This window comes from Mytilus edulis, chromosome 3, assembly GCF_963676685.1.
Source record: "Mytilus edulis chromosome 3, xbMytEdul2.2, whole genome shotgun sequence".
Classification (NCBI taxonomy): Eukaryota; Metazoa; Mollusca; class Bivalvia; order Mytilida; family Mytilidae; genus Mytilus; species Mytilus edulis.
In genome coordinates this window covers 93,103,744-93,228,780 of record NC_092346.1, presented here as the reverse complement: position 1 = coordinate 93,228,780, position 125,037 = coordinate 93,103,744, and the positions used below count along the sequence as shown (strand labels likewise).

The window sequence follows — 125,037 nt, the reverse complement described above, 5'->3', positions numbered from 1 at the left end:
TACACATGTATCTGTCTACATCTACATAATACTTCTTAACTTCTATATGTTGACGATAACATACTTGGAGAAAAAATCTGAACATCTTTACCGTGAATTATTTCAAAAACGTTTTATTTTTATTATTTCAGTGGTTATATACCGAGTGATATAGATAAAACATGCTTATGATCTACTAGCACTATACATGTTGTTTTGCACCTGAAAAAAAAATCATGATTTTGTAAAGCATGGTGACTGATGCGAGATTTCGGCTTCTTTGTTGTAAGGTATGCCTGCCGCTAGATGTCAGTGGAGCATGGCTTATGGTCCGTGTAACACTTATGATCACTTATCAATTCAAAGTTTAAAAAGTTTTGAAATTTTGGATTTTTGGAATTTTGATCAAAGTTTTAAAATATCAAAATTTCAAATTGTGTAAAAGTTTTGAAATTTTGAAATTTTAACCAAATTATTAAAATACTAAAATTCTAAATATTGTTTTTAAATTTGATAGTTTATTATTTTGATCAAACTTCTAAAATATTTAACCTTACGTGTAATTTTGATTATTTCACTTTTTGAAAGTTTGATTTTTTAAACTTTTGATTAAAATATCAAAAATAGAAAAGGGGCGAAAAGAGGGGTACCTGTAAACACTGATGTAAACACGGCTCTGATAACAATCATTCTTAGTTATAAATAAATAGCACAAAATATATCAAATCATGTTTAATTACAAAATAGATAATGGAAAGAAAAACCTTTTTTTTTTTTTATATAAAACATATGAGACATCACATGGGATAACAGTATTCTGAAATTTTAAGGTTGTGCATCTATCAAAAAAATTGTGTTAAACCTATTTAAACCGGAATTAAATAAGTTGATTTAAATCTCTTATATAAGGTTAGCGTTTGAGATAAATAATTCAGAGCTATTTGGTGTTCCCAGTGCCCAACATTTAGAAGTAACAATGAAAACTGACCAGCTCGCAGTATTTAAAAACAGTGGTTGATCTAGGACCCATAATGGAGCTACATGTACGTATATGATAACCAGTCCAAACGTTGTCTATAAGGGGGCAACCATTTAACTTTAAAAGTGGGGTGTTGTTGTTTTGTCGAAGCGCTAACAATTTTATTAAGTATATCGCTGATATAAACTTTAATTTGAAAAGAATTTTCAATTTTCAAAATGCCAACACCTACAAATAGATAGATGGGCGCTTAATGTAGTACAGCGGCAACTATTACATACATATGAATGCTGAAAATAATGTTTATGGTATACGTTTATATATGATATGAATGGTTTCAACTTTTACAAAACCAGAGCTATAAGTTTGATATAAACGTTTAATTTATTTGGCCTTTTTAATTTTATTTGACTTTATTTGCATCGAGCGTCACTGATAAGTCTTTTGTAGACGAAACGCGGCGTGTCTGGCGCAAAAACCGGCAAAATTTATACCCCGGTATCCATCTATGATGAGTTTATGTAGATACCTTGTAACAGTATCTTGGCTCCAATCTACTAATATTTGGTCTAATTTCAGCGTAAATAAGATATATATATATATATATAAGTACGTCTGAGTCAGTGACAACTCTACAACAGAAGTATCCATCGGATCGCCATCAATGATGGTGATACATGGCTGTGTACATAATTTATATACAACTCGTCTAAACATCAACCCAACAATGTTAGATCTGTAAATTTGCTGTCGCAAATTTTTGGTTCTTCCCTCGCCGGGATGCGAACCCATGCTACTGTGATATCGTGACACCAAATCGCCTGCACTGCAGCCGTCCCGCTAGACCACACGACCACCTGGGCTCTCAAAAAAAGAGCTCTCGCTGGCCGTGTGTTACCTTTCCACGTCAGTTTTAATCTAGCGGCGTACTGCAGTACATGATATATAAGGCATGAAGATGTTATTGTTACAGATCAGATAAATTATCTATAGTAAAGGATCCTACAAATTAATGTAATATACAGTCACAGAATAATGGGTTGATGTTTAGACGAGTTGTTGCGAAATGGTCAAGATATTATTGTTCCATTTTGTAGACTTTCCCTTACTACTGAATCGTTTATTCCCTCTACTATACGTGAATGGAATAAACTTGATCCAAAAACTTAAAAGTTTATGTATGAAATAAAACCACAGACAAACAGTTGTAAGCGGTGAAAAATTGGATGACAAAATAAATATTTCTCAAAAGAAGAGAATATATTTAAAAACCAGACTCAAAGCTCTGATATTGACCATTTTACTTGCTTGTTTTTCTAGCACCCATATTTTAGGAGAAACAGGAGTAACAGTAAAAACTGAACAACTCGCAGTAGGTCAAATAGTATGGTTAGGTTGAGCATGTATATATATTTTCTACTGAACTCTAAGCAATAAATAGACTCAATACTCGGTGTATTATCTCTTATGATTTAAATACAAATTTTACTGTTTTGCTCTAAGACTTCTTATTTCTGCAATCATGTTGGCTAAAGAATATATCATTTCATGTACATTATGAACGATCATCTTTAACGTTTTAATCTGTTCTTTGTAAGTTGTTGGCCCTAAATATTCAGCTTTGAGCGTTCCCTTAGAAGGTTGAACAAGAAAAGCGCTTCGGTCATAACTTTTAAAGTTATGTTTTCATTTTTATCTGTTGTGACGATCATAATTATATTGACTTCTATCAACGATTTTAGTTAATATTTTTTTTTTCTCGAATCAAATTAAGTTAAAAAGGCAAATACTGTCAAATAAAATTAAAAAGGCCAAATAAAGTAAACGTTTAAATCCAACTTATAGCTCTGGTTTTGTAAAAGTTGAAACCTTTCATATCATATATAAATGTATACCATAAGCATTATTTTCACGAGCATTCATATTCATGTAATTAAGATGAAAAATTTTGTCCTGCATTTTTTAGTTGTAATCTCTGTCCTGCTTTTTTATTTTTCACTCTATCCGGTCCTGCTTTTTTTTTAGTTTATCCTGACTTTTTTTACATAAATTGTTATCCTGCCTTTTTTTTTGCAAGTGTCTCATCCTGCCTTTTTTTTAACTCAAAAATCCTGTCCTGCCTATTTTTTTCAAATTTCATCCTAGCCCCCCCCCCCCCCCCCCATAATAATCAAATGGTAGCTCCCTAAGAACCGAAACAATTGAAGAGGTGTTTGCCAAAGTGAAGTTACGCACATACCAAATATAGTAATCCTATTAATTATAATAAGAGAGAATTCAACATTACAAAAAATGTGAACTTTTTTTTCAAGTGGTCACTGTACCATGAAAATGAGGTCAAGGACATTGGACATGTGACTGACGGAAACTTCGTAACATGAGCCATCTATATACAAAGTATTAAGCATCCAGGTATTCCAGCTTCTAAAATATAAAGCTTTAGGAAGTAAGCTAACGCCGCCGCCGCCGGATCACGATCCCTATGTCGAGCTTTCTGCAACAAAAGTTGCATGCTCGACAAAAATGATTTGATATATTTCGTGCTATTTATTTATAACTAAGAATGATTGTTATCAGAGCTGTGTTTACAGGTACCCTTCTCTTCGCCCCTTTTCTATTTTTGATATTTTAATCAAAAATTTAAAAAATCAAACTTTCAAAAAGTGAAATAATCAAAATTGCACGTAAGGTTTAGTATTTTCAAAGTTTGATCAAATTCCTAAACTATCAAATTTATAAACGATATCTAGAATTTTGATATTTTAATAATTTGGTTAAAATTTCAAATTTTCAAAACTTAAACACAATTTGAAATTTTGATATTTTAAAACTTTGATCAAAATTCCAAAAATCTAAAATTTCAAAACTTTTTAAAACTTTGAATTGATAAGTGTTACACGGACCTTTTTGCCCTTTTTCTATTTTTGATATATTAATCAAAAATTTAAAAAATCAAACTTTCAAAAAGTTAAATAATCAACATTGCACGTAAGGTTAAATATTTTAGAAGTTTGATCAAAATCCTAAACTATCAAATTTAAAAACAATATTTAGAATTTTAGTATTTTAATAATTTGGTTAAAATTTTAAAATTTCAAAACTTTTACACAATTTGAAATTTTGATATTTTAAAACTTTGATCAAAATTCCAAAAATCCAAAATTTCAAAACTTTTTATAACTTTGAATTGATAAGTGTTACACGGACCGCTTATTTGGTAGCTGTATTGATTTGGTGTATACCTGACAGCTCTTCTCTGGATCATTTAAATTTTTTGAATTTGTTGTTTCTGCTGGGGGTCCCAGTCAATACTACAATATTCAATTTTTGGTCTGATATCATATATATATATATATATGTTTTGTAAGCAAGTTCTTTGTTTTTTTGCTGTTGGTTTTTACATTTCTTTCCGAAAAAAGTGTAAATCCGTGAGTGATGCATTTGGTTTATTTGTGATGTTATTTATATGTGAATTCCATGTCAGATCGTTTGTGATGGTAACGCCGAGATATTTTGCTTTGTCTGTTGATTTTAATATGTGATCATGTAGACTAGTGTGTATTTAAAGATAATGGGTTTACGCTTTCTTGTTATGTGGATGATTTCACATTTGTCTGGGTTAAAAGACATTAGCCAGGCCCATTCTTTCTCCCATTGTTCAAATTTATGTAAGTTTGATTGAAGGGTGTGACAGTCAGTAAGTGATGATGTTGTTAAAAACTCAATGGTGTCATCTGCAAAGAGACAAACATTACTTTTGAGGTTGTCTACCATGTCATTTATATAAATCAGAAAAGGACATGGACCAAGAATAGAGCTTTGAGGAACGCCTGACAGTACAGGACAGCTCAGTGTTTAATGTGTAACTATCAACTACCACTTTTGGGGATCAGTGAGATAACTATGCCTCGATCCAGTCTGATGTTTTATTGTATATTCCATGCGTTTCAGTTTTAAGATAAGTATTTGGTGGTCCACTTTATCGAATGCTTTCGAAAAATCCATCAACTACGTCAGTTTGTTTACCGTTTACCATATAATCGAGTATTTGTTGTGTAAATAATAGCAGTTGTGTTTCACAGCTAAATTTTGATCTGAACCCATGCTGCAGTGGGTATAGTAAGTCATGATTATCAAGATGTTTCATTACAGATAACACAATTATATGTTCTAATGATTTACTAAGAATACAGGTGAGGAAGATTTTTTCAGGTTTATTAGATTTTTCTCCTTTTTTGAAGACTGGTGTAACCATGGCCTCTCTCCAGTCGTTTGGTACTGTGCCTGTATTTACTGATGAGTTGAACAAGTCAGATATTATAGGTGAGATTTCATAATAAACTTCTTTTAGAAAATGAGGTGATATTTTGTCTGGACCAATTGCTTTTGATGGGTTTAAATTTTTAGTAATTTAGATGTTCCTTCTGGGTGATATCTATTTGCTTCATTTCAGACTTGCAACATTTTAGATGGAATATATTTTGTCTGTCATTTGTTTTATATCTGAGAGTACTCACAGTAACTGACAGCTAGTACAAAGCCAATAACAACTCAGTAATAAAAAAATGCTTCGAACATTAAATTATGCGTTGTCAGTTTATTTTCTATCTTTGATTTTGACTGTCCTTCTGGTATCTTTTGCCCCTATTTCACCAATCATTCAGGTCCAGAATGAGCAGCTGGGGGTATCACACATTTTCTTGAAAATCAAAGTTGTTATATGCAAGCAACATAGACTTGGTCGCCAAATTTTGGAATTTTGATATAAAATTGAGAAAGGAAATGGGGAATGTGCCAAAGAGACAACAATCCGACCATAGAGCAGACAACAGCAGAAGGTCACCAACAGGTCTTCAATGCAACGAAAAATTCCCGCACCCGGAGGCGTCCTTCAGCTGGCCCCTAAACAGATATATACTAGTTCAGTGATAATGAACGTCATACTAAACTCCAAATTGTACACAAGAAACTAAAAGTTAAAATAAAGTAATACAAGACTAACAAAGGCCAAAGGCTCCCAACTTGGGACAGGCGCGAAAATGCGGCGTGGTTAAACATGTTTGTGAGATCTCAACCCTCCCCCTATACCTCTAGCCAATGCAGAAAAGTAAACACATAACAATACGCACATTAAAATTCAGTTCAAGAGAAGTCCGAGTCTGATGTCAGAAGATGTAACCAAAGAAAATAAGCAAAATGACAATAATACATAAATAACATCAGACTACTAGCAGTTAAATGACATGCCAGCTCCAAACTTCAATTAAACTGATATAAAAATTATGTCTTCATCAAATGAATATCAGGCACAATCCTCCCCGTGAGGGGTTTAGTATCATACCATCATAGTATATATGAGAAGAACATAACCCGTGTCATGCCAACAACTTGTTTTTAAATAAATGTATTTAGTTCCGATGCAAAGACCCTATAAGTGAATCAATATTAGCGGCAAAATATGCAATCTTTAATGACCTGACAACAGTATCGAAACTATATCCCTTCTTAATAAGTCTATTAAAAGATTTTGTTAGCTTCTGAGGTCAATACTGACATTTTTGTGCTTTATAAAGAATATTTCCATAATATATTGTATGTGAAATACCTGAACGTATAAGATGTCTGCATGTTGAGCTATATTAACGAATGATGTCCTTATACCGATGATAATTTTATAAATTTAGTAAATGTTTTGACTAGTTTGTGATATCGAAAACCCTGGTGTAATAATTTTTCAGTAATACATAAATTTCTCTCGTTAAAATCTAAAACATTGTTACATACACGAGCGAATCGTACAAGTTGAGATATATAACCACCGTAAGATAATTCATGAATATCGCACAATCTTAATATACTATCTTCTTTTATTTTTCTCGAGAAGTCAGCCTTTTGAAGTGTAAAGGTTGGTGAGAAAAGGGAGAGAACAATCGGTTCTTAAAGGAATGCCAACTGTCTATTGAAGAACACATCGACCAAATGTAAAAAAAATCATTCTGTCTATAAAAATCGAACATCTTCATAAGATCATATGATGTCAGTTTCAGAAAATTTATAATTTGAAAAAGAGTGATACCGGTATTTATACAATGTAAGTATGCCTTCTCCCGTCCTAAAGCAAATTATTTGTATCTACAGTCACTGTGGCCTTTTATTTTATGAAACCATTTTGGACTATTAATTGGAACTATCTTGAACCTTATATTTGGAACTATCTGGATGCCTGTACACATCGTACACTATCTGTATGCCTGTACACATCGTATACTATCTGGATGCCTGTACACATCGTACACTATCTGGATGCCTGTACACATCGTACACTATTTGGATGCCTGTACATATCGTGCACGTTCTACATTTTATCTTTCTTCTCTCTCTCGGTTTTAGTTGATCAAACAGGGAGACAGGTGCCTTACTGCCTCAATATGGAAGCTATCCAACAAATATTAAGGATGTTCGGGTATTTTCCGCCTCTTGGGTTGGGAAATAGCAAAACACAATCGGTCTAGATTATTAACAAAATATCAAATTTTTTATGAAGAATGGAATTGATTTGTTTTAGACTTTTTATCAAAATTAAAAATGTTTTATCTTATTATTACGAGTGGTTTTTTTTTATTTTTATTTAGCACTTTTTTGCATGTGTGAAGGGAATTTAATTTTGTTTAGTAGCAATAAAACGAGTCCTGTGACCCAATGTAAATTATGAAATTTATCTTCTCAGATCTAATTTATCTGATAATTCTATCGTTTTCTTTTTATCACGAGAAATTGTTTTAATTATGTATTATCTGACAATTTTGCACAACCTGTAACTCGAAAAAGCTCTGTGACTATTTACTAATACTATATTTTGAGGGAAAAACCGTGATATAACCTACAATTTGGAAAATAAAAAAAATAAAACTATGGATTTAGATCTATACCCCTGCTCTATCTTCATTACAAGTAGTAAACAATCGTACAATACTCGACTTTCATCATCGGATAATTTTATTGTCCCTAAATCAAATACAGAATTATACAAATCAAGTTTTTCTTTTAGTGGTCCAAAAGTGTGGAATTCACTGTCCAGTGAAATTAAAAAATCAAAAAGTATATCTGCATTCAAAAACTCTTACAAGTCATTTTATTTTTAAAAGTGTTGAATTTATAAGTTAAGCCACAATGTATACCATAGTTGTTTTTGTTGTTGTTGTATATTACTTTATATACGTCTATTGTTTACATGTGTGTAATAGTAGATTAATTATTTTTTATTCATATTCACTGGGGTAAAGCTGATGACCGTAACTGCATTCACGGTCATCCCAAGATGTCGGATAAAAAATTAGGTCAGTTTCTGTATTGTCTGTTTAAGTGTTTCTAGATCATTTTCTTTACAAATCATACATTGAAACGATGAAAATTAATAAAAGAATCACTCGGAAATCACTAATTACTTCCGAGAAATGTGCATGAAACGGGAATTTCGATTTGAAAAAATCGTGAAGATGACCGTAAATCACAATCGAGATGACCGTAACAGAAACAGAGATTCATAACAAGGCTGACCGTAATTGGTTTTAAGATGACCGTAATTTGTAAATGATGACCGTAACTTTTAAAGGATGACCCTCAATTCTAAGAAATATCCGTATTTATATAACTACCTTTTTGTATCAAATGATAAATCGTGTTGGTATAAACATATTAATATGAGAGTATTATCCTATAGGTAGAAGAAAATAAGACGTGCTTCAAATTGCAAAGTTTACCATATGTATCTTTTTTACGGTAGAGGGTTTAATTTTTAAAATGAATTTGCAAAAAGACATGCAAATAAACAGGTAGGAAAAATCATGCTACAAAAGCGCGATAAAATGACACCTTACATGTATAATGAAAAAAATGCGGTGCACAGCCTCCAACTGCACGACAAAAGATTTTTTTTTATTTCTGCGATTCCTTTTAATGCATTATAATAAATACACATTTTTAAAAATGCCAATGCATGTACACCCATTGATATTATATCGTCTTCCATTTTGTCGTGCAAATAAAATCACAGAAAATATTTTGAAAATATCATACGACTAGTGAAGGTGAGCTCCAGCAAAGTAAATCCTTAAAATAGTTTTGTACGAATAGCGTATCACAAGGCGGAACGTTGTCAATTTGTATATATACAGAAATGTTATTCATACAGTCAGGATTATACTTCGTCAAAATTATCTCCCCATCACGCCAGTTCATGCTCACAACAATCGTAGAAATTGAAGCCATTGTAGGGATGACGCTCTGCCAATTTTGCTCTTGAAAACTGACAAATTTATCCACATAGCACCATTATGATCCGTTATATGTCAGTTGTATTCTAAAAGATAAATGTATCTACTAGCAATTGAGCATTAGTTAATGATCTTGTCTACTTAAAAATATTGTCTGATCGGATGTCAGGTGGAATTTTCGATAATTCTTAAGCATTTAAAAAAAAATTCTAATTAAATATTTCGTGGAAGGGCAGACTTAATATTTTCAGTGGTTGAAGATTATAAACCCTAGTTATCACACACAGGAAAATCATATTTTTTTGAAGATATTCATTTTCATCATCCAAATTAAAAGACTGTCGTCAAGAACTTTTAGAAAAAAACAATAGCTATTCGAACACACCTACTGTTTTTGTGATTCATTAGATAGGTATTTCACTTGACCCATATATTCAATTTTCATCTTTTGTCATTTTTTTACGTTATAAAGTCAACCTGTAGCTTTGATATATAAAAATGATAGAATCTGAAGCGAGATGCTATATCAAATACTCTTGCTTTTTACGTTTTAAAGACAAAATATACACTTCAAACATGCCCCAACATAAAAAGGTGCACTCGATTTTCGATACAATCGTTACCTATTTTTGGGAATATTTTCTTGATGCACATAATGAAAGGGCAGACACGAAAATTTCTGAACTAAAAGATTTATATGTTCTCCGTCCCTCGTTAAAAAAAAATCATCGGAGGTTAAGCATTTTCTACATCCAACTTATAGATACCCATGTCGTCGACTTGATATCTTATTGTTTTGCATTACTATGTAATAGATAAATTGAAAACTTATGCAAATGGTGTTTTTAAAATAAAACACTTCGTAATTGAGAAGAAAATTGTCGTTGTATTTGTTTCTATTAATTTTTAAAAATTTTGTCACTACAGTTAACATTACAGTAAACATTTATCGCCTTCTCTAACAAAGAGCTTCGATTCTTTTGTTCTATTGCAAGAGTGTTTCCGCCTGCATATATCAAGACAAATTAAGATTTTAATCTGCTTGCTCTGGAACCATACACATGGGCTCGATTACCGAATATCCATATGTATTATTAATGCTTTTTATGCTCCATTAATTGGCATTATGTTTTTCTGGTCTGTGCGTACGTTCGTCCGTTCGTCTATTTGTTTGTCCGTTTGTCCAGCTTCAAGTTAAATCAACTTGAAACTTAGTACACATTTTCCCTATGGTATGATCTTTTTAATTATAATGCCAAATAACAGTTTTATCCCATTTTCATAGTCCACTATACATAGAAAAGGATAGTGTAGGTGAGGCATCCGTGTACTAGGGACACATTCATGTTTCTTCAAATTTTCGTCGTATCGCTGTCAATTTGTGTTAAAATTTTAACGTCGTTATCAATAAATATTTCATTGTTTACGAGAAATATGCAATTTACTATCATTGTCATAAATCCCAAATACGGCCAATTATATTATAGTTTAATAAAAGAAATTTATTAAACATATTTATATCCGCCATCCGAGCCCCTATTGAGATCGACAAACTCAACAAAAAGCTTTCAATACAAATATGGATATTTCATAGAATTGACGGTCATCCTATAAAAGTTACGGTCGTCCTATATAAATAACAGTCAGTCTTTACAAATTACGGTCATCTTTTACAAGTTACGGTCATCTTTTTACCAATCACGGTCATCCTTGTTATATGTTACGGTCATCTTGAAAATATTTTGATTATGATTTACGGTCATCTTCACGATTTTTTCAAATCGAATTTCCCGTTTCATGCACATTTTTAGGAAGTAATTAGTGATTTCCGAGTGATTCTTTTATTATTTTTCATCGTTTCAATGTATGATTTGTAAAGAAAATGATCTAGAAACACTTAAACAGACAATACAAAAACTGACCTAATTTTTCATCCGACATCTTGGGATGACCGTGAATGCAGTTACGGTCATCAGCTTTACCCCAGTGATATTGTTAACATTGTATGCAGATTCAGATTCAGATTCAATAGTTTATTAAAGTCTCACCACATACAACATGATTAAAACAAGATACAATTATAAAATTAATTATACAGTAAACATAGTTAAAACAATTAAATACATGTATGTGCCATGTTTAAAAGAATTATGAGAGACTATTAAAATACAAATAATACTTATTCGTTTTATAAAATACTACAAATACAGTAGTTAATGATATAAAATACTGTTTCTCCTTGTTAAAATGTTATTGCAGGTTTTGGCAACAATATTACAAATATTGGTATTTTTAAACATATATATAAATTTTTCTTCATCAGACAAGTTTAAAAACATATCATTATGACACAATATATCAATAAAAAGTGCATGTCTCAGATCTTCATGCATGTAGAGAGCCTTATTGAAAATTGGTTTAATCCAAATGAGTTACTCTCTTTAAATAAAGATATTATTATTATTATTATTATTATTATTATTATTATTATTATTATTATTTTATTATTATTATTATTATTATTATTATTATTATTATTATTATTATTATTATTATTATTATTATTATTATTATTATTATTATTATTATTATTATTATTATTATTATTATTATTATTATTATTATTATTATTATTATTATTATTATTATTATTAACATGCTTTCGTCCTTATGCGCTGGTAACGTTTACCTCTGCCACCGCCTCTCCCACCACAGTCACTGATCATCTAATCTAGACTTTTAAAGAGCTGGTTCACCCTAGGATTTTTGTCTGGGATCACTGGACAGTGGTAGTTTTTGAGTGAAGGCTTATCATCTCGGGAGAAGATAGTTGTTGTTTTGTGTGGTCTTGTGTACTCTTATGTTATTTTTCTTATAATACGGGTCTGGATTGGATTTGACGGATATTTTTTACACATGCTGGCAATATAAGAAACATAGCAATCAATCTAATCAGATTGCATAGCAATGCAATACTTTCACATTTTTTATAGTCCAGCCGTTTAAAAAGATGTACACTTTTCCCCAAGTTTTATTTTAAAACTAAATGATAATGTTAAAGTAATCTGGTTGCTCAAAGCTTCTTCATAATTCTGGTGAGAGATCAAGATTGCTTTCGCCAACGTTTACCATTAGTGAAAGTAAATTAACTAGAATACTAGTATTCTTATCTGGAAAAGAGACAAACAGACAAATGATAGTACACAAAACATAGAAAAAAGTAAAGACTTTAGCAACAGGAACCCCACCAAAAACTGGGGGTGATCTCATGTACTCCGAAAAGGTAGGCAGATCCTTCTCCACATGTGCCACTCGTTGTGTTGCTCATGTTAGTACAAACCCGATAATAAGTCTAATTCGGTAGGCAGTCACATTCGTGAAAAGAGAACGGGATTAGAACTATATGCTAATATTAAAATTAAAAACCAAATGACATTTTTTTATTATATTTACTTATTAATTACAGCTTGATTATCACACTTTCTAGTCAAAAAAGAACTTGCATTTAACTTCCGTACGTATCGTTTACTGTCACGAAGAACAGCGGCCATTTATCATCCCTTTGTACGGACTACGGTAAATTTGAAGCGCACTTCTTCCGAGTTAAGGAAAATCAAATATGCGCGGTTTTATAAACTTGGCAATCGGCTGAGTCGTTAACCTCAAGAGGATATCTATATATAAATACGACATGTTATGTGTACTTTATCGTTGTTATCAAATGTTTATTTTCTACCTTGTTCATAGTGTATAGTCCTTCAACTTATTTATAAAATTAGGACTAACCGATCACACATGTAAGTAAAGTTATTAACTTGCATTGTATATTGCTTTTTCTGCTTTTTAAGAGACACCCTTGAAACTTATACAGTAGATTTGAATCACATTCTTTTTTAATTACATATTTTGCATCTTACTTCGGCATGCTAGACTTAAACAACAACAACAAAAACAAGAAAGAACATACAAAATATCAATAGTAATTAAAAGGCCGATGCATCATGAAAAGGGGACAGTGTAGATATCTCTGAATAATAGTTTGGGCCCGCAACATATGTTCATCTGCATGCCCCATGTATGGAACCTCGTCAATGATTGTTTAATATTGAATCTTTTGAAACATGTTTTGCCATTTCGGGAAATTTATGTTAACTTTAGTAAAGTCGCTGTTGTACACATTGTTTTTACTGTGTGCGATTTGGACTATGCAATGTTGACGCATGCTTTTTTGGGGGACCGCGTCTGCCACTCTGTGTCTTTTGGTTAAGCCTTTCGTGCGGGTTGCTATCTCATAACGTACCGGTATTCACAAACTCTCATTCGATTCACATTCACATAACATGCGTGATAAATGACCGAGGACAAGCAGATATATTCAGATTATCAAATATTTTTGACTAAAAATAGTATGAAGTGCAGTACATTGAATGTTTGTGAAGTCAGGGTCAAAATATCAGGTCTTCAATCAATTTTACAGGTAGCCGATATAGTACATCCGACATAATTTTGCTAAAATTTTATCACAAAATCTCTGAATTATTAATCGATAAAAACAAAGTCCACGGCTATCTTTTTTATAGATTTCTTTGGTCAAATATTTTTACCTCTTTCTTACATAGTACAATAGAAGATTGTCGTTATTATAATCAAAGTACTGAAGTACTGAACATCAGAGGACCTCAAGTTGTGTTGAATTATTGATAAATGACAGGTGTTTATATTATACCTACCAGACAGATATGTTCACCATACAATATAGTACAAATATTAAATATAATTTGCTATCATATCTGAGATACTGACTTGAACTAGGAAACTTAACTTTGTGAATTATCAAATTCAATGATTACTTGGTCAAATGAGAACTGTTAGATTGGCATTATGACCATATAGTTGCACACATACAAAAATCGCTAACATATAACTTATAATAGAGAATCAACATAGCAAACAATTCTTCGAGTAGCTATATAGTCACTCACTGAACTATGAAAAAGAGGTTCAAGACAATCATATCAAAACAGATAAATTGTAATTGTGGCTAATTGAAAAATAAAGTGGGGGAAAATATATTGTTTTGGCGAAAGAGGTGGCGAAAAAAATAATTGACCCAGGGGAAACCCTGGGGCTAAAGATACCAGATGAACAGCAAACTCATAAATGGAAAATAAACTTACAATTCCATGACTAAAACTGAAAAAGACATGCATACAAATAAAAGTACACTAGAAACAACATAGAAAACTAAAGACTGAGCAACACGAACCCCACCAAAACAGGTGATCTCAGGTGCTCCGGATGGGTAAGCAGATCCTGCTCTACAAATGGCATTTATTAACAATGTTTGTACAAGTAGTATCCAGGTCTTTTTTCTGAAACATTTAGCTTTTGGATCAATTGCTAATTAAATGGATGTTAACACAGCAAGATTACTATCCCTTATTCTAGATTTTTGTTGCAGTCAACACAAACTCTTTAAATGTTCATAAAAAGCTTCACTGAGTTACATTTGTATCTTGGTTTTATTGTAACACAGTCAATCATTTATCCATTATATTTTTTTTTTTTAATCAGCAGCATGTACATTGTAGGTTCTGTTTTCTAATTATTAAATGGTTCATTGTAAATATTACAATGTATTATATGTAGATAGCCATTTGCTAATGATGGTATTTTTGTTAATTGAATATCACATTTGGATAGTTTTTCAACTGTTAGTTTTTTTTACTTTGTTCTGGATTTAATACTTTGGATACCACTGGTATAGCAATGAGAACATTTTGCACTATACATATAGAACACAACTACCATTATGAATGTGTCGGTCCTTTGTAAGAAACCTGTAAAACAGGCCTTGTAATTTTTTGGTGTATATCTTGAGATCCTGATTGTACATTGATGTGGCCATTAGTTTTCTTGTATATATTGTTTAACATTTGACATTTCATGGCTATTTCTAACTGATTTATGTATAGTTTTTTTCTGATTGTAAAAATGTTGTATGGTTATAAGCTTTATTTCTTTTTCATCATTTTGTGTAGAGCTCAGACAGGTGTCTGATTTATACCAATCATACCTCCCTTTTCTTTTTTTATGAATAATGACAACAGTTTGGTTTTAATTTTCATTTATGTATGTACATGTAACAATATAAAACAGTATATATACATGTATAATCTCATTCCATCATTAATATTGGTCATTGTTGGTATATATTTATCTTTAAGTTTAACAATGTACTGTGAAAGAGCTATCTTCTAACAGATACTTAGTATAATATAATGGTTATTGTGAAACCACTGATTTAAAGGACAAGTTTCACTTATTGCCCAAAATAGCCTAAACTATAAAACTCCAAAAAGTTCTCAATTTGCTTCGTAATTTGGGTCTATTTCAAAAGTCTTAACACTCAATAAATGAGTTCTTTTCATAAAAGTACATTTTACGGTCAAAATGTGATGATTTTGGGCAATTTTCAGACCTGAAAGCTTTAAGCCTCAGGAATAAAGATTTGGCCCCTACCTACATGTACCATCCAAAATGTTTTGTAACCAAAAGAATCCAAATCTGATATATATAATTCATCAATATAAAAACTTTTCAGATCTTGGATGGCAGCCAAGTTTAATTATGCCAAAAACAATTTAAGTTTTACCATAGTTATCTGTGGTATAATTTTCACAATTATTCAATGGTTTTGTTGTGTCTGATTTTCGAATAGAAAAATAAAGATGGCAAGACCTGAACGATGCCGCCTAATTTTTTTAAGTAACATATGAACAACAGAGTCAGTGTGGGGCCACTAAGCTAAACTGCCCGCTTTGCACCAGCCAATATAAATGAATGCCTAGGGTGGGAATCGAACCCACATACACCAACTCTGTTGTCCCTATATTTTTTTTTTTAAATAAACAAAAACAAATTGTCAACAACAAATAAAAAAATATAGCACTCATAGGTTTGTCTCAATAAAGATTTGCTTAGTTTGCTCATGCAGTATCCCAATATTGCTCTCAATAGTATAAATAGGCTCATGTGTGCTCAAATAATCATTTAGATTAGTCTCAATATTGATATATATCTAACTCAATTGAGTAGATCTAGCTCAAATTTTACTCAACATATAACTGATCATATTTGCTCAATTTAAGATCTCATGGGTGCTCATAGATAAAGTTAACTGATTGTATTTCTCATAGATATAACTAATCATATTTGCTCAATTCAAGTTCTCATATGCATGTATGTGTGAACAAATGTCTAATATAAGTTACTAAAATTTGACATGAATATGGTTACACATTTAAATTAAATAGTGCTGTAGAGTATGATAAGCACAAGTATGTCATCAAATTATCATATAATTTTGGCGATACATGTCATGTATGGTCAAAATAATACAATACTACAAGCTAAGGAAGACTTAAAAAACAGGACAGTTAATCTATATTTATATCTCCAAAACTGTAAGGTTTCTCCCAATATATCTATAGTAATTCAGTAAATGTGATTAACCCAAATTCTGACATTTCAGTGTAAAGTAAGACTCTTGATTTTACGAGCAAGAGTCTTTATACACTCAAAAGAATCCAACTCTATTGGAAGAAGAAAAAGTCGAAGATTCTCTGAATATTATTATATATAAACAATAAATTCAACCAATAATTATATATTAGAATTACTTACATAGACATAGTCAAAGTCATTACAAATTCCGCGAATTTTCCAGTCAAGGGGACATATTCACATATACTAATGCAACAAACTAAGTCGGAGAAGGAGCGAAAATCCGAAACAGTATCTTAAAAACAGAAAATAGTTCCGTGTGTGTGTCCAAGTGATCAATCTACTTGTTATTTACGAAGAAAAGAAATTTAACTCCAAAAATTGTTGAGATCTTTATAAAAACAAATTGTTGTTATAAAAAATACACAAATAGTAACCTTATCTTTAAAGGCCTTGCAGGTTCTTGTTACTCCTACCCAATCTGCTGGTATTTTCAAAATGGCTGCGGGCCGGGACGTGACCTGATAATTTATTTTAATATTATGACAGATTAAATTTTCCTGGTTTTGCTACGTTAATATTATAGACAAATATGCTACAAACGGTTTAAAAAGGTGACTCCAAATCAAATAATTGAAATATAATTACCTTTCTGTGTATAAATGTATGAATTGATTTCCTCTCGATTTTCTACACGCTCGCTCTTGCCCTCTTGCGCACTCGTGGTATTCATCCGCAACAACAATTTTTCGACGCGTCATTGATATTGAAGATCGTTTGATTAATATACAAATATTTCTAACGACAAAACATTTTCATATTATAAATTTTGCATTAAGAAAAATTGAATCAAAATTAAAAAAACTGAGTATCCATTGAAAACATGAATTTAAAAGAAGCGATACGGAATTTTATTCTGCACTATATAGGTCCGCGGGTCTATAATGTCGGTTATTATTCCAACACTAATTATATATGCATCTCTTTGATCTTTGAAAAGTAGGCGATGGCAATACACCCGAGGCCCCCTCAGGGGCCTCTGATGTAATAAAACGACTGCATGTCATGGAATCTTGAAGGTGATGTGACAACAGTCAACATTTGATTCATCCTTCATATCACATCACACTACGTTACCCTATATAATTCAACACCAAACCGCGATATAGCCTTTTTGCGCTCAAGCGGCGTAAAGCCAATACCAATCAATCAATACCCAAACATCTATACAAAGCCATAGCACTGTTTATGAATATCAACTCATTCAGGGGCGGGTCCAGGTAAGGGCGTAATGGGCGAAAAAAAAAAAAAAAAAAAAAAAACTATCTTTATAATCTGCTAGTATTGTATTGAATAATGGCAATTTATCATATTCATTAATTAAACACATACTCTGATTTCTTTTTATACTGATTCCCCAATCTGATGGGTCATCATCAACCGTAAAATTTCGTTTCTCGGAGTCCGACGTGTTCAACTAAGCGATTAGTATCCATTGTTGTTGATGTGATAAAGAATTCGCCAAAGATGTCGATGTCCAAAAAAAACAACGTCAAAAGACCTTAAAAACGAATGATTTGAGAAGCACCATGAAGGAGGATCGCCTAAATGCTCTGCTTGTTTTATATGTTCACAAAGACATTAAACTTGATTTTGATAAAATTATTGACGATTACGTCATGAGAAATCCACGTAAAATGGTTCTAATGAATCCACTCTAGTAATTGAGAGTCCGTCAGTATTTTTCTGTGTTCATTTAAGGTTTTGCGTCAAGGTACATGTATACAAGAAATATGTATATTTCCACATTAAAGCAATACTCAGAACGAAAGATCTTTATTCTTCAGTGTTTATTTGTCTTGTATCATGTGTGTCGTTCAACGAAACCCGAACTTAATAAAAAATAGAGGGATTACTTCATAATTTGATGCTAAATTGTTGAAATTCAGGAGCTTCTGAGCTATCATCCCCTCAACCGTAATCACGCCTCTCGTTCATAAAATCCTGGCCTAGGAATTGAAATGTTAAGTAACTCCTTAGACCCTTGAGTTTGGAATTTCTCGTTATTGGTCTACTGCTGTTAAGATCCATCCAATCATTTTAATATACCATAGACAATTAATGGAGGGAACTCGGCATAAAAAATGTCACACCCTGGCACTTTAACTATACATGCTCCAAGTCAGGAACCGTTACATTAGTGCAATTCTCTATTATTTTATGTTTTTAAGCCAAAAAAAGGTCCAAAAAAAACTATTTTATCCTACGCCTCCCCTTTCAAATATCCTGGACACGCCCCTGTCATTCCCTTATATCTTAAAACTGCATGTGAATTAAGTTTCAGCATAACATGGCGAGTAATCTAATATTGGTGCTTTAAATCGCGTGTTTTCGTTTTTTTTTAATATCTCAATCTAATTTAAATATAGACCTTAAATTTCTCCATCATCAGCTTATCCTTAGCCAAGATCCTGTATTAATATAGTGGTTGTCGATAAAAATCTCTGAGTTATTACATATATGAGAAAATTAAGTTTTGTCAAAAAAACAGATAAAGTCTTTGTACTATCAACAACAATTACAGACTTAAAAGGGTCAATCAGATCAGATGCTTTTCATATTGAAAATCTACTTTTTCTTTTCAGAATAATGAAGATACTAGGGATAGAGTTCGCACCATTAGATGTGCCCTTTGAAAGACGCCTTCAAACTTTTGCGGTTTTTCAGTGGACGTTTTCGTTCTTATTTCTAGGATTCGGATGTTTATTTTTGTTTCTGTACGTATTGATAGCGACCAATTACTACTACATACCATTACTTTATGCCCTGTACTACTATTTTGACTCACAGAGAAGCGAGCGAGGTGGTAGGCGAATTAACTGGATAAGGAGGTGGAAAATTTGGACGCATTTTGCAAACTATTTTCCTTTAGAAATCGTCAAAACAACTGAGTTAGACCCTAATAAAAACTACATTATGGGTTTCCATCCTCATGGTGTACTTAGTGTGAGTGCTTTTGGAAATTTTACAACAGAAGGAACCGGATGGAGTAAGAAGTTTCCTGGATTGACACCGTATTTAATGGTTTTAGCGGGACACTTTCAGTTTCCATTGTATCGAGATTATTTCATGGCAGGAGGTAAGAGCAGGTCAATAAAATAAAAAGATACCAGGTTCTTAATAAACAGTGCGTCAATGGATTTAGTTCGTTACATGTTTATCAAAATTATAGTTTAAACATCATGAAAATATGTTGCAACTTCTGCAGTAAATGATTATTATACCAATTTATAAAATAAGAGAGCATTTTGTTTTTTATATTTGATTCCTGACAGTGGGAAAACCGTTTGTATTCAATTGAAGACACTTTTTAGATAAATAAAACATTACATATATATAACAAAACATTCAATTTACTGTTTAAAGTGTTACAAAGTTATATTTTCCGATGAGTGTGAAAAAAATCCCACACCATTTTGGTGATAAACAGTTTTAAAAACAATTGCGTTTTTTATTGAAAACATATACTTATATGTTCAACGATATGAAACCGATATGTACCACCTTCTGGTGACCTCTATACTATGCTTAAATTCTTTTTTTATCAAGGTCAAATTGAATGAACCAAACGTTCACAAGAGATACTTGGATATAAGCTCTAAAAATATTGAAAATCAGACACCTAAAATCATGCCGGTGCTGTCGATGTCTATGAATATTTATGCGAACATGGACGATGCCCATACGAAATTGTCCAAGAGATACTAAGAGCCTTTTGTTTTATTTTCAGGCGGAGTAGCTGTTACTGCAAGCAGTATGACCCACATATTAACAAAGAATAAATCTGGCCAAGCCTTGGGACTTGTTGTAGGTGGCGCTTTAGAAGCTTTAGAAGCCAATCCAGGACAGTATAACCTCAAACTAAAAAATAAGAAAGGCTTTATCAAAATAGCATTAAAAACAGGGTATGTGACTAGTAAGGTTAGTTTAACCAATCTTTTCCCTTTTGGCTTTGATTTTTAAAAGCTATGTTCGCTTCATAAACGTTAATGCCTACAGTCTAAACTTCTTAGACTGATACCGCATGTACATTGATCGTATTTCTGAACATATAAACTAGTTATGAGTACTAATTAGAGGTTTAACAATTGACGGTTACTTTTTTGTGCATTATTTTACTGTCAAAAAAGGTAGAACATATTTCAAACCAAAAGTATATTTTCTCAGAGGCATTCATGAATCGTCCTTGGTAATAAGCTATAAAAGATATCAGCAAGAAAAAAAGGTTGAAACAAGCTAAATATTAAGCCAACTGCGGCTTAATAACATGAAAATAATAAACGAATAAAACTCCAAATATAACAGACAACGACACCCACTAAGTTATAGGCTCTTGTATTGACTTACATGGAAAAAAATTATTCTGGTTTCCAAATGTACTCAGTTGATAAAAAGACTGTATTGTTTATTATTTTTCAGGACATCTTTAGTTCCTGTATATTCATTTGGAGAAACAGATTTATACCTTCAAGCAGATAACAAAGAGGGTTCATTTTTGAGAGGCATACAAAATTTCATGACAAAAAAATTTGGATTTTCTCCTCCATTATTTCATGGCAGAGGGATATTTAACTATACATTTGGCCTTCTACCGTTCAGGAAACCAGTGCATACAGTTTGTAAGTATATGAAAATGAAGGGATGAACTAAAATTGTCGATGAAACATATACCAAAGGATGAGGATGCAGAAGACAAGACTTCGTACGACCTTCAACAATGATAAAACAAATATATTAACTCTATTTATAGATGTTGTGGAACAATTATAACACCGTTCTTCCTAAATCGATATATTGAATCCTAACACCATCCTTTTATTTGGTTGTTTCCCATTTACGATGGTAGAAATGTATTTTGCTGTCAGGCGTCACACGGTCATTTACGACTACCGTTAGCGTCAAATTGGTTAAAATGATACCGTCATTCGTCAATATATCCTTATCGTGATTTGTCAAAGACCGTCAAAGCTCTAAATTAATTATTGTTACCGTTATTTTTGAAAAAAATTAAACGTTATTTGCCAAAACCTGTCGATTTCGTTAACGTCTTAAAGAAAGTGTAAATTTTATCGTCATGCACTAAAAATTACCGTCATTTGGCAAGATTTTTTTACCGTTATTCGTTATTCATCATGAAGGTATTCCCATTACGACATTACAAACCTCATTAACGTGAGCATAACTTAATATGAATAACTTATTAAAAGACAAAACCTCACCTTACATATGTGTGAATTGATTAAATGGCGTTTCTATTTTATTTTGCAGTTGGTAAACCAATAGATGTTCCAAAGACAGAGTGTCCGTCTCAAGAACAATTGGACAAGTTACATAAACAATATATGTATGCATTAACACTGTTATTTGAAGAACATAAAGAGAAATATGGCGTTCCAGCTGATCACCACTTAAACTTCATAGAATGATTACCATACCATTATCAATTCATTCCATGTCAAGGATGCTTAGAATTATTGCTATGCTTAGTACACATTGTATTTATGATACGTACATTTAGCTGCTTTTAAAAAGCTTGCGACTTTTTGCAAATTTCATATTGAAATATACACAATGGCTAGTTAAGGAGAATGCTTGAATATTAATAAATATTTGAATTAATGTAGATATTCATATTCGATAAAACGAGTAAGAAGATACAAAGCAATGACAAAAACTTAGGCAAAAAGTAGTTTATCGATTTTCAAATCTGATTTTAAACAATTAAGAAGATACTTATCTATGTAACACACTTTGGAAAAAAAGTTTTCTGATGTACAAATATCATCAAACAATTCAGAATATACAAATCAAGGTAAATTAGGCAAAGAAGTTTAATGATGGTCAAACCTGATTAAACGAGTAAGAAGATACAAAAAAGTAAAATAACAAAAAATACTGAACTCCGAGTAAAATTCTAGACGGAAAGACTCTTAACAAATGGCAAAATCAAACGCCCAAAGAATCAAACGAATTGATAACAACTGTTATATCCCTGATTAGGTACTAGCATTTTCATGTAGAAAAGGACAATTTAAACTGTTTTATAACCAGCTTAACTTGTATGACAGTCGCATCAAATTTCATTATATTGACAAAGATGTGTGAACACAACAAACAGACATAAAAAAGAAAGTCAAAAATAGGGTTTTACAGCAGTCAACATTTTGTTGTAATCACAATTCACTAAAACACCAAGTATATCAACAAAGAAAAACAAAAAGGCGTATAGACAAAGCACATCAGCAAATATGAAATACAAAAATACAAATATTTACCACAACACAATAACATAATGACAATAATGGGAAAAAAATTTAGTCAAAGTAGTTAACCGATGTCCAAATCTTACCAAACAAGTAAGACGATACAAATCGAGGCAGCAAAAGTAGTTAAACGATGTTCAAATATAATTAAACGATTAAGAAGATACACATTTAGGTAATACACTTTGGAAAACGAAGTTTACTATGCACAATCTATTCAAACAATTTGGAAGATGAAATCGAATTAACACACTTATACAAAAGTAGTATAACGATGTTCAAATCTGATCAAATGATTAAATAGATACAAATCAAGGTATACCACTTCAGGATGTACTAAAGTCAGGTTAAGGACTTTTTGTCAGATGTTCAGACGGCTTGGTTGTTTTCATACGATACAGGGTAAATTATTTTAACCTATAACAGCCATTTTTCTATTCACATTTCACATAATACTTCAATAGATCATATATCTAAATTTAATCGGACTCTAGATTTCTTTTCTTTCGATTTGAGACATAAATGATACCATAGCAAATATAAGGTAATAGTCTGAGTAAGCTTTTTCACCATCATCTTTTTAATATACAGAAAGGGATCTCCATAACCTATCAATATTTTTTAGCTTATTGCGCTCTTTAACTAATGCTCTTCTGACTTACAGTTTCAATTATAAATTTAAAATTATGTTACTTCCACCAGAGTACATCCTTAAACAAAAGAAGGTTACCGATGTTCAAATCTGGCCAAACGAGTAAGAAGATACACATCCAGTGTTAATAAACTGCTATCTCCATTCAATAGTTATCAAAGGTACCAGGATTATAATTTAGTACGCCAGACGCGCGTTTCGTCACATGAGACTCATCAGTGACGCTCATATCAAAATATTTATAAAGCCAAACAAGTACAAAGTTGAAGAGCATTGAGGATTCAAAATTCCAAAAAGTTGTGCCAAATACATCTAAGGTAATCTATGCCTGGGATAAGAAAATCCTTAGTTTTTCGAAAAATTCAAAGTTTTGTTAACAGGAAATTTATAAAAATGACCACATTATTGATATACTGGGCTGGTGATACCCCAAAAAACCCATGACTATTCATTCTTATTATTCAGTTTTATTTTCCCCCTTACTGAGATTTTAATTATCATCAAAGTATTTACTGTAACAATAGTGTGTACTTACCATGAGTAACACGACAGGCTTTTATTGGACTAGTATCTACTCATCCTTCGGAGTTCCATAAACCCTTAGAAACATATCTTGTTTTTATATCTTTTTAATACTTTTTACCAGTTAAGGTAGCACAATACAAAGATTTTTCATCCCCAATCAGACATCTTTAAACTGATGTAATTCCACTCATCCTTCTTTAAATTTTATAAATGAGGTACCAAAAGAAAGAAGAATGATTACATTTGGATGGAGAGTTGTCTCATTGGCACTCGCACCACATATTAAAGCACACGAACCTGATGGACAAAACAAACCTTTATAAATTGGGGTTACGCCGCTTTGTCCGACAGACAATTTATAAATTTCAATCTCAATCGGCCTCAACACATGTTTTATTGTTTGAAAAATAAACGCATGTTCAAAAGAAACTAAAAAAAACCACAAAATACTGAACTCTGAAGAAAATTCAAAATGGAAAGTTCCTAATGAAATGACAAAATCAAATGATAAAACACATCAAACGAATGGACAACAACATTACAGTGTCATCTCTGGGTATGCATGTTCAAACCAGTGGTATCGGTATCTATTATGTCTATTATGAAAAATACCCTTTTAACTCTTGTGGAAACGCTAATTATAGTGTTATTCAGAATGTCTTTTAAATCATGCATGTTAAATATAGCGTATATAAACATAACATTTGTAATGCCATGCACGGCCTTCAATAACAACAGAACCCAACATTGTCTTTAGAATACTGTGTTATCTCATGATATGCATGTTAAATACAATGTAAACTTCAGAACATTTTACGTTTTATCCATGGATATGTATGTCTGATATATATAAACTCATCATAGATACCAGGATTGATTTTTTACGCCAGACGCGCGTTTCGTCTACGTCAGAATCATCAGTGACGCTCGAATCAAAACACCAAATATTATAAAAGTACTAAGTTGAAGAGCATTGAGGACCAAAAATTCCTACAGGTTTTGCCAAATACAACTAAGGTAATCTATACCTGAAACACCATGTTTTCTCTGGTAATGTAGATTCAATATAGTGTAATATCGGAAAATGTATGTCCAATACAGTGTCGACCCTAGATTTACTTGTCAGATACCCTGTTACCTCTGGTTTTGGATATTTAATATTATAGTGTTTTATCTGGGTATATATATATTCAATACAGTTTTATCTGGGTATGTATTTGTCCTATAATGTCATCTCTGGGTATACATGTCAGATCTTTAATATAGTGTTATATCTTGGTATGTATGTCCAATACATTGTCACAAAAGTCATCTGGGTATGCATGTTCAATGCAATGTTATCATTGGGTATGTTTATTCAGTACAGTGTTATATGGGAAAAAGTGAAATCACAAAAATAGCAGACTCCGGGGAAAATTTAAAACGGAGTCCCTAATCAAACGAATGGATAACAATTGTCATATTTTCGACTTGGTATGTATGCTAATGTTATCTTTTTGTGTTATGTAAGATACAATGTTATCGTTCCATGGATATGCATGTTCAATACAGTGTTCTCTCTGAATATATAAGTTCAATACAGTGTTCTCTCTGGATATTTTAGTTCATACAGTGACCTCTCTTTGCACGCATGTTCAATATAGTGTCTTCTGGGTTTGCATTTTCAATACATGTCATGTTGGTTTGTATGATATATACAAAGTTATATCAGGTATGTATGTTCACTACTGGGTGTTGCTGGGTATGTGCGTTCATTACGGTGTAAATTGTAGGTTTATTGATTCAATATAATGTTATCTCTTGGTATGTTTGTCCAATACAGTGTCATCTCTGGTTATACATGTTGTATTCAGTGCTATCTGTTGGTAAGCATGTTCTAAACAGTGTCATCTCTGTGTACGTATGTTCAGTACAATGTCAGGTCTAGATATACAAGTTAAATGCAATGTTATCTGTTGACATGCTTGTTCTAAACACTGGTATATATGTGAACACATGTTCAATACAGTGCCATCTCTTGGTTATAGAGTTCAATAGTGTAATCTCTGGGTATGTATGTGAAATACAGTGTTATTTATTACGAATGCTTAATATATTATCATAGTGTATTCATATAAAATACAGTGTTATATCTGGGTATGCACGCGAATACAGTTTTTTGTTTAAGTATTCATTTTCAATGCAGTTTTATATCTTGGTATGCATATTTAAACGTTTCAGTCATGCATGTACATCTGATAAAGTCTTGTTTCTTAATATGAACTCAAAATACAAGGCACATTTGAATTTACAGTGTAATATAAGGGTGTTTGTGTTGGTCATTTTGCTGTCGGTCTTTCATCAGAGGATTTTATACCGCAGGATTTCATTTTTTCCATCCTCCTGTATGACACACAAAGTTGAAGAACATTAATACAATTTGAATTAAATTTCGAAGAGTACGGAAAATAAGTCAATCCATACCTGAAGTAGAAAAATCTAGTATTTTGAATATTTCAGAAATTTCTAAACACAAAATTACAGAAAATAAAAATATCAATGATATTTCATGACAACACAAAAAAGTGCCGACTACCGGACTGTTGATACGCTCGAGAGTAAAAATAATCTTGAAAAATGAGATAGACTTTTTCTAATAATAATCACCCCAAATATTCTTGAAATTAAAATATCTTTGAGTTGGGTTCCTTTAAACTTCATCATTCACGTTTAAGATGCAAAAAGCTTAGTGTACAAATGTAAAACATCAAATAACATGAGATAGCAAGGCATGTGTAATCTATATGTACTTTGTCGTTGATATAAAATGCAGATTTTCTAACTTAACTTTGCTGAGTACTTAAAGTATAGCACAAGAATGTAAGGACTTTAAGGTAATACTACTCAGTGTATAGAAATTACGGTATGCCAATCAAGCAGCATCATATTTTTGTCTGCATTTTGTTTTACTTTTGTGTGTTACTTTGATGCTTGGGTTTTTGATTTTGTACGTTTTTGGGTCGAGTCAGGGTAGTCTTTCATTTTCCTGAAAATAGATTTCATCGTGTATGGCATGAGCTCCTTTACATGAGTAGTTTATATGGACAAGATAGCATTGAACAAATTGGTATCTGAAATGGAATGACTGTTTCAATTTTCATGCTATATTCTAGTTGGTTTTGCTTATTTACATTGTAGACGAAATGAGCTTCTATGGTGTGTCGAATGTAAACCTGGGTTCTTTGATGAGTTATTACAACCACTGGGTCAATTCCAAAGCATGCGTTTCCGTTTCGTCGGGTATACCTAGCCCGGTAGTCAGCACGTTTATGTTGGCATGACATATTGATATGTTCGTTTTCTGTGAACTTACTGCTTAAAATGTTAAACTACTTTTTAGTATTCAAAACACGAAGGGTACACTCCCCCCATGCATTAATTGAGGTTTTGGATTTTTATGGCCCCGTAACGAAGTTGTCGGTGCCATATAGTTTTACCCTTGTCCGTAATTCCGAAATTCCGTCAATCCGTCATTCCGCAACAAACCACTATACGGAGTTTTTTTTCTAAACGCCTTCAGATATTGGTCTGATTTTTGGTATGTGAGTTACTCATGATAAGTTACAGATCAAGTTTAAGTGTTGTTCCGCTCCGTTAATTTTTGCCAAAATTAAGGGTTTACAGCTTTGAAAATCACAGTTATACAGACTTTTTTTCTATATGCCTCACCATTTTGAGCTGATTTTTTATATGTCATGACTACCATCATGTTTGTGTCCACATGTGTTATTGTAATTGCAGATTTTTCAACTTTTTGAGACGGGGACATTCGTGTCGCTTTGACACATCTATTTTTTTTCTGAACTTTTGGTTATCAATGCTCTTCAACTTCGTTTTCCCCCAATTTAGCCCACTGTTATTAGCCCAGCACTAAATGCGTGTCTGATGTAGACGAAATGTATGTCTGGTGTACCAAATTATAAGCCTGGCAATGCAAGTATATTTTTCTCTAGTTTAACCTCAGACACACACACATGTATATGTATCTGGTTTACCTCGACCGAGCAAGCAAACGATCATGGTTGTGAATGCAATATAATTAGGATCGACAACTGTGAAGTCAAAGTTAAAACCTCAAATATATATACTAAAGTTGTATTCAATTACCGATTTGTACATTGTAGACCCTCAAATACATTTACAAAAGAATTCTAGAAGAAAACAGCATTGAACATGTACTACAACTAGGTTGGTGCTTTTCTTAATAAATAAACTCATCATAGTTACCAGGATTAAATTTTGTATTACACGCCAGACTAGCGTTTCGTCTACAAAAGACTCATCAGTGACGCTCAAATCCAAAAAAGTTAAAAAGGTCAAATGAAGTACGAAGTTTGAAGAGCATTGAGTACCAAAATTCCTAAAAGTTTTGTCAAATACAGCTAAGGTAATCTATTCCTGAGGTAAAAAGCCTTATCCATTATTACTGTACTAGTATACATATTGTTTAAGGGGCCAGCTGAAGGACACCTACGGGTGCGGGAGTTTCTCGTTACATTGAAGACCCATTGGTGGCCTTCGGCTGTTGTCTGCTCTATGGTCGGGTTGTTGTCGCTTTGACACATTCCCCATTTCCTTTCTCAATTTTATTAGTATTTAAAAAATTCAAATGTTTGGTAAACAGTTAAACCACTGTGGTATCAGCTGCCCAGTAGCCCACGTAATTTAAATGATATATTGTGTAAGTGATTTTCACAAGGCTGTATGTGGTGGTACAGGCCGGAGAACAAATCTTAATGGGTTGTTGGACGAAATACTTCAATCGTTTTGCAAATTGGCTGACAGATAAAACAGAATATGTCTAAACTCGCTAGCAAGATGTTTTCAAACTCTCGATGACTATTCCACTAAAAAGATACTTATAGAATAGCCATCTAATCTGTTAATTGACCTTTTTAGATTGAGCCATATTCTCAATTGTGACATCTTGATCTGTATGGAATAGCATGGTGGGCGGTGCACAGTCAGGAGACACTTACACTATCGACTCAAATCATCTTGCTCAATTAAAGATCGGAAAATTCCCCAAAATTTCTATTTTATTTGATTTGTATCTTTTTTATCAATGGGTGAAATTCGAACATCATCAAATATAAATATTGGACATTCATAGTCTTTATTGTTTTTATGTAAAGGCATTGTAAGTTTGTTTTCAACATATGTGTTTAATAACTTTCACTGCCTGTATGCTACTGTCATACAAGTGAGAGGTTTTGCTAATAATAAAACCAGGTTTAATCAATCATTTTCTACTAAAGAAAATGCCCGTACCAAATAAAGGCAACAGTAGTATATCAAGTCAAGAATATGACAGTTGTTTTCCATTCATTTGATGTGTTTGCACTTTTGATCTAGCATTTGAGAAGGGATTTTCACTAGTGAATTTTCCTCAGATTTCTGTTTTTTTTTTTGTTATTTTACTTTTTACCTCTCTTTGAAGTTACCGAAATACAACATATCAATCTAGATACAAGGACAGAGGACAGAGTACAGAGCAGAAAACACAATGCCCCATACTATCATAGGCATTTCATATATAACTAAATTAAAAACAACACAAATAATTTCAAATGTATAATCTCTTTTATCACATAGTAAAACAATCCAAAATCAATGCTGATGTAGACATAGAATATATCACAAAAAACTCTCACTTTCACTGATGTATACATAGAATATATCACAAAACATAACTTATAAAACATAACTTACTTTGACATAACACATTCAAAATATCACTTTAAAGATAAACAATAACTCTTTACAAATCATTGTTCTGAATATATATTACTTTGATTTGAAATCTATATTTCCTAACTATATAACTTGCTAATAACTACTAGGTTATCCAAGAACCATCTTTGTTGGTGGCTTAGATGGCATTTGTCTTATAAGTTTTGTTGACTGTATAGTTCACAGGATATATTCCACATACCAGGACTGGGACAAGTGAATGTATAAAGATTCAACTGAATGTTAAAAATCGGGCAACTTTGATTAACAATCTGATTATGCAGTGTTTTTTTTTTTTTTTTTTTTTATAAAAGACAAAATATACTGGAAAGTTTTTTTATGGTTGCATAATGCAGAGGTTATCAGTTCTTTAAACACAGACTTTCTGATGAGACCATTACTACTCTCCACAATAAACAATTACAATTGATGCAACAAAATTGGCAAGTATTTTATGGAATGAGTCATAACTTATTGTCAAAACATATACCATTAACAGTTTAAAAACAGACATAAAATACATATCAAAACAAGATAAAATGTTGTAAGCAATGAACAAACTTTCAAATGTTCACATGCCAAATAATTAGCACCAACTGTTTTCTTTTAAACATTTAATGCAACCATTTTTCTCCTAAAAACACAAAATTAAATTGTAATTTAAAGTTCAATAATTCAGGTTATTTCATCATTTCGTATTCAGAATCACATAGTTCTTTTATTGCTATTTCCTATTAAAACATGTTTTTTTCAATATCCATAGATCTACAACAAATAAATAAGGGAATACTTTCATTTCACAGGAAACCTGCATGTTCTACCATGGGACATGATTGGTTTTTTTTTCTTTAGTGAAATAACCAACTTCCATTTACACCAAAGACAAAACACTAAATGATAATAAAAGTGAAAAATATAACAAACTGAAATATGTTTGTTAAAGAAAAAAACCAGTTATTAACAATCAAAACCATTGCAAACATGTGCATTAAATAGTGTTACCTCTGAGTATGCACAATAAATACAGTATACTATCTAGAAGAAAGCATACTAAATAAAGAGTAAACTCAGCAATAATGCATATAAAGCACAGTGTACAATCAACAACCTAGTAACATGGAACTTAGTAAGATATATGTGGCTCAATTACTGGATATATTTCTGTAAAAAGTGTTTCCTCTGCTACTATGAATGTTAAAATGTCAGTGTAATTTCTGGAACTGTGTATGATAAAAAAAAAAGCTCTGGGAATATGTATTGTTAAATATTAAGTGTAATTTCTGAGACTAAAAATGGTAATAAGGTAAACTCTAGGACTATGTACTCATATGTTAAATATTAAGTGTTATTTCTGGGACAAAGTGTATTAAAAATTACAATGTAATTTCAAAGACTAAAACTGTTAATATCTAAACTCTGGAACAAAGTATGTTAAATATAACAGTGTAATATCTAAGATTAAGAATGTTTAAAAAAGAGCCTATGGTAAACTCTGGGACTAAGTATGTAAAGTGCATGTATTAGTGTAACTTCTGTGACAATGTATGTGAAAATTGTAAACTCTGGGATAAGGAAAGTCAACTATTACAGTGTAATATATTTAAAGCTAAGAAAGTTAAAAAGTGTAAACTCTGGGACTATGTACTTTAAATATAACAATGTAATTTCTAGGACTATGTACCGGTATGTTAAAAATGTAAACTCTGGGACTATATATCTTAAATATTATAATGTATTAATCTCTAGTACTATGTTTGTAAAATGTGTAAATTCTGGGACTATATAAATATAAGTGTAGCTTTAAGGTCTTTGCATGTTATATATTACAGTGTAATTCCAAGGACTATCCATAAGAAAAGGGTAATTTTAAACTCTGGGACCATGTATGTTAATAATAAGTGTATCTTCTGGAATTATGTATATGTGTCAAAACATTAAGAGTTATTAAAATTATTAAAATACCTAAAAACTGAAAAGCTGATGACTTCAACTTTACCTTTATGAACCATTAGCCTAGTAGGTCCGAGAACACAATTATTTTGTAGTGCATTTCTTTTAGAACATAAATGAAAAAAAAAAAAATCCCACCTGCGCTTTCTCAAAGAAATTTTAACAGTGTGTTGTACTACTTTTGGGACAAATTATATCAAAATTATAGAAAACTTCATCGGCTCTAACTCAAAATATGGACAATTCTATGTTTAGGGCGTCTTGAAATCTTTTGACAGCTTCCGAAGTGCTAATTTTTAACCTTTTTCAGCTGGACCAAATCACTACTTTCCTTTAAAATTTTGGACCCAAATTTCTTTACAGTGTAATTTCACCCCCCTACTTGCAATTTGAGGCATTAAACATGGAGAAATAAATTTGGAAGGGGTATAAAAATTAATGGCAAGTAACCAACTGTCAACACCAGGGACTATATTCGTGAACAACGAAAACCAAGGGACGACAATTGTGGTCTCGGACCTAAAGTTTCCTTCTAAGCAGCAACCCCATAACAAAGAAATCATGATTAGAAATGCAGGCCGAAGAAATTGGTACAACTTTTCAAATGTCGATAAGAGGTATGTACAGGATTATCATATCTTAAAATATTATATTTCCTGAGAGGACTTTTTGTGTCTATATAATAACATTTATCACATATTTGTTACGAATACGTTGGGTTTTGCATATGCAATAACCTCAAAATTGCCGGGGGCAAAAAAGAAGATATTGATATTGTGCCCTGATTCCAAAAGACGTCACGTCATTGTGTCCTTAACGACACTTTTGTGATACAAAATTTAACATTATACCTGTTATGTTTCATTAAATTGTAATAATTTAACTTTGTGTCTCTATTCTGCAGAACTTAAATATGTGATAAATAGATTATAACATGTCTTTTCCATATTGGCCCTGGTATCATCCCTCGACCCATATCGGCCCTCGGCTAAAGCCTCGAGGCCGATATGGGAGTCTCGGGATGATACCAGGGCCAATATGGAAAAGGCCATGTTATAATCTATACATAATATTTAAAGAAATGGTAGCTCTTACTACTATAACAATGAATAAAAGTAACAGGTTTATTTTGTTAATATTTATCAAATTATTCCAAGCTTTAAATATATGTCTGTGCAGTATAATTCAATACACAGATATGGTCATTTTTCTGCCTCAATTCTAATCTAATGTTTTTACTGCTTGAATCTCAAAAGTGAGCAGTGGATAATTTTGATTTTCTCATATATGTGTTATATATTTTTGGTTTAATGACATCGTATAAAAAATGATGTTATTTAAATTTAATGCCTGAAAACTATAAAAAAAGAAGATGTTGTATGATTGCCAATGAGACAACTGTCCACAAGAGACTAACATGACACACTAGTTCAGTTCTGCATCTGAGGAAAATCGTGTCAAACATAACCTGCATTTATTTTCAACTGAATTATTTAAGATTTTCATTTAAATTTGAAAAATATTCCTTTTTTAAAGCAGCCATTTTGTTTTGGTCAACTATAATATTCACGTGTGCAACATGTGAGCAACTGCTCATATGAGCAATCTAATAAAATGCACATGTGAAACAAAAGCTCATATGAGCAGTTGCACGTGAGGTTTTTAACATGCAAATTAGGTTAGTTTCTGACTTTCATATGTGCAATTTTTTTGCTCACAAAATGCTCACCCAATTTGCATGTTAAAAGACTCGTGTGCAATCATTTTAGTTTCTAACGTGAGCATCTTATGTGCAACTTATGTGCAACATGTTAGCACTTTTTGGTAAGGGTATATTTGTACGAGGTTTAAAAACGGAGAAAAAAGCAAGGCTCACTGAAATTTCTCCTTTTTTCGTATTGAGTACAAATGAAATTCCATATTTTCCTACAATTTCTATTTTAAACTAGAGGCTCTTAAGAGCCTGTGTCCCTCACCTTGGTTTATGTGCATATTAAACAATGGACACAGATGGATTCATGACAAAATTGTGTTTTGGTGATGGTGATGTGGATCTTACTTTACTGTACATTCTTGCTACTTACAATTTTCTCTATCTATAATAAACTTGGCCCTTTAGTTACAGAGGAAAATATTTTTTTAAAATTTACCAAATTTTTGAAAATTGTTAAAAATTGATTATAAAGGGCAATAACTCCTTAAGGGGTCAACTGAACATTTTGATCATGTTGACTTATTTGTAGATCTTACTTTGCTGAACATTATTGCTGTTTACAGTTTATCTCTATCTATAATAGTACTCAAGATAATAACCAAAAACAGCAAAATTTCTTAAAAAAATATCAATTGGGGGTCAGCAACCCAACCACCAGTTGTCCAATTTATCTAAATATTTCAGAGCATATAGATATTGACTTGATAAACAATCTAATCTCTTGTCAGATTTGCTCTAAATGCTTTGGTTTCAGAGTTATAAGCCAAAATCTACATTTTACCCCTATGTTCTGTTTTTAGCAATGGTGGCCATCTTTGTTGATTAACCGCGTCACTACACACATTTTTTAAACAACATAACCTAATATTGATTTTGGCCAAGTTTGGTTAAATTTGGCCCAGTAGTTTCAGAGGAGAAGATTTTTGTAAAAGATAACAAAAATCTACAAAAAGTTTGTAAAAAATTACTATAAAGGGCAAAAACTCCGGGTCCAACTGACCATTTTGGTCATGTTGACTTATTTGTAGATCTTACTTTGCTGAACATTATTGCTGTTTATAGTTTATCTTTATCTATAATAATATTCAAGATAATAACCAAAAAAACACAAAATTTTCTTAAAATTACCAATTCAGGGGCAGCAACCCAACAACCCTGAAAATTTCAGGGCAAAGATCCTGACTTGATAAACATTTTTTTTATCCTAGCAGATTTGCTCTAAATGCTTTGGTTTCAGAGTTATAAGCCAAAATCTACATTTTACCCCTATGTTCTATTTTTCGCCATGGCGGCCATCTTGGTAGGTTGGCCAGGTCACCGGATACATTTTTTAAACTAGATACCCCAATGATGATTGTGGCAAAGTTTGGTTAAATTTGGCCCTGTACTTTTAGAGGAGAAGATTTTTGTAAAAGTTAACGACGACGACAGACTCCAAGTGATGAGAAAAGCTCACTTGGCCATGTGGGCCAGGTGAGCTAAAAAGTGTTATTTTTTAATCAATTAACATGGCTACCTTTCCAATATGCATTTTGAATACTCACTTTCAATAACTCATACAGAACACATGGTTCCAAATTAATAAAAAAAAACTGAATATAGTTCAACATTCACTTAACTATAAGTTAAAATGAACGAAATAGAAATGATGGTGAAATTAAGTACCTGTGCAATTTGAAAAATTAAGTAAACTAAAAGAAACTGTAAATGTAACTAGAGGCTCTAAAGAGCCTGTGTCGCTCACCTTGGTACATTTGTATATGTGAATATTCAACAAAGGACACAGATGGATTCGTGACAAAATTGTGTTTTGGTGATGGTGATATGTTTGTAGATCTAACTTTACTGAACATTCTTGCTGCGTACATATATCCCCATCTATAATGATTGGCCCAGTAGTTTCAGTTAAAAGTGTTAGTAAAAATTTACAAATTTTATGAAAATTGACTATCGATTCGTCTGAAATTTTCAGGGCAGATAGATCTTGACCTGATAAACAATTTAACCCATGCCAGTTTTCCTCTTAATGCTTTTGTTTTTGAGTTATAAGCCAAAAACTGCATTTTATCCCATGTTCTATTTTTAGCCATGGCAGCCATCTTGGTAGGTTGACCAGGTCAACAGACACAATTTTTAAACTAGATACCCCAATGATGATTGTGGCCAAGTTTGGTTTAATATGGCGCAGTAGTTTCAGAGGAGAAGATTTTTGTAAAAGATAACTAAGATTTACGAAAAATGGTTAAAAATTGACTATAAAGGGCAATAACTCCTAAAGGGGTCATTTGACCATTTCGGTAATGTTGACTTATTTGTAAATCTTATTTTGCTGAACATTATTGCTGTTTACAGTTTATCTCTATCTATAATATTTTTCAAGATAATAACCAAAAACAGCAAAATTTCCTTAAAATTACCAATTTAGGGGTAGCAACCCAACAACAGGTTGTTCGATTCATCTGAAATTTTCAGGGCAGATAGATCTTGACCTGATAAACAATTTTACCCCTGTCAGAATTGCTCTAAATGCTTTGGTTTTTGAGTTATAAGCCAAAAACTGCATTTTACCCCTATGTTCTATTTTTAGCCATGGCGGCCATCTTGGTTGGTTGACCGGGTCACCGGACACAATTTTTAAACTAGATACCCCAATGATGATTGTGGCCAAGTTTGGTTTAATTTGGCCTGGTAGTTTCAGAGGAGAAGATTTTTGTAAAAGTTAACGCAGGACGACGACGGACGACGACGACGACGGACAACGACAGACGCCGGACGCAAAGTGATGAGAAAAGCTCACTTGGCCCTTCGGGCCAGGTGAGCTAATAAAAATAGCTATAAAATGCCTTAAGACAAGACCACATTTAATAAATCATTTCTCATAAACAAATGTAAAGGGTTAACTGATATATGCTAATCATAAAAACCCATATTCACTGTCAAAAAACTTTTTCTCATCATTTACAGAAATTCGCTTTCTTCATGAACTCGCACAATCTTTTTAAGTACAAATTATTGCACTTCATACACATAGAAATTTCATAAAATTGTCTATGTCGTAGTAAAAATCTAATATAAAGAAAGTATAAACTGATGACAATATTTGATCTCATGGGGTTATCATGCTAGATTGCTAGAAATGATTTTGAGATTCTTTCAAATATATATTATGCTTACATTCTATGCTTATCAAAAATGTAAATTAATAAAATTTTAAATAAATACTACTTGGAATCATTTAAAATATCACAGGTATGAGATAAAATATTCCAATCTTATTTCCTCAGATATGAAATTTAAAACACAAGACAATAATAAAATAGATTAAAAATAACACAGAATTAGAAAGGAGATTATTTTCCCACAAATGAGATTCCTAAATTTTTTAAAACAACATCAAAGGCTTTTTTGCTTTTTAAGTTTTTTATCATCTTTCAAATCTTTTAATTCAACTGCTTCATCATCTGGAATTTTATTTGACATAGCTTGTGTATATGAGGCTTTTCTGCCAGCATGTTCCTCGTCTGCTGTCAGACCATTTCGATCTGCAATCGTTTCCTCGGGTTCAGACTTTACAGATCTTAATTCAGCAGGTCGTGAATCAGAATCAGACTTTATTGAACTATGAGAATCAGCTCCTGAAATATCGGAGAATTCTCCTGAGCTACGGGGCTGATCAACAGATTTAGATTTGTGCATAGGTTTTTTCTTTCGTTTTTTAGATATAACTTCTGATTTAACATCAAATTTGACTTTTGTTGGACTTTTTGTTTCTGAAGATGGATCTGTTTGAGATCGTTTTACATGGGAGGAATCCTCTCTATCTTCTTCACTCAATGTTTTTGACTTTCTCAATCTAAATCGTCTTTTCTTTGCCGCTGAATCAGAGGAGGCTGAACTTTTGGATGTATCTAATTCTTCACTATCCTCTCCCTCATGTTCCTGTAAAGCGTCGAGACTTCTCCCTGATGCTCCTGATCTTCTGGACGGAGATTTGCTAGCATTCTGGTTGAGCAGAGGTGTTACTTCTGGTTCAAAATTAAGTGTATTAGCTTTTTTAAAATCCTTTCTTCTCCTTCTTGGAGATGCTGTATCTTGGTTTTTAGATGCATCACCATAGCCTCTAAATAAATTATGATCTGGCTTCACACCAGTGAAATCTGAAGGACTACGATCTCTATGAAATGCTGGACGTTCAGGAACAGCCAAACTAAGTCTACGTTTGTAATTTTGAGCTGCTGCATTTGCAGCTATAATACTAACCCTTCTTGGTTGGAAAGAAATATTTGTTTGTGATCCCAGAGGTGTTGAAGTTCCTCCACCTAACACTGCACGAGACATTCTCCGTGTCCGAAGTTGTTTTTCCTGCAGATATTTCAGCAAGTCTGCACTGCTATCATTCTTCAAATTCCTATCTAACTTTTGATGCACCATCTAAAAGAGGAATAAGAATCTATAGTAAATCCTTTTTTTATTAATTGGAAATAGTTTTTATCTGTTGTATTATTCAAATGAAATTTACAAATTCTATAATTTTTGGTATATTTGTTTTTCACAAAATTATGTTAAATAAATTTTAGTATTTGATTTATAAACTTTTTACAATGATATAATAAAAGGTTGTTTGCAACAACACAAGCTAAAAGGCATATTTTGTAAACGGAATTGTACGTACATCTCTCCTGGAAGGAGCCATTAATTTACGGACATCTTTGGCTGTAGGTTCCAAATCTTTTTGATGTTCTTTCTTTCGGAACTGTGGAAATAATGATTTTCTTCGACCTGTCTTCTCTACATTTTTTCTATCTTCTGTAAATCAGAGACATAAATATATGAATTACCAGTATCATAAATATTATAAAATTTTATAACAAGAATGTGTCCATAGTACACTGATGCCCCACTCGCACTATAATTTTCTATGTTTAGTTGACCGTGAAATTGGGGTAAAAACTCTAATTTGGCATTTAGATTAAAAAGATACTATCATAGGGAACATGTATACTAAGTTTCAAGTTGATTGGACTTCAACTTCATCAAAAACTACCTTGACCAAAAACTTTAACCTGAAACTTGCACTATCATTTTCCATGTTCAGTGGACTGTGAAATTGGGGTCAAAACTCTAATTTGGCATTAAAATTAGAAAGATCATATCATAGGGCACATGTGCACTAAGTTTTAAGTTTTAAGTTGATTGGACACCAAAAACTTAACCGGAAGCGGGACGAATGGACGCACAGAAGAACGAACAGACGAACAGAGGCACAGACCAGAAAACATAATGCCCCTCTACTATCGTAGGTGGAGCATAAAAATATTATTAAGGCGATGTTAAAGCAAAGAAACCACTTCTTAAGCCTTATGTAAGTACTTAGAGTAAACCATCTGTTCAATTCTTATGATGCAAGTATAATAGTCACTGCAAAATAACAAACTTAAAAAAATCTTTAGATTTAGTAAATAAGTAAAGGACAAGGTACCATAAGGCCTCTTTTTGACCCCCCTATTTTCTCATTAAATTCTGTTTTGGAAAGCTACTTATTATGCTATAATATTCCCTGAGGTTTGAAGTTTGTTTGGATGAACTTCAAAACCACTAATTTTAGCAACTGGGGTGAGGTGAGGGGGTTAACTTTCTGTTTTTATTCAAATATTGTAATTATTATTATTCATTTTGCAGGTGATTTTACAACAAATTTTTAATTTTTTAGTGCCTGCGCCAGCTTGACCCAGGAATGTTTCATTCCAATGTCATGGGAACTCTTTTTGCTGTCTAAATCGCCATATTTTTTTCCAGGTTACAAAGGCGCACGTTATTAAATTTTAAGAAACAATGGCCAAAGATTGAAGTTCATCCAAACAAACTTCAAACCTTATGGAATATTTTAACGTGATCAGTAGCTTTCTAAAACAAAATTTAAGAAATGAGAAAATAGGGGGGCCAAAAACGGGCCTTATCATACCTTGTCCTGCAGACAAGACTGGACATTTATCTTACAGAAAAACGCCATTTGATATATATTAAATAAAACTTTTGTCAGGAAACATTTTATACTTCATAAAAATATCAGCTTTATTTAAAACCTTACCATCTCGTTGTTCTGCTAACTTCCTGTCAATCCAGTCATCAAACATTTCTGGTTGCATCATGGGTAATACACCAGGCGATGGCATGGGTGACGGTGGTGAAAAATCTGGTGGTGGCATCGGTAAAGGAGGCACAATAGATGGTGATCTAACTGTGATAGGTGGCAGCACTAGGTCTCCGTCACTTCCTTCGTCTTCTTCTCCCGTCTCATTCTCATCCTCTTCTTCATGAATTCTGAAATAATCAATCGTTTGATTATTTTTCAAAACAAACTTGACTTTCTGTTTTTATAATGATATGGATTTTTGTAAAGTGATGTATTTCTGTTTCAAGTAGTTTTGTCTATAAGCATCATCTCTAATGAAAAATTGCCAAAATCTATGAATTTATCATAAAAAGAGTAGAAGGGGCTACTCTGAGAAGTAACCTAATTTATTGTGACCTCATGGATTTGAAACTATACCTTCCTCATTTTAAAAACTTTTAGGCAAAGTAAGGTCATTATCTCCCCCTGTTTGTTATCTATGTTTACTTACATTTGATTTGCAATCTCCTCTGGAATGAGAGGTAAATTGTCCTCACTTACATACTTTTCTTGTACCATTCTACTTCCTGCTAAACTCTCAAAATGTTGTCTGAAAACAAATGTTGGATTCAGTATTACAGATTTAAACAGAAGACATTAACTTTAAATGAATTATCAAATATGAAATACATATACATAAATGTTATTAGTGAAAACTATGTAAGATTTCTATAACAAAAATAGAATAATTCTATAACATAAATTGAATATAAAATTTACCATATTCTTTAAATAAAGTTGTTTAAAACTTTTTATAGCGGTACCATATACTGTAAAACATAGGTTATTATTGTGTTTTAAATGCACGTGGGAATGAAAATCACACTTCGCATCAATATTATTGCCTTGTACAAACTACATGTATTCTGGTGGGGATTATTTTCACATTTAACATGACTGTGAAATAACAGAAAAGTATCCTTTACTCAACACGATATAATATCTACTCACTGTAGAGCTATTTTTTCATATAATGACATAATATGCTCATCTGTTGATGTTGGGTTTCTCTGTAACCAATTCTTCACGTATTTACTATTGTAATATTCCAAAATTTCCTACAATAAAATCAATAATGGAAGATATTGACTGAGTTGTTCTCAAATAATAAAACAGATATAGGAAGATGTGGTATGAGTGCCAATGAGACAACTCTCCATCCCAGTAACATATTCAAAATCATTTAAGAATACCATTATAATTGTATTACACTCTTACATTAAGATGGCATGACAAAAGTATGTCCCTATTTTGTGAGCTTCACGGTTTAATGTATCAGTTTAAACAGCGAGTCTCTTTTAATATAGTAAGTAAGTAAGTAAGTAATTAGTTTATTACAGTGTCACAATCTAACATTATACATAATATATTATACATCAGATAAAAACAGCATAAAAATATATTAGATTCCTGCCTTAAATAACAAACATATAAGTAATACTGCTCACTATGGCGTTAGACTATTGCATCATTGCTTAAATAACAAACATATAAGTAATACTGCTCACTATGGCGTTAGACTATGGCATCATTGCTTAAATAACAAACATGTAAGTAATACTGCTCACTATGGAGTTAGACTATGGCATCATTGCTTAAATAACAAACATAAGTAATACTGCTCACTATGGCGTTAGACTATAGCATCATTGCTTAAATAACAAACATATAAGTAATACTGCTCACTATGGCGTTAGACTATAGCATCATTGCTTAAATAACAAACATATAAGTAATACTGCTCACTATGGCGTTAGACTATAGCATCATTGCTTAAATAACAAACATATAAGTAATACTGCTCACTATGGCGTTAGACTATAGCATCATTGCTTAAATAACAAACATATAAGTAATACTGCTCACTATGGCGTTACACTATTGCATCATTGCTTACTACCAATACATTTTTAACTCTGGTGTATAGTTGTCTCATTGGCAAGCATATCAAATCTCCTAATTATGTCAGCAAAGCACTGTTTTGTACATCTTTATATGCAAGGCCCATTCATAAACAAATAATCAATACGGAAACAAACACAGAAATACATGACATCCATTATCACTGATCTGTTTAGGGCCCAGCTGAAGTCTGCCTCTAGGTGTAAGATTTTCTCGCAATGTTGAAGACCCATTGGTGGCCTTTGGCTGTTTATTTTACTCTTTAGTCGGGTTATATAAATTAAATTTATAATATGTTCTTATCTGATGAAGGGTTACCATCTTAGAACTCAAAATTTAGTTTTATGACAATGGTTGATGAATGTGACCATGTATCATTTATTTTTGGTAATTGTACAAACAGATACTACCTACCCTGAAATGATGTTCTCCTCTCCGCCCTAAAACTTCTTCTATACCAGCCATCACATGATCTGTTACCTATAGTTCATAAAATAGAAAACATATATCATGTTAAATAAATATACAAATCTTATCATTGACATTACAACACATAACATACTATGACCTGACTTGCTACCTCAAGATTATGTCTCTTATTATCTTACTTAGAATACTCTTCAGTAATTATCTACTGAGAAAACAAGTGAAACTGTCAGCTACTGCTCACTGATGACATCCGGGCCGCAACTGGATACTTTTAATAGTGTAAAAATATGTAAGTGTTTGGTAAACAGGAAGTTGTTGAGTGATGTACCTGAAATGCATCACATGGTAAAGCTGACTTATATAAACTCTGAAATCAAATTTCAGAAATTAAATTTCAGAAATCCTTGTATCCTGGTTCCTGAGAAAGATGCGACAGAAAATATTTATAGGATGGACTGACGGACTAACGTATGGCGGGATGGATGAACAAACAAACAGACAGAGGTAAAACAGTATACCCCCACTTTTATAAAGCGGGATATAACTTTACTAGCATTGATTTATTTTTATTCCTAGGAAACCAATTTTCATGGATTTCATGGGTAAAGGTTAACCATGAAATTAAATCTTCAACAAAGCACTAATTTTCTGTAGGCTTGCATGCAGACTTTGACAAAACCATTAAAAAGCCACTAAAATGCAAGATTTCCTTAATCAATGAAAATTAGAACAAAAATAAGTGTATTCACAGTAGTTCAAAATTACTACCTAACAATTGGATTTTTTGTATTGTTGGTTCACTGCCTCATTGACAAATATCCATTTCCTTTTACTACATTGAAATCCTACTTACATGTGAATTAATTTCTTCACCAATGGTAACTTTATCTGTACTCTGAAGTTTGACTCTCAGTAGCTTTACTAAAGGCTTTATAGTTATACCCTAAATAGAAAGATATAAAGTCACAAGTCATTATTTCATTACTAATCTAATATTTCAAAGCTGATGCTTTAAATTGAGTTTGATATTTTCAATTAGAAAAACAATGATTTTTGAAAACAAGTTTTTAAGACATATGGGGTTGATTTTGTTATAGTTGATTATTTAGATCATAATATTGATGATAATGATGTATTCACTAGCAATACTTCGTTTTACAAAAATAACAAAGTTTGTTCTTGTTGAAGAAAATAAAATTTAAATTATCAATATTATTATTTCATAGCATGCAATTAAAGACAAATCTAATTTTGATAACTTGTATGATTGAATTCAGTACATGTATTTCTTTTCATTTTTTAATTTTCTCTTTAAAACTGACTTATAATCATTAAAGTTGGGTTAAACCAAAAAACTTTTCAGTTTCTCAAAATAGTAGATTAATGGCAAACTGGGGTCCAAACAAATTATCAGTACAAACTGTGAAATTTTTATTGAACTTATTTAGAAATTAGATACAGAAGAACTTGTACGTGGTTATAATAAAAATCAAGACAATATATTTCATCTATATGAGTTAACCTTATAAGGATTCAGTTATGCTTTGTCCCAGGTACATTTATAACATACCTGTACAAACACTGTGAAGAAAATAAGAACCATTAACGTTGTAGTAAACATTTCTTTGGGTAAATTCTCTGCTTTCAATAGATCCATTAAAGAAAAAGCAACAGCACCTCTTAGTCCACCATAAGCCTGAAATAATACACCCCAATTATTATGACATGGTATATAGTATACTTGTGATCACAGCTGAATGTCTTATTATATTTTGTCCTGGGTTTCTGTTTCATTGATACAAAAACTACATCATATTACATTACCATGTTCTTGTCCTCAATATGCATGTTATTTGCCAAAGGAACACTAAACAGTCATTCAGCTTTTTATTTATAATTTTTCAGTCATTTTAAAAATATTTTTTTTATTAAATGCTTGATATAGTGAATGGTACAATTTTCAAACTTGCATTAGCAAACGGAGAAGGTAAATTAACTCATATAAAATTGAGAAGATGTCAATTTTATTTTTTGATATTTTTTTTATTTTTTATTAATGAGGCCCTTAGTTTTGATATTTGAATTGTTTCACATTTTCATGTCAAGCCTTTTACAGTCCACTTTTGTATGTTTTTTTCTCATTGTTCAAGGCCCTACCGTGACCTACAATTGCTTACTTCCACTTAATTTTAACTGTAGTGGATAGTTGTCTCATAGGCAATCTCACTACATCTCCTTATTTCATTTTACATTACTTGATTTGTAGAGAGTCCAAGTAAATGTGTCTAATATGGGAACCAGGACAATGTTTTAATGGATATGGAAAAAGAATATCAGTTCAATTTTGATTTGACGGTCGCAAATCTCTGTTTTACTGTCTCCGCTACGCTTCGCCAGTAAAATTACATTTGCGACCGTCAAATCTACAATTGACGGTGGCAACTCTTCAACTACAGTAATGTTATTCCTTAAATAGCCTACCATGATAAATTGTTCAACATAACTGATTCTTCGGACTCTGTTGGACTTGTTTACAAAGAAGGTCAATAATAATACAACTGAAATAACAAAAGAAAAACATTAAAAACATAATTCATATAACTTCCTACATGGGCCCCTTCTGTACACAAAATATAGTTTGTAACAATGAAAATTTAAATCACAAAATTCAATTCAACGAAAAATAATTTCAATGCTAGATGACTGTCAGCAAACAAGGTGTAAATCCTGCATAAATTAATTACACCAAATACAGTTGACTTATTACTTATGAACTGAAACAAGATGTTTATGTGAGCTAAAATGCCTCCTTCTATAGCCATATTGCAAATTAATTAGTGGTAAATTAGTCAGTTTGTCAACCAGAGAAATCAAAAGCACTGTAAACGCTATAGGCAGTTAATCAAAAATATGTTGAAAACTGTGGCAGTGTTGCTTAAATATTTAGTAGTCATGACACGGGTTATGTTTTTCTCATATATTTTATGATAGTATGATACTAAACCCCTAACGGGAGGGATTGTGCCTGATATTCATATGATGAAGACATAATCTTTCAATCAGTTTAATTGAGGTCTGGAGCTGGCATGTCAGTTAACTGCTAGTAGTCTGTTGTTATTTATGTATTATTGTCCTTTTATTTATTTTCTTTTGTTACATCTTCTGACATCGGACTCGGACTTCTCTTGAACTGATTTTTAATGTGCGTATTGTTATGCGTTTACTTTTCTACATTGGCTAGAGGTATAGGGGGAGGGTTGAGATCTCATAAACATGTTTAATCCTGCCGCAATTTTGCACCTGTCCCAAGTCAGGAGCCTATGGCCTTTGTAAGTCTTGTATGATTTTTAATTTTAGTTTCTTGTGTATAATTTGGAGTTTAGTATGACGTCCATTATCACTGTACTAGTATACATATTTTTTAAGGGGCCAGCTGAAGGACGCCTCCGGGTGTGGGAGTTACTCGCTACATTGAAGACCCATTGGTGGCCTTCGGCTGTTGTCTGCTCTATGGTCAGGTTGTTGTCGCTTTGACACATTCCCCATTTCCTTTCTCAATTTTATATCTCATTTTTCAGATTTGTTTTTGTCATGTGCTGTTCTCCTTTCCACTATCCTACACATTGTTCTCTAACGATATATCATTTGTTTTCAAATGTTTATTATTCATTTTTAAATTACTTTAAAAAATGTATCCTTCATGATTAAAAGTGTGAGATGTATGTACGCTGTCCCAGGTATGGGGAAGTTTTGTTGAAGGGTCTTGCCAGAAGTAAATAGATATAAATTAGACTGGACAAATGCCTAACAAGAGGCTCTCAAGAGCCTGAATCGCTCACCTTAATTCTTTTGGTTAAATCTCTCATCAATGATTATTTTGGCTTATCAATTTATTTAAATGTTTTTTGGATCGTCCTATTTTCTTCAAAAGCCAAAAAAAATAATAATTTTCTCCTATGTTCTATTTTTGCCATAGTAGCTATGTTTCTTGACATACAAGGAAATAAAATATAAAATTTATACTAGATACTCTGAAACTCATTTAGCCTAAGTTTGGCTGAAATTGATACAGCAGTTTCAAAGGAGAAGATTTTTTAAAGTAAGTCAACATGATGAACAAATTGTGAAAAAAAGTCTTTAAAGGGCTATAACTCCTTAAGGGGTCAATTGACAATTTTGGTCAAATTGACTTAATTGAAGATCTTACTTTGCTGAACATTATTGCTGTTTACAGTTTATTTCTATCTATAATTATATTCAAGATAATAAACAAAAACAGCAAAATTTCCTTAAAATTATCAATTCAGGGGCAGCAACCCAACAACAGGTTGTCTGATTCATCTGAAAATTTCAGGGCAGATAGATCTTGACCTAATAAACAATATAACCCATGTCAGATTTGCTCTAAATGCTTTGGTTTTTGAGTTATAAGCCAAAAACTGCATTTGACCCCTATGTTTTATTTTTAGCAATGGCGACCATGTTTGTTGATAGATCATAACTTCGGATACAATTTACAAACTAGATACCCTAAGGAACATTCAGTTAAAGTTTGGAAGTATTTGGCCCAGTAGTTTCATAGGAGAAGAATTTTGTAAAAGATTTCTAAGATTTACGAAAAATGGTTAAAAATTGACTATAAAGGGCAATAACTCCTAAAGGGGTCAACTGACCATTTCCGTCATGTTGACTTATTTGTAAATCTTACTTTGCTGAACATTATTGCTGTTTACAGTTTATCTCTATCTATAATAATATTCAAGATAATAACCAAAAACAGCAAAATTTCCTTAAAATTATCAATTCAGGGGCAGCAACCCAACAACAGGTTGTCTGATTCATCTGAAAATGGCAGATAGATCTTGACCTGATAAACAATATAACCCCGGTCAGATTTGCTCTAAATGCTTTGGTTTTTGAGTTATAAGCCAAAAACTGCATTTGACCCCTATGTTCTATTTTTAGCAATGGCGACCATGTTTGTTGATAGATCATAACTTCGGATACAATTTACAAACTAGATACCCTAAGGAACATTCAGTTAAAGTTTGGAAGTATTTTGCCCAGTAGTTTCAGAGGAGAAGATTTTTGTAAAAGATTACTAAGATTTACGAAAAATGGTTAAAAATTGACTATAAAGGGCAATAACTCCTAAAGGGGTCAACTGACCATTTCCGTCATGTTGACTTATTTGTAAATCTTACTTTGCTGAACATTATTCCTGTTTACAGTTTATCTCTATCTATAATAATATTCAAGATAATAACCAAAAACAGCAAAATTTCCTTAAAATTACCAATTCAGGGGCAGCAACCCAACAACGGGTTGTCTGATTCATCTGAAAATTTCAGGGCAGATAGATCTTGACCTGATAAACAATATTACCCCATGTCAGATTTGCTCTAAATGCTTTGGTTTTTGAGTTATAAGCCAAAAACTGCATTTAACCCCTATGTTCTATTTTTAGCAATGGCGACCATGTTTGTTGATAGATCAAAACTTCGGATACAATTTATAAATTAGATACCCTAAGGAACATTCAGTTAAAGTTTGAAAGTATTTGGCCCAGTAGTTTCAGAGGAGAAGATTCTTGAAATAGTTTACGACGACAGACGACGGACGACGACGGACGGCAAGTGATGGCATAAGCTCACTTGTCCCTTCGGGACAGGTGAGCTAAAAACTGGAAAAATACCATGCATTTGAAGTTATCAAACCTGGACAGATAATAAGTCTACTTAAACTAAATATGCATTGATTCGATTGCATATTCTTGTTTTAGATATGACATAATAAAGTCTGATTTTGAAGTTCAAGTTTAAGACTTCAAAGCCTTACTTTTACCATATTGTCATTCAAAATATTTTTGGATTCATTGCAAATGCTTGAGATCCAATGCTATAATTGCTCCAAATCAAATGACTGACTTTGATTACTGTGTCTTATATGTTTTAATAAACTTATTGGTTTTATCAAAACATGAAATGGCTGTTTCATAGCAATTTAACTTCATGAAAAGTTAATGGTCCATCTTTAGTCTAAAAGCTAAAAGTCCTTATCAAAGAAAATCAAATACCAGTACGAATTTAATGTCAAATTAATGTCTGAAGAAATTATTGACATTTAAGAAACTAATCTAACTAATTTTGAGTGAATGAGTTAACCAAGTTTAAAATGTTGATGGTTAAATCTATGTCTGAAATCTTCTAAATCAATGAGAATATTTCCGTCTGATCAAATAATTCTCTGGTGAACCATTTCTATTAATTACTTATGTCACTGTCACTGTATATTAAATTACTTCTTATTTAGACATGACTGGTGAATAAAGTGACTAAATGAATTGGTATGGTAAAAAGTGACCCATTTTTTATCTTCACATATAAATTGATGAATAAGATTTTCTAGGATGACAGCTATCATACAAATAATACAATGTCTCAGATTGATAAATTGTCTGGGATGACACAAATCAAACAAAAATACATTGCTTTACAATGAAAATTCTCCCTACTAATCCTATAAAAAATACTCTGAAGTCAATGGAAGTAATATTCAATATGCATAACACAAAAAAGTTCAGTTTCTAGCTTAGTTACAGCAATTGATTCAAAAAACATTTTACAAATATATACTTCATACTTGTAAGGCATGCATATTTCAGTTTCCTATATATTATGGTTTGTGAAAAGAGCTGTGTCTATTATTTTGACTTCTGCTTTCATATTAAATTATCATCCCCCCCCAAAACAAACTTGCACAAATAAATTGTGACGAACTCCATTTAAAATTCTTAGTTAACAGCTAAAGGATTATGTACATACCTAAAAATCTATACAGCAAACAGAGGACAAGGGTCCATATAATAAACCATGGATTCCAGTTGTCAGGTTCAAACATTCCGTTCTTAAACAGAGCTATACCCAGGAATACAAATATTATACAATCACTGATGGAACTGCAAAACAAAATAATAAATAATAAATTAAGATGTATCCATCAAATTCATTACATTCATAATGCATATGTTCTATTTTTAGCAATAAGGGCCATGTTGGTTGGCAGACAGAAACTGCAATAGTTCTTAAACTGGATTAGTCCGGCGGCTTTGTAAAAAATTGTGCACATCCTGTTACAAGCATGAAATTTGGCATAGACCTTCCTCAACTATTACTCTTTTATTTCAGATAGGGAGGCATTTGAAAAAAATGTCTCACTTCCGGTAAAATCCAAAATGGCAGACGTTATACTTAAATCAGCCCAATATCGAAGGCTAGCGTGTAAAAATGTCCTATTATCATGCTACTATCATAATATTTGGTACAGACCTTTGTGTTTTACTACTTTGGGATAAATTAAATAGATTAGATGTCTTCAGAAACACCACTTTCGGTTAAAATCCAATATGGCGGACATTGTACTTAAATAAGCTTATTTTTTAGGGAGGGTAATTGAAATGTGTTTTAACGTATTGCTACTATAATTACATTGTGTATGAACCTTTCTTTGGTGCTTCTGATGAAGACAATGTATAAGACATATGTCTTAAAAACCCTTACTTCAGGAAGTATCCAAAATGGCGGACAGAGAAATATCAATTTTTTATTCAAATTTTCAACTTTCTTCAAAATGTAAAGAAAATGATTTTATTTTGTGCTGGTCATTAAACTTTTGGCTTTAAGTTATCCCCAAAACCACTTATTCTAGCATGTTGTAAATGCTAAGATATAAAGTTGACACTTCCGGTAAAAATATGACGTAAATTTTAAAGATGAGTCCTCAATTTATTTCTTCGATGTAGAGTTTTGGATAGATTGATTAAACCAAAATAAAATCACTATAGTACTAAAAAATATTTAAAACTACTTCTACTTGGCCAAGAATACATGCTTATTCACAATCACCACCACATGCACACAAGGTAGTGCACGGGAGACCCGATTTTACACATTAAAAATAACCGCGGCATCCTTTCTTACATCCATAATGTACAAGCTTCTGAAAAAATGATGAGGTCTCAGAAAGAGTTTTTTTTTTTAAGGGACCCTCTTTGTCCCTTCGCAATCCATTAGTGACAAGACTAGGTAGCATAAAAGTCAATCCAAAGCTCGTCTCACTAAACACCTGCATTAGTATATTACACGTTTTACATGCTTGAAAGACTAGAACAAGTCGTGGGAAAAGCCTCACTTAAAATGAGATTTTTTTTGTGCAAAAATTGACTTTCTTGGTTCGTTAATCATGTTAGATCTGATAAGTTTGTACAGTACAACCCCGGTGATTTAGGCTGATCAATCATCATTCTTTATGTTAAAGTCACATCTTCAATACCATTAATGTCTCCCACACAGTCTTTTTTTTCCTTTTCAAGCAAAGAGAGAACAGTATCACAACCCGTCATAAGGTATTGGTCAGAAATAAAAGTGTGTGATCACTCATTGCCTAGTGCATTTGAAAGGCCATTGATAGATATTAATCCAAAGATTTTTGCCTCCCCAAATACAATCAATAGTTCGTCTGCCCCTTTGTTACGGAATAGCGAAATACTGGTAGTTTTAAAGCTGCTAAAAGAAGCAAGGGCAACATTTAGGGGAAAGGGAATACACAGAGGAACCCAGGATTAAAAACATCCTCAAAGATGGGAAAGTTTTCTGAGAGATGACGACAGTAAGAAAGAACTTTTAAGTTTTCATTCACAGGAGCTTGCTCAATACAATTTTGAGTACAAGGTAGTTGAAGCAACAAATGCTCAGGATGTTTAGTGTTATCCACCACTTGATGATGTTTCAAGTTTAGCACCATGTTTACATGAAGAGACTGACACTAGAATTAAGATAGATGTGTCTGATGCAGTGAAACATAGACTTAACTGAGTCATGACTCAAACAGTCGATACTGATGTCATTGCTGTTTCGCTATTCCGTGACATAGGGCAGACAAACTTTGGTTTGCATTTAGAAGGGGAAAAGTATAAGATATATATCAATCAATGACCTTTCAAATGCACTAGGCATTAGAAGATAACACGTTCGCTGGAAAAGGAACTGCGTTGGTGACATTAATGGAGTTTGAAGATGTGACTATAGCATTTAGAATGATGATTGACCAGCCAACATCACCATATGGATTTGATGTTTATTGTCATTGAAAACGATACGTGGTTTTGTTGGAAGATAAAAAAAAAAAAAGAAACAGATTAGGTTAACAAGGCAAGAAAATATGTGTTTTTGCAGAATTTATTAAGATGTGAGAAACAATACCACAGTCTTTGTAAATGTTGGAAATCAGCTCTCCGATTGTGAATTGCGGCCTACTGAGTATGCTGATTGGGTATTATGTCCTTACCTAAATAAAATACCTTGAAACTGAAATACGAGTGGATGAAGTCTTGGATGCGTATGGTAGTTATAGCAACAAATGGTCAGGATATTCTATCTTATCCACCACGTAATGTATTTCAAGTTCAGCACCCAGTTCACATTTAGAGGCAGACACTAAAATCATGGTGCATGTGTCTGATGCAGTGAAACACGCACTTAAACGAGTCATGATTCGAACAGTCGTTAATGATGATGTTGTCAATACTGTTTCACTATTCCGTGACATAGGGGTAGACGTTGTGTTTGGGAGGGCAAAAGACTTTGGATTAATATCTATCAATGGCCTTTCAAATGCACTAGGCAATGAGTGACCTGGGTCATCTGAAACACTTATTGTTATCCATGTCTTTACCTGTTGTGATATGGTTCTCTCTTTGCTTGAAAGGGGGGAAAAGACTATGTGGGAGACATTGATTGCATTTGAAGATGTGACTTTAACAAAAAGAATGATGATTAATCAGACTAAATCACCAGGGTTTTACTGTAAGATCGACAGAACTTAGCAGATGGGTATAACATGGTTAACGAAGCAAGAAAATAACTATTTGCGCAACAGGGACGGCTTTTCGAGGCTATTCCCTCAACTTGGTCTAGTCTTTTCCAGCATGTAAATAATGCAATATACTTAGGCAGGTGTTTAGGGAGACGAGCTTGGGATTGGCTCTTATGCTACCCACTCCAGGCGGGGACAAAGAGGATAACTTTTGAAAAACTCTTTTTGAGGCCTCATCATTTTGTCAAAAGCTTATACATTGTGGATGTAAGAAAGGATTCCGCGGTCATTTTTAATGTGGAAAATCAAGTATCCCGTGCACTGCGATGTGTGCATGTCATGGTGACTGTGAATAAACATGTATTCTTGGCCAAATAGTAATAATTTAAAATAATTTTTAGTACTATAGTGATTTTATTTTGTTTTAATCAATCTATCCAAAACTCTAAATCGAAGAAATAGATTGAGGACTCATCTTTGAAATTTACGTCATATTTTTAACCGGAAGTGTCAACTTTATATCTAAATATTTACAACATGCTAGAATAAGTGGTTTTGAGGATAACTTTAAGCCAAAAGTTTAATGACCAGCACAAAATAAAATCATTTCTTTACATATTGAAAAAAATGAAAATTTGAATAAAAAATTGATATTTCTCTGTCCGCCATTTTGGATATACCCGGAAGAAAGGGTTTTTAAGACATATGTCTTATGCATTGTATCCATCAGAAACACCAAAGAAAGGTTCATACACAATGTAATGATAGTAGCAATAAGTTAAAACACATTTCAGTTACCCTCCCTAAAAAAATAAGCTTATTTAAGTACAATGTCAGCCATATTGGATTTTAACCGAAAGTGGGGTTTCTGAAGACATCTAATCTATTTAATTTATCCAAAAGTAGTAAAAAACAAAGGTCTGTACCAAATATTATGATAGTAGCATGATAATAACACATTTTTACACGCTGGCCTTCGATATTGGGCTGATTTAAGTATGACGTCCGCCATTTTGGATTTTACCGGAAGTGAGACATTTTTTTCAAATGCCTCCCTATCTGAAATAAAAGAGTAATAGTTGAGGAAGGTCTATGCCAAATATCATGCTGTAACAGGATGTGCACAATTCGTCTGAAATATGCTTGTAGCCGCCGGACTAATATCTAAAGGATGATTGTGACCAAGTTTGGTTCCAATAGACAACCTAATTTAATTGAAAACAAGAATGTGTCCTCAGTACACGAATGCCCCACTCGCACTATCAGTTTCCATGTTCAGTGGGGTAAAAACTCTAATTTGGCATTAAAATTAGAAAGATCATATCATAGGGAACATGTGTACTAAGTTTGAAGTTGATTGGACTTCAACTTCATCAAAAACTACCTTGACCAAAAACTTTAACCTGGAGCGGGACAGACGGACGAACAGACAGACAGACGGACGGACGAACGGACGCACAGACCAGAAAACATAATGCCCCTCTACTATCGTAGGTGGGGCATAAAAATTGTAAAAGTTAATAGATGATGTATGAAGGACGACTAGTGATGAAAAAAGCTCACTTGACCCTTTGGAGTCTGGTGAGCTGAGCATTTTTCATCTTAAAAGAAAAATCCTTCTTTATTGACAAAATATGACCATATTACCTTATCTTTTAAATAAACCAGTAAACTCTAACTTACCTTTGCATTTTACTGAAGTATTTAACAGTTGTATGAGATTTTGTTGATATGTTGTGGAATGCATACTGTGCCTGTGTTAGTCCACATGCTATAAGGCTGTAAAATAGAACAAATTGAATCATATAGACATACTTTTGAGCTACAGCTTTTAATACAAAGAGATTTGATGTATATGTTTATGAGACAGAAACCCAACAAAAAGTATTATCAAGAAGACTGGGTTCACATGTCTAACTATGGATTGTACCTAAGGCCAATACAACATTCCTCTACAATATTTTGGTTCTTTAGAAAATTTGTTGTTGTTGGTAGTTCTTTCATATGCTTAAGGACTCTTGATGTTTAAAGGCCTCACCCATTATATAGATATCTCTGCTTACAGCTGAAGATGTTTTTTGGTTATTTGAGTTGTTGGGTTGCTGCCCATTAACACATTTCCTCTTATTTATGTCAAAATAACCTGACATTCTAAATTACCATTTATATATATACCATAGTAAATTATAAATATCTGACAAACATGCTGCAGAAACAATGATTAATGCTTAAGCTGAATACTAGCAGAATGGGAATTGATATGAATACTAAATTAAAGCTGTCTTTAACTGACATCTGTACCACATTCTATAGTCTTTATTTAGGATGTGAAGTATTTTCGTGAATACAACATAATTGAGGTATCAGAATCATACAGACTGAAGTCGTGGTTAGAAATGCTGCATGTTAATGCTTTATAATAAATCGTGTTCTCAAACTGATCCTTTACTGTAACTAGCTTATTAGACTGTTGAATATTAGTGCACCATAATAAATCGTGTTCTAAAATTGACCCTATACTGTAACTAGCTAATTAGTCACTGTTTCTAAAGTTTGTTCGCTGTAGTCACAACATTTGTACTTCTATTCTGATAGTTTTATTGATCACATGATTTATCATAGTGTAGATGCCTTAATTGCAAATTCTGTATTTCTGTGACGTGAATTCTTAAATATCAACTATATTACCATTTCGTCAAACACTGTAGCAGTTTATTGAGTAAAGTGATTGCATGTTAGATTAAGAATAATAAATTGTGAATGGAAATAAATTCAATAAAATTATGTAATTTGTCTTAAATTTCATTTATTTGCCATGGTCTCTAAACTTATTATTTTTTTTTTTATAAATTCAATATCAAGATTTGTTCTGAACACTTTTCTGTAAAATTTAAGAGTTATTTAATCCTGACAAAATGACTGCCAATTTATAAAAGTTATACGGGTAAGTAGACAATACTAAACATTCAATTGTATTACTATTAGAATATTAGATTCATCCAATAGAACTACATTTACCTTATAATTCCTGAGAAATGAAAGAGTTCAGCCATGAGATATGACATGTAGGCCAACACAAATACTGATAATGGTTCTATCACTGCAAAACAAAAGAAAAAAATATAATTTCATTAAAAAGTATAGAAAAAATGTGACCTAGTGGTTCCTCAGGGGACTGTTTAGCTCACCTTGATTCTGTGCAAAACTTTTAAGACTAAATAGACAAATATTTTATCAGAATAGACATGTGAAACATAATTCTGTGAAGAATCCATAAAAATTTCACCAATATCTACTCATTCATGAATACCACAATCTTTCATAAAAGAAATGGAAGTTTCATTTTTTAAACAGTGGAAAGAGTAACAGCAACCTATCAAAATTAGCTCACTCATTTTCCTCTTCATATTCTTATCATATGTTTTTAAAAGATACATTAGGGGTGAATGTTTTATTTTAACAGTACAAACATTGTGTGACAGTTAGCAAGGCCATTAATGGTAGTACTTAAGAGGAGTTTACTCAGTGAGTTTCGTACTGTTTTGTCTTCAAAATTTTGAGACAATAAGGAGGGGAGCTCCAAAGAACAAAGGTACATACCAGTACATACATCCAGATATTCTATTTGGTCAGTTAACTAATTGATTGAAATAAGATTATCCCCTGTTCTAATTGATTGATATATTATCAATGATTTAATCAAGACCATACTTCTGTAGTAAGATTGTCAGCTATTCCTGAAGAAATTGTTTTATATATAAATGTATCAATAAAAATTGATTGAATATGACAATATTTCAGAATGACAGAGTTATAAATGAACTATTCATTGGTGATCATTTTTTAATCATTCTATACATGTTAATAAGTTTCACAATATGTTTTCCATGAAAGGTCACAGCATGTCTGTAAAATGATATTCATCAGAAAGTTTTCTTTGTCATGGAAATAAAATTCTTCTAGGAAACATTTGATTGATACCAGCTATAACAAGAAATATCAATGGGATGGAAATTTCTCTGCAATTTTTTTTTCTCAGGAAAACTTAATATATATTCAAAAAGTAAAAGGATTTTAAGAACAAGTACACATTATTCTCCTTAACTTGTTCCATATTCACAAGGATTTATATTCACTTTCTTTTTTCTAAACCTGAAAGTCGCAAAAAATAAGTTGGTTTACAGTATATAAGATTCAGATGCACTCTTAATTGTCTTCCAACAAGGCAAGTCAATTTACTTGATTTTATCCTTACAAGGTTAAACATAGACCAATTAAACAGTCAAATTCAAACACCATTAAGAAGCTGACTAACACTTACCTCTCACATGCTCTGTATATTTGGTAATTACTGCTGTTATCATACCAAACACCACACCAATACCAATACCGCCAAAACTTACTACAAAGAAACTTACGATGCCTAAAAATACCTGAAAAAGATTTTAAATAATTATCATTCCTGTGCAAATAAACTCACCATAGATATCTGGATTGAAATTTTGCAAAAGACTCATCAGTGACGCTCAAATCAAAAGAGTTAAAAAGGCCAAATAAACGAATATTTCAGTGGAAGGCAAAACCTAAAATAAATTATTTCTTTAACTATGAAAACTTAACCTTAGTCACTGAAGCATGAAATGAGGTCAAGGTCAGGTGAACCCAGTCTGATGAACATGTAGACATTGCAAGGATCTAATAAACCATAAACCAATTATCACATTACTCATAATAATTGAGTATTTCATTTGAAACGAATTTCACTTGCCAAAAAAACTTAACATTTTTTTCAGCATTTGCTGAACCATGAAAATGAGGTCAAGATCAATAGACATTTGACATATATTAATAAAAATAGTTCTCTATCACTAACCTCAGAAACAGGAATTTCTGGTTCCATCAGATTAAATGTTTTCATTGTGTTGTATATCACCACAGTCACAGCATCTGAAATAAGATATTTTATTTTATTAAGTTGAATGTAGGGGAAGATAAACATTTTAATAACACTGGATTCTGAAAAATGTCAGTATGATTAAGATCAAACCTCTCATCTCTCCTATTTTTCTGAAATTTTGCAACATGACATATAAAAAGACAATAGAAAATGAGAGTTAAGATTACAATCAGACTGGTAACAAGAAGAAAAAGAAATTAAATGAAACAAATACTAGCAGTTAAAAGATTTCCAATCTACAGCAAACCAATAAGATTTTGACAAATTATCAATGGATTTATTGGCTATTTCGTGTTTTCCAGTTTTATAGGTGGAGGAAGCAGGTGTGCCCAGAGAGAACCACAACCTTTGGAAGGAAAACTTGCAACGCTCGCTCATTCATGATTGGAGTCAAAGCACCTGCATTATGTCATTTGTTGTAGACAGTAGGATTAAATAAAACTTTTGTAAAACAACAAAATAAAACATAACTTATTAAATGTTCTTATTTTTGAAATTTTTGTAACCTTGAAAATTTCTTAGACTAATATTCTATTGGAAGAAAACATTTAAAACATTATATACTATCCATAACTTGTCAATACTGTCTATGTCAATTAACTCAGAAAATTGAATATAAAACTGTGACACTGATGTCCCTAGCTGATGTGACAATATAAAAACAATAACAGAATCTAGTAAGACCTACACAAATGTTTCTAGGCTTTGTTCCTAATGTTCTGCTATTAATACTAATTGCTTCTATGTAATGGTAAAACTTATGGAGATTACAGTATCTTTCAGAACACAAGTTCCAAGTTCAGTTTATTGGCAAATTCAATTTACTATTAATGTAATCACCATGGTTTTCACACGAAATCTAGTTACTACGATAATGTGAAAGTGATTGATTATTGGTCAGCGGTAAAATTTTGTCAGCTGAACAGAATTTGATTCCAGTTTACAGTCATGAAAGCCACATAATTAAAGCTTTGGCAAATTGCCTAGAAACGTAAATTTCTGACCTGTCTGACATTTTGCTTCAACAGTAAAACTTTTAATAAAAGGAAATAGGAATGTGTGACATTTGTGTTGTGAGGCTTAATCATCACTATTATATTTACAGTCAAATCAAAACAAATGAACTAAACATGCCTAACTTAAATAACTGTTGATGGAGTATGTACTTTAATTTACAGAATAAGTCCATAATGATCTGCTATTAACCCTACATTCCACAGTCGATAAAGAAAACAATCAACATGACATGTTCACTGTCATACTTATAATTGATGATATCAAGTGGAAAATTTACTTAAAACGATTGAATTGACACTTTTAACGTTTGTATTGACATTTTTGAGGAAGTTTTGAATACAATCAATGGCATTGATCTCCTGAAACTACAATCTAGTCATTTCAAAGAGAAAATTTGAACCACAAAATGAAAGATAACATATACATTTGTAAATAATACACATCTCTGTAGGGGCTTTTATAAAGGCAGTTTTGCTAACAGATTGGGAATACTAGTATGTGATATTCAATAGCACTTCCTTAACTACATTGATGCTACCAAATCTATAAAAAAAATCCAATGCAATTTTTATTGTACAAGTCCATATTCAATCTGATTATGTACCATAAACAGAATATAATATTGGTAGTTGTAATTGTTTTTTGTTTTTTTTTGGAAATAACAATTGTAAAGTCTTCTGTCAATCTATATAAAATAAGAGAAAAAAAAGAGAGTGACCTTGACCTTTGACAAACAGACCGAAAAGTCTTCATGATTCTTATTCTTTTGAAAGGGCATTCTCATGAGAATGACAAAAGCTTGACATATGGTTTAAAAAAATGTAATTTGATGATAAAAAATTTTGCCCAAATTTCAATTTCTGCTATGACCTTTGGCATAGTGATGTGACTTGACCTTTGACCTTCAGTGACCTTAAAATAAATAATAAGTCTCTTCCACACTCAATGGGGCATTATCAAAGCAAGCTTTGTACAAAATGAAAGAATTTTTTAAGAACAGAAATATTGATGTCTGGATGCCTGGACAGCATTCATCTTATCATATTTACCAAGGAATGAGCTTTCAAATTGACAGCAAACCAGGATTTCAGTATTTTTTAACGACTCTTTAAGGCTTTTTTGACCTGCCAAATTTATATTTCTTTTTCAATCTGTTAATTACTGGCATATTTATGACTCTTTTCCATTCTACCAAGGACTAAAACTTCTGAACAGCAAATACTTTTAATTCTATTTTCAGTTAGTGTATGAAAGACAGAATTTGCACATCAGTTAACTCATTTAAACAACCTTTGATACTGGTACTCTTAATGAAGCCTTTCTGTATCCTTTATTGGTATCGCATCATTTTCTAAATCATGAACTAGATTTTAGAATTATCAGCACTTTATTGATGCCTTCGGCAAAATTATTACCTAGATTATAAAGCAAAATTTAAAGCTGATATAAAATTGTAACATGGAATTTTTTGGTCTTATATCTAACACATCAAACTTGGTAAATGATCAGGTTTACCTTCGAACATAAGAACTAAATAATGACTTTATTTGTTTGTTCATTTTTTTCTGTGAAAAAAGGTTTATTACTCCTAGAATTTCATACACTTGTTATTTATTTATTTTTCTTCATATACATTTGAACAAAGGCATTTTCAAAAATGGCCTTTGATATCAAATATCATTGGAGAAATTTTCCTTTACAAACCCTATCTTAGATAACTACATTCTGACCTTCATATCTATTTGTCAATAGAGTTGAGGGTGATAGTAAGAAATAATCAATGTTTTACATAAAAAAACAATTCTTTACCATGTGATTAATTTTCCTGTAAACAGAGTCAATATTGTTTATTTATTAGGATTGTCATGCAGTATGACTACTAAAGGACAATCATGAGACAACCTTGATATATCCTAGTCAGATAAACACCAGTCATCAGTTAGATAAACTCGAGAAGAAATACAAATTTGGTGTTTAAATATTGTAATGGTCAAACTCGTCTCATAAACAGTAATAGAATCCTTTTGTAAATGGTGGATATAAAACACAATTCTAACAATTCTTTATCACCCATAGATCAATATACAATGTATGTTCTTTGAACATGAAGAGTTCTGTTGAGTAATTGTTTGTCTTAGGAGTAAAGCAACAGTCTTAATTGAGCTTCTTATAACTCTGTTGCAAAAAAAGTCTGTAAATTAATTGAACAAAAATCTTTCACTTAGAGCCATATGAAACGAGTGACTGGTGAAAATAATGTTTATTAAATTCTTGAACCAATGCATGTATATCACAAACTTAATCTTCTGTGCACCATTTTATCATTTTTTACGCAAATATATCATATAATCGTCAATTTTTTTTCTCTCTGTCTGTTATGATTTAACAAATATAGCAGCTCATTAAATGGCGTGTTTTGATTCTGAAGTTTACCGATTGTCACCTTATAGTAAACAATCAACAAAAAGCATTGATATTGAGCTTATGTTTAAAATGTACAATCAGATAATTGTTTATTTAAATGACAGATCCATGCGTATTGTGATCACTGGAATTTTTACGAGGAGGTTCACGCTAAGGTCAGTTTGCATACGGAAAATATGTCGGCGAATTGCTTCCTGGAAGCAAGCAATTCAAAAAAAGTAGACTACTTCTAAATGTGGACAAATTAAAGAATTTTCTTCAGAAATAAGTATGTGTACTTAAGTTTGATAATGAAAACTATCCAGTTTGTTATAAAAGACATATGCATATCTTTTTTTTAATTTGAGGTTTCATATGACTAAGAAATGAATCCTTCATGCCATGATCTATGCTCATTTCAGATGGGTATGCATTATATTTGTCAACATCTTTAAATTAAGCATAAGCTTAAAATGTTAAGAAATGTAATATAGAACATGGCATGACAGAATTATTTCAATTCTAATAAAATAAACTGTTATCACAGAGATATGTCTCGCTTTTTTGTAATTTCGATAATGAAAATGTTGAAATAAAAAATAGAAACACTTTAACATGTAAGTTTAGCAAATATTCAAAGTCAATGAACTATGACTGAAGGTACATGGCTAAACAATCTCCATGGAAATGAGATGTGCCAATGCTAATACAACTGCATACCAAATACCATTGACTTATCATAAGTAGTTCTCTTTAAACAAACCTAAACACAAACTAATACATGTAAACTAAGCAAAATTTCAGTCAATAAACCATAACTGAGGGGGAGGGTAAAAATAACTTCATGGTAATGAGATGTGTAAATGTTAATTTAACTGCTTACCAAGTATCATTGACCTACCACTACTGGTTCCCCATAAACTGACCTAATCACAAACTAAAACATGAAAACTAAGCAAAAGTTTCAAAGTCAATAGACCATGACTGAGGGGGCAGGGCCAAATAATCTCCATGGAAATGAGGAATGCCAATGCTTATACAACTGCATGTTAATTATTATTAACCTACAACTAGTTGTTCCCCATAAACTGACCTAATAAATCACAAACTAATACATTAAAACTAAGCAAAATTTCAAAGTCAATAGACCATGAATGTAGGGGCGGGACCAAATAATCTCCATGGAATTGAGATATGCTGATGCTTATACAACTGCATACCAATTATCATTACTTTACCACTAGTGGTTCCCCATAAACTGGCCTAATCACAAACTAATACATGAAAACTAAGCAAACGTTTCAAAGTCATTAGACTATAACTGAGGGGGCGGGGTAAAATAATCTCCATGGAAATGAGATGTGCCAATACTTATACAACTGCATACCAAATATCATCGACTTACCACTAGTGGTTCACCATAAACTAGACCTAATCACAAACTAATACATTGTTGACGCCGCCGTCGCCGGAAACAGCATACCCATGTCTCGCTTTTTGACTCTGTCAAGTGAGACAAAAATCAGAACTTTTGAACTTTGCTTTGAAGGGAACCTATAAGACACATTAGAAAAGTAGCCATTTTGATTGGATAAAAAAATGCAAACTTACTTTAAAGAATGGTCTTACCAAAAAAAAATGTCCATTTTGGTAGGGTGTTGTTGAAAATACAACTTAATTAGAACATTGGTTTGTTTAGAAATCAAACGAAGAGGGTCATTAAAGAATTAGGGCTTGTATCATGATTTAATCACTATCACATAAATTTAGTTAGACTCACCGTTTAATAAAGATTCACCAAACACCAGAAAATACAGCACATTATTAACTCCTATCTCTTGGAAAATGGCAAGAACCTGAAATGTCATCAAATACCGGAATAACAATTACATAAATATGGTACGAGAGCCAATGAGAAAACTCTCTATTCAAAACATGATTTGTAAATGTTTAGGAACTTTGCAAGATTCAAGGCTAAACAGTTAAAGATGTCATATTTTTTCTAAAGGTACAAATAGGATGCTGTGACCTAGAAACTTTCAATCATTGATTATTTGTAGAATTGGGTGTTGATGGATGGCAGATATTTTTTTTTATTGTTTTGATAACATTTATTTACATCTTTCACAGACAGAATGATTTTCTATATAATTTTATGACATAAACACCAAACAGTACTTACAGCCACTGGGTCTACAGCAACTATTATGGAACTAAATACAAGGCACTCAATCATTTCTATGTTAGTATCACCCATCGCTCCACTACTAGCCAAGCCATATAAAGTTGGACCTGCAAAGTTAACATCTTTTATAGAAAAGAAAACATTTTTTTTTTATATAATGAAAAACATGATCACAAAAAAACATAATAAACTGTCAACTCAAAAGTTAACAGCAATAAATCTGTGACATGTCCTTTCTAACATCCTAGAACATACCTGATAATCAATTATTATTGCCATTTTGTGCATTTTTCCATTGATATTTTTTTGTGATAATTTTTCATATCATGCTACTCGTTTGAGATGGAAAATAATCTCCAGAAACTAAAGAGGCACGTGGCGTTGCTGATGAAATTGACAACGTCGTCATAGGTAAAATAGCGATAAACAGATTATCATTGGTCATCTCAACTTAATTGCTTTTCTGGCTTTTGCCGTACTGGCTGAGACAAGAGAGAAAATCAATCTCGTTGAGATGATCAATGATAATCTATAATTACATATAATATCTAAGCCAATGAGACAACTCTCCACAAGAGACAAAATGACACAGAAAGTAAGAATAAAGGTTAGTGTACGACCTTCAACAACGAGCAAAGCCCATACTGAATAGTTAGCCAAAAAAGGCTCCAAAATGACAAATATAAAACAATTCAAATGATAATACTAACAGTCTAATTTATGTACAAAACACTTTTTTTCCCCTATAGATCTTAGCATCCTCCAATAATTTCATATCTATCTAATGGATCTACCAAAGGTCCAATTTGGCTGCAAACTTATACCATTGACAATACATTTATAAAGAAACATGAAATAATATATAAATGACTATTTTGTTGTCAGATATGATTTAAAAACAAAAAACTTGCATGATGCACAAAAACTATTTGATTATTAAAAACAGAATTCAAGATATACATACCTATTAGGAAACAATTTAGCACAGTTCCCTGAAAGAAAAGTAAAATATAAAAAACTAGAGAATGCAAGCCTTAAAAGTTTACAAAAGCAATAAACTATTATTACTTAATATAATATAAAAAAATAAGGCAAATATTCAACAAAACAGAAATGTTCAACATAATGAAAATATCTCTACCAGGAGGCTTCTTGGCTATTTATGGATGAACAGACCTAAGTTTTTTAACATATACAACTAAATTACAACTGCATACCAAATACCACTGATTTCTCACAAGTAGGTCCCTCAAAACTGACATTGAAGAAAAAAACTCCAATACTTAAGACTTTCAACTTCACAAATAGGCAAGAGAAGACCCACGGAAATGTCTTGCATGCTGAACTTATCAAAATGGAATATTATCATTATAGTCTTTCAAATCAAGGTAATTACTAATAAAAGAACCAAAGAAACAGTCATAAAAGTTTGCCTTAAACATGTCAGATTTATTGTTAGCATGTTGGGTATCAGATCAATATCAAAAACCTAAATTTTAAGAAGATGACACATTATTCAGACTCTGAGCTGACCAGTCTTTGCTCTAACTCCATAATGCTGCATGATTAGTAGAGAAGAATCCAACATACATTTTAAAGTCTTTGATTTGTCCAGCACTCAGGGTGGCAAGCATACAACATTCAATAGAAATGTAGGAATAATATATTTTTGCAGTCATACATAAAATTAATCAAAACTGTAATTCAATTTTTAAAGGAAATCTGATTGCATGTTTTCCTTGTGATTTTTGTTCCTCTATATATGGAAGTCATCTTGGATTTCAGATTAGAAACAAACAATGCAAGTTTGGTAAAGGACATAATATTATAGAGATCATTTAATTACATCATATAACAATTCATTGTGCTCAGTGTTTCTGACGGGAAAATCTCAGTTGTTTCGGCCTGTTAGAACCTTTTATTGGTTCTTACTGTCATGTTTCAGATAGAAGGAATTTGATATTAGGATCATTCAAGGCACATTCCCAATTAACTTTGATGATTTCATTTGGTTTACTTGATTTTTGGAAAAAAAAATGTTTTTACAAAAATTAAATGGTGGATGGACCAGAGTGATTAGAAGATATATTTCTGACAGACTGAGCCTAGTAAGTGTACCAATAAAAAGACTATAGACTGATGACATACTCACTATAACAGCATAGATAAGAACAGTCCCCACATTGTCAAAGAATGTCCTGTCATGTAAACTCCAGGCCGATTCTAAAATTATCCTGCAAAACATAACAAATACAATTACATACAATAGCACTTCCCATACTGTCATGTAAACTGGATGCTGATTCTATAATAGCACTTCCCATACTGTCATGTAAACTGGATGCTGATTCTATAATAATCCTGTAAAACAGAACAGATACAATTACATACAATAGCACTTCCCATACTGTCATGTAAACTGGATGCTGATTCTATAATAATCCTGTAAAACAGAACAGAGATGATACATACAACAACACTTCTCATACCGTTGTGTAACCTAGCACATCCAGAGTACAAAATAATCCTCTTATATTACAGCAAGGGCAATAACATTAATCTTAAAATCATGGTCTTACAGTAACCTATAATAAAGTTGCTAACATCTACATCATATTGGTGTTGGTGGATAATTGTCTCATTAGCAATCATACCACACATCATCTTATTTTTTAATGTCACTTGATTAATATTAAGAACCAAATTGGACCTACTTATTTGTCTTTTGAAATGACAGTAAACGTATTGAAGTTTTCTGTTTGTATTGATAGCAACCCTTTTAGGTTGTCAGTTAGAACAGAAACATGTTTTCTAAGGCAATGGAATAGGTCATACAGAAATTTCTATGACTTTAAAAATGAAATATAGTTGCTGTGGTAGGTATCACTCATTTGTAAATCACAACAACACTTTGAAAGTCATTATAATAGTTATGGCTGTCTTTTAATTAGTAAGATCCTATGTTTATACTCAGATGTCATGTAAAACTAGCCTACTACCAGATATAGACGTATTAATCTACTTCTTATATGACTGAACTGGTAGTCAGAGTTGAAATCAAGTTTGCATTGTTCTTACAACAAACTTGATGGATTAATACTAAAAATTTTCTTAAGATTTTCTAGTCCACTTATTAACCTATCATGCAAGCAATATCACACTTTGTAACCTTCCATGACAATCAATTTTTCTATTTTTACAAATATAGTATATGCATTTGGCCTGCATTTTTGCTGGCATATCATTTTTCAGGAAATTGATATATCAAAAAAGTTTTTACTGATTTCAACTGAGCTATGAATGTCAACATGGATTTTTAAATGAATAAAATGCATATTTTCAGCTGTGCTCAAATGCTATAAAACATATTAAGGATAAATCCAACAGATAACTGCAGACTAATAACTGCTGATATGGAACCAATTCAGCTTTAAATGTTAAATTCATATCATGATTTAATTAACTAAGTTGATATCAATAAAATTGTCATCAAATATATTGTTTTATTATACCCTAAAAGGGAAAACATTAAATAAATTAATTGAAATTTTTTTGTTGCTATTTATATTTAAAATATTCTTAAATGAAATCAAGGAAGAAGGAAGAAGGAATTATATATTTTCCAGAGACAACTTTTTTTTATTCCTATATATATATATATGCCAACTGTGGGATACTTGTTATAGAAATACCAACAAATCTGACCAAAATATTAACTATAGAGGTACACAACTATATAATAATATGATGTGTCATACTAAATATTCTAATCCATGAATACACAAGACAAAAACAAAATGTCTCACAAAACAATCCATTGTACATTGTAATGACTGCCTTTATATATTAAACTTCAAAATGAATAATACATTAATTACCATGATTACAACTGTCTAAACTTTCATTTTGGTCATTCTTAATAATTACAGTGGAATTATGCCTTCGCTTTTTATTATAGATCATCCCTTTTAATGATGACGAGAAGGAATAAAAATTCTGAAGGACATAACTCGAAAGTGGTCTATTAATCTGAACTAAGAGTAAGGTGTAAAATAGTAGACTTACGGTGGTAAGAGATACAGAAAAAACAACTCTGAGCTCATCCCTGGCATATCATCAGCATTGGTAAAATTCCTTAAATAAATGACAATATCACAGTGAATGTAAAAAGTTTTCTGCAAAAAACTAAAACTTACTCAAATGAATAAGCCCACCAAATCCCAAGCACCACTTAGTTTTAAGATGGTGTCTGCTCTCTACAAATAGGCAGTAGCAAAACATAGCTGTCTTCATCTGAAGAGGTTTTACCCATCACAGTATTATTTTGGTATTCAAAAGGTTGTTTAAGGGCTGTCAGTTTTCTCAATTGAATTTTTCATATTTTTCATATCTGGGCCTTTCTCAGCCGACTTACTATATGGATTTTTCTCATTGTTTGAAGGCTGTATGGTTGCCTATAATTGTTTACATCCATTTCATTTGAGTTTTGGTGGATTATAGTTTTCTCATTTGTAATCATACAACATCTCTCTCTATTTTTATAAAGGCATTTTTGTAGATCTGATATTGTTAAAAATTTCTGCTGTTTAGTTTCTATCCACCTAAAAAAGTTTCAATAATAAACAAAAGCACTAAAATAGAGGAAAATATCACCATTTAAGGAAAATTAACTTGTGTATATGGATGAATTGAAGCAGAAAAGCAGGTTTGTAGATCTTTTTGTATTGCTTATTATTTTTGCTGTTAAAACTCTATTATGGTGTAGTCATACAAGAACTTTTGTAGATTTTGTATCAAAAGCAATAAAATAAAAATCCAGAAATTGGCTAAATTTTTAGTAAAATTTTAAACGTATGAAAAAATGCATTTCGCAAACATAATAATACTTACCTTAAAATTGCACCAACAATAATTCCAAGAATTATCAATAAACTGAAAAAAATAACAACAAAAGATAAGTTACAAAATAAAACCAAATTGCCCTCTCCACCGCTGTAAAATTATTTAAATAAATTATGTATCACAATGTGTCATTGTGGAACCATAGTCAAATCAAAATGATGGTATAGTGTGGGTAAATATACTCATTTATATGGTAAAAAATCATACCAAGTTTGAGACTTTTCTGTCAAATGGTTTAAAAAGACAAATTCTCAATGTGACACTAATACCATACTTAAAAATAAGTCAATTTAAATAGATCAAATCAATTGCAAAAATTGGTAAAATCATCATGGCGGTAAAATACAACAAAATTTTTAAAACACAAATCCTATAATATTACAAATATGAATGTTAAGCTTCAGACATTTAACCTGCTATGCATTGGATAGAGTGTTGGTCAAATGATGGTGTACCACATCTAGGATGCTTTTATCCAGTATCATTAGACATTTCAAAACATTGTCATTGCAAAATACATTTTGGCCATATCAATCTTAAATTGGGGACATAAAACAGCTGTAACATCTGGGCGCCTCGCAAGTATGGCACCAAGTAAAACGCATAAACCTAGTGCACAGTAAATGGTTAAAGTCATTCATATTTGAACTAATATAACAGTGTGTGGAGAAAAGTCATACATATTTAGGAACTTTTAAAACAAAACATCTGACAACAAAAGACAATTTTTACACCAAGAGTTTAAGTGAGGGGTAAAATATGGTCACATATATGGTCAGTGCATATGTTTTTCTATGTCATATGAATTCGTACTATGCATACTTTTTAAATCCAAATTGTGACATCACAATGCATTCTTAAACAGAATACTCTCCATTTGACATAGTAACCAAATTGGTCATATGATCACAATTTAAACAAATTTAGAAACCCATTTCAAAGCAATCACATAGTTGACACCTTAATCAATAGGATATCCTTTTTCTAATACAATATACTTTTGCCTCAGTGCCTTAAAGATTGAATCTAATTCTCTTTCTTCCTTTAATGAACTAATCTGAGAGAAGTGGCTATGTGACACTTACATTAATACAGCTGTTTAACACTGACATATATATAGCAACGTGACCAATAATTAATCTGGACCAGAGTCCCTGTATGCAAGTGATTGAGGTAACACATGTGCACTGGAGCTTAACTGATGAAGATGATTTCAAAAACTAGGTTTAATTGGGCTTGGATAAAGTACTTTTGTTGATGTAATTAATGTAATCAGATAAAAAATGCAAAGGTTTGAATACAACAATTTAGTTATCTTCACAATCAATATATTTCTGAAAGATTCGATAAATCTTATGTAAAAGATATATCCTTGTTTTCAAAATTCCAATAGGGAACATACTTTTTATAATTGTATAAATAAACCAATTTTTCAAGACGTTTCAAAAAGATATAATCACATAATTTTATAAGATTTCATTATAAGCGGCAACCAGAAAATGTATAAATTATTTTCTACAAACTATAAAAATATTTACTTCCGAGAAGTACGTAAAAGTTTGACTCAAAGTTACTGTGTACAAATTACTACAATAAAATTGAGAAAGGAAATGGTGAATATGTCAAAGCGACAACCACCCGACCATAGAGCAAACAACAAAAAACTATTCCTAAGCAGGAAAAAGCTGCATGGTAGATCTTAAAAAGTGCTTATACACTATAACTCAACATTATCAACCTGAAGAATAAAATCATTACCTTTCATTGAAGCCAGAAGAATACTTTAGTTTTTAAGGAGATTCTTGTAATATAACATTGAAAGTTGCATTTATTTTCAAGTCTTATTTTGATTATGCTGTATGGGCGTTGCTCATTGTTGAAGACTGTACAATGACCTATAGCTGTTAATTTCTGAGTCAAATGATCTGTTGTGTAGAGTTGTCTCATTGGCAATCATACCACATCTTCTTTTTTATAATCTCTTTGATGAAAGATTCACAGGGTCAAGAGGTGACTTGACCTGCTTTTGCACTTGTTGGTTTAGGTTATAATATTGAACAGGTATAACCACATCCAAGAGCATTGAAATCAAATACTGTACTTTTAGTGAAATCTACTCTAATGAAAAACTTGGAAGAAATGATTTTACTGTTGCAACCTTGTAGAGAGATTCATAGGATTTCCATCAATTTCAAAGAAGCCAACAAATATGTTGTTCTTATGGATTATGATGGATATTTCTATTCAACTGATCACAAAAGGTTGTATTTATGAGGAATCAATATTAAACAACAGCTTTAAAAAGAAACAATATCCTCCTTTTTCAGATTTAATGAATCCCCAAAAAAATCTGGATTTAGCTCTGACGTGACTTCAATGACCTTAAACATGAAACCTTGGGTTACATGGAAAACCTAGGGGACAGTTTTGAAGTTACTATGTGAAATTCCTATGTTTGGTCATTCATAGATTTAATACACAAAAGACATATTGGCCCCCAGGAAGATACATTTCGTTTTTGTTACACTTCAGTTTCTGCCTATGACCTTGAGTGTGTCAGATGCACTTTGGGTTAGGAGAACAATGTATAATAAAGTGTACCTACAATCCAAGCAGAAAAAATAATTGTTGAAATGACATCCCTAGAAGTTGAACACAAATTTATTTCTTGATTTATAAATGAGTATTATATATTGGATATTTTCTCTTTTTGTTCTCAACACTTTCAATCCAGCTATCTTTCATCAGGACATTAATGTTTTTAGACTAATAAATCTCCCTTTATAACAATTATATATATTTATAGTAAGTTATTTAGTCCAGAGAGTCCTATAAAGAAACATACTTATTATACCACTGGTACCAATGTTAACAGAATTTGGTTTGTTCAAACATCAAATCAGTGTTAATAATTTTGTTGACAAAAACTGTTTTCCATAGGACAGTTATTAATGTTTCAATTTCATTTCCATACAGAAACAGTTCATCTTAGTCTAGACTGAATATAAATTTTACATTTACTTCATATCTGACTGGTTCTATACATTCTTTTAATATAATGATTTCTGAACCCCATTAACTCTGTTTTAAGAAACCTGTTTTTTACTTTTCCTCATTTTAGTGATATTATGAGAAGTTCAGTAAGTTTATTTGCAGGATATTGGTTATAAATTTCTCATTTGGACTGCATAACATAAACTGTAATTCAATTTATGGAAGAATTGAGTATTTTTTAATATTTGTAATATACACTAAAACCAGAATAACCTTTGACGCTTTTAATTCTGATTACATATAATGACTTACCGGTATTCATTATTTATCAAAATAAAAACTAAAGTATCAAATACTAATTTATATGTAAAATAATACAGGTAAACCTTTGATCTCATAATAAGTTGCTGTTATGTTATTAATCTAAAACTGAATATTCTCTAAGTGCAGATTCTTGTAAATTAACATTGAAACTGCATCAAAGTTGCATTTATTTTTAAGTCTTATTAGATATTTTCTTATAAATAGAGAATAGTGTCACCTTTGATGTATCTGATACCTAGACCACACAGTATCTTACTTCTAAGGTCATGCATCTAATACATTGTGTAAAACATAGGCTGTCATAGGTCAAGGATGAAAATGTTACAGCAATAACCTTTGTTTAAGTTATGGGCTCTCATAGGTCAAGGATGAAAATGTTCCAGAATTAACCTTTGCTTAAGTACTGGGCTCTCATAGGTCAAGGATGAAAATGTCCCAGAATTAACCTTTGCTTAAGTACTGGGCTCTCATAGGTCAAGGATGAAAATGTTCCAGTATTAACCTTTTTTTAAGTCATAGGCTCCCATAGGTCAAGGATGAAAATGTTTCAGCATTAACCTTTGTTTAAGTTATAGGCTCTCATAGGTCAAGGATGAAAATGTTCCAGCATTAATCTTTTTTTAAGTTATGAGCTCTCATAGGTCAAGGATGAAAATGTTCCAGCATTAATCTTTGTTTAAGTCATGGGCTCTCATAGGTCAAGAATGAAAATGTTCCAGTATTAATCTTTGTTTAAGTCATGGGCTCTCATAGGTCAAGGATGAAAATGTTCCAGCATTAACCTTTGTTTAAGTCATGGGCTCTCATAGGTTAAGGATGAAAATGTTCCAGCATTAACCTTTGTTTAAGTCATGGGCTCTCATAGGTCAAGGATGAAAATGTTCCAGCATTAACCTTTGTTTAAGTTATGGGCTCTCAAAGGTTAAGGAAGAAAATGTTCCTGCATTAACCTTTGTTTAAGTTATGGGCTCTCATAGGTCAAGGATGAAAATGTTCCTGCATTAACCTTTGTTTAAGTTATGGGCTCTCATAGGTCAAGGATGAAAATGTTCCTGCATTAACCTTTGTTTAAGTTATGGGCTCTCATAGGTCAAGGATGAAAATGTTCCAGCATTAATCTTTGTTTAAGTCATGGGCTCTCATAGGTTAAGGATGACAATGTTCCAGCATTAACCTTTGTTTAAATCATGGGCTTTCATAGGTCAAGGATGAAAATGTTCCAACATTAACCTTTAAGTCATGGGCCTTCCTAGGTCAAGGATGAAAAAGTGCCAGCATTACCTTTAAGTTAATTTATGGGCTTTCATAGGTCAAGGATGAAAATGTTTGGTTCAGAGAAGATTTGTTTCTGCAACATTTGAATGTATAAAACTTTACAATAACCCTCAGTTTGACAAGGTTAGCCAAAAGAAAGCAAGGAGCTTAGAAAATTCATGTTAATAGAATTCACAATTTATGGCAAATCAAATTACTGAAGTTTTTTTTTAATCAGTGAAGATACATCTTTTGTATTACCAATCTTTTCTAATTAAGACATAAACATTTCTAACAAGCAAGATAAACTTTCTCTGAAACAACATAAAATTGTTAAAATTAAAGAATTTCACAGCAGTTGAATGCTTTATTTATGTTGATTTTATATGTTATCCTGACTTATAGATTAAAAAGTAACAGCAATAATGCTGTGATTGTCCAATAAAGTTTCATGTTAATCAATACCATGCTAGATAATCTTGTTCTGTCATTTTTATTACCATTAAAAACTCATTTTTATAATCTTTTTTTATAATCTTAAAACAGTAAAATAATAACTCTCTATGATACAGATGTCAACATCTTCCTTTATAACTGTTGGGTGTTTAACACCACTTTCAGTACTTGTCCAGTATTGATTTTTTATAACAAAAGTCTATGGCTCTCTCTGGGCACTCAAATTCTTCCATCAATAAAAACCTACTACCACAACATAGCCAATAATGCTGAAAGTGGCATTAAACACCAATCAATCAATCTTAAAAAATACAAAAACTATTTCATTTTATTTATTGAACTTTTAACAGGTGTTGATAATCCATGAAAGTTATGAAAACCTACCATGATTCTGGTACCCTTGATGACAGGAAATCAGCATGGTGAAAACCTGAAATAATAAAAGTACATCTCAAAACATTACTTCTCATTTCTGAAAAAACAGACATTTTTAAAAGTACATTCCATCTTGTAATCAATTTGACTCTGGAACTATATAAAAGCAAGGAAATGTGATATGATTGCCAATGGAACAATTGTCCACCAGAGACCAATTGACATAGATGTAAGCAACTAAAGGTCACAACTATAAGCTATGAAGTTGAGAATGGAAATGAGGAATATGTCAAAGAGACAACAACCCGACCAAAGAGCAAATAATAGCCAAAGGCCACAAATAGGTCTTCAATGCAGCAAGAAAATCCTGCACCTGAAGGTGGACCTCAGCTGGCATTCTATCATCTATATTCGAGCAAACAATAATTTACTGTTCACTAAGCAAGCCTCAATGGACAGGAACATCTGCATATAACAATCTTATATTGGGCAAAGTTTAAAACACTTCAATAGAGAAGCTGTTATATAAACAATGATGGACATTAAAATGAGTCAAAAAGGAATAGTATATTATCAATAGAAAAAAAAAATTATGTACAGTTTCGTCAATATTTACCCAGATGTTTAGGAGGAGTTGTGCTTGTGATAGACTATATTACCACATGTTTGCAATAAAGAAGGAATTAAGTCAATTATCTCCCTTTTAACATGTTTAACACTTAAAAAGATTAATACTAGTTTTATTTATATTGGTGAATCTTAAATACCCCCAAAATAACTCTGTTTTAAGGGTTAAGTGTATTTAGGAAATGAAAAAAAACCATAATCATTAAAAAAAATCCGGTGTTATTCTTCAGAAAAATTTATATGCATTTGTCATAATATGAACTGCTAAAGGAAAATTGCTGTCAAACAATAAAATTTGTCTTGTGAATTCCCTCAAGTACAGCTTAGTAAAGTAATATCTGTATAATTTACAGAACTTTTTCATGAATATTTATGTATTGTATATAACTGTTAATTTTTTCCTTTCCTGGTGGTGCTAAAATACTTATACTTTGGTCATTAATATAAATAAATCTCCATCTGTCTAATCTGTACTGTATAAATACATTTTTCTGTAAGCCTGATTATTTCACTTTTATCGTAATGTGAATAAATTGTTCTGAATTTGCTGTAGGAGGCTTGAAATCAAATTCATGCTATGGAAATTGTAGCAGTACGATAAGAAAAGCTTTCTGATTACATCCTATTACCAAGCACATCTCAACAACATATCAATTTTCCTTTTGTCTATGGAGGACACTTGATATTTCTGCTGAAGAGCAATACATTTAATGGAATAAGAGCTATACTTTTGTTTGACAAACACAAACAGCCAAGGGTTTTCACAGTGATAAATAACACTAAACACTGAAGATCATATTTCAAAATACAGAGTATTTGTTAATGTTGGCTAATGTTGTCATTGATATACATGTAGCAACTCTAAAGAGGAAAACATATTGTGAAGCAAACTATAATGTTTTACAATAGACAAGTGTTTTTACCATGTGTCAAGCTCTGAAAAGCTCTGAGGCTAGAAAAATAGAGAATAATGTTAACAAATTGAAGATCAACATAAAATACTGTAAAGAGAAAAATCACCTTAAGACATTAGACAACCACAGACACTGTTCCTGTGTTAGGACAGGCACATAAAATAAGTAACCTCTATAACTGCCAACTCTTATTTTTTTAGAATAGTATTCCTAGACTATAGTAATTATGGAATCTTCTAATATTTCGAACAGCAGTTATTTACTATTTTTTTTGTCTTTTTCATAGTTGTTTCAAGAAGATATATGGACATTCCAAGCTAGGATGTAATAATGTAGTCAGAAAAAAATACTAAATATGTATCCCTTTATAAAATTTATACACACTTCGTTGTTTATGTGAGGATTCAAACATTAAACATTGGTTCCAAAGTGGCAAATACTGTGGATCTAATTATTTTTGTAGATACCAATTTTCTTGGATGCTGCTAAAGTTATTCAAATGTGTTGAGATTATGGCAAAGTTACCTTTAGGTGTTATAAATCAATAGAGAAAGTATCCACATGTGATAAGACAATGGCAATATGTAAAGACAGTGTCAAAGCTATCAATGTATGTAAGGACAATGGCAATATGTAAAGACAGTGTCAAAGCTATCAATGTATGTAAGGACAATGGCAATATGTAAAGACAGTGTCAAAGCTATCAATGTATGTAAGGACAATGGCAATATGTAAAGACAGTGTCAAAGCTATCAATGTATGTAAGGACAATGGCAATATGTAAAGACAGTGTCAAAGCTATCAATGTATGTAAGGACAATGGCAATATGTAAAGACAGTGTCAAAGCTATCAATGTATGTAAGGACAATGGCAATATGTAAAGACAGTGTCAAAGCTATCAATGTATGTAAGGACAATGGCAATATGTAAAGACAGTGTCAAAGCTATCAATGTATGTAAGGACAATGGCAATATGTAAAGACAGTGTCAAAGCTATCAATGTATGTAAGGACAATGGCAATATGTAAAGACAGTGTCAAAGCTATCAATGTATGTAAGGACAATGGCAATATGTAAAGACAGTGTCAAAGCTATCAATGTATGTAAGGACAATGGCAATATGTAAAGACAGTGTCAAAGCTATCAATGACAAAGTTATTCACCTGTTTTGAGGTTTGGGCGATTTTACCCGCATGTGTTTAGACTATAGCAAAAATTAATATCCTGTATTAAGAAATAACAGAGTTAACTCACTTGAATTAAGACTTGTGGCAAAGTTATTCACATGTGTTTTTATGGCAATTACAAAGTTACCCACACATATTAAGACATTGGCAAATTTAACCTACTTGTGTTTACGATGAGGGAAAAGATATGCATATTTGCTTCCACAATGGCAAAGCTACCCACATGAGTTGAGAAAATGTACCAGGAAATACTACTCTTCTTTCAGAAAATGAATTCTTAACAATCTATTCATACTTGCCTAACTTAGATATTCCTGCAGCAAACAGAAAAACAGTTATCAACAATGGCTGTGCCACATGGTCGTAATTTATACTGAATAGATGTATTCCATGTCCTGCCCCATGCCCTGTGTGCGAGTCCTTGTGGCCTGTTTTATTTCCATGCTCATGACTTCTGTTGTCCGATGTTTGATTATGAGGATCATAAACCATGTGACCATTAGACTTTGTGTCATTGTTTTGATTGAGTGTTGTGTGGACAACTGCGGTGGCAGCATGGTCACAACACAGTAGTATCAAAAGACAAAAAAATTTCATACTTCTTCCTCACAAACAATCAAAACTTGTAAATAATTTTATGACATTGTTCTGGCATCCAATCAAAGAGAGCAAATGGTTTGTAACATGTAATAATCTCTTCCATTTAATCTCAATCAGAATGTAATCTGACAAAGTTGGGTAGAATAGTTACATTGTCTTCTGACTGAACTAGATACAGGTGTTTGACCTTGGATGTTACTTTTCTTGACATTCAGGAAACATTAAACTACTAATATGCTGGTTCCATTAGTTATCATGTCAGTAAGCATATGCTTTGCAGTAATAACTGTGAGGTTTTCTGTAGAAAATATTTTATCCTCTTCTATATAAACATCCTGAAAAAGAATCAAAATAATTTATTAGGATGAATACTGTATATAGAAAATAGGCTTCATCAAAGTTCTCAATATAATAAAGAAATTTATTCTTCAGAAGAAGACATTTCTATCTTTTGAAACACTATCTTGCAGTTTTTGAGAATTTTAAGGTCAATTTATAATACTGTTTGTGTCACCCCGCATCATTAGATTTAAGATCTGTTTTTAAAAAGTATCTTAAGTATTCCATTTCAGACTACATGTCTAAAGACACAATTTAATAATATCAAATAGCAAAAAATGCCAGTCATTTTGATTTCCAATTAATGAATTTGATGTGTAAGGATAATAAAGTATAACAGATTAGCTACAACACAAATCACAAAATGTATCCTGAACATCAAAATCCACCAATGCAGAAATGATCAAAAAGTCATCTACAAACGGATATTGCAGTCAAAGTTGCACTGTACATAACTTCTGTATAGCTGCACTCCACTAGCGAATACTTAAATCACATAATATGTCAATCAAAGTTCAGAAAAAAATAGGCAATAATAATCGGAAGTGATTATGTGTCGATACTGATAACTGACATTGCTAGACCGTCTAATTGCGCGTCTGATAATTACAAAAATCTGCTTCAACCACATTTCTATATCAGGAAATCATTACACAATATGTCATCACAAAAACATGAAGATCAATTTGAGTAAAACATCCCACTTCTGTATAATAAGTTACCCTTATTTCAGTCAGAAGTCATTTCACAACTTAAATTTAAGTCATAAGTCAATCAAATACACCTCCATAGTACTAACTATCTTGCTCAGCTGTACTTTTCCAAATAAGTTGACACATTATCATGAATGTCATTTAGTTTTTGTCTGTAGATTAATTTCCCTATGATTTGTAAAATATTTTACCAACACATGCAACTTTAGTATTGTTTAAGCTATTACAAATAATTGATTTTTTTCTATGTAGAAAAAAAGGAAGAAACTTCCGTATTTCAAACAAAGGCTTCTCAATATCTACTTAATCATTAAAAAACAAAACACAAGGAAATTTTAACTTAAAACATAATCATGAGAAGAACAGTAGAGAACATTTTTTCAATAAAAGAAGTTTAATAAATTAGTTATGCTATGTAAATAATTGAGCAATTTATTATTTTTTTTTTCTTCCTGTCTAAGTCATAATAAAATCACAAAGGGCAGTATCTCCAACATGTCCAAAGAAATAATCTTATTTTCATAAATCTTTTAAATAAAAAAATGCATGCACAACTGAATTTTCCAATGAAGTATTTCAAAAAAAAAAAAAAAACAGAGTTCCAATGTCCCCCTCTTAAATACTCATATTTTATCTGTCCAAGGGGAAAAAACCTTAACTACTTCTAAATAATCTGTCTGGTTTCACAAGAGAAAAAGTCTTACCTGCTCATCATTTCTATCACAACTGTTTTGCTATACCTGCTTTAATTTTTATGAAATATATGTCAACAGAACTGCAGTTTTACATCTATGTTCTATTTTAGCAACCTTGGCCATGTTATTTTATGGAATGAATCTTTGGATATCAGTTTCAAACTAAATTCCCCTAAAAGTTTTAAGGGAAACTTTGGTAACTTTAAACATTTATTTTCAGAGTAGACGACTAAACAAATCTGATGACAAGGAGGACCTGAGTGGTGGCAAAAACTTTCTTTAAATTCAGGTGAGCAAAAAACGATAATGGACAAGCTTATATATGATACTAATTACTTTTACAGGCAATCAAATATGGTACTTCTACTAGGCAACTATGTATGTCATTCTTCTGCTGGGCAAGTATATGTGGTAATACTTCTGTGAAAGTATATATGGTACTTGTACTAGTCAAGTATATGTGATATACATACTGAACAAATATTTGTGTGATATCGATACATACTGGACAAATATGTATGTGATATACATACTGGACAAATATGTATGTGATATACATACTGGACAAATATGTATGTGATATACATACTGGACAAATATGTATGTGATATACATACTGGACAAATATGTATGTGACATACATACTGGACAAATATGTATGTAATATACATACTGGACAAATATGTATGTGATATACATACTGGACAAATATGTATGTGACATACATACTGAACAAATATGTATGTGACATACATACTGGACAAATATGTATGTGACATACATACTGGACAAATATGTATGTGATATACATACTGGACAAATATGTATGTGACATACATACTGAACAAATATGTATGTGATATACATACTGGACAAATATGTATGTGATATACATACTGAACAAATATATATGTGACATACATACAGAACAAATATGTATGTGACATACATACAGAACAAATATGTATGTGACATACATACTGAACAAATATGTATGTGATATACATACTGAACAAATATGTATGTGATATACATACTGGACAAATATGTATGTGATAAACATACTGGACAAATATGTATGTGACATACATACTGAACAAATATGTATGTGACATACATACTGGACAAATATGTATGTGACATACATACTGGACAAATATATATGTGATATACATACTGGACAAATATGTATGTGATATACATACTGGACAAATATGTATGTGATATACATACTGGACAAATATGTATGTATGTGATATACATACTGAACAAATATGTCTGTGATATACATACTGGACAAATATGTATGTGACATACATACTGGACAAATATGTATGTGATATACATACTTAACAAATATGTATGTAATATACATACTGGACAAATATGTATGTGACATACATACTGGACAAATATGTATGTGACATACATACTGGACAAATATATATGTGATATACATACTGGACAAATATGTATGTGATATACATACTGAATAAATATGTATGTGATATACATACTGAACAAATATGTATGTGATATACATACTGGACAAATATGTATGTGATATACATACTGGACAAATATGTATGTGACATACATACTGAACAAATATGTATGTGATATACATACTGAACAAATATGTATGTGACATACATATTGAACAAATATGTATGTGACATACATACTGGACAAATATGTATGTGACATACATACTGAACAAATATGTATGTGACATACATACTGGACAAATATGTATGTGATATACATACTGGACAAATATGTATGTGATATACATACTGGACAAGTATGTATGTGACATGCATACTGAACAAATATGTATGTGATATACATACTGACCAAATATGTATGTGATATACATACTTAACAAATATATATGTGATATACATACTGAACAAATATGTATGTGACATACATACTGAACAAATATGTATGTGACATACATACTGGACAAATATGTATGTGACATACATACTGAACAAATATGTATGTGACATACATACTGGACAAATATGTATGTGACATACATACTGAACAAATATGTATGTGACATACATACTGGACAAATATGTATGTGATATACATACTGGACAAGTATGTATGTGACATGCATACTGAACAAATATGTATGTGATATACATACTGACCAAATATGTATGTGATATACATACTTAACAAATATATATGTGATATACATACTGAACAAATATGTATGTGATATACATACTGAACAAATGTGTATGTGACATACATACTGGACAACTATGTATGTGATATACATACTTAACAAATATGTATGTGATATACATACTAGACAAGTATATATATGATAAACATTCTGTATATAAGCAAAGGCTGATTTAGAGGGGGCCCCCCTTATCGTAGAAAAAATTGGTTGATTTTATAGGGAATCACTGAAGCATGACCAGAGTTGGCCCCATAATAGGCAGTCAGTGGGACCCATTTAGGAAAATTTCTAGATCTTCCACTGATTAGTATATATAGTAACCTTTACTAGTCAAGTATATGTGATGTACTTCATACTGGACAAGTATGTGATATATACCAACTGGTCAAGTATATATGGTACTTCTACTAGCCAAATATTTGTAATATATATACTGGGTGAGTGTATATTATATACTTCTACTACGTTCCATTCCATTTCAATGTAAACTGTTAGTTATTTGACTCTTATTATCTTCCAAGAATGCTACAAGTGAAAAGTAATATTGTTCTGTTGAGATGTCTGAGTATTCTAAATATAACTATAATCAAACAATATCTTACCAGTTAATATATTTTGACAAAACATCCTTAGCTTTTCTATTCCAATAACTCAGATCTTTAGGAAATTCAAATTTGTTTCCACATCTTCAATATGTAATAAAATTTTACTTCAGCTAATGACATGCATGTTTAGAAATATCATCATGATTTTAATGATGCTTTCAATGAAAACAATCAAATGTTGTGACAATATCAAACAAAAACAATAACAAACCTTACATTTATTGCATGTTTATTTACACTTATTTAATGTTCTGCATTTTTTTTAACATGATCTGGGGGTGGCCGGATATTTTGAAAATGAATTAATTGATAAGTACTGAAAATAAATAATTTTGCTCAAGATAGGATGAAAATGAATATTCTGCAACATATATAATGCAAGACAGTTGAGGATACAAATTTGTGCAAAAGTAAGATTACATTTTCCCATAGCCACCACGAAAAAACTTAGCATGCAGTAAGCAAGAGATAATAATAAAGGATAAATCCAGAAAAAAATCCTCTTAGGCACTAGTACTGTCCCCAACATCATTAAATGGTTTATTTCTCATAGGCTAAATTTATCTGTAAATCTTTAGAGAATCAATATAATCCAATGTACCAAAAATAAAATCAGTCATATATAAAATTTAAAAAGTAAAAAAAAGGCATTTCCTATATGACTTAAAACTAGAATTCTCCATTGAGTTATTAGAATTACCGTAATGACATTTAAAACTCCAGCAGATTGAAACAGGAAATTCAACTTGCCAATCTAACTAAATTGAAAATAACTTTATCATCAATTTCTGCATTGTGAATGTTATTCTTATTTTTCTAGCCATCGCGTCACATTTAAATTATTAACACGTATTTTCAGTATTTTTTTAAGGCATGCATAAGAAAAAAAATCAATTTTATCCCTTAAATTACTTGTGAATCAATGTGAACATTTTTACTAAGCACCAAAGAAAACTGAGATTAAATTTAACAACAGCATACAGACTGAATAATTCAGTAAAACAACCTTACATTTATCTATTTATAAAAGATAAATGTAGTGTCACTTTAAAATAAATTTTCTGGACAACTTCCACACTTTCAATCAAGTATATAGTAATAGTTTACTCATCATCATCTTTATTCTCATAACCATTGCAGATACATAGGTACAGAGAGAGTGCAAAATATGTACATATAGACCACTGTTTGAACCAAGTTAATTTAAAGCTGAAATTTAATATAAAGTATCTGTTATAACTCTACTCAATATGTCTGATATAATAAGAAAAGAATATAATGGTTCTCTTACTTAACAGAGGCCAGACTTTGAGTGACCAAAAAATCACTATTTAATTTACATGTAGTACTGAATATTCATGTTAAAGTTGTTTGATGTTTTACCTTTTTGATCTACTATTTTGAAACTTTCTCTCAATATTTTTTCAATCCAATTTTTAGAAAATCAACAAATTTTTCTCAATGTTTATTGGTTCCCGAATGAGGCCCATGCAGCTTTAAAAAAAAAAATCTCGAGGAATTTTTAATCCACTATAAATTTGCATTTTGTTGTAATTGTGTTTTGATTTTCTAATTATGAACAAAAAATCATTGCTATATTAACATTAATGCCATCTCAAGTAATAGTATATCACTGTTGATTCTATGGGAAAAAAATCATTAAATCATGTCTTGTTTGGTTTTTAAGCCAAAACTTTCATTTTTTGCATATACCGTATTTATTCTAATAAACTCCCCGGAGGCGAAGACAATTTCCGAAAGGGGGGGCGTCAATTAGAGAAACGAATTTCATACCTTACTTCATTGACCTTTACCTGAATTTTGTTGAAACAGACTGTAGTAACATACACATTTTTCTTATTGTCTCCATAATCTATAAATAACGTTTATCGGTAATGTGACCTCATCTAATAATTTGTTAAAATTTTCGAATGAACAAGCGTCAACATCAATGGAACATAATTTCAACAACTGAATTAGGGGTTATCATGTATACAAAAGTATCTGGAGTTATGCAATCGGCGACAAACTAAGATGTGAACAAGAGGAAGCTAATCCAAACGATAAATTTCCCGTCAAACTCGTCTTTGTCATTGGAAATGAAGAAAAATGGGGGCGTTTATTAAAAGTCAAAAGTTCTGAACACACTATTTTCGGTAGGGGGTGTTAATTAGAAGGGGGGCTTTAAATAGAATAAATACGGTATAAAGGATTACACTTCTGGTGTAAAAAGGACAGAGGTTCTGGCATAGAATCAAACCAGTGTCATAAAATGAGATACTGTTCCTAAGATAAAGGCTGTCTTGTCTCAATTAATGCTAAACAAAATTCATGTAAAACTAACATGTTAGTCTGGTATAGATGGATTCACATAAATGCTGAACTTAAGTGTTTGGATAGAAATCAAGAATAAATTGTTGACACAGAGATGTGTCTGGCCTGTAATGCAAATGTTGAAATTAAAATGGGTTTAAATTGTCAACTATGAAACCCTTCAAAGTCAATGAACCATGATTGAAATTGAAGAGCTTAAAAATCTATGTTAAAAAAAAGAAATGATAATGCTTAAACAACTGCCTAAAAAATACAATTGACTTATAATAAGTGGTTTTATTCTAAACTGAACCAAATCTAAAATATGCAATAGACCATGAGTGAGAGAACTGACCACATGACCGAGGGGACATTTAGACCAAATAATGACCATTGTAATGAAATGTGCCCATGTTAATACAACTGCATATAAAATAGCATAGGCCTTCCGCTTAAGAAGCTCCCAATAAATTTACATAACCACATAATTATATATTGTTGAAGTTGCTGCAAGAAACAGCATGCTTTAGTTTTACCATCTTGTTTCGTCAAAACAAGACACAAACTTGTAAGGAATAAGAATCTAGTTTGGTCTAGTGCAATAAAAAAGTAACATGTATCTGTGTCAACCCGTGAGTATTTAGAGGTATTTTTAATACCATTTGAGACTAAAAAAATGTGTCTGCCTTTTATTGCCATGTTTGATTGAGCAAGTTTAGTAATGATACAAAATGCTTGAATTTCTCACAGAAAACAACCTTCCACAGAAAACAAAGTAACCTATGTTATTGTTCGGCAACAGTATACTTGTATATGACAAAATATATTAATCTGATACTGACCAGCAGATATATGCTGTAAACTTAATACCATAGTAATGCTTTTTATACAACTACAAGGTCAATATAAAGAAATCAATTAATCTGACTGACATTGCAATTCTAAACAATGTCATGTTTATACAGACAAATATGTACATCAATAAAACATTGTATAGATACAACATTCCTATCTATAATTTGACAAAAACATATATGAAGCAGAATGCCTATGAATGTCATCAGAACAAAACAGCATATTCCAACAATTTTCTGAAACGGGCTCAGACATGAGGACAACATAGGGATAAAAATTGAGCATATTGAACCTGTAAAATCCATACATATTAAAGAGATACTTAGTATACCACAAAGAAGAGAATTCCTAGGAACCTACCAATGCATATACCTACCTGTGTGAATAAATACAAGATATAGGATATACTGTCATTGAGATAGTAAATTTGTCTTAGGAGTTAGTGCCAAGGTCAATCAGTGTATATAACATCTTTTAACTATCTTTTACTGTAATTGTATGAGGTTATAAAATAAGCATTGTTACATAAGAAACATAAAAGGAAAACACACCAATATGAAAGTTATCTATATGGTTACAAGTGTTAACTTTGACCTTTGATTTCCACCATTGTAATCAGATAATATTAGTCAAATAAGGGTGTTCCAAAGTTTTTGTCCCCATTTAAATGCATTGATCATCCAACAATAACCCCCCCCCCCCCCCTCCCTTTCCCTCTCCTTCTTGATCTGCCACTGTCTATATTTTTCATGCAAGTGTTTCATCAGAAATATAGTCACAGACAATAAAGTAACATTATCACATTCTCCATTAAAGCATTCTTCCTGTATTGGTTATGATTTATTGTTGCTTTTCTTACAACTCTCCATTTTCTTAGCCAGAAAATTATCATGTAGATTATTGGAAATCGACCAAAACAAATTCTAGGCTGATTGATAGATAATGGGTTCCTTCACACCTGTATCTCAGGTATAAACAATCAATATCTATGCTTTACAGAGCAGGTGTTTATATATCTGTAATATACATAAAACCTAGAAAGATGTCAGTATCTCAGAAGCTTTAAGTTATATTGCAGTTCTCCCTAAGGATGAGTAAAAAAAAACATGTTTTATTCAACCAATGTCAAGGACATTCATGTTTATATTCAAACTTATTGATTAAATAAAAAGTTCATAATACTCTTTTAAGTGTTATGAATAATAGTTTTTTTAATTCTTTTTAATGCAACTGGGACATGCAATTTAATTTTCAAATATCACAGATTCTGAAGTTGTTTTTTAAGACTGTTGTTATAATGAAACAGCAAACAGTTGCAATGGGTATCAAAAGTGCAGCCATGGTAATCATATAACTGCAGTATGGATAAAGACTGACTTTTAAGATTTTAAAATTGAATATAATATAAGATGTGGCATGATTGCATATGTGACAAATGTCATTCGGGGATCAAATGATGTGGAAGTTTGCAACTATAGGGATGAATTCAAGAACCTTTCAGCTATAACAATTATCCTTGAAATAAATGTAATATTATGGTAAATTAACAGAAAAATTTCATAAGTTAGATGGCTTTACATTGTATTATGTAGCTGTTTGTTGTAAAATCGAAGAAAAAGGATGAAATCTAACAATAATAAATCTCAAAAATCTCCATTTTAGCATTTATTAATCCCATTTTAGTGTTTCTTCATCTGGCTTAAGGATGTCTGCTGCTCAGTTTCAAAATAAATAACTTTCCACAAAACTAGTTTATATTGATAGGGATTTAATTGAGGAATCAAAAAAGCAACAAAAAAAATAGGAGTCAATGTGCTTGTTTTAGAGATATTAGCCATTGGAATTATGGCGGGAAAATGTTCTCTCTTGATTTTTCATAGCTTTATCATTGACCAGTTAAAGCTCTTAAAAACTATTAAAAAAAAAAAAGATTTTATAAGACTTTTACAAATGACTTATAATTATACATGTAAAAGATAAATAAAAAGAAAAATGGGGGTTCATGGGCAAAATTTTTTAAGGCATTCAAATGGATAAAACCAGAGGAATTTCGAAAAAATCTGACAAAAATTCCAAAACATGACAAGCAAACATCCTTAAGCGTATTATTTAAAGAATCTCATTCAAGCAATGCCCAGAGTTCCTACAAATCTACGCAGTTATTTGAAGCTTTTAAGAAATGACAAAAGGCAAATAAAAATAAAAATACTCTAAGGCCACACCAATTTGATTCCTTGTTCGACGGACCCGTCTGCACCTATTTTTTTCAAAATATTTTTTAAATTTTTTTTTTATTTACTGCTTCCCGCATCTGGAAATGTAATCATGTCTATTTCCCGCACCGTTCTTTTTTGTAAATATTATAAAAAGATATCAACATTGGTTTCTTTCCCCCTGACTTATATTCCCTATCAAAAAATGTTCGTTGTTAGAATAAAGTACAAAGAACTTTTGAAGGATTTGCCTTCAACTGCAATTATATTATATGCTGGCAAAACAAAACTATCTATAGCCGCTGCATGTTTATGCACCTGTCCTGATTGATCCAGGGGCCTGTCGTTCAGCAGTTATCGTTTGTTGATGTTGTTCATTGGTATTTTCCCGTTTGGATATATATAAATTAGATCGTTGGTTTTCCTGTTCAAATTGTGTACGCTAATAATTTTGGGATCCTTTATAGCTTGCTGTTTGATCTGTATCAAAGCCCTGTGTAAAAGGCCGTACTTTGACCTGTGTTTGTTATTGTCAGGTTGAGAACAACCCTCCCTCAGACAAGGGGTCATTTTACTGATGTAGAAAAGAAAATAGAAATACCAAGGATTTGTATAGTTCTTCTATACAAAACCTTTGAAAACTTTAAATTTTGTACCCAAAAGAGGAGAGTTACATCATATTTTAAACAACTTTTTCTAAAAGAGGGGTCCACTTATTTTGCATAATATTAAACTGTTAAAGTAAATGTGTTAATTTAACATGGTTAAAGTCCAGGAATATTACAAAATTCTTGGACATGTTTTGACCATTTAATACTAGATAGATATATAGTTCTTTGAGAAAATATGAGCCCTTTTGTCCAAACAAATATATTATAACTTATATTGATCCTCATAAAACATGTAAAAGGGATATTTATAACATTAAGGGGTTGCCCCCAAACTGATTATGACTTGGATGGAGAATTGTCTCAATGTCAGTCACACTTACATAGACCAGATTTAATTATTTCTTGGTGAACATGGAAAAAATACTTCAGAAATTAAAGAAATGTCAAAGTACAATTTATAAATCAAGTTTGATTATTGTCAAAACCTACTATTTTATGTTAACAAAAAAAAATATAATCGCTCGATCGCCTTTACTTTTCAAGCTTTGCCTCAAAAATTTGCAAATTAAATATTTATTTAAAAATTTTCAAATCGCTCGCTTGCCCCAAATTTTGGAGTCCAAAAAGAACAAGAAATTAAATTGGTGTGGCCTAAATAAATAAAATCTGTCACTCTTTTTTACCATACCTTTAATTGTAAACAGTGTGGGTGATTTTTTTGGATATTATTATCTGAATTTGTTATTTAAAAAATTACTATATTATTTTTTCTTTCTCTGAAGAAATAACACACTTAATAACCTGCTACGCAGGTTATTCTATAGTGTGCATCACATTTTCTATGTTATTTTGAATAGGCAGAAAAAATATTTTAAAAGGTAGTAAATCTCGAAAAAATGTTTGATGGCGTCAGGGTCACATGACAAAATTAATCTATGAGCTGATAAACAAAACAATGTCAGCCAATCCGATGGCGTGTTACGTCCAAAATTAAATTATATTGTCAAAGACATACTATGCTCTATCTAATTAGATAATTGCAATATTCCATGCAAAGTGTATGCAAATTGTGGTTCAAACCTGTATACCACTTCTGATAGTTTTATTTTTATTTTTTGGCAGGGGGTTGGGGTGCAGTCTTAAATTGTACAGTAACTGTTGTTTATGAAATATACAAGACAATCTTGTGTAATATATACAACAGAAAAAAATTCAACAACAAAAGAACTAATTTTATAAATTTGTAGCATTTACTTGCAACAAACAATAAAACATGATGGATTTCTGTTAATCTTATACAATCTTATACAACTGCACATTATTTACATGTTACAATTAAAACATAAATCTTGTGTGCAGGTTTAAATAGTGATAGATTTTTATTTATGACATCTTTTATTTTCATTTCATTTTCTAATAGAATGAACAAATACATTATGAGCAGTAAAATAAAGATATCCATCACTTATTATTGTATTTTAGAACAGTACAATCATCCACAATGCCATTGTTATGATGGGAATACTCTTCAGAATGTACTTTAAAATATAATGATCTCCTTATTTTCATATCTAGAAACTGAAGACAAAATGGTCACTCAGACTTTCACTGATTTAGTTTTATTACAGTGCTATAAATTATGAGTGAAAACAGATAAAAACATAACCAGGAAAGTGTAGAGAAAAAGTCTTTTTTTGGATACATGATTTCTTGATCACTACTAATTCTGAATATAAACCTTTAGGAAATTGGACATTCAAAATTCTGGTTCACCTTATAAAACCAGTTGAATGAATAATAACGAGTCAGCAGTTACTTCTTAACTAATGGTTATCAAGGTTTTTGTAAAGTGCTTGGTAAATGATCCATCATTCTGTATGCTGTGATAAAGTCAAACAGAATATTCTGCCAACTAATGGATGGCAATTTATCATTTATATTAACTAAAATTAGCAAATTTTTATACAGAATTGCAATTCAAATAAACAGTTTTATATAATTGTATCTAATATTAACAACTTTTTTTATAAATTAATTTTATATAAAGAAAATGTTTGATTTATAATTACAATAATAAACTTTTTATAACAGATTGCAATTTACATTTGAATTTGGGTTATTCTTTACAAATCAAAAATATGCCTTCATATTTCATAAGATACCGTGCTGTACACTATTACATTTCTATGTTCAGTGAACCATAAAATCTAGGGTAAAACCATATTTCTGCAACTGAATTAAACAGTTAGCTTTATAGAGAACCTTAGTACTAAGTTTCAAGTTGATTAAAACCAAACTTTAACCTGGTAAGCCACGGACCAATAGACAGAAAAACAAAATGCCCTTCTACTATAATTGCAAGGAATACAAAATTTGACCTCATGAATGTAGGTTTCCAGAAAGGAAATATTGACAGCTGATTTCATTGCCTCCATAATGTCATATCGTGAAAAAATAAATGTTAACAATATTGAGAATTGAGTAACATCCTAGAAATAAATGAACAACTGATATAAAAGGAAAATGAATGTTTATCAGAAAATGATAATAACGATTCAAGACTTACCTAAAGAAATTATTTTTTGCCTCCAATAAATCATATATGAACACTGTCCACTATGCCAACACTATATATAATGTTGAAGACTCAATATAACAAATAAATCAAACGTACGGAGAATAAAAATATCTGACATCAATATAATGTCTCTTGTTTCATCAGTGCTATCTGAGAACATGAACATTTAGTATGTTCCTTGCATGATAAATCTGGATTATCTGGTCTGTACAATTAGTCTGGTGATAATAACTATATATAATATTCAATTAAAATTCATCTTCCATATTGATCTTAACTTTATATTGTCCTTTCATTCTTTTAACTCTTACATAATTAATGATGACAAAAACAATTGCACTCTTTTATATCAAGATATATAGAACATAGATCGATACTTTTTCCTAAAAAACAAACTGTCTATATCAAGATTGGATTGCATAAAGGTGATTGCACATCTATTGATATATTGCTCTTGGGAAATTAATGTAAAATCAAGTAATTAGCCAGCATTCACCTTATGTTTAAATAAATGCTGGAAAGGATAATTTACTGGACATCAAACAGCTGATTAAAGTCTACAACTCATTCTTGTAAACTTAATCAATATACACTTTTCTCATACAAAAACAATAAAATTGAGCATTAGAGTGATTTTGAAGAATCCTCGGAAAAAATAAAAAAATAGATGGAGAATGTGTCCATGGAACAAAAATGATGTCCCCAAACTCCCAAAGGTATGTAACATTATAAATGAGCGTAACTCAAGAATGGTAAAATGACGCCACCCAAATTCAAACTTGATCTGAGTTTTGTGGTACTTTTCAGGACATAACTAATGATGGAAAAAAAAAATAAACCTGAAAGCCCCATTAGCTACTGCCAGGGATGTAACAAACCAATTGTTTCAAAGGCAATCCGTTTTTACCAGTTAATTTGTAATTATATTTTGTGTGAACGATTTATTCACATGAAATTGTAAACAGACAAATTTGGTGAATTTAAATTGCTGCAGAATCACCTGGAAAGGACTTAAAACAAGAGGCTCTCAAGAGCCTGAATCGCTCACCTTAATTCTTTTGGTTAAATCTTTCATCAATGATTATTTTGGCTTTTCAATTTATTTAAATGTTTTTTGGATCGTCCTATTTTCTTCAAAAGCCAAAAAAAAAAATCATTTTCTCCTATGTTCTATTTTAGCCATAGGAGCTATGTTTCTTGACATACAAGGAAATAAAATATAAAATTTATACTAGATACTCTGAAACTCATTTAGCCTAAGTTTGGCTGAAATTGATACAGCAGTTTCAAAGGAGAAGACTTTTTAAAGTAAGTTAACATGATGAACAAATTGTGAAAAAAGTCTTTAAAGGGCAATAACTCCTTAAGGGGTCAATTGACAATTTTGGTCAAATTGACTTAATTGAAGATCTTACTTTGCTGAACATTATTGCTGTTTACAGTTTATTTCTATCTATAATTATATTCAAGATAATAAACAAAAACAGCAAAATTTCCTTAAAATTATCAATTCAGGGGCAGCAACCCAACAACAGGTTGTCTGATTCATCTGAAAATTTCAGGGCAGATAGATCTTGACCTGATAAACAATAATACCCACGTCAGATTTGCTCTAAATGCTTTGGTTTTTGAGTTATAAGCCAAAAACTGCATTTGACCCCTATGTTCTATTTTTAGCAATGGCGACCATGTTTGTTGATAGATCATAACTTTGGATACAATTTACAAACTAGATACCCTAAGAAACATTCAGTTAAAGTTTGGAAGTATTTGGCCCAGTAGTTTCAGAGGAGAAGATTTTTGTAAAAGATTACTAAGATTTACGAAAAATGGTTAAAAATTGACTATAAAGGGCAATAACTCCTAAAGGGGTCAACTGACCATTTCCGTCATGTTGACTTATTTGTAAATCTTACTTTGCTGAACATTATTGCTGTTTACAGTTTATCTCTATCTATAAAAATATTCAAGATAATAACCAAAAACAGCAAAATTTCTTTAAAATTACCAATTCAGGGGCAGTAACCCAACAACAGGTTGTCTGATTCATCTGAAAATTTCAGGGCAGATAGATCTTGACCTGATAAACAATATTATCCCATGTCAGATTTGCTCTAAATGCTTTGGTTTTTGAGTTATAAGCCAAAAACTGCATTTGACCCCTATGTTCTATTTTTAGCAATGGCGACCATGTTTGTTGATAGATCACAACTTCGGATACAATTTACAAACTAGATACCCTAAGAAACATTCAGTTAAAGTTTGGAAGTATTTGGCCCAGTAGTTTCAGAGGAGAAGATTTTTGTAAAAGATTACTAAGATTTACGAAAAATGGTTAAAAATTGACTATAAAGGGCAATAACTCCTAAAGGGGTCAACTGACCATTTCCGTCATGTTGACTTATTTGTAAATCTTACTTTGCTGAACATTATTCCTGTTTACAGTTTATCTCTATCTATAATAATATTCAAGATAATAACCAAAAACAGTAAAATTGCTTTAAAATTACCAATTCAGGGGCAGCAACCCAACAACGGGTTGTCTGATTCATCTGAAAATTTCAGGGCAGATAGATCTTGACCTGATAAACAATATTACCCCATGTCAGATTTGCTCTAAATGCTTTGGTTTTTAAGTTATAAACCAAAAACTGCATTTGACCCCTATGTTCTATTTTTAGCAATGGCGACCATGTTTGTTGATAGATCAAAACTTCGGATACAATTTATAAATTAGATACCCTAAGGAACATTCAGTTAAAGTTTGAAAGTATTTGGCCCAGTAGTTTCAGAGGAGAAGATTCTTGAAATAGTTTACGACGACAGACGACGGACGCCAAGTGATGGCATAAGCTCATTTGTCCCTTCGGGACAGGTGAGCTAATAAAAAAATATATATATGGGGCTCATGTAGTTTGCATGGTCACTTTCAAAAATGCTGCAGGTCGCCAGATCACTTTTAAACAGATTTAAGTGAGTCACAGGCTGTTTTAAAACAATGTCAGGTCACCTGTCATCAGATGACCCCGTGCTTAAGGTTCCAACAATCTTAAAAAGCATAGTTTAAGCCAATGTGGGGTAATCAATTCCATCTAAGATTTGATGGTCAGTTCTTAATCAGTTTGATGATCTTTCATCTTGTTTAATGTGACACTTTATATGATACATTAGTTGCACAGTTGAACTGCAACAGTTTATCCAAATAATCTAAGACCATTAATCAATGCCTTTGCTTACATAAATTAAGAACATGTGTTTATAGCTCACTCACAGGATCTTGTGAGAAACTTTATGTATTGGTCAGTTATTCTGGAGTAGTAGCTTGAAGTAACATGTTGTTTTAGGCATAATGTATTGTATGGAGTGGAGTGTTGGAGTGGAGTATTGGAGTGGAGTGTTGGAGTGAACTTTTGGAGTGAGATTTTGGAGTGAAATTTTTGGAGTGAGATTTTGGAGTGAAATTTGATGAAAAATTTTGTAGTGAATAATTTAAAAACAAACTATACTGAAATAGAAATAAAAATATGCATGCAGTGAAGTATTCGAATAATAATGTGAACGACCTCATATCAACAGTCCTTTATAAACAATTTCAAAGTCTCCTGATCTACTGATGCATAACTAAGAGTTATATAATTATTTAGCATTGTGATTTCCCAATCTCTTAAAAATCTGGCAGCATCCTCATTAGGAAATTTTTACATGATGAAAGTATTTTCATTTTCTGAATTTAATTTAGATGAAATTTGGATTTATGAAAAAATAAGTTATTAAATGGTATTACCTAGCTATCATTTCGGTATCAATAGAACACAATAATAAAAGATGAACTGCAATTACAGTGTTATTTCCTGGATTTACATTGAGAAAATATTGTTACACCTGGGGTGTGTGGTTAAACCTTCGTAGCAGGCTGAGCTATAAATATAAATATAAAACATAGGTAATATGGTAATTTTCAGAGGCGGATTTAGGGGGGGGGGGCATGAGGCCCGCCCCCCCCCCCCTTTTGGGAAAACAATTGGTTGCTTATATAGGGAATCACTGAAGCGTGACTGGAGCGGGCCCCCTCTTAGGTCAGTCAGTGGGCCCCCACTTATGAAAATTTCTGGATCCGCCACTGATTTTTGATACAGGCACTGGTATAGATACATCAATAGTAATATAATATCATATATATATATGATAAATCTCCAATATGTGGATACATATTAACAAGAGAGATTGGTCAAATTTCAATATTTACAAAACTATTTAGTTGTAGTTATAAGGCATATAATAATTATGGTCTCAATAAAATATATAAGTCTTGAGATTCATTACGTATGTTGGTTGAAGGAACCGCATTTAATAAAAGTTGAAAATAAATGAACCAACTACTAACGTTGTTGTCAAATCTATAAAAGATATTGTTGAAAATCTATATAGGAAAAAAGAAATAGATTCACAAACTTATAATTTCTTGAGGAATAATAATGAATCAAAACACGGACACATGTACCTTCTTCCAAAAGTTCATAAAATTAATCTAGAAATAATTAATGAGGCATTCCGAACTGGTCAAATAGTTGGAAACATAAACATTCCTTACCGACCAATCATCAATAAGTGTAACTCTCCCACGAGACGCATTGAAAGATAACTGGGTCTACTCTTAAAACCATTATTGAAGAGGCATAACTTTTACATTCAAGATACAAAAGACTTCATTAATAAAATAGAGTCAAACGAGGTCACAAAAGAATGCATCATTATTGCCTATGATGTAACGTTGATGTACACAACTATGAACATTGATAACTTAGAAGAAACAGTTATCAATTCATTAGAATCAATTGACACACAAGAATATATTTTCAGCAGATTTTACTATAATGTTCTTTAAACGGTTGCAGTATTTCTTTGCGTGTGAACTGGGTTATCACAGGTTTCAGGTAATAATATATAATGCAAATCATTTGCGGGTTGTACCAATATATGAATCAAACACTATATATATGTATACCAAATATTAAATCAATATGTTTAAGCATGACACAAAAAGAGCAGAAAATTGATTATTAACTTGATCTGTAATTTAACACGGTTAAACCCCACTCGCACTATTATTTTCTATGTTCGGTGGACCATTAAGTTGCAGTCAAAACTCTAATTTGGCATTAGAATTAGAAAGATCATATCATAGGGAACATGTGTACTAAGTTTCAAGTTGATTGGACTTCAACTTCATCAAAAACTACCTTGACAAAAAATTTTAACCTGACACGGGACAGACGGACGAACGAACGAACGAACGGATGGACAGACGAACGGATGTACAGACCAGAAAACATAATGCCCCTCTGCTATCGTAGGTGGGGCATAAAAATATTGAAAACTGATTAATTAATTTCCTAAGTCCAAGGGTCATAACTCATAAATATCAGACCGAAACAGAATTTAAACTTTATCTGTAACTTGTCATAGTAAAACTAAATTTATTGGATGGACAGACAGACGGAAAGACAGACAGTCAGACGGAAAGCTAAGATAAATGTGTGTCGTCCCACACATAATTGTAAAAAATGTTAGTATTTAATGTTGTGCTGATCTAAAATTTCTTTGTGTCCTTCCTTCAATTGTTCTTTAATTTTCTGTAATTTTTATTTATTTATTTTTAATGAATACTTGTTCAAAATTAAACAAAACATTTAACCCCCTGACATTCTACTACTTCTAGAATAATATACTATATACCGGTACTCTAAAATTTCACCAAAAAAAAAATCACTCCAAAATCTCACTCCAAAAATTTCACTCCAAAATCTCACTCCAAAATCTCACTCCAACACTCCACTCCAATACTCCACTCCAACACTCCACTCCATAAAATACATTATGCCGTTGTTTTATAGAGCTGGAATTTAGTAACGTTTTGTATTGGAAGTTATAATTGTGTACCTTCAAATATATTATATATATACATGTACTTTTATAAGATTAAACATGTGAACATTAAGGAGACTTAGTTCAATTCTAACAGTGACTGTCTGGTGGCATATATACAATAGCTATATAGTTCCCTATATTAACGGGCAAAATGGATTTATCGTTCCCGGATTCATATTCCCGAAATAATGACATAGTTCTAAAACACACAAAAGAAAGACCCGTTATACCAACAAGAAAACAAGAATGTGTCCATAGTACCGTATATTTTCGAATTTAAAGCGCATCGTTTTATAAGCCGCACGGCCGTTTTTTGGGGGGAAGATTGTTTTTGTCCTTACATAAAACGCACCTGAATATTAAGCGCAGACTGAAGAAAACGTATATTTATTCTACTGACCTGATAGTGTCATGAATATTTTCTCCTTTTGTAACTCACACCGTAATTTGTTTCATTTCTATTTTCAGATTGGTGAGAAAGTTGAGAGTATTTTTGAATATATTTATTTGTGTCATATTACACGGATGCCCCACTCACCATCATTTTCTGTGTTTAGTGGACCGTGAAATTTGGGTAAAAACCCTTATTTGGCATTCAAATTAGAAAGACCATATCACAGGGAACATGTATACAAAGTTTCAAGTTGATTCGACTTCAACTTTATCAAAAACTACCTTGACCAAAAACTTTAACCTGAAGCGGGACGAACGGACAGACAGACAGAAGGATGAACGAACGAACGCAAAGACCAGAAAACATAATGCCCCTCTACTATTGTAGGTGGGGCATAAAAACTTTTTTAAGCCAATCAAATTTAAAGCATAAAGTATCAGCAGCCATAAACCATAATGTCTGTGATCTAATATAAAGCACCAATGTCCATCCCTGTAATCTATCTAGAACACAAGTTACATTGTTTTAATCATTTAATTATTGACAAGTTTTGTGATTTTTGCTTAATCATTCAAAAGAATCACAAGATCTTAATCAAAATGAGTAAAAACTTATGTTAACTCGTCAACTGTCATATTGGTATAAGCAAACAATTGTTTGATACAACTTTTATTGGAAAATTTGTATTAATCAAAAGTAATTCAAATACCCTGACTTTTCCAATATCTGAGATTTAAAATTTTCAGACAGAATTTTTTTCCATCATATCCAGGGAACAATTAAGGAAAACCAAGACAAGACCTATATAAACCAACTACAAGCATCTATATGTCTTTTTACAATGGTTACAATTTATATATATCATAGAAACAGCTACAGATACATGATAAGAAAGAAATACCACTTAGATACAGACTGCAGTGTTTAACTTACATCAATATTGACAGATGGTTTACAAAGAGCTTGTCATTTCTAAGTAACACTACTTAGTTCTGACAAACCACTGACAAACTGGTCAATACTTTGGTGAATAGTGGTGAAAAATATAATACTATCATATCCACTTTCATTAAAGGCAACTGTTGTTATTTTTATTGTCAAATTGTCTTTTATGTCTATCAAGAGATTTTCAGACAGCAATGACAACTTATTCAATAACATTAGTCAAGTTCTTTGTGATTTCTCAGGAGGGATTTGGAAACAATCTAACTCCTATTATGAGTAAAAATAGATATGGGACAGTCAATTTTCGACAGAAACCCACTCACAAAATAACCCAATTTAGCCTGTACAACTCATGTACCTTCTTAGCACAATTGTTAAAAATGTTATTTTCAGTTCATAAAACAAATGATGAAACATTAATGAATTATTTATGCTATTTGCAACTTAATCTGAAATCCAAAAATCCAAAAAGTTCAACATGTAGGTTATTTGGATCTTCATTTTAAACAAATGTTGGATAACCAATAGGTCATAGGGTTGTTAATCCTATTAAGGTAGTACCTAACACTACAGGGAGATAACTCTGTAAAGACAGCTAAACGTTTTAATTATGTTGTGTTGTAAAAGGAATATTAAGCTTCTCAATGATCAAAATTGGTGTTTGTCAAATTGCTATATAACCAGTTTAATTTTTCTGACAAAACGATTGGTTCAAAATTTTTAAATTTTTATATTTTTATTAAAGTCTCAAAGTAAATACTTTGACAAAATAATTAAACGAGCCAAATTAATTTTAGTGAAAGTGTTGGGTACCACCTTAATTACATAAAAAATGAGAGATAAAAAAAATGGCATAAAACTCTATAATTGTATGCTTATCTTGCTTCAATTTGAGCTGCCTTATTCAACCTTTCTCTCCCTCTACTATAAAATTAATGCAGAAAAAATGGAAAAATGTTGGAATGTTTCCTGTCTACCCTATAATTTAGTCCAAAAACATTCCAACAAGAGTGAAATGCTATCTCATCTAGTTAAACCCTACATTTCCTGTATTCAATCAAGAGTAAAACTCATGACATTTATAAGGCTCTTCTAATTACCCAATCTTACCCAAAATCATCTAAATGTCTGGAAAGAAGGCTGACGTAGTCAACTTATTTTAATGAAACTGTCAGTGGTCAAGGCAGTAATTTATAGAAAAGTACAATTCACATATCAGATCTGTAATTTCTGAGGTAACTCATTTCACAGTTAGACTAAATATCAGCATACTATTGTCCAATGTCTTTAATTACCTTTTATATAAAAAAAAGCTAAACCACATTAAAACTCAGATATTGTATGTGCTTCTAAATTACACATTTATAGAATGACATTAAACATCAGCTCATTTGGGTCAAACCTGAACTTAAATCTGAGGAACATAAAATAAATAACCTTAGATTTAGGGAACATGCATGAATTTTGAAAATCAATATCAAACAGATTAATATCAGTAAAGTAGATAAAGAACTAAATTAATGTGGGTCCAACAGACATATTTTCAGTAGGAGTCATAATGTTATAGCGCTGACATAATTTATGGGTAACTTAAATTATGTAAAGTTATGATAAGGAACAGACAACAAAACAAGGTCAATGCCATATGACATATTATGTCAGAGTGCCCTACACTGTCTTAGAAAAGTAATACCTATGTCTCACCTGGCAAACCATGGCTCATTACAGGAGTAAAAACATTCAAAGAGGCAATTTTCACCTTTATGAAACACACACTATTGGTACAAACTAATTTATCACTCTATATATATTTAGAATGCCAAAAAGTTATAAATATAACTCTGTTAAACTGATTAGTTTTGTACTGTTTTTCTGATCAATTTTTGTGTGTATATTCCTTTTGTTAGTTTTTAATATCTCTGATATATCTAAATGCTTTACTTATTGAACTCTGATTACAAGTTTGATAGATGGAAGATTTTATTCAAAATAACGAAAGTAATGGGCTTGCTGTATAATGCAATAGGAGAAATAAGTGAATCTTAAAGAGACTACTTCGAACATTGAATCTTAGGCTAAATGGTGCTAATGGAATAATATTGCATAATATTTAACACACTGCTATAATGGCAAGCTGTTTTGCTATCTTTTCTTACTTCAAGATATCTCATATAGTTTATAAGATATCTTATATAGTTAAAAGGATATCTTATATAATTGTCTTTATAAGACAATAAAGATAAATATAAGACATTAACTATATAAGATATCTTATAAACTATATGAGATATCTTATTAACTATAAGATATCTTATAAACTATATAAGATATCTTATAAACTATATAAGATATCTTATAAACTTTAGAAGATATCTTATAAAGTATATATAAGGTATCATATAAACTTTATGAGATATCTTATACAACATTAAAGATATCTTATATAACATTAAAGATATCTCATATAACATTAAAGATATCTTATATAATATATGAGATATTTTATAAAAATGAAATTATAAAAGATATCTTATATACTAAAAGAGGTATCTTATATATTATAGAAGATATCTTGAAATTCAAATAAATAGTAAAACCACTTGCCATACACTGCCTGAATTTCTAACACAGATTTTAGAAGGTTTGTCAGTTTTCCTATTTAGGAAGGTCGCAGGTTTTCATCAGTAACTCGGCATCGACCACCAACAAAAACTGACCGCCATGACATCAAGCTAAAGTGACTATTTAGATAGACATGATCACTTTAAAATGATTATGATGACCAAGTATAGATGAACAATTAGTCATTAAATAAGAAACTGAACACTGACTTAAGATGGTGTCTTAACCATGAAAATGAAGTAAGTGACATTTTTATCACTAGACACTTATATATAAAAATATTGATTGTCTACGAATCTTCTACCTAAAATATTAGGCTTTATACAATAAATTAATGTTGTTTTTGCATTATAGCATAAAAGTGTAAGGCAAAACAAATTTCAAAATAATAATTTCATTAACTTGCACTTCTTTCTAACTTAGTGGGACCTAAGAAATATAAGAGCTTCCAAATTATCAGTGTAGAATGTACACAAAATGACACCTGAATTACAAAAATATCTGACTGTGAAGACTCAGCCAAGATTTTCTCTTCCTATTGTTTGTGCCAAGAATCAATGTAGTATATAACTGAGTATCAATGATGTTATGTATAAGTAGTATAACACTTTTATTTCTTACATTTAATGTCAAACACATATTCCCTTGTGTCAAGTATCGATAAATCCAACCGCAGTTCATTTGTAATTTTTCTGACACTCTTGAGAAATAATAAAGCATTGCATAGGCTTAAAGGTTATTTGAAGCAATTTTTTACTATTTATTCATTAACTTTTAGAACATAAATGACTCCCCATGACATTGGTTTCAGTCATTCAATCTGCTATATTCTTGACATATCAATTACATTTAAAACAAGACCAAAATTTCTGCTTATGGAGGTACAGTTATAAATCTTGAAAGGAAAATTAGAAAGAATATTTTGAAAGGATATGATTTAAACTGTGCATTTCAAATGCAAAACATGTGACTTGAGTATGTGTATAGATATTATGACCAACTGGATTGCATGTCAATATGTGGATGGTACTTTCTGACATTCTGCGGCCAAGTTCTAATTGAATATGGAAATGCGGAATATGTCAAAGAGACAACAACAGTCACATACTTTATATCTGTCATGATACTATTTGAATCCCATTTTCAATTGGAAAATCATGTGTATCTTTTTAGTTTGTAGGAGGCTTTACAACAGAATCAAGCTTAAACCCTGAATTATGCAACACAATTCCATTTAAATCTACTCTATAAAAAGGTTAATTAAGATTATCCACACAAATTAAGCTTTTGAGCATAAGGTCTTAATTCAAATGGCTTTTCAATACGAATTCATTTTCCAATTAAATTAAGTAGTTTATGAAGATTTAAAACCTTTGAAATCTGTTTTTCAATAATTCACCAACATTTGTGGAGGTTACTATTTTTTTCAATTTACTTATACTGTGGATTCATTATTATTCATTGGATAACAATTTTTGTGGCTTTCGTGGACACAGATGAACCACGAATTCAAATGTTCAACGAATATCATATTTTCGATAGGCCTTGTATACAGAGATTGGCAAAACCACTAAATCAAATAGCCACAAATATGCAAGTTTTCAGCAATCCATGAAAATTAATACCCACGAAAATAAATGAATCCACAGTATTTCACTTTTATCATAAAGAGGCTTTGAATTTCATCTTTATTACAGAATCATCAAAAAGTTTACAACTAGAGGCTCTCAAAAGCCTGTCATAATCGCTCACCTAACTCATCTTTGGTTTGAGAAATCATGTAAAAATAGATAAAATCCTAACAGATAACCCAACTAATGATTGAGGTCAGATTTGGTTGAATATTGGCCCCGTAATTTAATTAAAAAAATCCTGGTGGCCATCTTGAACAGTAAATCAGCAACAAAGTAGCAACACTTCATCAGCACCTCATAAGGAACATTTATGCCATGTTTGGTTTCATTCCATTCAGTGGTTTTCTAAAAGAAGACATTTGTATACATGTATTTCCCTTAGGATCCTATGTTCAACTAAGTCCACCACTGGTGGCCATCTTGGATAATGGATAGGCTTCAAAGTAACAACACTTGGTCAACACCTCATAAGGAACATTCATGCCATGTTTGATTCCATTCCATTCAGTTGTTCTATTAAAGAAGACATTTGTACGTATTTCCCATAGGGTCCTATGTTGAACCAAGTTCACCACTGGTGGCCATCTTGGACGATGGATCGGCTTCAAAGTAACAACACTTGGTCAGCTTCTTGTAAGGAACATTCATGCCATGTTTGGTCTTATTCCATTTTATTCCATTAAATGGTTCTCTAAAAAAAAGACATTTGTGTGTATTTCCCTTAGGGTCCTATGTTAAACTAAGTCACCCGCTGACAGCCATCTTGGAAAGTGGATTGGCTTCAAAGTAACAACACTTGGTCAGCACCTGATAAGGAACATTGATGCCATGCTTGGTTTCATTCCATTCAGTGGTTCTCTAGAAGAAGTTCAATACATGAAAAGTTAACAATGATGACAGACAAACCCATTGCATGACAAGTGACGAGAATAGTTCACTCAGCCCTTTGGACCAGGTGAGCTAATAAAGTGGTTCTTAAATGAATCTATTTCTAAAACCCAAATAATTGCCAAGGAAAACAAATCACTTCACTACATTGTAGGATCCAAAATCATATTGACCACAATCTATCATCCAAAATGTTCTGTAAAAAAAGCTGTCTTGAGAAATGTGATAAAAATAACAATATAATTATTCTTTGGTTGCCCATTACAACAATTATACTCAGATACAGGACACATAAATTTTAAAACTGTATAACCCTTTAAGACTACAATCTCTGAATCAGGGGTTGCTGCCAAATTTAACTCTTCAAAACAAAATTTGACAAATTGGAACAAAACTGATGTAAAAACAAAAAATAATGCAGGGGTCATAACTTTGAAATTAATAATGTGATATGCATAAAAGAAGTTTATACAATTAAGCTCTTTCTATATAAAAAGAAATAATATCTATAAGGGCCAATTATAAACTTTGAACCTAATCCATAAATGCAGTTTGTAAAAATAGAAAAATGAAAAATAGATAAAAATGAGGAGTGGGAGTAATGTTATTGCCTATACGTCAATAGCATATAAACTAGATTATAATAACGGAACTTATATTTTAAAAACATCTATAGGTTGTTCACAAATATACAGAGGTGGTATATTGCTTGATTAGTTTTTAAAATTAAGACCTGTCAAAAATATTTTAAAAGGACAATTTAGTCCTCTTGGTTTGTTGTAAATGCTTCCAGAGAATTTTTTTTTTTTATGTCAAATACACTGCCAGTCAATATGGATAGAGTACTGTATAATATGACAGAAAGACAACTCATGTATTTAAAAAACATGATATGTGTACTCATGTTTTAGTTTATCTTTTGAGTCAACACAATATTTAATAATTGTCATCTTGTATTATAGATTACTCCAATACACAACATTAACACTTAATGAAGTCTCCATTAACACTAATTCACCTGATTATTTATCTACGTAAGACTAAGTACTTTATTGATATGTAATTATACATGTACTGCAAAAACTGTGGTCTTGGTCCATTTAAAATAATGTTTCTGTTATTAACATCACCATACAAATAGAGAAATGACATTCCTAACATTTCCAATGACTAGAATATAGTCTAATTATTTTTTGTAAAATAAATCTACTAATAAGAATTTCCAAAAACTTATTTTTTACCAAAAATACCTTTTATCAACTCCTGGTTAACAATTTCAAATCTGAAAAATTTGATGATCAAATGGAAAATAATATTTTCTTTTCCTTAGATTTTTTTTTTTTGTAGGATTCATTCATTATAATCTCTCCTCCCCAAGTTTTTTTTTTATATGAAGTGAGATGCATGGGAAATTTTTATAACTTTGATATTTTCAACTTCAATTTCCTTCAAACAGTTCAATTGAAGTTACTTTTTTGTTATAAGAATCAATTGCTTAGATTCAAACATTTGAAAATTTTCGTATACAAGTAAAAATTCAGAGTGTAAATGACTGCATTTACTTTATCAAGAAGTTAAACTGTGTTTACTCTCTTTAAACTGGGACTATTAAACTAATGGGACTACTGGGACTTATATTTAGTTGTAAAAAGACATCAATCAAATTAACAGAATTCACTGATAAAATTAAGTAATTTTTAGAATGACTGTGACAAAATATTTACTATTCTACAAGTTGAAACTGGTACATTTAATCAATCGTCAAAATAAAAGTACATTTTTGGTCAAAGAAGTTATTTAAATTTTAAAACAATTATCATGATCTGATAACTGTCACACAATAACTTTTAAATTAAATTCCATTATATCACATTATTAAACCTTAACATTCATTACCAAAATGTAAAATAATTGAATAAATTATATTTCTAAGTGTTTTCTTTGTAAAGAATAATTATTTCATCTATAGGTATAATATAATCTTCACTAATTCATTTCTATCCCATTATCAAGTTTTATTTCATCATAGTAACTGTCATACAATCTTACCAGCTTTATTGAATATAATCTCCCAAAGCTACAGCATGTATACACAGTATTACGATTAATATCTACTGCGTATTGCAAATCCAGGATGGCAGTATATATGTGGGGTAACAAAGGTAACAACTTCTTCTCTAATACTTAATGATCTTTGTTGATTGAACCTTTAACCTTTATTTGTAATACTTTGTACAATGTACTAAAAACAATCCTACTATATTATATCAGACTTATTGTCATTTAAACCTTAATTCTATAAACAAATTCTTATAAATACTATTGGCAAAATAATGATAGGTATTTTAAGACTCTCAGTCTTTGATCATAGACTATATATCTTGTTAGAGATAAGAATCCCCATGGATAATTAATCAATGCATTATACATTGCAGAATTTATTACTTATAAATTACCTTCATTTGTTTTTAATATGGTTTGCACATGCTAGTGTAATTGACAATAACATGAACCATCCTTTGCAATTTCAAAAAACAAAGGAATAAACAGTGCATCTTCTAAAATCTTAATTGAAGAATTTGACTAAAATATGAAAACTTTTGAAATCTGGATAAAACTGGTGATATGATTATGTAATGAAATTTACCTATGAACCCACAGGCCCAAGTCTCTGAATTGTAATTTCCCCCATATACCTTGATATATATAACATCTTACAGTATATACAATGTATAGGATTTTTTTCAAAGAAAGCACCTTACAATCAGTTATTTTCAATTGCATATATATGAGCCTTTTCAATGTCAATTCATATTTCTCAGAGAAGTTAGAAAAATAGTAGACCTAAATGTTAGCAGAAAATGAACCCCCCCCCCCACGAAAAAAAATCGAAGTTCAAAGGCTCATTACTCCAACAAGAGTCAAATCATAAAAAAGTCTTGTTGATATGCACATCTAAAAATTATGTCCTTATGATGTACAATTTAAGTGTCAGGAATTTCCGTTGTGTGTTTTCAGAGGAGGCAATAGTATATTCAAAATTCTAAATTCAAAGGCCGTATGTTGACCTATAGTTGTTATAATTTCTGTGTCATTTTGGTCTCTTGTGGAGAGTTGTCTCATTGGCAATCATACCACATCTTCTTTTTTGTCTCATTGGCAATCATGCCACATCTTCATTTTTATACAACTCCTAGAAACAAGAATTTGTCCATGGTACATGGATGCCCAACTTGCACTATCATTTTTTATGTTCAGTGGACCATGAAATTGGGTTCAAAATTCTTATTTGGCATTAAAATTAGAAAGATCGTATAATAAGGAATATGTGTACTAGGTTTCAGTTGATTAGACATCAATATAAAAAAGAACCAAAGAGACCAAAATGACACAGACATCAACAACTATAGGTCACCGTACAGCCTTCAACAATGAGCAAAGCCCATACCACATAGTCAGCTATAAAAGGCCCAGATAAGACAATGTAAAATAATTCAAACAAGAAAACTAACGGTCTTATTTTATTTATATAAAAAAATGAACGAAAAACAAATATGTAACACATAAACAAACGACAACCACTGAATTACAGGCTCCTAACTTCATCAAAAACTACCCTGACCAAAAACAAACTAGTAGGGGGACAGAGAAGTGAACAGACAGACAGACCCTAAAACATAATGCCAATAGGTTAGGCATAAAAAATATGGAATCATTATAGGACCTGTCTTTATGCACTTCAACATATGACCTTATTATCTACAAGGTATCATAAAATTCTGATGTGGTTTCAGATGAGTTGCAATAACAAGAACAGAAGGTAGAAACAGACAGGTAAACACAACCACAGTCTGTCTTGTAGAAAAACACAGGAATACAAACACTGATTGACATGACAGTACTTAAAACCAGATACTGAAAGAGAGAGAAGATTATACTCTGGTTTAATTCCAACTAATAGTGACAAAATAACTTAACTATTGAGGCTACCTACACTCAGTAAAGATTAATAAAATACTGACATAAAAGGTCTCTAAACACACCATATTTAACATAAACTGACTTACAGGACTACTACAATATCACTAAGGTTGTGTTGAACACACTGGGAACAAAGCCTGACTGACAGCACTAAACTGTTTGTACTTGAAACATGTTTTCTATCATACAACAGAAATATGTTGCATCATTAAGACAAAAGTAGAAGTCTTTAGTGAAAATAATTACTAAACTGTAAATCACAACTTAAAGATAACAGATAATCCATAATATCTGTTACAAACATCCCTTATATGATTTAAACATGTACTTATAACATGCTTAAGTTCTAATTTGAAATGTTACAGTTTTATTCTCTGTGAAATTGTTAAATACTGCTTGAGATCTATACTATATAATTAATGTTCTTCTATTATTTATCTATTTTATAAGGAATATGATTAATCTTTTTCTTAATAATCAAGAATTCAATAACATCTAATAATTTTGAAATTACAAAGATCAAATTTTCAACATAAAAATTATGATTTATTTCTGCATTTTTTAACTCAGTTTGTTTTATAGTGATCTTCAACTGTCCAAAGAATGCCTAGAACCTAGAACGTATCAAAACTTTGATATAGTATACAAATAGGTCAAAGACTTTTATAAACAAATACAATAGGGATAATTTAAAAAAAATTTAAAACAAGAATTGATCATTAATGGCTTGGCTGCACAGAATGTTTCTAGGACAATGGACAATTTTCTATAATGTGTACATCTATGTAAAGAAGTATAGAAAGGAACCAGATGCTCCGCAGGGCTCAGCTTTATACGACCGCAGAGGATGAACCCTGAACGGTTGGGGCTAGTATGGAAACAACATTCAAGCTGGATAATACAGCTCTGAATTTGGATTGTGATTAAATAGTTGACACAACATAGGTTTCTGACACAGAATGAATGTGGTCTAATGAACTTAATTTTTTTTTTTGCTTTTGAGCAATTCACTATGCTGCTGAATATTAACCCTCTCAAAAAAAAAATATTTGAAGAAATTTTCTTTTTAATTTCTGAAATCTGAAATGAGAAAAATTGACCCCCCCCCCCCCAACACAGATGATGGCCCAGCTAGCATATAAAGTTAAAAAGGGACATACCTCAAGAACTGTAAATGTGAAGCTGCCAAAAATTGAACATAAACTGAGTTTAGAGGTAATAAGCATTATATACACATTTCATTAAATTTAGTTGCGACAAACTTAAGATAAGAGAACAGAAACTAGAAAATTCTTCAATTTTTCTATTTGTAAAGGGGCATAACCATAGAATGGTAATAAAAGTGCTTGTAATCACTGAATGGTAAAGACTGCTTTAATTTATCAGTTGGTAGTAAAGTGAATATCGCATTGTATATTGTATATAGCATTGACTTAAGTTGATTCAACTACTATTCTGTACAAAGAAAGATAACTCCAATTTTCAAAGAAGATTTCATAAAGCATTGGTTTTAGGTGATTCAACAACCATTCAGGACAAAGAAAGATAACTCCAATTTATTGTCTTGAAACTACAAACATGCTTGTTTTTGGCCCCTTTATTCCTAGACTGTTTGCCCCATAACCCACAAAATATATCCCAACCTTCTACTTATGGTATTAATCATTGTGGTACAATTTCAGAACAATTGAAATACTTATACACAACTTTTTGTACTGACACTAAATAAATGCTTGTTTTGGGCCTCAATTCCTAAACCTTTGGGACAATAACCCCCAAAATCAATCCAAAGCTTCCTTTTGTGGTTATAAACATTGTGTTAAAATTTTATTGATTTTTATTTACTTATACTAAAGTTATTATCCGGAAATTATCCGTATTTGGACGACGCTGACGATGACGATGACGTGATACCAATATACAACCGCAATTTGTTTTGCTGTTGTATAAAAACTGATATCAATCTATAAAAATGGCTTTAATGTAATATATACTGTATACACCATTGAAATTACAGTGACAGTATACCTCTCATTAAAGCCATGTTTTTTTCTTTTTGAAATTTTACAAAAAACATTACCGAGTTTCAAAGTCAGTACATGTAATCGGGTAAAAGCTCAAATAGCAGGTGCACTATTTACAATGGCAAAAACCTTGTTGTCAGGTTTGGTCGTACAAAGCCACAAAACTCCACTACATTATAGTAAGTATAATTAAATTATTTAAGGACAAATTAACAAACCTGTTTTTCCTTTGGATTAGGAAATCAATTGCTTCCTTTTCCTGATAATCTGACACATTATACTTTTCCGGAGTCAAAACTTTTATTGTTATTTCTTCTCATTTTAACAAGCAATCATCACTAAAAAATAAACAAAATTGGCTAGGTTATTTCTCTACTGGTGGATTTATTACACTTAGCACCCTATCATCTTTTGTTAGAATCAATACATGTGATCAATCGATTGCGCAATATTATTTTTCAATCAAGATCTGTACAGGTTGGACAAAAGTATGAAATTGACATCAAATCACAGTATGAAACCATATCCAACAACGATAGGTAAAAATCTTCTCTCATTAAAAACACCTTGATTGCAATTTCTTTGAAATCAGAAAATGTTCTATGTAACATCTACACCAATTGTTTGTCAATAAATTTATAAATTATGCATAAATTTTCAAAAAACTGTGTTGAAAAATGATAACGACAAAGTAATGTAAAAATTTATCAATTGTAATTCTTTGTCTGTTGCACAATTCTCTTTTTCTAAGGTCAAACTAACCAAATGGCATTTATATCAGATAGCTTCAGTATAATAGGTTTTATCTTTAGGTAATCTGTGAAAGGAATTTATGAGGCACATCATATTTTTAATCTAAAGTATGCTAGAAGAAAAATACATCTGAACTGATTCTTAATGAACAAATCATATAAAACATATCAATGAACAATTGTTAAGGAATAGTTTTATTAACTATTTGGAACACATGGAAAATATTAAATAAAAAAGTATCATGGCTCTATCAGTTCACTTATTTTTCACCTTTTCCAAGTACTTTGTGTTGATTGTTTATCAATATCATGATTGGGTAAATTTCAGCATCAGTTATCAGTTTCTTTTGACTAAAAGAGTTTTGAATGTGTGTTATCCCCTTTTTTCCACCTTTTTTTACAACATATTCAATGAAAAAGTATGAAAATTGTGAACTGTGTGTAATAACAAAACATGATGATTCTGCATATATATATGTGTTGATTGCTGCATTATATTCCTAAAGACAAGTCATGATGATCATTCCTGTCGAAGAAGTTTACAGTTTACTATTTATATGGTTTATTTTAAAGGACAAAATAAACCTAGATACCTGGTATTGCTGACCAAGCCTACTTTTGATTTCCTATATGAATGCTACATCCTTTTCTTGCTTCATACAAGTTTGTGTATTGAAATTGTTCTGAAGACACCCTAACTATTAGCCCAGTTCATGTCTAATTTCTTGCAAATTATCCAAGCATAATCTCAATGGGCCCTATGGTTGAGTTAATGATTGTGCTATATCTGTATCTATACTGAAATTGTTGGTCAGTTTATGACAGTATTTGTTAAGAATTCATTCCCCAATAAAAACTCTAACTTGTTGGTATTATCCTGCGGCTGTGCTTTTACAAGAAAGTAGCTTGATTGATACCAAACAGAGAATTCTGCCCAAACCAATGATTACCATTTATGCATTGTCTTGGAACTTACAGTGAATTGAGAGATTTTGTTCAATACATAAGTCTAACTGTCACATATAGATGAAGACAGATACTAAAGTGCACTTCCTTTGTTTTTGTTTTTTAAAATGTGCCAGGGGATCGTTTTTTTGTCATGCATTGATAGGACATATATATTGGTTTTTTTTCAATTTCATGAAAAAAAGATAGCATTAACATGACTAACAGAAAGATCCGTTTAGGTCAGAGGGTCATATGGAAAATATTCATAAGAGATTTATCCTTACAACAAATCTAGAAACCCAATAGTGTTTACTTATAATGCATATAATGTCTGTAACCAGGACACAACTCATTCATAGATCAGAGCCTGTATGTACTTGGGGTCAAAATCAAGTGACAATCACTACTGGTCACAAGGTGGCATCTGGTTTTAAAATAAAGATATTATTATATATGACATCTTGACCAATTGTATGAAAAAATATGCTGATTTAAATTATCTATTATAACAAAACAATAATTTTGCCTTGTGGTCAAGTATATAGGTGTGGTGCATGATGTTTGATATATTATACAGTTTCATTTTTCGGGCTGCTTTAATTTTGTTACAGCTTTGAGCATATCATTAATAAAATCCAAAAATTAAAATTATAATAAATTTTTGACATTTAATACTTTACTTGCCTCAGACTTAAGTATTTTATGAAAGGTACAAACAGATGATTGACACAAATTCTCCTAATATAATATTCCAGAGGATAGAAAATATATATTTGAAAGTAAGTTTCCTCTTTTCAAATCACTTAACAATCATCCTTTATATAAATACATCCACAAGAATTTCTATCTATACTATACAAAAAAGTATTATAAAAAATAATATTGCTATTCAATTGACTGGTACATGATATGATTAACTTATAATCTCCACACAGCTGACACATAAAATTCTTTTATTCTCAAGTTGACTTTTAATGGTTCGATTAAATAACTACAACAAAAAGTTGGACTTCATATTTTTTTTAATTCAACCTTTTTGGATGATCTAGTCAACTCAATTACTTTGACCTTAAATGCTGATGTCACAAGAAAAGTTTTGAAAGTTATGCATAAAAATTGACTCTTAAATCCTCATCAAGTTGTTTGACTTTTATCTTTTATTGCTGTATAAATCAAAAAGTGGCCACTTCCTTGCCAAAATAAATCAATTACTTTTTTATATCATTCAAAACTTACCACCGGTACACATTTTCAATTTGAACAGCCCAAACAAACTAAAACTTATAAAGCTTTTTAAATTTCTGTTCTTAATCTGAATGACCACTGACCAAAGATCATTTAAGTATTGAACATTTTATTTAAAGTTAAGTCTTCTAATCACTTCAGATGTAAAATGATTTTATAGATTTAAAAGTAAAAAAACACATTAAATATTTTACACAAAACTAACCTCTAGGCCCTTTCAAATTCTTCACTGATAGAAACACTTGATATAACAATGAACTGTCAAATGGGAAGTTTGGTTTATATCGAATTAAAGGGTTATGTGTCCACAGGACACAGATGATGCCCCTGCTTGCATTATAAAGGGACATAACTAAAGAAAAGTAAAAGTAATGCTTCCCAAATTAAACTTAATTAACTACCGTATATGTTTTGAGGAGAGTGACTAGCAGTAATTTCAAGACAGTGATCTATTATATCATTTTAAAAATATGGGTTTAAAAAAAGTAAACATATGTTGTATTTTATGCGTCAGTTGTGAATCTAAACAGATCTTGAATTTCTCACTGAACTGTTGTATACATTTCCTGCATAAACAAATCTTTCACATCTTTCAAAAAGCATAAGTGCACTATCATAACATACCTATGCATAGATCTGATATCAGAGTTTTTCTAAAGACAAACATGGAATTAGTTTTCTATATACCAAGGAAACTTATATAAACAATAAAAGAAGATCTGAGATATTTTTTATTATCTGAGACTAGTTATATGAACAGCAGATATTCAACAGAAAGACAACATAAGAGTAAGATAGTATCAAACATCAAAAGTATGAAAATACCATGAAAAATTGGATGTAACAAACAATGACTATCCGTGTCTTGATATATAGTCACTATCCACATGAAACTTGTGGTTAAACCTGAAGTTCATCAAGATAAGCATTTCAATATTAATCATAGCCGACAATATATAATTAAAGCATTAAGCAAAGGATAATTGAAGGGCACACAAACTTCTTCTCCTACACAATTTGTTTACTTCCTCAATACATAATTGTTTATTTAGAATGCACAATAGAGTTTTTGTTAATTTTCCCATTCAATTTAACTCATCTTCTAACCTGTAATTCATTTCATCCGATAAAAGAAAAAAAGAAAGTTTTAGTAAAATAATTAAAATCTTGAGAATTAAAATAAATTAGCAGACACTTTTGAAATGAAACACCTCTCCGTTAAATGATTTATTCATATAAACCATTATTAGAAAGTAAATAAAGGAACCTGATAACATATCCCCTATTATTCATATCAACAAGCTATAGAGCATGGAGTCTGACAACATACACCTCCTTTTATTATGTAAACAGGGAATTAGAGCTAAAGCATGGAGTCCGACAACATACACCTCCTTTTATTATGTAAACAGGGAATTAGAGCTAAAGCATGGAGTCTGACAACATACACCTCCTTTTATTATGTAAACAGGGAATTAGAGCTAAAGCATGGAGTCTGACAACATACACTTCCTTTTATTATCTAAACAGGGAATCAGAGCTAAAGCATGGAGTCTGACAACATACACCTCCTTTTATTATGTAAACAGGGAATTAGAGCTAAAGCATGGAGTCTGACAACATACACCTCCTTTTATTACGTAAACAGGGAATTAGAGCTTAAGCATGGAGTCTGACAACATACACCTCCTTTTATTATGTAAACAGGGAATTAGAGCTAAAGCATGGAGTCTGACAACATACACCTCCTTTTATTATGTAAACAGGGAATTAGAGCTTAAGCATGGAGTCTGACAACATACACCTCTTTTTATTATGTAAACAGGGAATTAGAGCTAAAGCATGGAATCTAACAACATACACTTCCTTTTATTATCTAAACAGGGAATTAGAGCTAAAGCATGGAGTCTGACAGCATACACCTCCTGTTATTATGTAAACAGGGAATTAGAGCTAAAAATTAGAGCTAAAGCATGGAGTCTGACAACATACACCTCCTTTTATTATGTAAACAGGGAATTATAGAGCTTAAGCATGGAGTCTGACAACATACACCTCCTTTTATTATGTAAACAGGGAATTAGAGCTAAAGCATGGAGTCTGACAACATACACCTCCTTTTATTATGTAAACAGGGAATTAGAGCTAAAGCATGGAGTCTGACAACATACACCTCCTTTTATTATGTAAACAGGGAATTAGAGCTTAAGCATGGAGTCTGACAACATACACCTCCTTTTATTATGTAAACAGGGAATTAGAGCTAAAGCACGGAGTCTGACAACATACACCTCCTTTTATTATGTAAACAGGGAATTAGAGCTAAAGCACGGAGACTGACAACATACACCTCCTTTTATTATGTAAACAGGGAATTAGAGCTAAAGCATGGAGTCTGACAACATACACCTCCTTTTATTATGTAAACAGGGAATTAGAGCTAAAGCATGGAGACTGACAACATACACCTCCTTTTATTATGTAAACAGGGAATTAGAGCTAAAGCATGGAATCTGCCAACATACACTTCCTTTTATTATGTAAACAGGGAATCAGAGCTAAAGCATGGAGTCTGACAACATACACCTCCTTTTATTATGTAAACAGGGAATCAGAGCTAAAGCATGGAGTCCGACAACATACACCTCCTTTTATTATGTAAACAGGGAATTAGAGCTAAAGCATGGAGTCTGACAACATACACCTCCTTTTATTATGTAAACAGGGAATTAGAGCTAAAGCATGGAGTCTGACAACATACACCTCCTTTTATTATGTAAACAGGGAATTAGAGCTAAAGCATGGAGTCTGACAACATACACCTCCTTTTATTATGTAAACAGGGAATTAGAGCTAAAGCATGGAGTCTGACAACATACACCTCCTTTTATTATGTAAACAGGGAATTAGAGCTAAAGCACGGAGTCTGACAACATACACCTCCTTTTATTATGTAAACAGGGAATTAGAGCTAAAGCACGGAGACTGACAACATACACCTCCTTTTATTATGTAAACAGGGAATTAGAGCTAAAGCACGGAGTCTGACAACATACACCTCCTTTTATTATGTAAACAGGGAATTAGAGCAAAAGCATGGAGACTGACAACATACACCTCCTTTTATTATGTAAACAGGGAATTAGAGCTAAAGCATGGAGACTGACAACATACACCTCCTTTTATTATGTAAACAGGGAATTAGAGCTAAAGCATGGAGTCTGACAACATACACCTCCTTTTATTATGTAAACAGGGAATTAGAGCTAAAGCATGGAGTCTGACAACATACACCTCCTTTTATTATGTAAACAGGGAATTAGAGCTAAAGCATGGAGACTGACAACATACACCTCCTTTTATTATGTAAACAGGGAATTAGAGCTAAAGCATGGAGACTGACAACATACACCTCCTTTTATTATGTAAACAGGGAATTAGAGCTAAAGCATGGAGTCTGACAACATACACCTCCTTTTATTATGTAAACAGGGAATTAGAGCTAAAGCATGGAGACTGACAACATACACCTCCTTTTATTATGTAAACAGGGAATTAGAGCTAAAGCATGGAATCTGACAACATACACTTCCTTTTATTATCTAAACAGGGAATTAGAGCTAAAGCATGGAGTCTGACAACATACACCTCCTTTTATTATGTAAACAGGGAATTAGAGCTAAAGCATGGAGACTGACAACATACACCTCCTTTTATTATGTAAACAGGGAATTAGAGCTAAAGCATGGAATCTGACAACATACACTTCCTTTTATTATCTTAACAGGGAATCAGAGCTAAAGCATGGAGACTGACAACATACACCTCCTTTTATTATGTAAACAGGGAATTAGAGCTAAAGCATGGAATCTGACAACATACACTTCCTTTTATTATCTAAACAGGGAATCAGAGCTAAAGCATGGAGTGCTAAAACATACCCTCCCCCTTTTAGCATGAAAAAAGGGAACAGAAGCTAAAGAAAAGTTCTGACAACATATTCCCCTTTTTTAATATTAACAAGGAATGGAAGCCCACGTACGGAATCTGAAAATATATTCTCCTTTATTAACAGGGAATATAAGCTAGAGAATGAAATCTGACAACATATACTGCCCCCCCCCCTTTATTTATGTCACACAAATATGTATTCCTCAGACAAACCTAGTGCCATATATCAGGACTCATTTGCCCAGAGTTACCAATATAATTGTTACTTCTGTATATTATGCATATATAATTTATTACTTAGCTGAAGAAGTGACTTAAAATGCAATGCAATAATTTATCAACTGTAATTGTAGAACTTGAGTGACATTTGAAAAAACAGGAAACAGAATTAGCAATTTCTAAATAAGTATATATCTCTGATGTTCAGAAAGTTTTAATGTTGCCAAAAGCTTTTACAATTAAAACAGAACATAACTATTCTATATGCAATTTCACTAATTCATTTTACCTAGTAATTTGAAAAGAAGGCAACATTAGAATGTCATGACATAACATCAAAACTTTCTTCTTTAATCACATTCATTTATCAATTATCTTCCAACCTTAATTGATTGATCCTACATTCAATACAATACAAAGACAATTTTCCAAGAAAATAATTCAAGTAAATTGGATTGGGTTAAATTGCTTTCTTCAATGCATTATTGCACCTTCAATGGTACCTTTAAAAGTTTGAAGATAACACAAAAAATAAAGTGTTTGGTGGTGTTCAAATTATATAAAATTCATAAAAAAACATACTTTTTATTGAAACTGAGATAAAATCTTCCACAATTGTTCTATGCTCAATGATGGTAGAGATAAACAAATGTTGCTTCTGAAATTATTATATTCATACTAGATATTATCAATTAATGTAGAAAACAAATATTGAATTCCTGTATGACATGTATCTGAGGAATATTTATATAATATGCAGATTAAATATCTAATTTCATAACCACTCACATTCACAAATTGACATGGATTTTCCAGTTTACATACAAACTTATTTTAGCGACAATAGATCCTGTAATATCTCCCACCATACAACTGACCTTAAATTCCATAATCATGTTACAGGGATGTTATACCATGTGTTTATCATGATACAAGGCTGTTGAACCATGTTTTAATCATGATACGGGGTTGTTGTACCATGTGTTAATCATGATACTGGGCTGTTGTACCATAAGTTTATCATGATACAGGGCTGTTTCAATGTGTTTATCATGATACAAGGCTGTTGAACCATGTTTTAATCATGATACGGGGTTGTTGTACCATGTGTTAATCATGATACTGGGCTGTTGTACCATAAGTTTATCATGATACAGGGCTGTTTCAATGTGTTTATCATGATACAGGGCTGTTGTACCATGTGTTTATCACGATACAAGGCTGTTATACCATGTGTTTATCATGATACAGGGCTGTTGTACCATGTGTTTATCACGTTCAGGGCTGTTATACCTGGTGTTTATCATGATACAGGGCTGTTGTACCATGTGTTTATCATGATATAGGGCTATTGTACCATGTGTTTATCATGATACAGGGCTTTTATACCATGTGTTTATCATGATACAGGGCTGTTATACCATGTGTTTATCATGATACAGGGCTGTTGTACCATGAGTTAATCATGATATAGGGCTATTGTACCATGTGTTTATCATGATACAGGGCTTTTAAACCATGTGTTTATCATGATAAAGGGTTGTTATACCATGTGTTTATCATGATACAAGGCTGTTGAACCATGTTTTAATCATGATACAGGGTTGTTGTACCATGTGTTAATCATGATACTGGGCTGTTGTACCATAAGTTTATCATGATACAGGGCTGTTTCAATGTGTTTATCATGATACAGGGCTGTTGTACCATGTGTTTATCATGATACAGGGCTGTTGTACCATGTGTTTATCATGATACAGGGCTGTTATACCTGGTGTTTATCATGATACAGGGCTGTTGTACCATGTGTTTATCATGATATAGGGCTATTGTACCATGTGTTTATCATGATACAGGGCTTTTATACCATGTGTTTATCATGATACAGGGCTGTTATACCATGTGTTTATCATGATACAGGACTGTTGTACCATGAGTTAATCATGATATAGGGCTGTTGTACCATGTGTTTATCATGATATAAGGCTGTTGAACCATGTTTTAATCATGATACGGGGTTGTTGTACCATGTGTTAATCATGATACAGGGCTGTTGTACCATGTGTTTATCATGATACAGGGCTGTTGTACCATGTGTTTATCATGATACAGGGCTGTTATACCTGGTGTTTATCATGATACAGGGCTGTTATACCTGGTGTTTATCATGATACAGGGCTGTTGTACCATGAGTTAATCATGATATAGGGCTATTGTACCATGTGTTTATCATGATACAGGGCTTTTATACCATGTGTTTATCATGATAAAGGGTTGTTGTACCATATGTTTATCATGATACAGGGCTGTTGTACCATGTGTTTATCATGATACAGGGCTGTTGTACCATGTGTTTATCATGATATAAGGCTGTTGAACCATGTTTTAATCATGATACAGGGCTGTTGTACCATGTGTTTATCATGATACAGGGCTGTTGTACCATGTGTTTATCATGATATAAGGCTGTTGAACCATGTTCTAATCATGATACAGGGCTGTTGTACCGTGTGTTTATCATGATACAGGGTTGTTGTACCATAAGTTTATCATGATACAAGGCTGTTGAACCATGTTTTAATCATGATACGGGGTTGTTGTACCATGTGTTAATCATGATACAGGGCTGTAATACCATGTGTTAATCATGATACAGGGCTGTTGTACCATGTGTTTATCATGATACAGGGCTGTTGTACTATGTGTTTATCATGATACAGGGCTGTTATACCATGTGTTATCATGATACAGGGCTGCTATTGTACCATGTGTTTATCATGATACAGGGCTGTTGTACCATGTGTTTATCATGATACAGGGCTTTTTTACCATGTGTTTATCATGATACAGGGCTGTTATACCATGTGTTTATCATGATACAGGGCTGTTGTACCATGAGTTAATCATGATATAGGGCTATTGTACCATGTGTTTATCATGATACAGGGCTGTTATACCATATGTTTATCATAATATGGGGCTGATGTACCGAGTGTTTTTCATGATTCAGGGCTGTTGTACGGTGTGTATCTCAATTGATCCAACCCACATTGAATGGTAACTCAGTGAAAAATTGCTGATGGTCAAGTTTTTAAAGTAGTTCTTTTTTATTTGTAATAAGTTGCCTATTTGACATCTTAATTTAGTGAAGAATGTTAATACTCATGGTAAAAAGTGGACACCCAAAAAGATGTCAAATAAAATTTTCTTTTCAAATGAAGACTCACTGAAGCCCAATATTGTTTTGAAGAATCAAGCAAAGGTAAATGGCAAACCATTTATTACTTATATTCATCAATTTCAAGATATCTTATAAAGTTAATAAGATATCTTTTTTAATTTTGAAATTAATAGGATATCCTATATACTTTACAAAATATTGTATTAACTTTATACAATTACTGTCTTTTGATGAGGTAAATGTGTAGTTTTATTGACTTTTGAAAAACTGATATTCACTGAGGCCAACGGTCGAAGTGAATATCAGTTTTTCAAAAGTCAATTAAACCACATATTTACCGAAACAAAAGACAGTAATTGTTTTATTCCATATTCCGAGAGAAATGTATGTTATGGCATTATTAACCAAAACCAATTGTACATCAATCGTTTTTTTTTACCAAAATAGTGCAGGTAAAAGCACGCGACGTTATGCGCGGTGAATATCCTTTTCCGCAGGTGAATATGCTTATTTATTCAAAATCCCATTCATATAGAAAAACCTACTAAAGTTTTATCAATATGGAATAATATAAGATATCTTTTAGAGTTAATTAAATATTTAATATAGTTTATAAAATCTCCTTTAATCTTAATTTGATATCTTATAAAGCTTGTAAGATATCTAAACATGCTAAATATGTCTTTTTTTTTTAATTTCTATATTTAAACAAAAACATCTTGTATAGTATAAAAACATATAAGATATCTTATTTACTCTCTGAGATATCTTATAAGTTTTGTAAGATTTCTTATAAACTATACAGGCTTGATTTATCAGCTGTTTGATTTAAATTATACGATATCTTATTTATATAAAAATAAGGAGATGTAGTATGATTGCCAATGAGACAGCTATCCACCAGAGTTCAAATGAGTATGATAAAAGCAATACTTACATACAGACTTCTTTATTTATAACATGTCTTATCAACCTAGAAAATAAATAAATATAAAAATGACTTGGCACACAGGTACCCTTAAATATTAATACATAAAGACAGATTAAACAAACATAAACCTCATTTATATTGTATATATATTTAGCTGTACTTAGCCTGATAAATTACATAATACTATGGCTAGACCTATAAAACGTTTAATTACATACATGAATCTAAAACTTTTGTAAAGTAGCTATTATATTATATATAACGGGTATTTAAAATGTAAATCCTCTGGAATCTCAAGGAATGACCATGAAGTAAAGAAAACTTAAAATTCATTGAAGGTTGAAAAAATCCAGGAAGGCCTTTTATGACATATTGTTGGGTGGATGGGTACACTCACACAAACAAAATAATTTACAAAGATTCAAAATTATGTAATGTCCTTCACAAGAACATTGCCTACAAGTTTGGTTGGACTTAAAATCATTTGTTGTCACATAACAATTGCATACATAACTGCATGAAAAAAGATTGCAGTTTAAAATTATAGCAGGCAGTTTGATGCTATGAAAGCAGACAAATATTAACTATTTTTTAGAAACATTATAAATAGATAAACAATTAAATGTCACATATAGCTATATAAAGTTGTATCAAATATATATCTACTGTCATTGTATATATATATTTACTAATTTGCAGTTTTTTCCCACCATTCCTTTTAACATATCATTTAATCAGTGTTATTATTTTCAGAAGAATAGTTAAAAACAATGTGATCACATACATTAGATAGAATCATAGATCTGATAAATAAAATCTATCAATTATATATAATCAAATTGTACTGACAAAGTCAAAACATTTCATGGGTTAATTTTTTTACAAGATTTAAACACATCTTTGATGAAGAGTTTTACATTGCATACTGATTCAACATACAATACTAAATGGAGAGAAATATAATTAATACATAGCAAACTTAGTATGATGTAAGAACCAGAGAGAGATCTAAACTGTCACTCAGAGGGTTAGACTAATATGTTCATACATTTCAAAATGGTCTCTGCTAATCAAATAACGCGAAAAGATTTTGGTGCTTACAAGGACTTAATTATGCATATATATATAAAGATTTCATTCCTCCTTCAAATTATATTTATAGATTATCCTTGGTCATCTCAACAAGATTGATTTTCTTGCTAGAGTGGAAACAGCGAAAGTGAGAAAAGCAAACAAGTTGAGATGTCCAATGATAATTTGTATATGATCGCTATTTTGCCAATGACAAATGATGCTTACATTTACAACGAAATTTCTAGCTATAATATTTCATATCACTTTATCGTGCTAAGAAAGGAAATAATCAGTCAGTAAGATTTCAGGAATATTTCCTAAAAAAAAGCAATAAATATGTATACATTGTCAAGTCTTTAAATTTAGATATTGAAACTTTTAAAACATTCATTTTCAAGAAAAATAAAAAAAAATAAAATCCTTCAATGTACAAAAATATATGTGGCTGTAATTCATACAATTTCCTTGTTTCATTTTTTTTTTTATTTAAAATATTATTTACCTGTTATTACTATATAAAAGTTCCTGACTGAATTATTCCTGTAGACAAAAATATAATAAATTTATTTATATCTAAAACTACGCATAAAAATTAAAGATGCTTAATCATCCATAACACAACAGATCAATGCAAGGTTAAACCCGTTCAATATGAACTTATTACTGGTAATTAACTAAATACTTCGTAGGATAAGATTGTTAATACCATATTTAATGTTTGTGCGTTTAAAAAAGCAAAATCAAAACCTCACATAAAATCCTGAATATAAAATCAACATAAAATCAATTCTCGTTACAACTCAATGTAAGACTGCAATTTATATTTATCCATGTCAAAGAATCATTAGTCTCTTTCTTCCTTTTAGGGTTTGATTTCAAACAATATTTTTAAATATTACATTAAAAGTACATTAATAATATTTTTCTCTTGTTGATGTAATGTAAATTAAATGTATCAATATTAAACACAATTTTGAAGGTGTAATATTAGAAAACATCTATTCATATAAAAGATTTAACCAAAGATTTGTATAGTAAACCAATACAAATCCTGATTTTACAATAACCAAATGTTGTTTTATTTTACATTAAACATTTTTCTACCAGAGTTTGCATCTCCTTGTAGATTTTTTTCATATTGTATCACTTACAATGACTTACTTTCACTTTGACAATGTTAATTTTTGCTTTCTTTTCTACCTATTTATCATATAATACTAGACAAATTTAAAAAAAATGGTAAAAATCATCATTGAAAGTCAATAACTCATATAAGTAGACAGTAATGCAATGAAATCACTCATTACGCATTTTTGAATAGCTTGAATTTTTTATGCTTACTGTTTCAGCCTATCTATTTAAATTTTTCTACATATAAGTCAAAAATTCTGATAGGGAGTGTACACAGATTTCACTTTACCCTCGCAGCTCTTGAGGGGTGTTCCAAATAATGTAGCAATCTACCAGCAGTGGCGGATACAGGGGTCGGGGGCTGTTCCAGGGGTTGGAACCCCCACATTTTTTTTGGACGATCAATGCATTTGAATGGGAACATGTAGTTGGAACCCCCCCCCCTTTTTTTTTTAAAGTGGCTAGATTCGCCCTGACCAGTACATACATAAATTTAATAATGCTGACACATTCCTATCTTTTACATGTATTAGGGTTTTAGAGAATAGTAAAAAAAAATAGCAACAATAGTTACTGTAATTAGAATGACTCCTAAAGTACAAGCAGTCATCTGATAATATAGGTGGTAATTTACGACCTTGATCCTGAAATACTGAGTATAATTGTCCATTTGGATTTTCTTGATCTATTATAGCTGATTAAAAAACAATGGTAATTATTTCATGCATATTCAGAAAAATTAGTACCTCAGTTGTTTAATGAAATGTCCTAACTTGCTAACTAATAATTTTAAAATGATGTGATTACCTAGAGCTTGAAAACTATTAAACTTACCTTTCATTAACCTCATTAACTGACCTGTAGTGACTGTTCCTGATCAGGAATCCATTATTATTTCATTGATGATGATCTTCTCCATTAAACTATCATTCTGTTGGCTGTAATCACAATAAAATAATCGCAGTCGCCTGTAGTCACCATAATTCAAACAACATCTGCTGTAATCACCATAATTTAACCAACATCTACTGTAGTCACCATAATTCAACCAACACCAGATTTAGTCACCATTATTCAACCAACATCCAATTAAGTCACCACAATTTAACCAACATCTACTGTACATAGTCACCACAATTCAACCAACACCAGATTTAGTCACCATTATTAAACCAACATCCAATTAAGTCACCATAATTTAACCAACATCTACTGTAGTCACCATAATTCAACCAACACCAGATTTAGTCACCATTATTCAACCAACATCCAATTAAGTCACCATAATTTAACCAACATCTACTGTAGTCACCATAATTCAACCAACATCTTCTGTTGACCCATAAATTAACCAATATTTTCTGTCAATTTCTGCCAAATATTATGTGTTTTCTTCTCAAACTATATCTATAAAAGATAAAAGGGGAAGGATTGATATATAATAAAAACTATAACACAAATTCCCATACGTTTCGAAACGTATTCATTTGAATAAATTACAACATTGAAACAACAATTACAGCACTTGGATACATTACATTATAATAACTTCTATGACGTTCATTTGCCGCTTTTTTCTCTTTTTTAATATAAATGTTTTTATTATCGTTCATACATTGTGTTGAGTCCTTCAGGTTCTAAAGATTTTAATTTTTTTTTATCCAAAAGGTTTCTTTAGTTTTTCTGTAAATTTCTGTTCCAAATACTCTTTCTTTGGCGGTTAATTTTAAATTTTTCATCCAATGATTGTGCTGAATGAAGTGGTTGGCTACCTATTTTCTTTGTTCGTATTTTTGAAAAGTTCAATAGCATCCATTGATAAAGTGTATCACCCATTGGTCCTACATAATTTTATATAACTTTTTCACATTTTGTATGTACTTGACATATCAACGATGTAAGGATGAGGCTTAGAAACGGGGAAATGCGAGGCTGTGCCGAGCTATTTCCCTGTTTTGGGCCGAATCCTTATATTGTTGATATGTCAAGTCAATGCACTATTTTTGTCTTTATACTGCAATCTAAAAAAAAAAAATTTAAATTGTTGTTTAATGCGTTAAGGTTATTTATTTGATTTAAATATTGAAATATTGGGGGAAATACCCTTTAAAAAGGCCTCACATCATGCATGCGGAGAAATATACAACACAATGAAATTTACATTTACTTGTTGAAACCAACGCTCGATGGTGAACGAAATAGTTGAGTATGGACTTAAATATCAACCATAAGCATAAAACATAATGATTTATAGGTTGCAAACAAAAAATATTAACAAATTAAATATGTTTTTTCCAATAATTGCAAAAGGTTGATTCGTCCCACGCATCGTTGTATGCATTTGAAACAAGAACAGGTTGAAGAGGTCATATGAATAATAATTATAATTTTGGCAATTTCTATTTAAATATTGATGAGGAAAAGTGATATCAGGTCAGTGACTGTATATGACATAGAAATATACGGTCAACGCATTTTGACTGCTCAAATAGAACGAGTGCAGTATAAATATATATATAAGAACGTCTGAACCAGTGACAACTCTACAGCAGATTTATCCATCAGATCACCAGCAGTGATTTTGAAACATGGCTGTGTAATTTATGTATATACAACTCGTCTAAACATCAACCCAACAATGTTAGCTTCATTTTTATGAAGCCCAGGTGGTCGTGTGGTCTAGCGGGCCAGTTACAGTGCAGGTGATTTGGTGTCACGATATCTCAGTAGCATAGGTTTTGAATCCCGGTGAGGGAAGAACATAAAATTTGCGAAAGCAAATTTACAGATCTAACACTGTGGGTTGATGTTTAGACAAGTTGTATATACATAAATTACACAGCCATGTATCACAATCACTGCTGTTGATCCGATGGATAAATCTGTTGTAGAGTTGTCACTCAGGTTCAGACAATTTTTACTTATAAATATAATTATTTCTGTGACTGTATCTTACATTAATTTGTAGGATCTTTTACTATAGATAATTTAGCTGATCTGTAAAAAATAACATCTTCATGCCTTATATATCATGTACTGTAATACAACGCTAGATTAAAACTGACGTGGAAAGGTAACACCCGGCCACCATAAGCTTCATTTTTATGAAGCCCAGGTGGTCGTGTGGTCTAGCGCGCCGGTTACAGTGCAGGCAATTTGGTGTCACGATATCTCAGCATGGGTTCGAATCCCGGCCAGGGAAGAACATAAAATTTGCGAAAGCAAATTTATAGATCTAACATTGTTGGGTTGATGTTTAGATGAGTTGTATATAATACATATATATATATCAAAAGCTAGCTTAGCCCTGCAACATCTTCCCATACGTGTCTGTTGTCAGAATTTTCATCTGTGGTCAGTATGATGACATATTTCAATACATTTTGCCTTAGGAAAGTTTAATTTAGTGTGCAGATCTTTGATAGTTTCTGACCTTAGTACCGTAGCATACATTTACAAATCTCCTGGAGTTTAAATGAATGCTTATGTCTGATTGACATCTTTGAATACGTCCAATCTAAAATATCAATATCATGGTCCACTGGTGATTATTGAGTTTCATTTTCCTAAAGAATACTTGAGTTTATATTGAGTTGGCAATTGCTTTTCTGTCACTTATATTAATCGTCATACAGTTACTCAACTTGAGTTTTTATGCTTTTCTGTCACTTATAGATAAAGGCAGATGTGGTGTGAGTGCCAATGAGACAACTCTCCATCCAACTTATATATATTAATCGTCATAGAGTTACTCAACTTGAGTTTTTATGCTTTTCTGTCACTTATATATATTAATCGTCATACAGTTACTCAACT

General features: G+C 31.5%; 2 protein-coding genes across 7 annotated transcripts; one reads left to right on the top strand and one right to left on the bottom strand.

The window, feature by feature from the left end:
- The first annotated feature begins 12,904 nt into the window (after positions 1 to 12,904).
- On the top strand, positions 12,905 to 22,416 carry LOC139517784 (2-acylglycerol O-acyltransferase 2-like). The gene is made up of 5 exons (XM_071309209.1): positions 12,905 to 13,028; positions 19,383 to 19,876; positions 20,528 to 20,702; positions 21,217 to 21,416; positions 22,066 to 22,416. The coding sequence occupies exons 2-5, from the start codon at positions 19,387 to 19,389 to the stop codon at positions 22,221 to 22,223; spliced, it is 1,023 nt and encodes a 340-aa protein (XP_071165310.1). The 5' UTR covers positions 12,905 to 13,028; positions 19,383 to 19,386; the 3' UTR covers positions 22,224 to 22,416.
- Positions 22,417 to 36,661: 14,245 nt separating this feature from the next.
- LOC139517791 (sodium/hydrogen exchanger 1-like) lies at positions 36,662 to 120,634 on the bottom strand. 6 transcript variants are annotated; one of them, XM_071309224.1, is made up of 24 exons: positions 120,593 to 120,634; positions 108,008 to 108,127; positions 75,945 to 76,580; positions 72,926 to 72,971; positions 67,502 to 67,543; positions 66,677 to 66,745; positions 64,764 to 64,845; positions 63,576 to 63,603; positions 62,609 to 62,718; positions 62,207 to 62,282; positions 56,923 to 56,996; positions 56,371 to 56,482; positions 55,068 to 55,149; positions 53,733 to 53,828; positions 49,001 to 49,134; positions 44,658 to 44,734; positions 43,747 to 43,872; positions 43,030 to 43,119; positions 42,162 to 42,227; positions 40,797 to 40,903; positions 40,297 to 40,395; positions 39,762 to 39,994; positions 38,346 to 38,479; positions 36,662 to 38,104 (listed from the first exon to the last, which is right to left on the bottom strand). In XM_071309224.1, exons 3-24 carry the CDS (start codon positions 76,240 to 76,242, stop codon positions 37,067 to 37,069), a joined length of 3,219 nt encoding a protein of 1,072 aa, XP_071165325.1. In that variant the 5' UTR covers positions 76,243 to 76,580; positions 108,008 to 108,127; positions 120,593 to 120,634; the 3' UTR covers positions 36,662 to 37,066. The 6 variants fall into 6 exon arrangements, with proteins under 6 accessions (XP_071165325.1, XP_071165324.1, XP_071165326.1 ...); XM_071309223.1 differs by lacking the exon at positions 120,593 to 120,634 and having other exon boundaries at positions 108,008 to 108,182; XM_071309225.1 differs by lacking the exons at positions 108,008 to 108,127; positions 120,593 to 120,634 and adding an exon at positions 103,834 to 104,476.
- Positions 120,635 to 125,037: the final 4,403 nt, after the last annotated feature.

Bases quoted from the DNA above. Each gene is read 5' to 3' on its own strand.
- LOC139517784 (XM_071309209.1), top strand. From the start codon at position 19,387: ATGAAGATACTAGGGATAGAGTTCGCACCATTAGATGTGCCCTTTGAA. The intron at 20,703-21,216 runs GTATGTGACTAG...ATTATTTTTCAG, and splicing joins AAAATAGCATTAAAAACAGG to GACATCTTTAGTTCCTGTAT. The intron at 21,417-22,065 runs GTAAGTATATGA...TTTATTTTGCAG, and splicing joins GAAACCAGTGCATACAGTTT to TTGGTAAACCAATAGATGTT.
- LOC139517791 (XM_071309224.1), bottom strand. From the start codon at position 76,242: ATGAAATTTTTTTGTCTTTTGATACTACTGTGTTGTGACCATGCTGCC. The intron at 63,604-64,763 runs GTGAGTATGTCA...CTTTTCTTTCAG, and splicing joins TTCTTATCTATGCTGTTATA to GGAACTGTGCTAAATTGTTT. The intron at 39,995-40,296 runs GTAAGTAAACAT...TGATTATTTCAG, and splicing joins GAGGAGATTGCAAATCAAAT to AATTCATGAAGAAGAGGATG.